Here is a 105,948-nt window from a genome sequence, read left to right on the forward strand (position 1 = left end):
TCACTCCTGCTGGAGGAGATTTTCAAAAGATTCAGAAAGCCAAGAGCTACATACAACCCCTTCTTTCTTGTCTCTCACCCACTTCAGAGCCAGATTAGAGACTAAGACATTCATGAATAACGGAATAGGCAAAAGTAGGAAGTGCAGGGCCATGGTAACCAGGGCAAACGCAGGCTCAGAAAAGACATGGATTTAGTTTATCCTCAGGATGCTTCTTGTTATAGAGACATTCTAAAATAATGCTTCTTTTTTTCTTTTGTGTTGAGACCTTGCATTTCCAATTCTCCTACCTCTACCTCCTGAGTTCTGAGATAGTCCTGTGCCAGCAAGTCTGGTTTCTGTGGTGCTGGGAACAAAACTAGGTAGGGCTTTGTGAATGGCAGGTGAGCATTTTCCTGATAGAACTATATACACCTCCACCCCTGAAAATAACTACCAAGACCTCCAAGACAGTAAGAAAAACCAGATAACTCTTGGAGAGGGAGAGAATTTGATTCTCAGAGTTAAATTATTATATTCAAATAATTGGTTTTCAACAACTAAAATCAGAAGCCATACAAAAAGAAAATTTGGACCCATTCAAAAGCAAACAAACAAATAAATAAAAAAGAGGACAATCTTTTTTGAAAAGATCTGATGACAGACCTGTTAGACAGACACTTTAAAATGATGAGCTTGGAGACACTCAAGAAAATGATATGCGAGGTGTCTTAGTAAGGGTTTCTATTGCTGTGAAGAGATATCATAACCAAAACAATTCTTATAAAGGAGAACATTTATTTAATAGGGTGGCTTACCGTTTCAGAGGTTTAGTCCATTGCCATCATGGTAGGACATGGCAGCATGCAGGCCGATGTCGGGAGCTGCAGACCCTCAGACCCTGACCTTTCTATGACTTCTTGCCTGCTGGAGTAAACAATTTATTTTTCTATGTTTGCAGCTGCTCTGAGCACAAAACCCTCATGAGCTCCTGAAAATAAGGAAGTGGTTTCTGGTGGGCTAGCAGTGGAAAATCCCGAGAGCTAGGGCGTGGCCACTAGTCAAGGAGAGCACTGTATAAGCTGCCTTGGAACACAATAAAATTGGCATTCTTGTTTCAAGAGTGATCCACATCTCTTGATCCACAGGCAACAGGGGGTCTCTGGTACCATCATAACCAGTGTAGTAAGGATATGACAGAGGCAAGAAGGCACTTGGGTTCAGTGTGACTCAGTAGCTAGTGCTGGTTCAAACTTTGGGAGTCTGACCCAGAGAAATTTATTTAAGTTATTTAAGGCATATTTAAACACAGCACAATTTGGCGAATATTTTCCTGATGATAATTAGCTCAATCTCATGTACACGACAATACTTAAGACATGACTAAATCATGAGTCTTGGTAAAGTACATGTGACATCTTCCATAAAGTTAGGTTCTATAGATTGACAAGCTCACGATAAGTGTCTTGAAAATCTAATGTGGTCTCAGCCACACAGACAGTGCAGAGGTCACCAGTCTATTAACCATGTCTGTTTCCAGTCTTCTAGGCAGGACACAAGTTACACATCTCTCCTTGAAGAGACAACCCTGTGTGTTTAACATTTCTTGTTACCTAGTGCTCATCTGTGAGCACAATGACCTCTGTGCCTCCCACAGGGATATACAAACAAAACAGAAACATTAACAAAAAGATTGAACACCTTAAAAGGAATAAGCAAAAATTCTGAAACAAAGCCAGCAAGACAGCAAAAAGCCTGGGGACATGAGGTCAATCCTTGGATCCATGATGGAAGGGGAGAATTGACTCATGAAATTGATCCTCTAACCTGCACCATAGCACACACATACCTGCACTCAGGTACACATATACACTTCACACACACACACACACACACACACCTGCACTCATGTACACATATACACATCACACACACACACACACACACCTGCACTCATGCACACATATACACATCACACACTCACACCTGCACTCATGTACACATATACACATCACACACACATACCTGCACTCATGTGCACATATACACATCACACACACACAATACATTTTAAAGAGAGGTGGGAGAGGAGGTGGCTTAGTGGGTAAGGGTATTTGCTGCTGTACTTGACCCACGTGATAGGAGAGAATCAACTCCTGAAAGTTGTCCTCTGACCTCCACACTTAGGCTGTGGCACGTGTGCTCTCCCATCCAAAGGAGTATGGTGGAATTTTCTGGAGCTGAAAAGTACAATAAAGAACATTTGAATTCCACTGGAGGGATTCAGAGACAGATTTGAGCAGGGATAAGAAAAAAAAACGTACTTGAAGAGGCGAAGATGAGAGTTATCAAGTTTGAGGAATTGAAAGTTTGAAGCAAAGTAAGTAGACCCCACAGAACCTGTGAAACATTAGGCAGAGAGGCATAAGCACTGTGGGAGCCCCAGAAGTGGTGAAAAGGGAGAAAGGGAGAATATTTAGATAAATCATAAAGAAAATACAAGCCCTCTCAAATTTAGAGAAAAGCACGAACATAAACATCTAAGAAGTTCAACAAACAACAATTAACAGCAACTCAGAGTGTCGCACTGTGGTAAGACATACTAAAGAGAGACCACTGCCACAAAATCCATAGTAAATCACCAATATTTTTTTCATTAGAAACTTTAAAAGAGAGTGTCAGTGAGTTAACATAGTCCAGTTGTGAAAAGAAAACACAAACAACCCGACATCCAGAAACATTTTTCTTTAATAGTGAGGAAGAAACGAAGCCATTTTTAGATAAACTAAGTTGAGGGGATTTGAGACCATTAGATTTTTGTGCAAGAAACGCTCACCGGTGGCATGCAGCCTGAAATAAAGGGACACTAGGTAACTTTCTCCAAACTTTCGTTGTGCAGCTGGACTTTGAATCTTTGAAACCAGAACTAAACAAACCCCTTTCTCTCTAAGTAGTCTGAGTCAGGTATTTCATTATGATGACAAGAGGCTTACTAACACTGACTGGTAAGTGTAATCCTTGCTGTAACCAGAAAGAAAATAACTATAGGGCACACATAAAAGGGAATGAGGGAGGAAATATATATTCGGTATAAAAATTGGGGGTTGGGGAGATTGCACAATAGGAAAGAGTGCTTACCCTGTAAGCATGAGGGCCCGAGTTCAGATCCCCAATTCCCAAGTCAAAAACAAAACAAAAGGAATGAGCACATGTGTGTCTGCGACCCAGTTCTGTTGGGGGGTGCAGTTTGAGAACAGAATCGCTAGGGATCACTAGGGCTTGGTGGCCACCAACCTTGCTCCAGGTTCTGTGAGAAACCCTGTCCCAAGAGAGGAGGTGGAAAGTTATAAAGCAGGATGGCAGACACCCTCCTCTGTCCTCCGCATGCCTGCAGGTAGGTTCACACCACACACACACACACACACACACACACACCCTCTCTCTCTCTCTCTCTCTCTCTCTCTCTCTCTCTCTCTCTCTCACACACACACACACACACACACCCTCTCACACACACATACACTACACTTCAACAGAATATGAAAGAAGATAGAAATGCAGAAAATGAGAGACAAAAATGTTAGAAAACAAATAGCAAGATCCCAGAAGCCCTTCCTTAACAACAGTCTACTTAAATATAAATCATGTAAACCCTTCGTTTAAAGACAGGATTGTCAGAATGGATCTAGCTGTGTACCACTGTCTATATAAGAGCCATTTTAACTGGGTGGTGGGGTGGCGCACACCTTTAATCCCAGGACTCGGGAGGTAGAGGCAGGCGGATCTTTGTGCATTTGAGGCCAGCCTGGTCTACAGAGCTAGTTCCAGGATAGTCAAGGCTACACAGAGAAACCCTATCTCGAATGCCACTCACCCACCCAAAAAGTCATTTTATCTCCAGAAACAAAGTAAGTTGAAAGTAAAAGAATTAGAAAACGAAGACAATACTCCATAACTCCATACAGTCAGTAATCAGTGAAGAGCAGAGATGGGGCCAGAGGTGGTGGTGCACACTTTTAGTCCCGGTGCTGAGGAGGCAGAAGCAGGCAAGTTCCCAGGCCCCACGTGGTAGGAGAGGATTGGCTCCTGAAGGTTGACCTCTGGCCTTCATGTGTGTGCGCAGCATGGGCGCCCTTCCTCCAAAATGAAGATATGAACAATTTCATTGCGAGAGGCAGGATGATCTCTGTGAGTTCAAGGCCAACCTGTCTACATAGTGAGTTCCAGGCCACCCAGGGCTACAAAGTGAGACCCCATCAAAAAAAGAAAAATAAATAAATAAATAAAGAAAGAAAGAAAGAAAGAAAGAAAGAAAGAAAAGTGAGAAAGAAAAAGAAAAGCAGAGGTAGGCATCTGGATATCAAACAAAATAGAGTTTAAAGAAAGAGGATCAGAGGAGACAAAGACCGTGTACCAACAGAAGCACTTCAACACTGCAGACTTTTATAAAAATTATAAGCATTTGTGCATATAACAGGCCACCAAAATATATCACGCAAAACCGATGACCAGGGAGAAGATAAATAAGTCAACAGGGGCGTTGAACAATATAGTAAATCAAGTAGATGCGACAGATATTTCCAGTTCACCCTACCCAGTAGCAGCTTGTACAGGATTTTCAATTGCACATGGGACATTTTCCAGAATGGGCCATTTTTCAGGCTACAAATGAAGTAAAAATGTGTTGTATACACACAGGGGAATATTCTTTCAGCCTTAAAAATACGGGGAGTTTGAGTCTGCTAAAACATGGATGAGCCTGGAGGATATTATTCTAAACAAGATAAATTAGTCACAGAAAAAGCAAATATTGCATGATTTCAGTTATAGGAAATGCTTACAGGGGTCAAAATCCTTTGTTTATCTAGTGCTGGAGCTAGAATAAGTGGTCTCACGTGTGCCGAGCAGGCACATTACCACTGGGCTACACCCTAGCCACCCTGGGACCTACTGTTCAGTGGGCATAGAAGAACTTCAGTGTTAGAGGAGGAAAACTGTACTGGGAATTGATGGTGGTTAAGACTGCAACTCTGAAATATATTTAGTATCGAAGAACAGTGCACTTAGAAAGAGTTATAAATTTTATGTTATGTTCACTTTGCCATAATTAAAAACTGGAGGAAGTTGGGTGTAGTGACGCATGTGTGTGTGCTTGTAATCTCTTCATGCGTGGCTGCACTCAGGAAGCGAAGACAGAAGGAATTCTTACCTTCACTGACACCAACTCTTAAAAAAAAAAAAACCCTACAAACAACAACAAACAAAACAACTGGAGGTGACTTCCCCCTTTTCCTCTCTGCTGCTTCTGAGGTAACTGCCACCTCCTGTCTGGCATCATGTTTCCCCTCAGAACCTGGTGAAGCACCAGGCTTGCATGCAGCCAACACATGCAGGCAAAATACTCATCCACACAGAAGTAAAATAAGTCTTTTTGTTGATATCTCTCTCTCTTTCTCTCTCTCTATATATATATGTCTCACTATGCAGCTCTGATTGTCCTGGAATTGTTTATAGACCAGGATGGCCTTGAACTCAGCGTTCCACCTGCTTCGAGTGCTGGGACTAAAGGCGTGCGCCACCGCAGCCCAGCATTTCAGTAAGTCTTTAAGCTATACATTTTACCAAGAACATGAACACCACCGAAGTCTCACTTTTGATACTGCACAGAATAACTAGTAAGATCACCAAGTAAGCAGAACTCTTGAACGGTGAGCCACTCAAATGGCATCCACAGAAAACTGCACCAACAAGCCTGCTTGCAGAATGCACTGCAGGCGTCTCATTTAATAGACATATGCCAGGCCTTAAGATGAGTCTCAGAAAATGAAAAAGGATTGAAATCCTACAAACTATGCTCTGTGAGATTAAATTAGAAATCAGCAACAGATGGATGTGCATATTTGAGAAAACAGCAAAGTTTTCTAAGTACTCCAGGGGTCCACCAGGAAATAAGAAAAATTAGAAATTTTCTTTGAGAGAAAAGAATGAAAACACAACATCTCAAAACTGAGGGGATACAAGCAATGCTTAGAAGGAAACTTAGAGCTACAAATTCTTATACTGAAAAAGAATGATAATCAAATCAATAACTGAGCCTATTACAGTAAGAAGCCAAAAAAGGGGCCACGGAGTTGGCTCAGTGGGTAAAGCTGTGCCAGCCTGGGCACCGGCGTTTGATCCCTAGAACCAAGGGGGAAGGAGGCACAGACTCCTCAAAGCTGTCCCCTGCCCTCCACACATGTGCTGTGGAGCATTTGCCCACACATATACAAATGTAAAATAACAAATACGTTTTAGAAAGATTATCTTAAAAAGAAAAAAAGTAAACAAACAGAAGGAAGAAAATAATGAAGGAAAAAATAACAGGAAAAGGGAAGATCAACGAAAAGGTTGGTTCTTTGGGGATCAATAAGGTGACAAATCTTTAGTAAGGCTGATCAAGGAAACAAGAGGAGAGAAGTTATTTACATTCAGGATGAAAAGAGACATTATTACCAATCTTACAGATATGAGAAAGGTCAGAAGGAGAACACTGTGAACTCTGTATGCTAACCAATAAGAAAATAAGTGAAGCAATTTCTAGAAAGATGTGACCTAGTAACGGAAGAAACAGAAACCTGTCTGATTTATGGACAGTAGAGTTATTTAAATGTGCCACAAAGAAAACTCCAGGCCAGGATGTTCACTGTTGAGTTTAACCTAATATGTAAAGAAGAATACTAATCCGTCAGCCCGATATGGTGGTGCACGCCATTAATCCCTGCACCCAGCAGGCAGAGAGGCAGGCAGATCTCTGAGTTCAAGTTCAGCTCGGACTACATAGAGAGTTCCAGGACAGCCAGAGCTATGCTGAGAAACCCTGTTCCTCACCAAACCAAACCAAACCAAACCAACAGCTAAAACCCAAACCCACAAAACGAAACAGAAAACCAAAGCCTAGTCTTTCAGAAGCACATTCTGGAAAGAGAAGATGAAGGATCATTTGCCGGTCCATACTAGTATTGCTCTAAATACCAAAACCAAAGATATCACCAGAAAACATTGTAAAAGCACTAGTTCATTAAAATGAGCTTGAAGATTATTACAAATAATACATTACATTATTTTCCATGGATATTGTTTTGAGTGGCCAGGGTAGCTAATGTGAGCATAACCAAATGAAAGGGGTTTCAAAGCATTAGAGTTTTAGTTTTGAGTTTCCTCCAGAGCAGCTGACAGTGGCCTGCTGCGGGAAGGTTTGTCTCTCTTAGTTGGTATCCCTAACGTTCTTTGCCTAGAAAGTGCCCCTCACTAAAGTTCTATCAATAAACTCGTGTATGATGCCACCAAAGTCCATTCTGTGGCACTGGTAAGCTTACTGGCTTACGTACAGAGTATAGATAAGTGGATATTTACAGGTTTGTGAGTGGGGTCCCCCATAAAATGCCATAGTGGAAAGTCTTCAGACATCAGGGGTGACAGCTCTCCCAAGGCTCCATAGACAGAGCCCCTTCCTCTATCAGAGAGAATTCCATGACTCTCCCTACCCTTCCTTTGAGGACAGTGGTTCTCAACTTGTGGATCATAACCCCTTTGGGGGTTTGAAGGACCCTTTCACAGGAGTGGCCCTACAACCGTCAGAAAACATTCATATTCACAATACAATTCATATCAGAAGCAAAATTAGAGTTATCAATGAAAATAATTTTACGCTTGGGGTGGTCACCACCACATGAGGAATTACATTAAAGGGGCACAGCATTAGGAAGGTTGAGAATCACTGTTCTAGGAAGTCAACAAGACCAGCTGGGGTGATCTTTGGCAATCAGGAAAAGTGGAACTCCCAAAGGTGGCTGTTGTTTGGCTTGGAGGATAGTCCTGTCATAGCTGGGCTGATAGAGGACCCAAAAGTGACAGATTCGTCATACAAGCTGTTAGCCAAACATTGGCACAGAATCAGCACGTAACATTTACTGGCCTTAGTGTTATTACTTTGAGTGTGTTTTATAATACCAGGGCACAAGTAAGAGAGTGGACAATAAGTACCGTTGCTGACATTGACTTTGTACAGACTTTCTAGATGGCAATTTGGCTTGTATTGAAGGAAGCTGTTCTTGTTTTTAAGGTGTCCGCGCATTGAAGCTGTAACTTTCCTAAGCATTTATTCTGAAGACATAACCGGGCAGATACATGTGGAGCCACGCTATCTTTCCAGCGGTGTTTCCAATCAGGTGATCCATCCCCACGTTGTTTATGAGTTGGTGACTCAGCTCAGCATTGTTTGTAATAGGAAAAACTTAGAAAAGAGAATTAATTGTTCAACAATAAAGACCGGTTAAAAAACAAGTTTCAACGCGAAGATGGACTGCCATAAGGTTATTAAAATTTTATAGACATAGAAAAATATCACCAGTGACTATCTTCTGGTAGTACATTACAGATAGTTGTACAAATTCAAGGTATTTCTCTCTCTCTCTCTCTCTCTCCCTCTCTCGCTCGCTCGCTCTCACTCTCACTCTTGCTCTCTCTGTCTTTCTTGAGAGAGAGAAACAGAGCGAGCGAACAGGAGAGAGAAAGAGAAGATGCAGGCACATACGGTACATGTGTGGAGGTCCGGAGACAACTTTTGGGAACGTGCCCTGCCGCCCACGTTTGGAGGGCAGGGTGTCTTTCCATTTCTGCCACTCTGCTGCTTATCCGGGCAGATAGCTGGACTTTCATCTTTCGGGGGAGTCTCCCGTTGCCACCTCACTTATTGCCATAGGAATGCCAAGATTTTATACGGACGCCCCTGAGCACAGCTCCTTCATGTAGCTTCCGGGGATGGACGCTGGGGTCATCAGGTTCGCGTGGCTAGAGCGCTGTTAGCCACAGAGCCCCTGCAGATACTTTTCATTTAACTTCAGTTTTGTATTTTCTGTATGTTTCATAATTACATAAATAAAAATTGTCTAATGGTCCATGTTGCCTTAATTCACATTTCACTATTTTTTTTAACACTATCTAATTGAGTCTCCAGTTCTTTGTTGAGTGTTAATTTTGTCTTTTTCAAAAGACTGGAGACTATATGTCTTACAGGAAACCCTACTACCTGGAGAGTTTATTCTTCATTTTTAATTTTTATTTATTATTATTATCACTATTATTATTTTGTGTTTTTTTTTTGAGACAGGGTTTCTCTGTGCAGCCCCTTCTGTCCCAGAAATCTGTTGACCAGGCTGGCCTCAAACACAGGCATCCATCTGTCTCTACCTCCGTAGGGCTGGGATTAAAGGCGTGTGCCACCACCGCCTGGGAGCATTTATTCTTAATGTGCCTTTCACCCAGCTTCACACAGCAGCTTCACTCTGAATGACCGCAGAGGTATGAAGCAGTTTGTGACCACGCCAATGTCCCACAGGAGCAACCTCCTGAAATTCAAAAGGGCACGCTCTCTCTTCTGCGCATGCGCACGGTGAACACGCCTAGCCTGCCCAGCTGCAGAATAACCTTACGGGTGGGCTCTGCGTCTGTTCTGTCTCACCTAACTTTCCTAAACCACCAAGTACCAGCAACTTAATTAAGAAAGTTCATCGTGGCAATGCTAATAAAGGCCGCTCTCATTTAGCATAAATATTCTCATGTAATAAGTATTAATAATGTGTGTGGTGTGCACCGACAGTTCTGAGGAAGTATACTCGACACCTATAACATTATAGCATAAGTGTAATCCACTTTATACTGGTGAATTGTCACGTGCTTCTTGCGAGCAGACTCCGGGAGCAAGGAGGGTTTACTTGTCCCAGGATCAAGAGTGTTTATTTCAAGTGTCTTCCAAAACTCTCTTTCCTGGAACAGGCTCTGTAACAGCAACAGGAAAAGAAAACAGCAAACAGCCAAGGGTATTAAAAACATTATGCCCTTGGGAGCAGCTATATGGCAAAGCCTTTCCAATAGAATTTACTATTGTTTATCTAATGGCATAAAAAATACCTGCAGGAGGAACAGAAGCCAGAAAGCTCATCCATGGAGACACCCTCTGGTTTGCCTGGAAATCTCGCATCACTAACTCCAGTATGGCAGGTTCCGCAGGGCTTCCTCCGTCCTTTCTGTTGTGTGCCTTAAGTGCCTGATTTTACGATGTTGCCTTTGCTTGCTTGCTCAATCCAGTTATGGCAGTCATTGTGCTGGATGTTGCAAGAGCCTGATTTGATGGTGTTTTACTTTCCACCTGCTGCTTCTAACTATCCACGATTTGCTATTTGTTCTTTTATTGTTGCTTGCTACATATCCAATAAACTCATTCGTTCAAAGCTGAGAGCAGGACCATCATAGGTCATTTCCTATACAGAACCCAAGCTGAAAACAAAAAGCAGAAAAGAGCCGATGCTCACAGATCCAACATTATCTCAAGGAAAACAGAACTGAGAATGCCCCAGACAAGATCAGGATACCCACAATGAGGTAGCATCAACACCACACACCACTCAGCTAAAAAGTGTATGCCCCCAGTGGATTTATGATACTTGTCCTTGATTTGAGGAGCCTAGAGATAACAAATAAAATAAATTAGGTATGACAGGAAAGTCTGTGGACTCCAAAATGCCAAACCATTTCCATAGAGCATGTTGTAACTGGGAATCCACAGCAGATGGGGAAGACAGTTTGCTCCAGGGTCAGGCAGAAATGATTTTTAAAGTCAACCGTCTCGATCTAGGTATGACTTTGTGCAAGTCATTTCACTTTCTTGGACTCGTTTCTTCATCTGTAAGTGGGTGTCGAGGTATCTGGCTCAGAAGGCTGCGAGGTGCCTTCCGTTGTCGAAGACGTCACTAGACTTCATGCGAACTCTCCAGTGGGTAACACTGTGTTTGGTCAGCTTTGCATTTCTAGCACCAGAACCATCTTGTCTCACATTAATTGCCCCAGTGTGCTTGTCCAAAGAAAGAAGACGGGGGGAATAGAGAGGACAATGGAGCCTTTTATGGCATGTCTAAACTTATCGTTACATTAATCAATATATATCAAGGGCTAGGAATGTATCCCAACTGGTAGAGGACTTGCCAAGCACATCAGAGACCCTGGGTCTGATTCTTAGCACAGCATAAAACTGAGTATGATGTCACATGTCTGTACACCCAGCCTTGGAAGGCGGAGCTAGGCGGATCTCAGGCCAGACCACCACTGGCTGGATTGTGAGTTCAAAGCAAGCCTGAGATACATAAAGTCCTGTCTCAAAAAAAATGTCTATTATATCTATCTATCTATCTATCTGTCTGTCTGTCTGTCTGTCTGTCTGTCTATCTATCATCTAATAGACAGGCAGACATCAGGATGAATTTATTTAATAGATCTATTTTTAGATCTATATGTCTCAATTTTGGCTTTGTGTGAAATCTACAATTGCCCTGACCTGACTTTTCTTCAACAGGCGACTATTTTCTCAGTTTGAGAATATGGGTGATTTGCCTAATGTCTCCGTCTCTCTTCGCACACTCCCGTGCACCCTGAAATCAATCCGGAAACAGAACCCTTATCTCCTGAGAACCTCAGCCCAGGAAAGCCTTGCTGAAGCTCCCCTCCTCCAGCCCTCTGCCAGCCTTTGTCATAAATTGAGAGCTACATAGTTACCTGTGCCGTGCAGCTTTAAAGCGGCAAGCTGTCTGAGAGGCGCACAAATATTGTGACTCCCCGCAATGAAAGCGTCTCTCCCGGGAGCCAGGAAGAGAGAGCGTGTGGAAATCTTAACCTCTTTGAACATGCCATCCTTTAAGTAAAGCTCCTATTTAAAGGCTGTCCCAGGAGACGGCGCGCTTGTCATCTTCCCCACAATCCTTCGCTGTGCACTGTTTATTAGTGAGACGGCTAATGTGCAAAACGCAGGAAGGCCAACTCCAGCCCCCCCCCCCCTCCCCGCTTGGTTCAGGAACTGTCTCTTTTGAATGGCCAAGCCGCCAGGAGCCCTGCAGTTAGAGTCTAGATTTCTCTGTAATTGCAGTTTTAATCTCTCCCCAGGCATGGATCTTTAAAAGGGCAAAATGGTACGGTACAAAAAGTGGTTTTAAAATTAGACATATCTAATTGTAAAGTCCTTGGTTCCTTACTTACCGTGTGACTCTGAGGACATTGCTTCACCCCTTGTCGGTCTTAGCAGACCATCGTGACAAAATGGCATAGGCTAGGCGATTTGTAAACAACAGAAAAATGTTGCTCACAGTTCTGGAGGCTGAGAAATCCAAGATGAAGGCCGTAACCCATTTAGTGTCTGGTGAGGACTATCTCGTTTTATGGCCAACATACCTTCTCAGTATGTCCTCACAAGGTGGAGGAGGTAGGCAAGATGGATTCCCCGAAGTGTCTTTTATAAGGACACTCACCCCATTCTCATGACCTAATCATGGGCTTAAAGCCCTACCTCTGAATACTATTTACTGTGGAATCAGAGGTAAGATTTTACTACATGAACTGGGAAAGGCACAAACATAACACCCCGTCTAAATTCTTCATCTGTAAAGCCTGCTTTACGGATTGTTATAGCAGTCTCTCGGGTGGATGGAACTTGACTGGATGCTTGTCAATTGGTTTTCCAGTGGAATTTCCAAAGGAAAAGCTGTAGAATTCTGAAGTCTCTCTTTCTATGCCCCTCTCTGGGGCCACTAGAGCTGAGAGCAGGAAGCTGTCTCCGTGACCTTCCTGTTTGAGGGCTTGTCTGCAGGGCACTCTTGTCTGAGAAACATAAGCCACGCAATGGCGCACTTAAGGCAGGCTTCTGAGTACTCAACAAAGGGCAGTGAGTCATGCCTGCTGTTTGCCTTCTTGCCAGCCATGAGTTTTGATCGTACTGCATTCCCTTGAGGAATGCCCGCTTCTCCTGGAGCAGTTCTTGGCAGCCCTTGGAAATGAAGTCCCAGCAGCTTGGTTGTAGCTGGCTTGGTACAGAGCAGGGTCAGGACTAATTATTACTCTGGTGGCGTCTGAAGCCTCTTTCTTGTTTCCTCCCTTCTCCCCCACCATGCTCCCTGCTCTGTCTTAAAAGGCACAGACAGTTGTCAAAACTGGGTTCTATTGGAGCATTGAAAATACCCCCATGGCCTGGAGAGAAATACCTTCAGTGCCTTCCACTGGGCAGTCAGTGGGGGTGACATAGGAGACTTTCCTCCCAGCCATGGGACACAAACTATTGTACCTCTGTCCAGGAGCTGCGTTACCCTCTGACTCTGGGCAATCCTGACATGCGCACATGCCAAGGCGGTCTTTCTCCCTCACACTCTAACCATCTTGTTCACTCGTGGGGTAGGCAGTATCTTGGAATGGAACAGAGAAAAAAACTGACTCTTTGGATTTTAAATGTGATCTATAATGAGTTAAATATGGAGTAATTAATTCTATGTTTTCAAACTAGGACTGATTTCTTTTTTTCTTTTTTTTCTTCCTTTTCCCTAACCCTAACCCTAACCCCTAACCCTAACCCTAACTCCTAACCCTAACCCTAACCCCTAACCCTAACCCTAACTAGGACTAATTTAAGAGCATAAAACGTAACGGATGATAGACAGTGAGCAACCACCATGCGCCAGGCATTGTGCAAAACACTTGTTAAAAGCTGCCTCCCCCAGAGGCGTGTGAACTCTGAGATACCGTCAGGTTGTCTTGATTTCAGTTGGGGTTGTGAGTTCCGGTGGCCTATTATATTGAGTAATCCATTATTTCATCTCTGTGAGTCTCAAGGTTTTCATCAGTTTCCCCAGTGGAGCTGTATTCCCTTTGTCTGGCTTTCAGGTTCCGGTTTAAATGACCCCTTTTAGAGACACCTCCCTGAGTAGAGCAACCTTCCCATCCCCTCCACCCCTGTCTTCCATCATGTCACCCTGTGTATTTCCTCCCAACCGCTTATTATCGTCATCCATTATAAACACTGGCTATGAGGCGCTCCTCTTGAGACCAGGCTTGCTGTCTAATTGCAGGAGATACAGCCCAGAATACCAGCTCCCCTTCTGGAGCTTACATCCTAGTGGGGCCAGCCAGCCAGCCACACAGAAAGCTGAAAATAAGCAAATGACATCCCGCGCCTCCTAAAGTGCCATTTCCTTGGTGTCACCGTTACCTCCTTAAGGATGAGAGTCAATCTGTCTTGATTTCTACTGAATTCTCAGTCTCTACCACACTGCATTAGGCATAGCATATTCTTCAAAACTAAGGCAAAACAAAGAAAGAGTAGGATTTTGAAGAGTAAAGGAGATAATTGTAGAGATAAAGTCGATAATCCATGCTAAATCTCTCAGTGTAGTGCCTGGAATGTGGTAAACACTTAATATAAGTGTTGGCTGTTTTTCAATTAGATTACAAAGCTGTGCTCTTAACTACTTTACCACACTGGCTATAATAACAGACATAATAATAACAGATTATTATCACAGAATTATATATAACAATGTACAATTACTGAATTCTACTGCATGCCGTGAACTGTCTAGGCACATTAAAAGAATCTATTTAATTATAGTGCCACAATAATCCTGAAAGTTGCACGTCTTTAACTACCAAATTCCTCTAATAAAATCGAGACTGGGATGAGCATCAAAAATGAATACAAGCAAATGCTGTGCAAGCTTAGGGGTGGAGACGCAGGTAGCCAGGAGGCTAGGAGAGATGGAACTGGGAAGGCACTGCTGGAAAAACCCTAGAGGGGGCAGGATGCTGGCAGAGTGATGGGTGGTGATAGGTGGTGGGATGCCCAGGCAGAGGAAAAGACGGGGAGCAAGCACTGAGCAGTGCTCCAGACAGAGGTACATGAAGAAACCTTGCGGGAGGACTGTGAATGGTAGGTAAGATGTTCCTCCAATGACAAGGGAAGGGATTTGAGATTTATTCCGTAGATAATGAAGAGCCGTTGAAGGTTTTAGGCAGAGAAATAAAAGGTACCAAAAGTGTGAGCTTTGGAAAGATTTACTCGGCCCTAAGATAGATGATGGGTCTGAAATTGCTTAACAAGCTATTGTAAGTGTCAAACAGTGGGAGAGAAGAGACTTGTTTGCGTAGATGGTGCCGATGACAGAACTTGGGAAGCAGGTACGTGGAGCAACATTATCCGGCCCCCGTGAGGCAAAGGGAGGCGTCAGTCTCGGCTGTGAGGTTCCAGCTTTCAGTCTTTTGACCTTTTCTAATGCATTTAACAAAATGTTAAGTTCAGAACCAGGGAGCTAATAGTTTTTTAACTCGGTTTTTTTTTTTTAATTCTCATGAGTGTCTTAAAACTTTTTCTTACTTATCTCTGTTACTTCACATGGCTTTCTCTTGATAGCACGGTGCTGTGGTGCAATAATACTACAAAGATGACATTCAAAGCAGGTTAAGTTGAAATAGATTGAACTGAATTATGGGATAAAGCCACTCTCCTAGTTTTCCTTCTACGGCTGTGATGAACACTATGGTCAAATCAGCTTGGGAAAGACAGGATTTATCTGCCCTGCGTGTCTTGATTGTAGTCCTTCGTTGAGGGGGTGCGGAGGCAGGAAATCAAGCAGGGATAAAACCTAAGGGTGGGAACCAAAATGGAGCGTATACAGGAATGTCGCTTGTTGTCCAGGGTTTGCTCAGCTTGCATTCTTGTACAACCCCAGACTACTTGGCCAGAGGTGGCACTGCCTGCACTGAGCTGGGCCCATTCCCATCAATCACCAACAAGAAAATGCCCTATAGCCTTGCCTGCAGGTCACTCGGATGGGGGCACTTTCTGAGTTCCCTCTTCCCAGATGACCTTGTCTTGTGTCAAGTTGAGAAGCAAACAAACAAACAAACAAACACAAACAAAAACAACAAGGCACAGCTGCCGTCTTGGTTGCCAGTAAAATTGAAGCAAGCTTGTGGTGTGTGTGTGTGTGTGTGTGTGTATGCGTGTGTGTGTGTGTGTGCATGTGTGTGTTATTCATGTGTGTGTACATTTGGGTGCAATTGTTCTTGCACATGTTTGTGTTAGTGGGGGCCAGAGGTTGATGTGGGATGTCTTCCTCAATTGCTCTCTTATTTATTTATTTATTTATTTATTTATTTATTGAGACAGGGTCTTCCTTTGAACCTGGAGCTCATTGTTTCAGCCGGACTGGCTGGCTAGCCCCAGGAACTTCTCATCTCTGCCTCCCAGCTCTGGAATTAGACGTGTGTGTCTCTGTACTCAACTCTGTGTGTGGGTTCTGGAGATCTGAACTCAGGTCCTCATGGTGTCCTGGAAAGGATATTACAAATAGAGTCATCTCACTAGCTCTCAGGTTCTGCTTTCAGGATCTAAAGATAGGGGAAAGGCATTCCAGTGCACCTGCTCCCAGCTTGAGGCCATGCCCAGTTATTTTACAGATGGCTGGATGGGTGGTGGTTGAAAGGCCTGGCTCCTGCACCAGCTGGTCTTTATGTACACCTGCTCACAGGTGCCGCAAGGTCAGAGATGTCTGAAGATGACTGTTAGCAGGTGTGCAGCCTATGAGAATAAAGTTATGTTGCTGATGACCTTCACCAGAATCATGCTAGATTTGGTAGGTAGTTGGGGAAGTGTGATGATTTAAAATATCGATTTTTTACATGGAATGCATGTGAATTGAGGGTGCTGTGTTTGTAGTTGGTACTTGAAGCAGATGCTAGGCACCCTGAAGAGAAAATGGAGCTCAGGAATAACTTACCACAGTAAAAACAAAATTGGCCTCCCTTTATAACATAAACTTGATGTCACAAAGAGGAGGTGATCCTAAGTTCGGGTATATATTTGTGTTTAAGGGTCATCTCACCGAGGATACTACGTAGCATGCTTGATGGCTGATTGTGGCAAGACTTTGATATTAATTTTCATTGGTTAATGATTCTTCCAAAACTAAAAGTTTCAGGGAATCCGAGAAATTCATATTCTTGATTCTGGAACTATCCCAAACACTAAAAGCAATCCATTATCAAACTTGTTCTAACAGATGCACTGACCCTGGCTTTCCTGCTCTGTTGCCCGCCTTCAGCTTGTCCTTCCAGGTCCACACTGGTACACTCTTCTCTCCATCCCGGCCATGTTCCCACTCTTCTCTCCATCCCGGCCATGCGCCCACTCTTCTCTCCATCCCGGCCATGCTCCCACAATGGTACACTCTGTATAAAACTCCCTTCCCCTAGAATTTGGTTGGTTGTGACCTGTGAGGAAATGGAAAACCGATTAGAGTAAAAAGGGGTGAGGTTGTGTCAGGCTGGTGGTTTAAATTGCCCCTCCACCTAGCTCTTTCCCTCTCCGAATAGCCCCCCTCTCCCGGCTCACAGGTACATCCCTGCCCCTGGGTACACAAGTGCCCTGTGGTTTCCCCACCTTGCCAGCACCTTTGTAAATAGCCCTTTATGAGATTTTCCTTTTGAACTGCTCTATTTGGGTGTGGCTTTTGTTTCTTACTGGGATGTGGCTGGGTGATACCCCTTGTCTCTTCACATCTGCCATGTTTTTATTTTACCTCCTGGACTTCCACTGGGGTGAAGAAAAAAATCAAGCCCCTTTCCCATCCCTTCCGTATCCTGCCTCTAAGTCCTGAGCAGGATTCTACTCTTGTGAGCAGCCTTTCTGCGTACAATTACCCTTATTGTAGGAGCTTTCTCTTGATAAATTCTGGGTTATTCAGGATGGACAAAAACCATATTCAGAGTGTCTCCTCATCTCGTTTCTGTAAAACAAAATCCTTGGTCTCTCTAACAGTTGGTTCTATGTAGCTGGAATTCCATTCCAAACGTTAGTTCCTAACTGCGGGTTGTTTGGGTGTCTGGTGACTGTGTTATTTTCCCTGAAGTCAGACCACACCCTTCAAATGGTGTTCTGGAGATGGTCTCCTCATTTAACATGTTGCGTTTTGTGTTATAGCCTTTCCATCTGTCCTTGCACACTGCCGATCTTTCCATAGACAGCTAGCCCTACCTGCTCCTTTCACAGGTTGTTAGGCTCCCCCATTCATTCTGTGTGTCCTCCCAGACTGGAACCAGCTTCCTAACTCCATTTCTCAGCCCTAAGGTGGTATCAATTTCTTGTGGTTGCCAGTACCTAGTTACTTCTTAGCTCCCTTCACCCTCGCCCGACCTGTGAACATAATTTCTGCACTAGAAGCATTGGTAACTTCTGAGTTCCCAGCTTGTCATCTGTCTCCTTGGGTTTGCCATCTATTTCCAGTGGAAACTTCCACTGACCTCTACGTTTTAATGTCGTTTAGAGACTAAAACACAATATCACTGCCATTGCCCTTGCTTAGAGTCTTACTTCACAGATATTTCTTCAAGCTCATCAGAAATCAAATGTAATTTTCATTGATTTGATTTCTAAAAAAATATATTCTGGACTCCAGGAATAAGCTGAATTCTCAGAATTTTGAGTACAGGATCTTTAGCAGCTATTCGGGAGTCACTGCAGGCAAAGGTGCTTTCTTGGGGCTGGACACTGATATTTTTCTGGTGTACTGAGCTAAACTGGTCTTCCTATTGGCCATGAAAGTCATTATTGTCCCTGTAATCTAGGGTTCAGCCAAAGCCGGACAGATTGTCTCTTGGTCTGTTTCTCCCAGGCTTGGAGAAAGGGCAATTTTTGAAATCAATATACCTTTAATGTGTGCTCAACATTCTTTCAGCAAGATATGAATTGGGATTGACTAGGAATGGTTTTGATTTCAAAACGCATTGCCTATCTTGACGTGAGTGAGATTAATTACATATTTTGGAGAGAGATCATATATATGAAGGGATATGGAAGGTAACTGGTTCCTGGTAGAAAGGCAAAGGGACTTCACTCAGTAGTACTCAAATTGCTCCCTTCAGAAAACTGAAGTTTGATTGTGCATACATCAGATGCCTTCCCATATGAATAAAGTGGGAGGGACCGTGAACTCTCTCACAGACAGAATGTATAGAATGTGTAGTACCAGTCTTCTTATGTTAATTAGGTAGCATCTTTATAAACGATGGGATTCCCTAGCCTCAGGAATTGGGGACTGGAGCTGACTAACTGAAGGTTCCCAAGGAGGAAAGGGTGAATGGGCAGGACTAAGAACTTTTCCCAAGGCCTTGCTCTCCTGTAGTCAATGGAGGAGATGAGTGGAGGCTGGCAAATCAATCCAGCCACGTGGATGGCATTTTGTACCTTTCTGAGTTCGGGCTGTTCGGGTTGGCCTCTTGCCTTGGTGTTATCATGCGTGCTTACTGTGATGTGTGATGCTGAACTAACACACGGGAGGGTGTATAAGCTCTGTGCCCCGTGAAACTCAGCTCAGAAAATCGATCACATGGTTATTGTTTATTATTCTCCCATCGGTGGGCTCCTCTGTTTTCTTCTCAATGATCATGTATTGGTCACTTTTCTTCTGGACCTGGAACTTTTGATGGTTGGTACCTCGGAGCTCTGCATGGCTCCTCAGGGAAAGATAGAAAATACAATGATCGTTCGTTCATTCTCCCCTCCGGAAAACTGAACTTCAAGGGCAGATGCCACTTGGATGGCATCTGTCACAGGTACTTCTCCACTGCAGTGAAGCAAGAGGACACATGCCTTGAATGTTTGCTCAGCATTAATTTAGGGAGACAAGAGTTCAAATCCTCCAACTTCACTAATGTAGGCTATGTTTTAGAGACACAAGGACTTTGTGGAAAAGGGCAAACAATTCTCACCAACCTAACCCATACACAGTTCAACGAAGGATAAAGGAGGTTATCCACTGCAATATTAAATGACCCTTCCATAAGTTAAAAGCAAGAATGGTCATTAACTCTCATTTTAAAAAAGTCCTCATCACTTTGAGTTGAGCTTCTTTTCATTCTCTTCCATGCCTGTTTTAGTTGACACTCTCTCTACCTCGTTTAAGCAAACTTGTTCTCTGTTGCCTTAGTTTTTTTTCTGTTTCTCTCAGACATTTTCTAGTATGGCCTCTGGCTGACTGTATGATAGCCTAAACCCTTTATCATTTCCTTTAGAAATGAAGTACCCATGGTGTTGTTCGATGACACAGCTTTCGTGGAACATAGCAGCACATAGGTGTGGCCTCCTCATGAAAACCCAGTCGCATCTTTTCAAATGAGGGTCCTTTAACAACCAGAGTTAGAAATGACTGGAACGAGGAACTGTTTGACAACATACCGATTTAATGCAGATCCAGAACATTGAAAAGAAACCACCACAGCTGAGCATCGCAGGGAGAGGTCAGACCTACTGCAGAGTAGATTACCTGGGTCTCCTTACAAAGCCTCTACAAATAGAACTGCGGTCTGCATATACAGTCTTCCTTGGTGGCTATCCATACCGGCATCTCCACTCTGCAATGGACACTATCAAACACAGAAGGGAAAGTCCGAAAGTTTAGAAGGCCTTGGGTGACAGCGTCAGCCAGTCCAGAATTTGGGCGTCACATGGATGGCTCTTCTCGCTTCTCCCTGCTACTGTATGCCCAGGGCCTTTCTTCTTGGACACTTGCATTTTCTGCGTATGTGGAAGATGCTGTCTACCTGCTCAACCCTTGGCAGGCAGTAGTAAGGTGTCCCAAGCCCCATGTTAAGCTGAATGGCTTCTGTGTTCCCAGTGTCTCCAGTGTGGGCCTTATTCACAGTCCTCCCTTCTCCTCTGCAGTTTAGTTCTGGTTTCTTCTTGCCGCCGTCTCCAAGCCGCGATGATGGCTTCATCGTCCATTTCTTCTTCCTCTTGTCGGTTTGTACTTCTCCGATACTGGGACTGCCGGCCAGACGCAAACCTCCCTTCCTCTCTGTTGTCTGTCCTCTCTTTCTCTCCCTCCTCTTCCGACCTCATGAAGCTCTTGGAAAATTTCCTCTTGGCCCCAAACTCAGCGAAGTCTGACTTAGATGACTCTTCCACATCTTCCCAGTCCCTGGGCCTGGTCCAGTTTGGACGTCTTGGTCCTGGGGACTCTTCCCCGTCGGAGGGCTCGGGGGTCCGGCGGAAGATATAGGGCTCTGGACTCTCCTCGCGGGAGCTCGCCGTCTCGCTGAATGTGGACCTGGAGAACTTGTGAACCTCTCTGCCCTCTTTGGTGGTGGAAGATGAGACCCGTGAGGTGTTTCTCACAGTATTGCCGTCTGCTTCGTGGAAGGAGGTGTCCTGTTCCTCTGAGCGGGATTTGGAGAACTTGTAACTGCAAGATTTAGACTCAGTTTCCCGGAGCAGGGAAGACCTTGTGTACCTCCCCCTGGAGCTTCCAGACCAATCACTTTGGGGAGGAGACTTTTCTTCCGTCCTGAGGCCGCTCAGCCACGTATTAATATTGCTATCCATCTCGTTGCCAGCTCTGTGGCCATTTCTATAGAGATCGGAGATGGCCAGGGAGGAGGAGGTGTCTGTTTCGGGTTTCTGGGAATTACTGCGGGAGGAATACCGGAAACTTCCGATGGCACTGTCTGTGTCCTCATCTCTGTCACCCACGCCGCTGTCCTCATCATCCTTGGCCTTCTTCTTCTTGAACAGGGAGCTGCGCTTGTTGTCTGAGGCCAGCTTCTCCATCTTATACTCGGACATCTTCTCCTGCAGCTCCATTTGCATCTCTCTCTCCTTCCGGCCGAGCTCCTTCAGGTCCACGTTGTCAGCAAAGAGGCTGTAGATGGGCTTGCTGGTCTCCCTCACTCTGTTCCCACTGCCTTCTGCCCCAGAGGTCAGTGAGCTAGTGGAGGACAGCACAGACTGCGCGTCGGTGCTAGGCCTCACCTGGCTCTGAGGCGGTAAGCAGCCACTTAAGGAGGAGCCGAGCACGGAGACCTGGTCATCCCGCAGGCAGCTGGCTGCTGGCGCTGCCTTCATACTCGCGACAGATGGTGAGCGGGACAGCAAGAGCATTTCATTTTGCTTCTGGGCCAGGGTTTCATTGACGACGTTGGCGATCCAGTTTTGGATACTGGCAATGGAAATGGTGTCTCCGGGCCCCACTGGCAGGTTAGGCAAGGGTGTGGTGGGCATGTTGCTTGCAGGCTGAGACAGGTGAGAATGGTGGCTCTGGGTGCTGAGTACTGATGCCGTGTCCCCATCTGCACTGACAACCGAGGGGGCTGCAGACCAGAACGCAGACAGGGGGATGCTCCTACTGGCTGCACTGTCTGCCTCCCAGCTTCCCATGGACTGGCTCTCTTCCAGCGTCTGCCTGCTTCTCTCCAGTAACTCCAGTCTCCGTTGCCTCTTCTTGGCCAAGGCCGCATCCTCTCCCCTGCTCATCTCTACCACCTCCTCCTTGTTCTCACTGCCCACCTTTTTCTGGTGTTTCAGCTTCCAGGCCTGGTAGGCTGTCAGGTTGACATCGGAGAGGCTTGTCTCTCCGGCTGCCTCTTCAGCACCGTGCTCACTGCTTCCATCTCCCACCTCCGAGTCTTTCTTGTGAAATCCAAACTGGATTCTCTTAACCCTCCACCTTTCTAGGGCCGTGAGCTTGTCCTTGTTCCTGCTGCAGAAGTTGTAGAAGGAGCTGGCCTCGGACAACACACTCTCCTCATCATCCTCTCGAACCCTGCCCCCTGCCTCTGAATCCGTGTCCATCTCCTCCCTCTTGCTCCTGGAGTGGTACTTCCGCGCAGCCTCCTTCTCAATCTCAAGCAACCTCTCGTTCCACATGTCCCAGGTGCTCTCTGAGGACTCAGAGTCGGAACAGCGTCTTCCGCTGCGGCTTTGGCTGCTCTTCTCCAGTTGCCGCTTCAAGACCCGGATGTCATGGCTGCTTACACTCTCTGAGACGCTGCTCTCGCTCAGAGTGTGCCTGCGCCTTCTGCCGGCATAGGAGCTCTCTTCCTCCTCTTTCTCCTCCCGACTCCACTGTCGGTGCCCTTTGCTTTGGTACCTCTCATTTCGGCTCTGCCACTCCTGGATTATCCTTCCCACATCCCCATCCTCACAGTCGTCCTCATCCAGGGCAGAGGAGGCAGAGCAACTGCCCTTTCTACTCCGAGCAGCCTCGCCCTTGGGGAGGCCCTGCCCCTTCCTCCACTCCTCACACAGCTTCTCCTCTTCCTCTTCATCAATGAGGGTGATTGGCTTGGAGACCCGGCTGGCCTTCCCCAAGGAGGAGCCACTCAGGTGGCTGGTGGCATCGTCTTCTTCTTCCACCATCAGTGAATTTACTCTAGCCCCCAGTGTGCTCCCAGCATCCTCCTCAGGCTCCTCCTCGCCATCCTCCTCTTCCCTCTCCTCCATCAGCTTCTCATTGAGCTCCCGCAGCTGTTTCAGGAAGCCGTCATTGGGGTAGATGGCCCGCTTTCTGCGCACGGTCATCAAGGCCTCCAGGATGGCCATGTTGTGGAAGATCATCAGGTAGGCGACCACCAGCACTGCTGACCTGCTGATCCCCATTTCGCTGCTCACCAGGACTTTCCCTAAAGGCAAAATGAGCACAAGAGGCAATGACGCAATTGCTCGGCTTCCTCGTGCTGTTTTTCTAGTGTCTTATCTTGATGTGTTGACCCCTGGGTGTTTGCTGTGACTCCGGTGTTCATCCCTGCTCAAATCACACAGGCAATTGTCCCACGGACATTGGACAGAGCGTCCCCACTGCTGTCACTTCTGAAACACTGGGGTCCATTTCTACTTTCTCCCCTCCCCAAACTCTTCCTCATTCAAGAGAGGAAAAGTTAAAGAAGTTAGGAGGCAGAAGACCAGGGCAAAAACCCCTGGAAACTTCTCTTTACAGCATCCTGGATCATCTGACCATCATTCCCATCATCTGACCTCTGCAGGATGCTGATAGCAATAGGAACTCACTGGCTCACAAATCTAATTTGTAGAGAATTCTTTTATATATCAGGGTAAAGTATAACCTAGAGCGATAGGAATCCAGGGCTTCTTCACTGACATTCTGGAGTCAACAGCAAATGCATTTGGACGAACCAGACCCTTTGTACAAAGGTCTTTGCAAAGATCACCATCACATTTGGTTAACCTGAGTCTTTTAAGCATTCCCCTCATGACTACAGACACTCCCCTTCCAAACATTAAATGGAAACATTGACCTTAATAGTTTTATTATTTTTTACAAAGAGTTTGTTTTCAGGCTAGAACAAGCTATTTCTGGTTTGGACAACTCACATGGAGTAAGGTCGTTCCCACATCACTTGTTGTGGACATGCAGCCTTCACTTACGCCACCGGTACTATACTCACCTTTTACTATTATAATGAAATACCCAAGGCGGTATTATAAAGAGAGTAAGTTTATTTTTTGCTTATGATTCTGAAGGTGCATGATCTAGAGGCGGTATCTAATGACAACCTTCCTACTGGTGGAGTCCTGAGGCACACCACAGAGTAACGGACAGAAAGTGTGTGTATGTGTGTGTGTGTGTGTGTGTCCTCATTTCTGCTTCTTGAGAAGCTACCAGGATTGGATCACGAGGGCTCCACCCTAATGGCCTTATCTAACCCTCATCGTCTCCTAAAGGCTGCAGCTTCAAACACTACAGTTGGATCAGGTTTCCACCCTCTTATTATCTCAAAAAACAGGGATTAATTTTTAGGTCAGGAAGCCCTAGGAGGGGCATGCAAAGTATCTAAGCCATAACATTGTTTGCAGTATGGACAGACAGGCCAAATAAAGATCTTAAATTCTTCTATATCAACTGAAATCTATAAAACAAACAAACAAATCAACTTGCTACTAAGTCATGTTTCTCTTCCATAGTATGTTTTAAGCATGAAGGTAGCATTGCAAATCCCTACTGATACTTTTGGTCTATGCAGTCCGTCCTTCCAGCCCACAGAAGCTTCCGAAAGAAAGGCTGTACCATTCAGCAGTCATGTTGTCCCCTGGCCTCCCCGTCTGCTTTGCATCTTTCATAAATGTGACAGACACTCTGTCAGTCCCTTCATTCTAATGGCTGTTTAAAATGCAGCCTGAGACCCCCGGAGACCTTCCTCCCGGCTCTCATCAATCTATTTGCCAACAGCCTTTGGAGATGTTTGCTAAGTCGGCAGGAGTCCTATCTGATAATACGAATAGGGGATGATTCTTTTGTTATCATATCTTTGCCCCAGTGAGGCCACGTTTTTGTCACAGGGGAGGTCAGAGACCGGGACTGGAAAGGACCCAGGGCCTGGCAACGCTGCTAGTGTCAGGAGTCAGCAGCCACTAGAGGGAGGTAAGTGAGCAGAGTCAAAATAATGAAGGGCTCTGGTTCTCATTTTAGCCCTTCCTACCACACCTGTGCCTCACCAAGGACCTTTTCTTAACCCTATGTCCAGGTCACAGCCTCCTTGTTAGTATCAAGATTCCAAACTCATCCCTTGACAGGCCAGCTCACTTTCAGGACATTACTGCCTCGTTTTTCTCATAAGGGCATCAAGTCCTGTTTAGACCCATCTGGTATAAAGCGGGTTTGGCGTGAGGACAAGTCTTCCTATGCTGTGCTCTTGTCTCCTGGGATTCCTCTGCAGAACCTCAGGGACGCAGCCTGAAGGACAAGGAGAGGAGGCTGATTCGGGCTTTGGGGCTTCTACTCGCTTCATCTAAAGCAAAATCAGGCGTTTTCTCTTTTCTCTATTGAGTGCAAGGCCCAGGCAAAGGGAGCACTTGGGACAGAGCTTGCTTAGCATTTGGGAGGACCTGGGTTTGATCCAGAGCAGCAGGGAAGAGGCACTGAGCACAACTCCAGGGAGCACCCTCAATAATGGAGTAAAACTATGCTATTGAAGCAAGGTAGGAATACAGGGGAAATTATGGGAACACGGGAATGAAAACAAGCCCACGTCGGAGCCTCTCGCTGGTAGAAGGCAAGCGTTCCAGCACTGTTCACAGTGCTGTGAAGGTTACATATAACGAGAGCCTTCCTTTCATATACGGACACTTTATGTTAAAATAGCAACAACCTAGGTATATGACCTGGAATAGGTTTCATCCCTCTCCCAGACATTTTCTAGGGGTCTCTAACAAATCTGTTCACTTTGTTTATAGTGAAGACACTTAACTTCCTGCATCCCTGGGATCTAGAGTTTTGCCTTATCAACCACAACCCCGCTGGCTGCCCTTCAGGAACCACCCTGTGATCTCATTTAGGCTAGCAACCCTTTAAAGATAATAGCTTCAGAACCCGACTGGAACAGTGTGCCTGGCTATTGTAAAAGGCAGCCAAGTGCCACTCTGTCAGAACGGCCAATGCCCATGCTCTCGGGGGCGCCTCACTTTCTTCTCAAGCTCCCCTCTTTCTAGCAACCCCTGTTTTGAAATGTGTTAAAAATGTCTTTTGATAAACACCAAGTCTGCTTCATAACAGCTCATCCTGAAATTCTTTGGTGTCAAGGATCTAGTTTTACCTCAGTGGAGAGCACCAAAAGATTAAGGGAACTCCTCAGGCCGATGTGGGTAACCGTGTGGAACTGTGCCTCTATCCCTGCCACTGCTGACAGGATAGAAACCTTCTATCAGTAAAAATGGCTCCAGGAAGGTGGCCAATGTACACAGTTTGTTTAGCAACTGGGCTGATTGGTGGGTGGAAGGACCATCTGGATAAGGGTGCTGCTTCAAAGATTAGAGAATGCTACTGGAGACCGTGCAGGACTTGAGCACAACCGTGTCCACACCCTCTCTACCCCTCAGTGTGTGTGTGTGTGTGTATTGTGGATTTACACTGTGTCCTCCTAACCCATAACTCCCCCTTTCTTCAGAGCATACCTCTCCACACCCTAAAGAAGCAAGTGCTAGCCCAGAAGCCATCCCAGCTGCTGTTGCTGACAGAACTCAGATGGCTAGAAAAGGGACTAGGGTCCATCAGACCACGGAATTTGGAGATGGGACTGAAGTAGATAGTAGCTAATGGCAGTCTTCCTGTCTGACATAGAGGGAGAAAGAAAACAGAACCCAGAAGTCCCAAGAATGTCTAGTGCCTCCCTCAGGCCATGTTGGGGTCCTGTCTTGCAGTTCTTTCCCGTGTCTCTTGGCAGCTTGGCTTCAGCACAGTGCTTTTCCGAGGAGTTGGAACTGATTTTGCACTTACCAGCAAAATCCACGTCCCCACCCCTGTATGTGTGCATTGTATTTCTTATTTCCGGAGTCAGGGTTTTGGTTTGTAATGGTGCCTGGCTTGATACTTGCTATACAGCTGAGTTTGGAAGCCATGACAGTCCTTCATCCTCAGCCTCCCATGTCCTGGGACTACACACATTTGCCATGACCTTGGGCTAAGAGGGTTTAATTATTACACAGAGGCAAAGCCAGAGGACCCGTCTAGGAGCCTCAACGTCCTAGGCCGTAAAATGTAAACAGCAACACCCCATCATGGGGTCACTGTGATGAGTGAATAACAACAGCCCATCATGGGGTCACTGTGATGGGTGAACAGCAACACCCCATCATGGGGTCACTGTGATGGGTGAACAGCAACACCCCATCATGGGGTCACTGTGATGGGTGAATAACAACACCCCATCATGGGGTCACTGTGATGGGTGAATAACAACAGCCCATCATGGGGTCACTGTGATGGGTGAACAGCAACACCCCATCATGGGGTCACTGTGATGGGTGAACAGCAACACCCCATCATGGGGTCACTGTGATGGGTGAACAGCAACACCACATCATGGGGTCACTGTGATGGGTGAATAACAACAGCCCATCATGGGGTCACTGTGATGGGTGAACAGCAACACCCCATCATGGGGTCACTGTGATGGGTACTGATGTTCCTACCTCCAGTGCATTCTAGAGCAAAGGAAAGAAAGGCTTTGGGGAATTCAGGTATTTACTTCTCTGTCTCCGAGTGGGACCTATCTTAAGGTGGCAGCCACGCCTCTGCACAGTACCTGTAGGAGGTAGTGATTCAATGCTAGAATGGGCACAGGAGAGGCCCTGGCAAGGTGGGCACTGGGGCTTCCTGTGCAATGGCCAAAGGTTTAACTTAAGCCAGGCGTTTTCAATCTGTAGGTCTCAACCCATTTAGGGGTTGCATATCAGGTATCCTGCATAGCAGATATTTACATTGTGATTCATAACAGTAGCAAAACTACAGTTATGAAGTATCAATGAAATAATTTTATGGTTGGGGGGTCAGCACAACACAAGGAACTGTATTAGAGGGCTGCAGCATTAGGAAGGCGGAGAATTATTGGCCTAGGCAGGCCTAATACTCAGCTTTGCCTTGGTGCATGAATCCTAGAAGTCAGGCGCGCACCCTCCACAAGCCTACGGCAGGAGACTTCCAGTGTAGCATCCTCTTCCTCACAGGCCTGCTCTCTGAGAATTATTGGCCTAGGCAGGCCTAATACTCAGCTTTGCCTTTGTGCATGAATCCTAGAAGTCAGGCGCGCACCCTCCACAAGCCTACGGCAGGAGACTTCCAGTGCAGCATCCTCTTCCTCACAGGCCTGCTCTAGCTGTGACTCTAACGTCTGCCAAAGTCCCTGCCTACTACGAATCCATGTTCTCCTGCTTTCCTGCTCTCCTGCCGTGATGGCCGCATGTCGCATCCACAGCCCATGCCCTGTTTGCAAAGCCTCTTTGCCGAAGACAATGATGCACATGGCCCCAAATAGATGAAAAGACCTGCATTTTTAAAAGTAAGTTGAAGCTGGATAGGTAGCTCATATCTGTAATTCTGGTACTTAAGAGACTGAGGCAGGACGATTACCTCAATTTGAAGGCCAACTTGGGTTACACAGTGAATTATAATACAACTTAAACTATAGAGTGAGACATTGTCTCTAAAACAAACACAAAAATCCCAGGATTTAAAAAAAAAATCAAGAGAAAAAAATAGAAGAGAACTCTGCGTGTGTGTGTGTGTGTGTGTGTGTGTGTGTGTGTGTGTGCAACATTAGCATTAGTTAAATATAAGGCCACTGTGCTTCCTGGAGGAAAATAGTCCTTGGGTAAAGCTAGCTTATCATGGACTGCATGCCAGGCCTCTGATCAGCAAATCCTGCACTCTTAACGCCAGGCTGTAGCCCTTGCAGGGACGCAAATTTGTCATAGAGAAGTGTGCAAAACTCTGGGCACTCCCACTGTTCTCACAGTGCCTCACACAACAGCCCCAGGCCCGCTCCATTCCCTCCTTCTTGACCATTCTCCAAGGCAGAGGAAGTGACTTCTAGGTCATCAATCACCTCGAAGGCCTCTCATCCTATGGGCACCCTCCCTTTGCCTTTGTTGCTGTCCCTGTCAGGCAGCCCTTATGCACTGTGCTCCTCCAGCCCAGTCTTTTGATTCCTGCACACATCAAACTTGGGCTTTTACACTAGCACTTCTCTTAGCCAAGAATGCCCTCCTGCTCCCGGCTAGCTCCTCTTCCTATGGAGCTTAAATGGTCTGTCCATAATAAGGTTTTCCCCAGCCCCCTCGGGGAGCTAGCCTGGCCCCCTCGGGGAGCTAGCCTGCCACTCCAGTGTGTCATTCTAGTTAGTTTCCGCCTTGCATTTACCATGGCCACCTCCCCTCCCTCCTCCCCTCCTTCCTTCTTTGATTTCCCTTCCCCTCACCGCTACACCTCTTGACAGTGCAGGGACGATGCTCACCACATGCCTGGCCCTTAATAATTGCCCCTGGATGAATGATCATTCTTTCCTTTCTCAGAGAAAAACCACCACACAAAGACATATTTCCTCCAGTCAGTCAGAAGGCTTCTGTAACATTTCCCATCTTCCCACTGGAGATTTTCAACAGCCCGGAGTCTGCAGGACCCCCCTCACCTCTGTAGGTCAACAATGCTTCGTCAAGGAACTCGGCTGCCTTCCGGAAATGCTGGGAGATGTCCACCTCTGGGAAGTCATCCACCTCTATCCCCAGGTACTGGATCTCCAGGCCAGTGTAGAATTCAGAGCCTGTGTAAACACCTGTGCCATGTGCGGCGTTCAGGATGTGGGTGATCCCCAGCCTCTTGAGCCTCCCCTTGTTCACAGCTACGCTCCTGGGGCAAGAGACAGGGCATGGTTAGCAGAGTCAGAAAGGTATATTGCCAAGGTGATCAGGAGCCCATAGTTGGGCTAGGGCTCCCTCCTCCGGCCCTTGTAGTCTGGGGTTCAATGCTAATGCCTTTCATAAAGAGAGGCCAATGCTTTGGGCTACAGCAAGATAGAAGAGAGACAGGGCATTGGGCAAGGAAGCAGGGAGAAAAGGAGGACAAGAGCAGTATGATTGGAAATGTACATACATCAAAGCATAAAGGTGGCATGAAAAGTAAAAGTAGGAGCCCAGAAAGATAGTTCAGTGGTTAAGAGCACTGGCTATTCTTCCAGGGGACCCTGGTTCTCTTCCCAGTACCTACATGGTGGCTTACAAGCATCTATAACTCCAGTCCCAGGGATCCAACACCCTCTTCTGGCCTCAGGCATGCACAGATGTTCATGCAGGTGAAACATGCATACAAAATATTTTTAAGAAACAGTAAATAAAGAAAAATTAGAAGTCTTGTACTCTGGCATCACACACAGTATTCCTCCAGATCCCCTCACACACATAATTTTATTTTATCCTTATCATAAACTGAAGAAGTAGAAGGGGCAGTTTTGTTCCTGCTTGAAGATTACAAAAATGAATTCAAGAACTTTTACTCAAGGTTTGAAAGGAGAAAAAGACCAAGTAAGATGAGTGTTCGGGGCTCTTCCTTTTGTAACTGAGTAAGTGGAGCTCAATTTGAAGAGCCCCTGAGGACAGCTTTTCTCAAAGAGCTGCAGAGGCTCTGGGGACATCCAGATTTGTCTGGTGACCATGGAATAAATGCTTCTGGACCTGCATATCTGGTTAAAGGTCACTTAGGTCTTGATGATCTGGGAATCAGTTTCTGGGCTACTGATCATTGCATGATGGAGTAGAAGACCCAGTGTACAAAGCTCTTTCCACATTGCCTGCCTTAGTGATGTGGGAGGTCTTTCTGTCTATGTGTTGCTTTTATTGGTTAGTGAATAAAGAAGCTGTTTGGCCAATGGCTTAGCAAAGTATAACCAGGATGTAAGATAGATAGATGGATAGATAGATAGATAGATAGATAGATAGATAGATAGATAGATAGATAGTAGGTGGAGTTAAGGAGACATGCCATGTAGCTGCTAAAGGGGAAAGACACGAGTTGTTAGCTGGAACCTTGCCAGTAGGCCACAAACCTTGTGGTAAAATATAAAATAATAGAAATGTGTTAATTTAATATGTAAGAGCTTGCTAAAAATATGTTGTAATGATTGGCCAAGCAGTGATTTAATTAATATAGTTTCTGTGTGGTTATTTCAGGGCTGAGCAGAAGGGAACAAACAACTGGCTTCCTACAACAAATTGGTGCCCAATGTGGGGCTCAAACCCATGACCCTGGGATTAAGAGTCCTATGCTCTACCTACTGAGCTACTTACAATGGTTAGGAAGAAAGATAAACAAAGGTGATTAGATTCAGAGTTCTTGTTTTGAAAAAAGGGGGGAGTGCTGTGGGACCATGATCTTGTACCCTATAAAGATTTATTAGTTGTATTGCTTTAATAAAATGCTGATTAGTCAGTAGCCAGGCAGGAAGTAAAGGTGGGGCAATGAGAACAGGAGAATTATGGGAAGAAGAAAGGGTCTGTCTGTAGTTGTCGCCCAGACACAGAGAAAGCAAGATGAGAATGCCTCACTGACAAATGGTACCAAGCCACGTGGCTAACACAGACAAGAATTATGGGTTAGTGTAAGTTATAAGAGTTAATAAGAAGCCTGAGATAATAGGCCAATCAGTTTATAATTAATGTAGATCTCTGTGTTTCTTTGGGACTGAATGACTGCAGGACTGGGCGGGACAGAAACCTCAGTCAACATCCCAGGGTCCAAACCTCTATTTTTCAATTCTTGCTCTTTGGATAATTGCATTAGGAAGATATTTCATTAAGTAACCGGTGCTTCAGCAAAAATTAGTTTCTGGTCTCAATTATGCACTGACAAGACCTTGAAGAGATAAACTGTGAGGACTGTTTTTGGTTTTGCTCCAGAAACCACTGATTAACTTGAAACTAAGTTTTCTGATCAGAAAAACAATACCTGGGAGATCTGTATATATTTGAAAGAAACCCAGAGAAATGAGTAAAACTGGCTCTTAGGTATTATTAACATTCTCTCACATTTCTTTCTAATCTGAGGCCTATGAGAGTGTGTTTCTGTGCATGCACACACACACACACACACACAACCTAACCAGTATCATACTATCACAATATACTCTTCTTTTACTATACTGCATACATTTTCATATATTGTTAAACATGGATGTTCACAGGCACCATCAGTAGCTCCTAGTGTTCTCTTGTCTGGTTATTAGAGACGTGGTAGGGTGATGGAGGTGATGGAGTTGGCAAGCATCCACGTCATGAAGATCCCTGGAAGGGCAAGGCTATGCTGGAGAGCACCGATGGGCAGGAGGTTGATGTGGTCATTTTGTCTGGGGATCTCCGTGTGCAGGGTGATAGACTTTCTCCAATGTTAGGCCTGGGTAAGTGGTTAGGCAGCCATCATTTGATGGAAGAAACTGTGTGGGCATTGGGTGAGCTAGAGGAATTTCATCTCAGGGATCAACCAGAAGAGGACAGAGGGCCAGGTCTCTGAGGTCACACTCACTTCTCAGCTATGAAGACGTTGGGCCAGACCTCATCCACCTCATTCCGAGGGGCCTCTTGACGGTCCTGGATCAGTGCCCGCTGCAGGTCCAACACACAGGGGGTGTTGAACAGGCTCTTGTCATCCATCTTCTCCCTGACACGGTTGTACAGGTCTTCTACCAGCAGCTGCTCAGCAGACTCCAGCATGCCTGGGCACTCCGTGTCTGCTCTGAGACCCCGAGGCTTGAGTTCTACAGGAGACACATGGTATTTGGATCAAAGAGTTAGAAACACCACAGCTTTGCCTGCCCTTCGGGGGAGTCTGGGCCAGCTTGCTACCTGGACCCTGGCATAGATGGAGTACCAGGAGCATCTACCAGGAAGGATTTACTTAGGACTCAGGACCATGGTGTTGATCTAGACTTGGGATCAGGATCCACTACAGGTGAGTGTGGGGGAGGGGAAAGTCAAACTGGTTTCTGTCATTCACTTCTTTGTCTGTAAAGCTGGCTGATAACTTTTTATACCTAAGTGTCTGGGTACGCAAAGTGTGTCTGATTTATGCCTTTAACTCCCACAGTGCCTAGTACAACATGGATGGTCATGAGTGTTTACCAAATGAATGAATGAATGAATGAATGATGCTCTCTCCTAGCATAATCCACCCCATCACATCTGGAATGCAGATATTCCTGGGAAAAGTTAAACTTTCATGAGTCAGTTATGAGACACTACCTTCTGAGAAACATTTAATTTGCTTATTTGTCTCATTCTCTATGGGCTTCCCTGCTCTAGAACTCATGGGCCTGCGACTGTCATTTGCCTGCAGTTCTCATCCGCCCATGGTTCTCATCTGCCTGTGGATCTACCTCCTCACTCTTCCAGGAGGGTGGGGAGTTGGTCTCTTGAACCTGTCTCAAGCCAGGACCCACAGCCTTTCTGACAAGATGTCAGAAAACTCAAATTCTAAACGAGTTCAAATTCCAGCTACCTGAGCCCTCTGTCACCTGTAATGATGTCTCTGGACAACCCCATCAGAAGTGAGGCAGCCACCTGGAGAGGTCATAGGAGAAGAGAAAGGGTAAAACTGTGGAAGAGGATTGGCCCAAACTTCAGTCAGGATGGGTACCCTTGACTATAGTCTGAGCAGAAATATGAACATCGCTACCTATCCTACTACCCCCAATTTGCCCCATGCCAACCTACCTTATCAAGTTAAAATTTTAAATAACTGTGTGTTTGTTTAGTTTTTTGGGGGTGTGGGGGGGCACATACACCCTGGTGTATGTGTGGAGGTCAAAGGACAACTTGCAGGAGTTGCCTCTTCCCTTCTGCCATGTGAGATCAGAGGATCGAATCCAGGTCACCATCCTCCATGGTGAGCACCCTCATCCACTGAGCCGTTCCACTGGCCCTACTTTATCAGCTTTTAAAGATTGTTGGAATGGATACACAGCTAAATGTAAACATCTCTTTGAACAGAGCTCTCTGGGTTTCCCTTATTCCTACCGGTATCTTGGGCTTTTAAGCTTGTGTCTATTACAAGCCCTACACACCCGGCCCTACTCTCAGCCCCTTGAAGCTAACAAACAACCAGAATGGACAGCTCTGGGGTCAGAGTGGAGCCTCTTCCCTCCATGCCTGTGGCCTAGCCAACCATTCACATATCATGAGATTATTTCCACCTTGTCCCATCAGAGTTATTGAGGTGAATTTAGTCAACCTGCTTCTGCCATATCTGTTCTCCTCAACGTGATGGGCACCACTGGACAAACATGGCTGCCCTTCAAGTCTCCCCCGCCCCCGCAAGAGTCTTCAGATGCTACCAGGCCCTCCCTCTGCCTACTTGTATGCCAGTTTATTACCTTCATTGATGATCTGTTTGGCAGCCACAGCTGAGGAGAGATGGATGGGCTCCATGAAGATGCTTTCAGTTTCTGCATCTGAGACCACTGAGTACCTGAGAAAAGGGGAATAAGCTCAGCACCGTGTGCATGAAGGCATTCCAACAGTAAAAACCTGGTCTGATTTTACCTATATGTGGTAAACAATGAGAGGTGGGAGGGAAGCCCGCACTGCGTTTTGAGAATGATGCATGATAGCTTGGGTGCCTGTCAATTCCTATCTGAGTTAACACCTCTGAGTCTGGGCTGGTGTGAAATAATGTGGAGTCCATGTCTATGGCTAGAGGGCTGACTCGAAGGCTCTACTCTCTCAGATGTGCTAATGTCCACAGCCCTGCGCCCTGCCATCAGTACTATTGAGAATGTCACCAAATGTGCCTCTGTAGGGGTTTGCAGGAGTGGTGGCCTGGCCAGGCTGCCACTGTTCCCTCCATCCCCAATACCTTCTCCTTGCTTGAGAGGAGACGGGTGGACGATGGAGGGGAAGTGGATGCCACAGGTGTGCTCAAGTTGCAGGTCCTTCTTGATTCTGAGCTCAATGAACCAAGGATCAGGCTGAGTCCAAGGAATCAATAAAGCAACGTGGGTAAATAAATATCAAAGCTATTTCTCAAAAGAAATCAACGGATGTGTAAACAGGAGCACAAAGGAGCGTGGAACATTAGGGCAGAGCAAAGGTTAGGACCCCTGTAAAGTGCACCAGTGATCCACTCTTGTTGAGCTCTGTTTTCCTGGTATTAGTTTTCCTCTCCCATCTAGTCCTGAGACTCAGTGGATAGCATTTCTGAGTGCCTTCTGGGAGTGTCCCACCAGGTGAAATGAACTGTTACTCTTGTTTTACAGATGAAAACACGTGATCAGAGAGCTCAAGAATATCGTCCAGATGGCAGAGTGTAGATAACAAGAGGGCTACACCTACTCAAGGTCCAGTCTTGTCCTCAGCACAGTACCACTGTTACCATCTAGGCTGCAATAGCGAAATGAATCCATTGGAGAAGGCAGTTACAGCTGGACACAGGAAAGTATTTTAGAAAACCCTTGTGAGAATATGCATAGAGAGATGGATTTAAGGTGAACAAAGTTGAGCTGAGCAGTATCTAGCTGAATTGAATTGGGGCAAACTTCAGATAAGCTGGAATGGAACGAAACTGAATTGGTTACCAGAAAAACTCTCCTGTAAGCACCTGTGGCATGGGAGTATAACGTTGGGAGACTTGTGTGCTCTGTGTCAGCTAGCCAAGTCAAAGATGCCTTGCTCAAAGAAAGAGGTAGCCAGATCCACCCATACAGTCCAAGAAACGGCACACTGTGGAATTATAATGCATAATTCCTGGGGACTTTCTAATAACAATGGGTCATTGAGGTCATTCTTATTTTAGCTTCCTCATAAACAAGTACGCCTTATGAACAGAAAATATTTTTTCAAATGTATATGATTTCAGAATCACTATGTAAAAGTAAATGTTCCCCCAGAGGCTCATATGTTTGGACAGTTGGAGCCTAGTTGGTGGTGCTGTTTTGGAAGGTCATGGAATTTTTGGGATGTGGAGCCTACCTGATAAAAGTAGGTCATTAGGGTAGGCCTTGAAGGTTGTACTTCTCTCAGGTTCTGGTCTAGCACCTTCTGTTCCTTGGTCTATGATGGAGGAGCAGTCTTTGTATACTTTAATGACCAAGGATAGACCTGCTCCTACAGCTAATTTTTCCTATTATGATAGTCATTGGTTCAAAGCTGTCAGCCAAAATAAAACCTTTTCTCTTAAGTTTATTAGTCAGTTATTCTGTTAAAGTGCCAAAAAATAAGTAATATAGAAACTTGGTACCAATAAAATGACATTGTTTCTGTGATTCAACCTGGCCTTTGCAATTGGCTTAGGACATGCACTATGAGTGTGTGTGTGTGTGTGTGTGTGTGTGTGTGTGTGTACCTCTAAAGTGCTGAGAGAGCTTAATGGGCCACCCTGGTTGGAGTTCAGAAGACTAGAATTGCTGAGAGAAATGAGGACAATGAAAACTCTGTTCATGTGGTTTCGGATGGGAACAGGGATGATGTGGGATGTTTTGCTATGTTAAAGTTAAAACTTTCCTTTTTATTTAGACAGAAAAGGGTAGATGATGTGGGATGTCTTTCTATATATGTGTTGCTTTTATTGGCTAATGAATAAATCTGTTTCAGCCAATGACTTAGCAGAATATGGCCAGGCTGAAAGAAATATAGAAAGTAGGCAGAATCAGAAAGCTATGTAGCCGCCGCTGCAGACAGATGCACTAGAACCTTGCCAGTAAGCCACTGCCATGTGGTGATACACAGATTAATAAATATGGGTTAACCAGACATATAAGAGCTAGCTAACAATATGCTTAAGTGATTGGCTAAGCAGTGATTTAAATAATATAGTTTCTGTGTGATTATTTTGGGAGTCTGGGTGGCCGGGAAACAAACAAGCAGTCTTCCAACAACACAGGGATTCTATTGGGGGTGGGGCTGGAGGTCATGCATACTGCAATACAGAAAAGAATCCGGGTGCATTTTGTCCAGGCCTTGATATTTTGAATTAAAAGGTTCTGGGCTAATTAATTTGACACAGTAATTTTGAGGCAGTACATGTAGGCTGTAGCATGATTATTGTTTACTTGTTTGGGCCATATTTACAGTGAAAATCCAGAGCAAAATCTGTGGGCAGAAAAACATGAAAAACACACAATTTGATGAAGAAAGAAATGTGAACAAATTAAACATTTAAGATAAGGCCAGGCCGGGCAATGGTGGCGCATGCCTTTAATCCCAGCACTTGGGAGGCAGAGGCAGGCGAATCTCTGTGAGTTAGAGACCAGCTTGGTCTACAAGAGCTAGTTCCAGGACAGGCTCCAAAGCTGCCAAGAAACCCTGTCTCGAAATAGCTGTGAAAGAGGCTAGTAGAAGTACAGGGAAAGCTTGCTTTGCACTGGGATCAAAGGAAAGGTCCCAGGAGAGCAAGACCCTTCACATTGAAGAAAACTAATTTCAAAGACTTTTATTTAAACAAGAGCCATTTTAAAAAAAAGAGATCTGGATAGAGAGAGCCTTCAGGTTTCCTTCAACAAGTAAGTATTTCCCCTCAATTCAGTCACTCAAGCACTCAGAGCCCACTGTAGCCATGGTGCATTGGAGCTTGGCTGTATCTTGACCAGAAAGAAGAATTCAGTATCAACCACATGATGCTGACATTGTCAACATGCAGAACAACAGAATTATAGAGTCACAATGGCTTAAACCAAGGTTCTAGAGTAAACTAAAAGGGCCAGGCCAGGTGCAGTGGGGTCAGATTCCCTGCAGGAAGCTCTGGTCTGGGCTGGTGTGACGGTGAAGCCTAAGCTGTAGCACCCCAGAGTGCTAGAGACATCAGGAACATTTAACATTTACTGAGGAAAGCTACAGGCACCCAGTGGATCCAGCCCAAGAAAGAGTCCCTGTATGCCACAGAGAGTAGAGCAGTAGAGGCAGGTTTTCCCAAGCCCACTGAAGCCCATATAATGCCACTACATGCTCTTGATACATTGAGGTTCAGAGCTTCATATATTTCTTTCCCTTTAATTCTTTCATTAAGTATTCTGTATCAGCAAAGAGAAAAATAACTAATACAGGAGGGGAATGATTCTGGATATTATTATTGGGTGAGAGAACCAGGGAAGTCTTTAGAAATGTCAATGCTCAATAAATAAAATGATAATAATAATAATAGTACCTAGTGAAGTGGTACATATTAGACAGTCTTTTTACCCCTGTCTCTAGCATGTGGGAGGTGATGAGTAATGACCGGATAAGTGTTGGTAAAGGCTGATGAACAGATGGGTTCCTGAGTGGATGGATGGATGGATGGATGGATGGATGGATGGGTGGATGAATGATATTAGGCACTAGACAAAGTGTCTGCATCTCATCATGGGAATCAAACTCTGTGGTCTCTAAGGTCCTGACTTTTGGCCTTCTCTCCAACCTAAGTGCTTGCACGGGGTTCTCCATGCTCTATTCCTGTCTGGTACTCCTGTCTTCATAAAGTTTCCTTCTGCTATAGGACTTGGCAGATGCCCATTTTGGCAGCATGGATGCTCAGTCTTCTCTTTTGGGTTTCACTTCAACCATGTCTTCTTTAGAGAAGTTCTCTGTAGTCTTACAGCATATTCCTTCCCTTTGTGGCATTCCATCAAATGAAACCTGATATTTATAAGTATCTGTCACCTAAGCTAGTCTGTGACCTTTGTATGTGGCTGAATGTTTCGTTGGGCATTGTGTTCCAGAATCTAGGCAAGGCTTGGTTTGGTGTACAAGGAATGTGTAACAGATATTTTCTGACTCACAGACTGAATTTATCCTCAGTTGTACCGCATTTAAGGGAACATGGCAGTTACCACAACAGGCAACAAGATCTGCAGTTGATCCGGGTATTTGCTACATGGGAGGCCCCAACAGCAAGCCAATCACAAAACCTGTGCTATGGCGGTACTCTGTCCCTGTGTGCTCTCCGCCCTCTGAGGCCAAGTTATACACAGTCTCTAAGGCTTGTATTAACAACTAGATATTCATTTCCCATTCAGAAGGATTATCCTTAGGTCATTTGGGTTAGTCTGGGCAACAAGAGACTTTCTACAAGACATTTTATTCCATTTTTTTAAATCAAGCTGTCTACAATCACTGTGTCCTTCTCCATGCTGTTTACTTGCCAATATTCCCCACCCCACCCTGAATACTGCAGCAAAATAGCAGTTATTTACTTTTTGGGTTTGATCTCTCTTGGGGACAAGGCAGTGATCCATCTAGTTCCTCTAGCCAGATACCTTTCTGGATTATGAGCCCAGGTCTTTCTTGAGATAGCTTCCCCTCCCTGGATTATGGTATTTTCCCTGGGAGTCCTGAACATGCATATATATATATATATATATATATATATATATATATATATATATATGTATATATTGCAGTTGTCATCCATATTTGGGTGGACTTTTTGGTGAAGCAGCTGGCCCCATAAGTAACCTCACACCCATGATACTGTAAGTAACCCCAATCAATTCGCTGATTCACCAAGTTGGACTTCAGCAGTATCTTTGGTCTGTCACTGGCTCCCTATCTGGGGTAAGTAGACACTTGTTTATGTCTTCCCAGAAAAAGTCACAGAGCACCATACATGGAGTCCGACTCCCCCAAACCATCAATTTGAAAGGGTCACTGGTTAACAGTCCCCGCTGAATTTTCCAGCCCTAACCAAGTCCCTTAGTGATTCTCCCATCCTTTCTGACCATTCCAGCTGATATCACAAGAAACAGATTGTTTGAGTCTTGACTTCAAAACAAGGAATTGAAATAAAATTATTGTCTAAGTTCTTAAATTTTGTTAAGTACAAAATTAAGAAATGAAAGCAGTGTTATTCCAAGGGCTAAGAGATGAGTTTGGGCACATACTAAGGCATTCCTTAATAGTGTTGACCCAAGTCAAAGTCATTGACAGACCTTCATATGTTGTGGGTGTAAAGTAATAACACAATAACGCCAGCGTGGGGGCAGGGCAACTCCAGCCTCTGTGCTAGATTTGTGGTCATTCTGAGCTCAGGGCTTACGGCAGTCTTGGTTTTCAAATACATTTCACAAAGTCATGGCCAGTATTAAAAATTTTATAATAGTATGAGTCATATTTTCATGTCAACAATATTTATACAGGGAGTTTTATTAATTATTTATCAATAACATTATTTATACTGGTACTAATAAAATATTAATCATTTTACTTGCTAAGGGTCAGCTCTATGTAAAATGGTGTTTGGAGTGAAGCAAACAAACCCAGGGTAAGGACTTTGGCCACACTGTGAGGATTATAAAGGGGTCTTCTTTGGACAGCTGCTCATTTCTCCTGCAGGGTCATCTGTCTGTGCTCCACTGTGGGCCTCCAGGACTCTGCACCCCCCTTTGGGCTTTCTCACATCTGTAATCTGACACCCACTAAAATTAATACAAGCTGTGTCCTCACTTGTCTGGTGTGGAAAGATGTCCCACAAGGAGTTCAACATGCGGTGCTGATGGGATCTTGGTCTCGTGTCATTTCCTATAAACCATGGTCCTTTCAAATTGTGAGGATTGGGGATTTTGTCTGTTTTTGTTTGTTTTTGTTATTTTTGTTGTTGTTATTATTGTTGTTTTTCAAGACAAGATTTCTCTGTGTAGCTTTGGAGCCTGTCCTGGAACTCTCTCTTGTAGACCAGGCTGGCCTCAAACTCACATAGGTCCTCCTGCTTCTGCCTCCTGAGTGCTGGGATTAAAGGCATGCGCCACCACTGCCCGGCTGTTGTTTGTTTTTTGACACCTGTTCTCACTTTGTAAGTCAGGCTGGCTTGACCTCTCTGTGTCGCCTAAGTTAGCTTCAAATTCAGACTCCTCCTGTCTTCACTTCCTTAGCTCTGGGATTACAGGCATGTGTCACCACAGCCAGTTTTCAGACTTGGTTGGTTTCAGTGACTAACGTAGGAACTGAGGATGTCCTAAATGTACCTAAACTCTGAGACTCTGAAGAAAGATTTGAAATTAAAATTTAAAACCCAAAATGGCTGAGATTTATTCCCGTTCCTGGTGTAAAGCCTGAGTTTGGCTAATGGATCAGCAAACAGAGGATCACCATTTTGGCGGCGCTGTCAGCTTTATAACAGGGAAACAAGAAAGGCAAAAGCAGATGTCCCTGCTAACCCCCACAATATGTCTGTCCTTGGTTGCTCAGCATTATCTAGTGCGGGGTGTGGAATGCGGACACGGATATTTTCCTGAGTGCGTTGCCGTGAGGAAATAAAAACCAAACGGTCCTCAGACTGCTCAACCATAGGCACGGTTTATGAAGTCTGGTAATGAGGGGTGCGTGAAACTGAAAAGGACCTTGCATTCTGCAGAGAATCCAAATTGCAAGAAAAGAAGAAAGGAGAGAAAGAGAGAGAGAGAGAGAGAGAGAGAGAGAGAGAGAGAGAGAGAGAACAGAGAGGCCTGAACAGTGGCTCTTTGATACTTGCAAGGTCAGTGAAATGACAGCCTTGAGGTTTTGATTTATGACCACATCTGTGCCTCAACCAGTATTCCTGAGATGGAGTGAGATGACCCGCACACCCTGATTAGAAAGCAGCAAGGCTGGCTGTTCCAGAAGGACAGGCAGAAAAAAGAGGATCTAGGATCGATACATACCTCATCACGGGATCAGGAAGGCAGCGGCTAAAAAAGCCTGGAGGGTGAATTGAAAGAGAACAATAAAGGGGAGTTTGATGGACTTCCTCACCCAGAGCCGGAGACGGTGCCGCTTTCTTTAAACCTGTGTTTTTCAAAATTGCAGACTATGACCCATTTGTGCAGCAGAAAGTCAATTCAGTGGGTGATGCCCTGGGTCTGAGAAAGGAAAAAACAGGAGGATAGAGGCAGGGAGTGAGGGAAGAGGATGGGGGGAGGGTGAGCGGACACCACCATTCAATGTAAGGATAAGGGTGGTTTGGGAAGACATTTTGCATTGTATATGTATGGTGCAGACATTGGGTTGTGATATGAAGGGTTTGTTCTGTTGCAGATTATAAACAGTGGAGTTTGAAAGCCAATTCACTAAAGCAATTGCCAGGCAGCCTAGTGGCAGAATGGAGCCGTGATGCTCCCACCAGATCCACCTGCAGCTAATCCCTTTCAGCCAGCACGCCCCTTGCAGATGAAAGATGGGCAGATTCTCAGGAGGCGGGAGGTGCCCTTTTAGATTCAGCCTTTGTGGACAATGCCAGGTCCACACTGATAGGGGAGAGGTGGGCAGAAGTCCGTGTGCACCCGGGTTTCTTCAGGTAGCTAGGAGGTAAAATGGAGATTATGGGCGAGGGAGAAGCCCTCAATAAGTTATTACACTGGACAGAGATTTCCATTTCACTGTTAACTCATGAATTCCTAGGAAAATCTGCAGGCTTTCTTACCCTGGGAGAGTTTGGTTCCCGCGGGGGTTGGCTTGGAACTTAAGGTGCTCGAGGCCCGGGTCCGCCTTAGTTAGAAAGGGAGGTTTCCGTGCCTATTCATTATGGACATTCGTTGGTCAGGCTCTTAGGTCCCCGGATGAGGTGAAATGTGGAGACTTCCTGCCGGCACCGTGAGCACACTGCCCGTCAAGACGCAGTTATAGCTGCCGTGCTGACAGCGGCCATCTGGAGCATGCGTTGAAGTTTTACAAAGCACTGTCTCTGTCTTAGAGAAAAGTTTGGTCTGCTAGGGCGGGATCTAGGGCTATAGTGGATTGAGGGTGCCCTGTCCTTCAAAGCTGTATCTCCCGGAGTCTGCACATGCTTATGTTTTTAATAAAGCATCATGGTGATGTAATTAAATGAAATCTACTAAGATTAAATCACCCTATATTAGGATGATACTCAAAGCCAATGGTAAGTGTCCTTCTAAGAGGAGACAAAGGGAACAGAGATCGAAATTAATGCTATCATAAGGCAAGAAAGGGCTACAGTCAACTAAAGCTAGGGGGAGACAAGGGAGGGGTCTCCTCTAAAGCCTCAAAGGGAGCAAGTGATGGTGACCTTGATTTTACACTTCCAGCCTCCTAAACTACCAGACAGCACATTTACGACTTTTTAGCCACACCGATTGTTCAGAACCATAGGAAACAAGTACAAGAAGTATTCAATTGGATATGGTGATGCTTTTCTGTAATCTCAGCATTTGGGGGGCTGAGGCAGGAGGAGAGGCAACTGGAGGCTGGTCTGGGCTACAGGGCAAGACCCTGTCTTGACAAACACACAATGAAGAGTGTTGGCAAGCTACTTGATAACATGGTGTATATATTTTAGAAAGAATCGAACCTTCAGCTAAAGCAATAAAGCAAGAGGGATGGAGTCTCGGGGAGGACCATTCAGGATGGGGATCCAGAGCCAGAAGCAATGCTTTGCTGATGAGAATGCAGCATTTGCTTAGAGCAGAATGAGACAAATGTGATATCCTCACTGGAGGGCGAGCAAGTTTTCTTCAAGAAAAAGTTTATTGATATTGTGACTAACTGAAAGAGATCCTTCTTTCGAGGAAAAATGAACTAGACCACCATTTATCAAATATCTAAAATGTGTTCATAGACGCGGTATTGTCTGTTCTCAATCACGGAGAAAAATGACTAGTCCTGATTGTTATTTATATAGCACACTCTATGGCTGACAAGCTGAAGAGCAGACCTGACCTGAGTTTTGGTCCCAACAACATCCAAGTTTTTCCGTGGAGCTATTCTGTCTACTACAATGAATCCTCCCTGCTCCCATGACTTAAAACATAGATTTATTTGAAACTGAATTTATGTACGAACTACACACATTTAAAATGTAGTGTTTCTATTTGAAAGCACTAAGGTTTGACTTATCACTCCTTCCTAATCACTGTATCACACTCCTATATAAGCCCTCGGCCTTACCCCTCCCCCCCCTGCCCTGTGCTCTCCAGGGAACCCCCATCTGTTTTCTGCCAATACAGAGTTAAGTTCAAACTTCTAGAATATTCTCTCTCTCTCTCTCTCTTTCTCCTTCTCCTTCTTGGTCTATCCCCCACTCCTCTGCCTCTCTCTTTTCTTCTGCTGTTCCTGTCCCCAGAGACCCATCTCCCTGGTCCCCTTACCTCTTTTTACTTTTCCTTTCCCTTAATAAAAATCCCTCTACACGAAAAGGAAAAAAAAAAACTCCCAGAATTTTCTAAACATGAAGTGATAGGGTGTGCACTCATTTTTGTTTGACTGGTTTCACTCAGTATAATGACTTCAAGATCCAGTCACATGTTAACACCTCATGCTTTCTTATTGCCGTATGTATTCTGGTTATGAGTGTCCTACAATGAGACTATTTACTCGATAGACTTTTAGGCTGTTTCCGTCTTCTGAGTTCTTGTGATAAAGCTGCCATGAGCACACATGTACAATTCTTTCCACGATGCTCAGCTTTCATGTCTCATTTCGGATCTAGAACAGGGATAGGAATCTCTTCAGGCAGGTGCACACGCAATTTTATAACCATTGTTCCAGTTGTTGCACCCTCATGAACAGCTGGGTGGGGTAGTCTTTTTCATTCCAGGTACTCTGCCGTTACGGGCTTCGTTTCAGTTTCTCCAGTGACAAAGGGTTTTGAGCATAATTTCACATGCTCGTGAACGATACCTGTATCATGTTTGGAGAGGCATATTCTCAAATCTGTTGTACATCTGAAGTTGAATTTTGAGAGTTAAAAACAATTCCTTGTATTTTGAGGGCCTAATGAACTATATTCTAGGTATAAATCCTTCATCAGATATGTAATTTGCAAGGACTTGTCTTTTCAGTTAGTGGGGTGCCTGCTGTGTAAGCTTGAGGACCCGAGTTTGATCCCCAGAACCTGTGTAGACAACCAGGCTTTGTAGACATGTTTATAACCCCAGTCCTGGGTAGGAATAAGTGGGAGGATCCCTGGAGCTCACACTGCAGCCAGCTGAGCCTAATGGGTGAACTCGGAGCCAGTGAGGGAGGCTGTCTCAATAACAAAGTGCACGGAGCATTAGGAATGACACCCGAGGTTGACCTCTGGCCTTCAGATGCAGGTGCACATTTATTCCCATACATGATCATGCACGCACACACACACACAGACACACACACCCCACCACCACCACCACACACTGAATGCATTCATCAGGGTTGATTCAAGCTTCATTCTATGCGATGCAGTGGGATTGCTTGTGCAAACGCCTGTGCTTATAGCTATTACAGAGTAATAGCTCTCGCTTCAGACTTTGGGATGACGCCCATGGCATGTCATCATCTGTGTGCTTTCCTTGAAAACATCTGTAAACGGTAGCTGATCTGAATCTGCTTGCAGGGAATTGTAAGTAGTAGACGACACAAACCAAGAGGGGCATCAAAACCAGTGGTATTCAGCAGCAATCACTGAGAACCAGAGAAAATCTGCAGTGGCTGCTGGACCATATCTGAAGGATGCTCATCTGCGGTGGTTGCTGGACCACGTCTGAAGGACGCTCATCTGAGTCCACTTGTGTTTTAGGCTCATCCTAGTTTTACCTGGGAAGGGGGCCTGGCTGCTTCAGGGCTAAGGGTCCCACCCAGGTGTAATTTCGACATTAGCAAGTGCTTTTGTTTTGTGGTAGGCTAACTTGCTACAAAGCAGTGCAACTGGGCCTCCTCCCTCCCATTTCAATGGCTTCCCTTACTTTGTGTGTACTGGCCATTTGCCTTCCTCAGCCAATAATCTGAGAAGCCTACCCACATCAGGAGACAGTTAATAAAATACGTGTCCTCGCCTGGCGGTGGTGGCGCATGCCTTTAATCCCAGCACTTGGGAGGCAGAGGCAGGCGGATCTCTGTGAGTTCGAGACCAGCCTGGTCTACAAGAGCTAGTTCCAGGACAGGCTCCAAAACCACAGAGAAACCCTGTCTCGAAAAACCAAAAAAACAAAACAACAACAACAAAAAAAAAAAAAACAAAAAATACGCGTCCTCCAGGGCAGCATTTATATACAACCGACTTCATTTATCCAGCCTAGTGTTAACTGGATAGCTCGCCATGTTAGAGTGTATATTCTGGTGCCCATTGTTCTTACTCTTGTTTGGATGCATTGAGAGTGAGCTTGCTGTGTATAGGAGAGCCAATGTGTTTAACTTTAGTGAGAGAATGTAAAAGCTCCTGATGATTCTGCCAGTTCACACTCACACCAGCAATGCAGGGGAGTTCTGGTTCATTCACACCCTCCTTAATATCGCCAACAGCAGCCTTTTATTTTAGGTATGCTGTGGAGCATGATGTAGCTGTAAATTGTGGTTTCATTTTATTTGGGTTTTTAATTGTTTTTACCATAATTCAACTACGATCAGAGAAGTTTGTTGGTATATGCTTCGCCCACTAATGGATCTATTTTAGTAAATATTCTATGTGCCAATGATGAGAGTGAGTATCTTGAAGTAGTTGGGCAGACACACATGACATTGCACATGCACGTGCACATACACATTTGTATATGTTCTGTAAATGCCAATTAGGTTAGATGTTTGAATATATCTGTATTCTTCATGATTTGTTTATCTCTTTCTATCATTTAATAAGAGGTTTAAAATATTTGGTTAAAATTGTGAACCTTTTAAACTCCTGCTTTTTCTTTTAATTAAATAATTTTATGTATATGTATCTCTCTCTCTCTCTCTCTCTCTGTGTGTGTGTGTGTGTGTGTGTGTGTGTGTACTAGGTGTGTGTAGTGCACACAGAGGCCAGAAGAGCATGTTGTGCCCCCTGGGACTTGAGTTACAGACCATTGTGAGCTGCCATGTGGATGCTGGGAATTGAACCCAGGTCTTCTGGAAGAACAGCCAGTGCTTTTAACTGCTGAGCCATCCCTTCTGCCTGGATTTTTGTTTTATTTTTGCTTTTGCTTTATGTATTTTGAGGCTATGTTGTTAGGCCATAGGTATTTTAAATAATTATGCTTTCCTCGTGAATTGAACCTTCAGTCGCTATACCATTTCCTCCTTTGTCTCTGGCATGCTTATCTTAAACTCTGCCTTGTCTGGGCTTCACTGGCTTCCTTTCTGTTTGTGTCTCTATTTGTGGCAGCTGGATTTATCATTTAGAGATGACCACAGTATTTCTGATCCTAGTTTTCTCTTTATAATGCAACCTTGAAACTCTTTTGATTGGGTATTGAGTCTATATTGTTTCCTTTGAAACTTAGTGGAGTGTGTGTGTGTGTGTGTGTGTGTGTGTGTGTATGTGTGTGTGTGTGTGTGTGTGTGTGTGTGTGTGTGTGCATGCGTGCATGCAAAGCATAACAGAAGAGATGTGTATCTTGTGGTCTAGGTATAAAGCAACTCAAACACTATGTCTTTTTCTCTGGAATACAATTCTTGGCATTTAACAGCCCTGTTTCAGCAGACAAAGTGGCCCACATGGAGGATTTGCATAGAAAGATAACCTCGGGTTTTCCGAACAGCAGTCCAGTCAGCCACAGCACAAACTGAAGACCGTGAGACATTCTATGACACCCAGCCCCAGCTGTTGAGGTCCCTTTGCCTTAAAGTCACCCTATATTCAAATTCTTCCAGCTCAGGCTTCAGACATCTTAGACCAAAGGCACGCTCACTTCATTGTGCCCTTTTAGGTGTCAAATTATCAACACGACTCATTGTTTTGTTTTCTGAAGCTCTGAGCAGTCAGTAAAGTACAAGATTTCTCTTGGTAGCCTTTGTATCTCCTCGTCACAGATAGCACTCGGGCTTTTTAAAAAGGGGAGTTGATAATTTTCCTCTTTTAATTGGAATATTTGACCTATTCAGACTTAATGCGATTATGTATACATTTTCGTTTAAACCCACATTCTACTTTTCCTTCTTATTTGCTGTACTTTTATTCCCCCTTCCTTATTTTTCTTCCTTCCTTCCTTGCTGATTATATCGGACCCTTGCTTCTTGCCCTGGTTAGTTATACACTAGCTATGGACCCTTTTGCAAGCCGTTCCCGACTTCCTACACAAATGGGCAGTTTCAGGTGGCCCTTCAAGATGACCATCATCAAGTTGAGACAGGGAAGAAAGACACAAATGAGGGTTGAGGTAGGGCTGTCCAGGGCACACCGTTCACAATCTATTGAGGTTTTGAAGGGCTCCTACTTCCAAACCAAGCATGAACTTTGGGGTGGTATATGCTCCAATTTTCCACGTCAAGACCTAGTGTGCAAAGGCCATGGAGTCTTCAAGGAAGCCTCACTTTCCCGCCCACTTCACATGTGGCAATAGGAGACAACGAACAAAGAAATCCCCAGAGCACTGCTGCTGAGGGAGCCAAAGGCCAGAGCGAGAGATCAAAGGGCTCCTCTTAGCAGGCAGGTCCTGGTTCAACTAAATTCCTTCACGTCTGGAGTAACCATGTTCTCCAGGAACAGGACAGCCACATTGTCTCTGGAAGCTTTCCTACCTGTCATCCTGGAGAGACCAGGGGGTGCTGCGTTTGGGCCTGAGACAGTCACTGTTCTGTGTGGGCACAAAGGTGATGTGGGGAGACACATGGAAGGGGCACACTGTGGCCGAGACTGTTGGGTGTAAACAAATTCAGTTCCTTTTCTCCCTGGGCCCATGGACCCAGGACCTATCAACCCTGGCAAGCAAGTAGGGCCTTGCTAAGTTCCAGCTGGTGGACTCGGAGCACAAGGGAAGTGGCCTTCTTTCCAGGAAACGGCACTCCGGGGAAAGCTCTGTTGTCTGAGTCGTTCTTTTTTCTTTCTTTTCTGTTTTTGAGACAGACTTTCTCTGGGTAGCTCTGGCTGTCTTGGAACTAGCTCTGTTTATCAGGCTGGCCTTGCTCAGAGAATTCCTCTGCCCCCTCCCGCCAAGTGCTGGGATTAAAGGCCCGTGCCACCACACCCGGATTCTTTTTCTTTGATTATTTCTGTGTGTGGTGGGAGAAGGGTGCATATACTATGGATTGTATGTGGGGGTCAGAGGACAATGTGCAGGGGTCAGCACTGTCCTACTATGTGGATGATGGGGATGAAACTCAGGTTGTCTGTCTTGGCGGCAAGCGCCTTTCCCCAGAGAGTCATCTCTACAGCCCAATGGCATTCCGTTTAGCCCATGTGTTTTCTTAAAAACTCACATGAATCTGTCAACCTACATCGTCCAATGGAACAGAAAGGACTCATCAGAGAGTTCAGGGAACTCTTCTAGCAGATGTTGGTCTCCGCATTGGCATCCTGCCATTTGCCCCATGGTATTTCTAGCCTTTGGAAAGCAGCAACTCCATTGTGGATATAAAATTATTTTAGTACCCAGGCTTGGCCCATGGCCCCTTTCCTTCTTCATTTCTCCTCTTAGGTTTTCTGGCATCTCAGCGCTCACCCATCCCTGGTCCTGGTGAATCAAGCACACTCTGAAGGTAGACCTGCCAGATTCCTATAACCAGGTTCAGGCCAGCAGCAGAACCTCCCAGAAGCCTTTGGTCCTTTCCTATGTGTTTGTCATCTCCCTCCCGCCCCCACACACACCATGCCAGCCTGCAGCAGGCACCACATATCCTGGAGACACCAATGTCTGGCCCTCGCCATGCCTCAATGCTGTCAGGGTGCCATCATGGAGAGTAAACCCCAGGAACATGCTGAGGGACGTGTGTGGCACTCCGCATGGCCCACTTACTGGCTTGGAGAGGGACTCCGGAGGTAGCGGGCCTGCACGGCTCTCACATCGGCTTCATCCTCCTCGTTTGGAACTACCTGCTCCTCCTCTGGGTCTCCACCAGTCGCCATGATAGCCTTCAGCCTTGGCCTGTTGACAGGAAAAGATTGGCAAGGGAATTCCAGAGGCTTTGTAGGGGGAGGGGGTGTGTCACCAATGTCACCTTGGTGGACAGAGCGTGAGGAGGGTACTGCACGCTACTATTCCAGCCGGTGAAGGACCCACAGGGGAACCAATAAGACGAAGCTCAGCTATCATTATCAGGACACCATAAAGTGACACAATACTTTAGAAGTGACAACTTGCCTCCTTTTACGGAAGTACCAGGGAAGTAGAGAGGGAAGCCAAAGTTTACCTTAACTGTAGTGCAGGAGATTAAAAGACAACGAATTTCCCAGACTAAAAAGGGCACTCATAGACCCCCTTCCAACTACATGAATGTGCACACCCTTTATTTTTACTGTAAGGGACAGCAGGCCCCCTTCAGTGACACTGTGTCAGTTAAGGCCTTGGGCCGAGGTACTATCCCCACAACCTATTAAGGCACAAAAAGTCCCTGATGTCCCAGCTATGCCTGTGGCCTGACACTCAGGGCAGACTGGCACCCACTTAAATCTAAGTCCCAGCTCACCACAACAGACTTGAGAGGATGAACACTCACCTCTGACTGGTGTGTCCACACGGAGAGCCAAGGACCCCAGGAAAATGCCCAGAGGCTCCAGCTAGAGAAGGACCAAGCTTTCTCCCTTCAGGAGGGCTCCTCTGAGGGACAGCTGTTAGCAAGAAACCTTAGCTAGCCTCTAAATTTAGCCTCTGGCCCCATCGGGTGGCAGCTCACAGGGAGGAAGGAATGCAGGCTTCACTTAACCCCTTCCCTCCTGGCTGATTCTCAGACACTGAAGTTTAGCAGTGGATGGAAGGACCTCCTGCAGGAGGCTGCCCTTTGAAAGCTCTTCCTGAAAATCAGCACATCTGTAATAAACAAACTTTCCTTGGCCTCACGGCATCTTGAAGAGGTCCAGGAATGAAAAATGCCAGTTATACGGAACAGACTAGCCTTGATAGACAGGTTTGGGGAGAGCACCACGTTCTGTTTAAAGAGAGGTCACAGTTTGCAACCGGCCTGACATTTTTAACAGAAATGTGTAAGGACCATACAGTGGGCAAGTTGTAGCCCCCTTCACATCTTTGCCTCAACATTCATGGCCCTCGGTTGTAACCAGGGGCAACATAAAAATTTTGAGAGCTTCATAAATCCACCCTATCTCATGACACTCCTGCCACCACCTCTACAATCCCCAGTAACCCCACATTTGACCCTCGCATCCTAGACGCCCCGAGACTCCGGCTCCTTCCATTCATCTGTCCTCATGTTTCCACTGGTCTCCAGTTCACCCTCGCCACATTCTGTGATCACATTTTCATCTGTACGTCTTCCCGTCTGTCTCCACGTTTGTAGATGTTTACTAATCACCTCTTGCGCACCAGGCCCCGTACTTGACTGAGCTAGTTAGACACATAGGGGAAAGCATCGATGGAACGGTCCCCAGTATAGTGCCATCCGACATGGGCTGAATGAATGAATGAGCTCACGGTTTATTAGGAGGCTTGAGTCACAGACTATAACTGAAGTGTAAGGTGGAGAGTAGTTCTGGGCCAACAAGAAACTTGGAACGCGGCACTGAGCCGTAGGAAGGAACAAGCCCTCCAGAACTGGGAAGGCAGCAAAGGCTCCGTGGGAGAAACAGTGTGTGAGCAGGCATTTAAAGGACGAGGTAGATGAAATATAACCGCTATAATAGAGGCGAGGAACTGCAGAGAACGCAGCTCACAGTTCTGGGGCAGGGAAGAATGAGCTGTGCTATAAAGAAATGTCCAAGTACAGTCAGAACAGAGGTTACATACTCCAGAAGAGAATTCCTGGAAGGGAGGGACGTTGAAGAATGGATCCTACCACACCTGAAAGGACAGTGTGCGGAGCAGACGTTCATTTGTTCTGTGGAGTTAGCAATAGGGCCAGAGCAGAGACCCCGTGTCAGAGGGACAGCGTCTCGGGAGGAATAATCTGCCAATGGTGTCATGAAACACTGGAACTGAAAAAGTATTTTATACAATTAGAGAACGCAGCAGTGTGACCGAGCAAAGGGTAATAAACAGAAAGCAATAACCTCTGCGAGCCGACTAAGCCTAGTAGCTCGTAAGGCTACAGGTAATTTACACAGGGAGTTCAGAATACAGGGCAACGCCCAGGGAAGCCTTTGCAGCCATCTCTGTATCCAGAAGCAATGGGTTTTTCAAGAACTCAAAGAGCCTCTTGAAACCAGGAAGCTCAAGACTAATATCTCAGCAGAAATGTGAATGAACTTGGAGGCGAGGACATCACTGTCATATTGTTACCCACTAAACAGCAGTCGGGGGTGCTGTGTGTACGAATGCAGAAACGCCAGATTGTTTTGTTAAATGCCATACTATCATTTGTGCATATTCTATAATGTGTAGTGTCTGTGGCAGAACCTGATCAGAGAGCTCTCCTGGAGCGCTATTTCCTGTAGTGCCTGCCTGCCTGTCTTTTTTTTTTTTTCTTTTTTGACAGAGTCTCACTGTGTTCCCCTGGCTGTCCTGGAACTCAGGCTGTAAGCCAAGCTGACCTCAAACTGACAGAGATCCTCCTGCCTCTGCCTCTGAGTACTGAGATTCAAGGTGCTGTGGCTGATCTGTTACATTTAAAGGTGTAAAATACCTCACTGCTTTGGAACTGAGGGATTCCGAGGATACACGACTTTGGTGTTGAAAACAGAGTCAGGAGAGCGAAGACATAACTATCTTCTCGGTGTCTTGTGTATTTGCCGCTTTCCCAGGCAGAGTACCAACCCGGAGTGCAGGAACTTCCTGCACCCTCCATGAAGGGTCTCTGTGGGTGTCAGAGAAGAAAGGGGGGGTGTAGAAAAATACAAGCTGGGTATTAACGTACCTCAGCAAACGTGGACAACGCCCTTCTTTTACTATCTTAGAACCCTACTTCTGAGGTTGTTCCCTTTTTATAACAATTTCCCGTCATTTACATGAGAGGCCCACACCTAGTGAGAAGCCCAGGACTTTGCACCTCTCCTGAGGAGGGAGAAAGAAGGGAGAACGTTGGCTCCAGGGGACACTGGGGAAAACTCTTCTAGGGGCCTTTAGTAGAGTGGGTGGAGTGTGCGCCTCGCCCCATTGGTAAGCTACCCTGCCAGTCTGTTGACAGGGTGGGGCATGTGCGCCCAGTCTGGCACAGGTGAACAGAAGGGAGTAGCAGGGACTTCAGGGTGAGCCAGGTCAGAGGCTGCTGTCATTTAACCAGTCAACCCAGACTTGTCCAGCGCCTTGCCAGTTCCAGCCTGGGTGTGGGGCAGAAAATGAGCAAGACCATGTTGGAGAAGGTGGGACCTGCGCTGTGCTTGCTTTGCACAGGTGAGTAAGCCCCTCTCCCGCCAACTCCAGGGGGATGATGGCTGAAGGAGAGGCTGTTCTAGTGCCCCCGCCTCCCCTGGTCCCAGCCGTACTGTGTCCCACTGAGCAGAACTAGACATTCTGATGTTGCGGGGGTGGAGGGCAGTTTCCAGGCCTGTTCCAAGATCAAAATGATTCTTATCTCGATTATTTGGTAAACAACCATCCCATGGCTGGAACAAGTAGCTCAAAGGCTCAGAAATATCTGACTGGGGAGACACAGTATTTGAAATCAGGGATTGTTCTAAAAAGTCCAGGATGTGGATTAAGATATAGTCACTATCTGGGGCAGAGGTTCTCAGCCTTCCTAAGGTTTAGATGCTTCTACCCTGCCTACTCTGAACACTGAAGTCTCAAGCAGAGAGGCGCCCGTCTCCCCCAAATCAACAATTTGTGGGTTAGCAGCTGAATCCACACTAAGTGATAAATAACAGAGTGGTTGTGTGCTGATGGGTGAGCTGGGTGAGGCTTGGGACAGAAGTTCTAGCATCAGGGGGTCTAGGATGGGAGGCCGAGGGAGGAGTTTAGTTCTGACCCCTTAGGCTAGCCTGTTTGACAGTCAGCTGGTAGATCAGAAACTGTTGCTGGCTTCCAGGATCCAGGAGCCAGGGGGAGGAAGTGAAAGCTGAAAGAGAAACCCAGGATCCCCAAGGCGCCTGGGAAGCAGAGCCTAGGGAGCTCTCTCTTCAGTACTTCCTGACAAGCTAGGAATCACTGGGGCCACCACCCAGCAGAGTCCTTCCAGGTCTCCTGGCTTCCTTTCCTGCCTGTTTCTGAACCTTGGCTTTGGGGCGAAGGACAGCCTGCTAGGAAGGACGGATCAGATCAACGGATGGAGGGGGAGTTAATCAACCTAGTTGGTCCATGTTCTGTGTTCACAACAGTTCTGTCCTTCTGAGGCAGCTGGCCCCTTACCATCCACCTAGATGGTGCGGCCACTCACCCATGATAATGGTGAGGCCACTCATTGCCTTGTCTGCTCAGCTCTTTTTACCGGACACGGGACTCGTGTAGGTGCCCAAGGAATGGGGAGTCTGGACTCATAGCAGCCTGAATAGAGGATGCTTGCCTCAGGGAAATGAGGCTGAAAGGAAATGGCTACCCACCCGTCTGCAACTCGGGGACTCTCTGACACTCTCCTGTGCATGGTTTTCCTCTGTACACACACACACCAGTGTAAAACCCTGTGTTCTGTAGCCTGGCACTAACCCATGTGTACAAAAGAGGAGTAATACTGGCTGAGGGGAAAACCAAAAACCGAGATCGCAGTCACTTGCCCAGCTTAGCAATGAGAAGTGTCCTGAATTCTGAACTACCTGGAGCAGGCTGGTGGCCTCCTCAGTGTGCGGCATGTGACCCCTGGGTGAACCCAGCCAGCAGAACAAGTTCTGGGGTGGGGGGTGTTTCCTGACATACTGATAAAGACCCCTCTCTCCTGCCAGCTCAGCTCAGAATCGCATGCTCACCACATTTTTCTCCTCCACGACTCTACCTACTCAAAGAGGAAGGGCTGGCATGCTGGGGCAGAGGACATCAAACACATGGAAAGTCTGCCAGTGGCTGGACTAGTCATTGCCAATCCCCGGTACCACCACAGATCAAACCAAAAAACCATCAGGCAGTGCTCTCCCCTGGGCCACAAGGGAGGGTATCACTTCCTGCCTTGTGTGAGGGGAAGCCTAGGCAGGACTCACAGAGGGCCCCCTTCTTCCCTACTCTCTCTCACTGTGCCCATCAGAGATTGTGCTGATTGTTGGGAGAGGGGCACAGAGCTTATGAGGTAGTCCCAGGCTCACTGGACTTTGGGGAAATAGAAGATATCACATAGGGTTATAGGGAGATGGTATAAGTCGGCACCCTAGAATTCTTTTTAGATTAGTTTTACTTTTATGTATATTTGCCTGCATGGATCTATATGTACCACATACGTGCCTGTTAGATCTCCTGGAATTGGGATTAGAGATGGCTGTGAGCTAGCAAGTGGGTGCTGGGGATCTAACTTGGGTCCTCTGCAAGAGCGGCAAGTGTTCTTAACTTCTGAGGCCCAGAGGTTTGTTTTATGACTAAAGAGACTGAGACAATGATTCAGTGGGTCAGAGTGCTTGTTGTGAAGGCAAGAGGATCTGAGTTCAAATCCTCAGCACCCACATAAAAAGTGTTGGGCAGGGTATGCATGCCTGTAACCCCAGCATGGAGGAGTGGAGACAGGCAGATCCTGGAGCTTGCCGGACAGCCAGCCTAGCTGAGACAGGGAGCTTCAGATTCAATGAGAAACCTTATCCTAAAAAAAAGCCAAGTCAAGTGGTGGGGAAGACATTCAGTATTCTCCTATGGCCTCTGCATAGGCATATACATCTGCATAGGCATATACATAGGAGAAGACATTCAGTATTCTCCTATGGCCTCTGCATAGGCATATACATCTGCATAGGCATATACATAGGAGAAGACATTCAGTATTCTCCTATGGCCTCTGCATAGACATACGTTCACGCACGTACACACACACACACACACACACACACACACACACACACACACAGAGCACTAAAATTGGCCCGCTTTCATTATCATGTGCTGATATTTCTAAATAGAGTCACTGGCAAAATACAGCTTCCCGTCAGGCAGATGTCCATACTCATCATAATGCTGTCACAACCGGGGACCTCTTTTGTCTGGCTGCAGCACGGGCAAATTACTTCACCTTGTGAAATCACAGCGCTGTGGTCTGTAAACCGCAGAGCTAATTTACAATGCATCAGAGGCCCACTGTACCGGCCGCACGGTTCACACAGGCAAAGGCCTTAGAACCCAGTTCTGCATGGAAGCACTCTATGGACGCCACATTATTTTTGATATCATTAGAGAGAATAAATGCAGGAACGAGAAGTCAATGAGATGCTAGTGACCCATCATCTAAGAGCTCTAATCTGATCAAAATGAGCTAAGAAATGACTCAGAAGTCAGTGTAGATGAGTCCTAAGTTATCACCCAGATGGCCACCATGTGCCTGACCTCCTCCCTCCCAGGCTGCTAAAAAACAAACAAACAAACAAAAAAAAAAACCAACCCTCCCTTTTGTACACAAAATTGAGGCTCTCCCAGTCCAGTCCAGAAAGTTTTTCATCCACCAGATTCCCTAGCAGGTGGAAAGATGCGTAAAGAGGGTTCCATCAGGTACGCTCTACAGGGAGAAGTGTGGTCAGTTCTGTCAGGAGCCAGGACCTGACATTATAAAAACACATGTACAGACACACACATAGTAACACACTAGATACACACACAGAAACAGACACACACTGACGCACATAGACACGTAGACACCCCCACACCAACACACACAGACTCCACATAGACACACAGGCACACACGCTGACAAACATACAGAAACACACTCAGGTACACATACCACACAGACAGACAGGCACACAAACACAGACACACAACAAGACACGCACAGACCACACAACTAGGCACACAAACACAGACACACACCTTCCTAGACGTATAGGGAATTTCTTTGTTGCTTCTATGCTAAATTGGAACAATACTGTTTTTCATAGAGAAATAAAGGAATCTATCATTGCAAACTGTCATACCAGATGAGAAAGAATTTTTTTTTTTGTCTCTCTCTCCCCTGACATTAAAAGGTTTCAGTAACCCCCTGGGTGCTGGGCCACAGTGGGACTCTGGGAAGTCTATTTTCAAGTTGCTGGCTCACTGAGGTGGTTAGAATCTTTTTGGGTCGTCGTCATCAGAGATGCAGCCTCCAGCAGGGTGAGTTTTTCTAACAGTGCTGCTTTCCATTTGCCACTCTGAAGGGCCACGTTCCCAATGGCTTCTCAGGCTGGGACCTTCTTGGTTCTCTTCTGTTGGTGCTGAGTCTGAGCTCTGTACAGTTGGCTTGACCAGGCTGGGCAGGTAGAGGATACAGTCTCAGACATGAATATCTGGTAACAGTCAAATCAGAGAGCGCCCTTCTTATGTCCACCAACTCTTGATCCCAAGAGGATACTTTTGGGCCAGAGCCAGGGCAGTGCACGTGCGAGGTGGGAATCCTATCATCCATCTGCTCAGGGCCCTGGCTCTAATCCTTAAGGTTCACCTCCCACCTGATGCCTGAGCATCCCCTGAAGGCACAGGGCAGAAGTCAAGGCTCACAGATGAAACACAATGCTGCCTGTCAGAGATGCAATCAGAATTACAACGTCTCAGCGAGTGTCAGTCTCAGCCCCAAAGGGAACATGTGAGGTCTGACCAGCCTAAGAGGGATGTGTTCCATGGTGGATTGCAGCAGGGTAATGGCCTTCAACTCTGACCCATTTGCATTCACCGGGTTCTTTCACATTTTCTGAATCAGAATCCAGACAAACTGGCTGTGTGCTTCTCCTTCTGTTGACGAATCACCCCCATGGTCCTGAGATGCAGCCTGGGTTTACAGCTACAAACTGCAGCGTGAGGTGTGTGTCTCACGATCTGGGGCCCTGGTGCTCTGAGTGTGAATTACTCTCATTTTTTATCATCTGTCATATCCCTGAGGGTTGCCGTCTAGTTCCTGGTTTGGTGTCTTGACTGGGGGAAGCCAGCTGCCTGCATTCTTACACCCCAGTGTGCACACAGGGTACCTGCGATCTTATTAAATACATATTGATAAGGAAGGCTAAGGGTGGGGTATGAAGCTATGTATTTCTAGTGAGCTCCCAGGACGGGGTGGAATGAGGAACTGTTCAGGGATCACAGTTTAAGAAGCAAAACCCTTCAGATCCCAGCCCAGGTCGTCTCGAAATCTGGCTATGATGTTGGTCACCAGAAGGCTGGTAAGCCTGGCTGCGTGAGTGCGTGCGTGCGTACCAGCGTACTGTACCCTTAGTACTGTATCACCCTACTAAACTATTCCTCCTTCCTAAGAGGCTACGTTCTGAGACACATCCTCTCCTGCAGGCCTCCACGGGGTCTTTGACCCTCTCAAGCTTCTTCTGTAGCCTCATCGTTCTCTGCCCCCCCCCCACCCCCTGATTTTCAGAGTTCCCTCCAGCATCCTTCTGTGACTGTATCGGCACCCGAAGCATTAGCTAGCTGTTCCTCACTCCCAGCTGACTTCAAAATGCCAGCCTTCAACCCCACCTCTCGCCAAGCTGGCGTCCCATAAGACCAACAGGAATATAACTTCCTGACTTATATATCTCAAAATACGTCTGACTCACGGGCTAAAACCAGACTCATGATGTGAGCCTGCTAGCCTGACTGAGCCTTTTGTGATCTCATTGTGTCAGGATGTGATACTCTCGTCCATCCAGGACCAGAAGGCCGAGACCTGGCGGTGATCTGCAACATATTCTATTGCAATACAAAAGAATCGTCTCAGATTTACAACTTAAACGATGCCGACATTTCGTTTGCTTGCAGATCTGGAATCGAGATGGGGCTTAGCAGGTCCTTGTGGTGTACAGTTTGACTGGAGTGACTTCATTGGTGGTGGAAGACCTCTTTTCATGGTAGAACCTCAGACGCAGGCAAGCTGGTCCTGACTGGCCTTTCACAGCACACAGCCTGAGTTTCCTGAAAGCTTCTGCAGGAGGGCAAGAGCAAACCCCTAGAACTAGGAAGTTTGAGTGCCCAGGCCCCCAAATCTGCCACACTCTGCTTTTCCGGTAACCATAGAATCCAACTTAAGGGAGAGAGGAGCCCTATTTCTTGTTGTTGTTGATGATCATTGACTTTTTTCAAATATGGCCTTGCTGTGTAGCCCAGGCTGACCTAGAACTTCTAATCTCTATGCCTCTGTCTCTCTGTCCCCAAAGTGCTGTCCCACCAACCCTGGGCAATCATTTCCTTTCCTTTCCTTATTTTCTCCTCTTTGTGTCCCCCTCCCTCTCTCCCTCTCTTTTGTGGTACTGGAGGGCCTTGTGAGTTCTAATAAGTGTTCAACCCCTGAGACGCCTTCAGCCAAACTTTGGTTCTTGATGAGAGCAGCTTTAAAGAATTTTGGACTATCGTAAATTGCCAAATCACCCTTGATGGCCCTGCTATTTTACCTAAAACCAAGTCAGCCCTCTGCGGTGATGAGTTTAGCTCTTTCCCACTGTGGCTTGAATATGTTCATTTTGCTTGGTTTCCTTTGCCCACTGATGTCAAGCCTTTTAGGCTTGGACTCAACTCACGTTTGTGTCAATGGTGTGACCTAGATATACCTAGGGGTTATTTGTGGGGTGTCCACGGGGATCTGGCTGGAAAGGAGACAAGGAGCAGGTTTGTTCTAAGCTGCCCTCATGGACCTAGTATTTTGTCAGTTGACCCCTGGGTTTATCTTGAGTGATAGTGTGTGTGGTGGGGTTAGGGGGTCTACAGGAGGGTTATCCCCAAAGTCTTGCCCTTGGTCCTGTTGCTACTACACCCTGCCCGCCTCTCTGCCCCTGACCATATTCTCTCTTGTCCCATTTCTTCTTGCCGGTGCTGTTCATCCTCCAGTTTCTGTTCAAGACAATGGCTCGTGTTCTTAATGCCTTGCTCCATTCTTTCACTGTGTGTGTGTGTGTGTGTGTGTGTGTGTGTGTGTGTGTGTGTGTGTGCGGGCGCGCGCGTGCTGGGGGCATTGGTCAGCATGATGGTTTCACATTTGTTTTGAGATTATTTTTTTTTATTGCCCTCTGACTCACCCTGAGGACTGGAGTCAGGGAGAGCAGACCTGTGCCTGTCACTGCCACTGTCATCTTCCCACCTCTGGCAGGGATGGTGTGGTGTTAATGAATGTGCACCTTGCCCTCTTGCCCCTTTCCAGGTAACAAGCCTGCTGGCCTTCACTGTCTCCCCTGCCTCCCCAAGCCTCACTTTTCTTTTCTTTTAATATTTTCTTTTTATATGCCTGCTTGTCGGTCTGTGTGAGGGTGTCAGATCTTGGAGTTACAGGACGTTGTGAGCTGCCATGTGGGTGCTGGGAATTGAACCCAGGTCCTTTGGAAGAGCAGTCAATGCTCTTGACCACTGAGTCATCACTCCAGCCCCTCGTCCTGCTTTTCCAAGTTTACTCCACCCTCTCCAGAATGGCCTGTCTTGAGTCTGATCAGAGTCAGATGCCTGGGAGAGACTAGCTGGAGAGTCTTGTTCATCTTGCTGCTGAAGAGTGGTTTGGAGTTCAGCTGGAGTTTTGCCCCTCCTCTCAGTGTAGGAATTCCAGTTTCCAGATACATGGTTTCTAGAGACACAATGGACTTGGAGGGGAAAGTGGCGGCCCCCAGCTGTCTTACGTTGGCGGTGCTCAGCCGTGTTCCGGTGCTCAGCCGTGTTCTACCGTGTTCTTCTTACTGCCTTCAATGCCACTTTTTTCTCATCCCGCTGTCCCCAGCCCTCTTGGAACCTTTCTCCTTCCTAAGATTCTTCCTTTCTTTGTCACCCAGTGACCTTTGGGACACTTCCTCGTCTTCTGCCACGGTGAGTCAGGCATGACACAGACATCTGACATGGGCAGGCACAGACATGAATCTAGACAGACACTTCCGGATAGGGCACTCCCCCAGTCCACTGGAAGAGCAGTGTAAGTGTGGCTTGGTGCTCTGAAGCTTGCTGCTCCTCACTTGCCCCTCGCCTGCCCACTAGTTTGCTAATATGTGCCCTGCGAGGGGCGGGTCCTCGCGTGTGTCCCAATCCATTTCCACGATCCTGTGCCTTCCCGAGATGACTTGCTCCCCCGTCTCTCCTCTATCTCCTGTCTCTTCCTTTCTAGAGGCTCAATCAGTAACCCATGGGCTGCCCAAGCCTCTCCATCCTCAGTCTGGAGGGGACTACAGAAACCTTCCCCAGAGTATGTCTGGCTTCCGTTTCCGTGTCAGGCGAGCTCTTGGGCACCCTTAGGTTGCCTGCGCTGCCGCCTCCTCCTCACTTCCACTTGGCTTTGCAGCTGGAAGGTGCTCTGGCTGTCCATTGCAAGCACACAAAGGCAAAGCCTTTTGACAACCTGCCCTTTGACATCTAAAGTCCAAAGACAACTGTTATTGCTATTGTTTTCTTGTTTTTCTTTTTTTTTTTTTGTTTTAGAATTCACCCTGTCTGTGGTCTCATGGGATTGGGAAGGTGTTGTGGCTACAATCCACCCCCTCCCTGCTTCTTTTCCTCATGCACATGAATCCAACGCAATGAACGACATCCCTTGAGGGCTATATCCAGTTTCACCTCCTCAATAAGCTTTCCCATTAAAATCGTTTTTCTGATCCCTCCCCACATCTCCCCTCTCTCTCCTTTACACTCAGAACACTCTATTAGGCTCCATTAGGGTACCGGTTGTCAGTGGCATCTACTTCTTCTTAGGGATTATACCACAAGCCACTCAACCAACAAGGTCCTAATCATACCCAGCTCTGCGCAGACCTCTTGGCCTTCGAGCCAGTGAGTGGTGGGTACTGGAACAGTCTGAGACACAGTCTGCTCAGAGGAGAATGCCAGTTGGTAAAAGAAGGCGCCTGCGCGCAGAAACTCATATCCGCATGGGGACTGTGCTCAGGAAGTGTGACAGTAAGGGCTGGCTGTGGTACAGGGGACTCTAGAGTTTGTGGACTATGCCAAGCACTGGAAGTTCTGCAGGGCCCGGCACTAGACTAGGATTTTAGAAGAAGTGTATTGACTTGACCTGAATTTATAGGTTCCTGAGGATCTGTGTTGATCCAACAGCTCAACAAGTGTGGCTAATGTTCTAAACAACTTCCCTGTGGCTCCTCTGGCCTTCATCCCCAGCTGAGCACTTGGGCTGCCCTATGGAGGGGGTAGGACAAAACTTCCGACCTGTTTTCATCAGAGAACCCCTCCTTCTCCTCACCAGAACGTGTCTGCCTGGGCTGGATGGGTCCCTTCTGGCCTTCAGCATCTCCTCCCTAAGCAGGAATATGTGGTTTGTCTGAGCAAATGGATTTTTTTCTAAGTGGCCACGTTCCTGCTGGTTTCCCCAGGGCTCCCATAATGCGCCCCGAGCCTCAGGCAGCCAGCTCCATCAAGCATTTCATTATCTTCCTGGGATGGATCGCTTCCGCTTAGCTCTCCAGAGAGAGCTTGTTGTCTTCTTAACAAACCTTAATTATTTACAAGCAATCATTGAGGTCTCCACACCCCAGCTCCGCAGGGAGACCCCTCTTCACTCAGGGCATCTTGCTGGCTGGGCTTTCCTTCTTGGGGGAGGGGGGGTCATTTTATATTCAGGCAGTTTCCTTTCCTTTAACTATTCCTTTAAATAAAGATGCGTTTTCTATTTATAAGTTTTTTAACTGAAGGGCCGCATGAATTACCAGTCATCTGTTTATTATTTTATAGTGCTGGGGATCCTGCCCGTGGCTCTGTGCACGGTAGAAGATCCACCGCCGAGGTGTGTCTCCAGGTCTATCTGGGGACAGTTTCTAGCAACGCAGGGATAGGTCCTTCCACCAAGTGTCTTGAGCCATGAGCCTACACTTCTTGTGTAGAAGTTTTCTTATGACTGGCTCTTCATCCACTGCTGTCAAAGGACACTTGGTGGAGCTTTGCTTGTGCCTTGGGGCCTATGCTGAGTCCTAGGGATTTGAAGAGCTCCAGATAGTGGGAACTCTTACAGTTCTTGCTTTGCTTGAGGGGCAGGGGTGGGGGGAGGTACAGGATGTAAACTCCACGGTTGGTCTGGTGGTCCTCATGTGTACCTAGGAGAACCAGCAGGTACTCAGGTGTAGCAGGTGACAGAAAAGCAGCATCTCTGCCACATATGAGTACCTGCTGGTTAGGACCTTTTCTTTGAGGCAATGCCCATTTGTTTTCCAAACCTCTCCACAAACAGAGATAAACAAGGAGTCTCATGATTCCCCCCTTGCAGATAAAAACACTTTTTCCACCTGTCAACTTGGATGTCCCCAGGGGTTAACACATTAATGTATTATTAGTTCTGATACCTTCCAACAGCTGTGTTAGTCAGCTTCTGACAGTGTAACAAAATGTCTGGAAAAAAAGCTCCTTAAGAGGAGAAAAGATGTATTTTGTCTCAAGGTGTTTAGTTCATGGTTGATTGGATCCATTGCCTTTGGGCTCAAAGTAAGACTGTGTTTACACACTGGAAGAGCAGAGTAGCTGACCTCATGGTAGAAGATAGGAGTGAGGAAGGGAAGAAAGATGGAGGAAGAGGGCAAACAGGACTGTTTGTGTGGAAGCGTCACCTTAGCCCCTGGCATCCATATGTCCAAAGAGTCTGGAATGTTTGGGTGAGAGTTCCATCCCAAGTCCCCTCCCCTGGGAGTTGCCTCAGTTCAGACTCCACCTCTGAGAAAGCCTGCCAAATGATGACCCCACCCCAGAGATGCTCAAGACCACTCCCACAGGGTATTTAAGTTGTACCCCAGAGAACAAACATGTGGTTTTCCTGTCTTCCTTCCTGGTCTCATCTCTGGGGGACTGGAAGACCACCCGGGAGCGTTGGTATCCATTAAACCTGGGCTTTTTCTAATTTGGTTTAATTTGGTTTGATTTGGTCTGATTTGGATTATTGTGATGGTGGAGAGGTTTATCTGGGTGCAGAAACTTTTCAAGGACAAGAGGGACGAACTATAGTCTCCAGGAACATGGCCTCAAGGACCCAGTCTCCCAGCTCCAACATTTCCTATCATCTCCCAATAGCCCATCAAATTATTCCCTGATCAATAAATTAATCTATCCATCAATGAAGTCAGAGCCTTCATGATCCAGTCACTCTCCAAGGCCCCACCTCTGACCATGGCTTCACTGGAGACCGAGCTTTTGATGTAGGAGTCTTTGGGGGACATTTCAGATCTGACTCATAACAGTGACTTACTGTATCAGAGAGGTGCGTTCCCTGAGCACAGCAAGCAGGAGGGCAAGCTGGGAAGGAAGATGACTTCTGGAGGTAGACATCGGTGAGGAGCTGCAACTTTGTGGGAAGGGCGGGCTCTTGGCAACCGAAAGGGTGATATTAATGTCAAGGAGAGCATTGGAAACTTTTAGTCAAAGGTTAGATGTCTCACCTACCTTTTTTGTTTAATCCCCTGAGTGGGGGTGCAAAGATCCACAGATAAAGGATCGAAGAACTAATAAGCATAAAGTCAACCAGAAGGAGAGAAAGGGGCAGGATTTATTAAATTATGATGAAGCCCAGCCAGATGTTTTATTGCCGATTATGTCAGAATGGAAAAACACTGACTGTATCAGCAGGAAGGAAAAAGTCGTCATGGTGAAGTCCACCACAGTATAAAGTTCTGGAACACAGGATCCTCGCACCCAGAATTATGGGAAATGTAAGCATACGCCAGGGTGCACCTGGAACACAGGATCCTCGCACCCAGAATTATGGGAAATGTAAGCATACGCCAGGGTGCACCTGGAACACAGGATCCTCGCACCCAGAATTATGGGAAATGTAAGCATACGCCAGGGTGCACCTGGAACACAGGATCCTCGCACCCAGAATTATGGGAAATGTAAGCATACGCCAGGGTGCACCTGGAACACAGGATCCTCGCACCCAGAATTATGGGAAATGTAAGCATACGCCAGGGTGCACAGTCAGTCTTTTAAAAACCTTTCTCAGGTTTACAGGTCACATCCAAATTGTGCTATACATCAGCCAAAATTAATTATTATTATTCTTTATGAGTTGTCCCTCATTCATTTCTATCTCTTCCCCCATACATCTATTAACACGCAATGATTTTAACTCATTGTTAAAGTGAGTGCTAAAATTGATCTACTCTTTGGCTTCGATCTCTAGCAATTACTATGGTTTCCTGTCAGTTAACTTGTGAGGGTGGGTGGTTGTTTCTTGGAATTAACTTCCAACCAAGACGTTTCTCAACAGCAGAACATGAGATGACAAAATACAATGGTTTGACAAGGGAAAACGTCTCCCTTATGGAGCACTGACTGCGAGTTAGGAGCCATTAAACAAAGGACACATTTCTGGCCATTTAAAGCTGGCACGATCCACTTTCCCAGTGAGGGTTCTGACACCGGTGGCTTCCATAAACTGCTCGGGGCTACATACCGGGTGGATGAAGGAATTCTGAGAAAGTTAGCTTTGGAGCCGTGCACTTAAGCTGTGTGCTGCTTCCTCAAATGGATGCAGAGAGCTGCGTTGTGAGAAAAAGTGGTGAACTGTACCAGGCTTTTTCTCTTTGGCGTCAACCAGCTCCCAATCGTGGCGCAGAGACTTATTATCTGTGTTTCTGGCTAGCTCTTTTAACTGAAATGAACCTGTTTCTCTTTACCTTTTGCCTTGAGGCTTATTACCTTTCTTCCATCTGTGTATCTTACTTGTACAGCTTCTCTACGTCTGGCTGGAGGCTGCCTGGCTTCTTGCTCCAGGCATGTCCCTCATTCTCTCCTCCCTCTTTTCTCGTTCCTCCTTCTTTCTTTCCTTCCTTCTCCCGAGCCTAGATCTCTCTTATTTATTCTTTCTGTCCGCCAGCCCTGCTTATCCTCTCTCTGCCTAGCTATTGACTGTTTAGCTCGTTATTAGACCAATCAGGTACCTTAGGCAGGCAAGGTGAAACAAGTGCAGCACATCTTTACATAATTAAACAAATGCAGCAGAAACAAAAGTAACACACTTTTACACAATTAAAGTACTGTTCTGTAGCATAAACACATGTAGCAATCTTTACCTAGTTCAAAGAATATTCCACAAGAGTAAGCAAATGGGAATAATCAAAGCAGTGTTTATGAATAAAAAAAAAGGGGGGAGTTGGGAGAGGAACCATTCAACAGAAAGAATATTTTCTTTTACGGGGGAGGGGGGGAGGAAGGTGGGCGGAGGATGCACAGACCCTGAACTAGTCAGGGTACCCTGTTCTGATTGACAGGCCTCACCCTGACAAGGATGTGGAATCCCTCAGAGCTGTAAGGTGCTTTCCAACAGCAGGTTTGGTTTCCAGGCCAGGCTCTTTGCCTGCATAAAGCTCAAGTTCATTTCTCTTCTGCTGGAAAATATTCTGCCTGGAGTTTGATTAAGTGGATTGCAGGGGGCTGGAGAGGTGGCTCAGCAGTTATGAATGTTTCCTGTTCTCCCACAGGACTTGAGTTCAGTTCCTAGCATCCACCTAGGGTGGCTCACAATAGCCAGTAACTCCAGCTTCAGGAGATCCAACAGTTTCTTCTGAGACCTGTGGGCAATCAGCCACATACATAGCATCCCTGTCACACACAGAGAGAATAAGTGTATGTGTGAGTTTGTCTATGTCCATAAACCCTGTCCTAGTAAGAAGGCGGTTTCATACGTGTCTGTCTTGCCTTCCAGAAAAGAACGGGATCTTATTCACATGGCAGACATGCTACGTTCTTGACGGTAGACTGAAGAAAGGATGTAAGAGTTTCATTTACAAGGACTGAGAGTGACGGAAAGGATAAGGTTGGAGTCAGTGCAAACACCATCCCTGCCACCTCTGGCCCAGGCAATGTGATCATTTTGCGCTGACAGTTGGGCAGGCGGGAAACACCAGATACATTCTGACATTTGTCAACTACATCTAGAGAGAACAAATTGCTTAACTCCTCTGAGCTACATGTTAAGACTGAACCTCAACTTTGTCATCTGAAAACTAGGGATAACATAAAAGAGAATATGAAAATAAATGAGAGATATCTATGAAATACTTGTACCTGTGCTACCGAGTTGTATTTAACATAATGTAGGTTGGGTAGGAAGTGGGAATTACCAGTTATTCTCCTTTTCCTGACTGTTGGCTTACTCTCTCATTCCTTAGTCATGCGTGAGTGGACATTCAATACTGAAGGAATAACTTGATGAGTTGGTTTTCTTTGATGTGGTGGTGAGAACTTCTGTGATAAGAGAGTGGTACCAGGACTCCATCAGTGGTCAGTAGCAGTTGTGACACACAGCTCATGTATAAGACAGAGTGGTACCCGGACTCCATCAGTGGTCTGCAGCAGTTGTGACACACAGCTCATGTATAAGACAGAGTGGTACCCGGACTCCATCAGTGGTCAGTAGCAGTTGTGACACACAGCTCATGTATAAGACAGAGTGGTACCCGGACTCCATCAGTGGTCTGTAGCAGTTGTGACACACAGCTCATGTATAAGACAGAGTGGTACCCGGACTCCATCAGTGGTCAGTAGCAGTTGTGACACACAGCTCATGTATAAGACAGAGTGGTACCCGGACTCCATCAGTGGTCTGCAGCAGTTGTGACACACAGCTCATGTATAAGACAGAGTGGTACCCGGACTCCATCAGTGGTCAGTAGCAGTTGTGACACACAGCTCATGTATAAAACAGAGTGGTACCCGGACTCCATCAGTGGTCTGCAGCAGTTGTGACACACAGCTCATGTATAAGACAGAGTGGTACCCGGACTCCATCAGTGGTCCGTAGCAGTTGTGACACACAGCTCATGTATAAGACAGAGTGGTACCCGGACTCCATCAGTGGTCTGTAGCAGTTGTGACACACAGCTCATGTATAAGACAGAGTGGTACCCGGACTCCATCAGTGGTCAGTAGCAGTTGTGACACACAGCTCATGTATAAGACAGAGTGGTACCCAGACTGCATCAGTGATAAGTAGCAGTTGTGACAAACAGCTCATGTATAAGACAGAGTGGTACCCAGACTGCATCAGTGGTCAGTAGCAGTTGTGACACACAGCTCATGTATAAGACAGAGTGGTACCCGGACTCCATCAGTGGTCTGTAGCAGTTGTGACACACAGCTCATGTATAAGACAGAGTGGTACCCGGACTCCATCAGTGGTCTGTAGCAGTTGTGACACACAGCTCATGTATAAGACAGAGTGGTACCCAGACTCCATCAGTGGTCTGTAGCAGTTGTGACACACAGCTCATGTATAAGACAAGAAAGAATCATTATTCAGGCCATGAAGAGGCCCGAGAATGGTCACCTTGAGGACAAGGCTCCAGGGAAATGGGTCGAGGCAAGAGGTGAGATGAAGCTCAATGGCAGTTGCCATGACTACCACTAGGCAACCCAGGGGATGGTCTCTGAACAGGATGTAGAGCTGCAGCTCGGTCCTGGTGGGTAGAATCAGAGGCCTCTCCCAGCAAACAGCCTCCTGGTGAAGGCTACGCCACTAGTGACGACAACAGATGTTTTCTGATAGATGGAGGTGGTGGAGAGACCTCTGGTGACCTGCAGGAGCCTTTGGTGAGCCACGGCCAGGGCGAGGACAGCTCAGGAGCTGGCTTCAGATGCCCAGGAAATCAGTGTTTGAATCCCTTCTCAGTGGCCCCGGCCACTGGTGTCTCCTCGCTTCGACTATGTCAGCAATTTGCAGATGCCAAGAAGGACAAGGCTGGCCTTTGAAAACTTATTTTCTTTCATCCCCGCCCCCACTACCTGTTTCTCTGATTTTTACAAAGTGACCCCAGAAGCTCTCATCATCTAGCCCCCTTGCTGGGCAGTGCCCACTCTGTAAAGGCAGTGGGCTCTCACTTTGAGTACAGTGCTGTGGGCGAAAGCTGCGCCCCAAAACATGAACAGCTCCACTCCAGAGCTGCTGGCATTTCAAGAACATCTTGTGTCCATGCATCATTTCTGCTGTGACATTGTCCTGACCAAAGCAACTGAAGAAGGGGTTTCCTTGACTTTACAATACCTAGTTACAGTCCGTCGTTTAGGAGAAGTCAAGGCAGGACTCAAGCAGCTAGTCACGTCATAACCGCATTCATGAGCGGAGAAAAGAATAAATGTTCTTGCTTGCTTTCTTGGACAGCTTACCGCCTCTGCTTTTACAGAGTTCAGAGACCCCAGCCTAGGGAATGGTGTTGCTCACAGTGGGCTTGCTCTTCCTACCTCAATGAACAATCAAGATAGTTCCTCCCAGACATACCATAGTCATAATGGATCTAGGTTGTTTCTCAGTGATGACTCTTTCCCAGGGGATGGTGGGTTGTGTCAAACTGACAGTTAATAATCAGCACACCTTGCTAGCCTGACTGAGAACAAGACTTCACAGTGGTGTCTTTAGAACTGGGCGATAGAAGCCTATCTTTAGCAGGGTGTTCTTCCTTATGGTGCAACCTCATCACAGGAGAGGAGACTTGTTCTTACGACTGACCCCAAGCCTACCAACCCACCTGGGCCTTTAGCCACATCTTGTCACAGGAGGTGGATGGCTTGGAGTCCTTCCTAAGCCTTCTCCTCCCACCACCCTACTCAGTTCTTTCTCTTTTTGGCTCATTCTTCAATAAGCAGCCTCAAAATCTTTCTAAATCATCATATAAATATACCATTTCCTCCCTGAAGGCACAAACCTGCCTTGGTCCTAATGCTTATTTTAGTTGTAATGGGCTCCTGTCCTTTCCAGAAAAAGTCGTCTAACTTACTCTTGTCCTGTTTGTCCCCAAACAACTTCCATTTAAGCTCCATCCTCACCACTCCAAGCCAGCCGCTCATGCCAAGTTCATCTTCATTGGCCATATCCAGTTGCTGGTCTCTGGTCCTGAGCTCCTGTATGCACAGACCACTGACATTTAAGCAGCTGACCCTGTCTTTTTCACTGTTCTTTTGCTGTGAAGAGACACCACGGCCAACTCTTAAGAAAGAAACTTTCTTAAAAGTTTAACTGGGGGTGGCGTACAGTTTGAGTTCACCGGCATCATGGCGGGGAGCTGGCATCCTGGTGGCAGGCACTGGAGCAATTGCTGAGAACTACATCCTGATTTATAGAGAGGGAGAGAGGGAAAGAGAGGGGGTGGGAAAGAGAACACATCTGGGCCTGGCTTGGGCTTTTGGAAACCTCAGAGCCCACCCCCAGTGGCACACTTCTTCCAACAAGGTCTCCTAGTCCCTCTAATTCTGTCAAAGAGTCGTGCACCTTGGTGACTAGTCATTCAAATATATGAGCTTATGGGGCCACTCATATTCAAACCTTTGCCACCTGCTTCCTGTTCAGGAGACACCTTTTATGCTTGGCGTCTGAGAAACTCTCTTTTGATTTTCTTGTGTATTTTCCGGGCTTGCTCAGTAGATATTAGCCAGGTCCCTAGAGGGGCATCCCAAAACGACCAAACAATGCATATTCCATTACATAAGTTAGCTTGGGAGCCATGGAATGTCCCCACATCATAGTTATAGACCGTCCATATTCAAAAGGAGAGAGCCCATCTCACAACTGAGGAAACACACTAAGGGAGGGGGGTGTGTGAGAGGGAGCGGTGGCTAGCCCATGCTGGTTTTTTTAAAACTCTTTTCTGATAAACGTTCCTAGAAATACTCTCTTTTTCCTTGACTTAATCTTGCTTGTAAAGTTCTTTATGGCATGCATGTGTTCCATTAATATTTGTTAAGTAAGTAAAAACAGAAATCATGGTCACAACAAAGCTTTCTGTGCTCGGCACCAAGTAAAACTTTTCAGCTTCCCAGTAACCAAGAAGAAAACCAGGGCTTAGAGCAGTCCACACAGCTGACCAGGGCTAGAGCTGAGACTGGAAGCCAGGCTGGCAAGCCAACAGATGCAGGGAACTTCTTCAGGACACTTCAAGGAAGGGAGAAGGCAGACCCTGACACCTGAGCTCCCCCTGTCCTGGGCTTGGGGACAGCAGTTAGCATGCTCTGACCAAGGCTGCTATAGCAGCTTCAGAGGGCCCCAGAGTGTCTCTGAACATCCTTGCAGCGGTCTGGGTGTGTGTGTCAGTGCCATTTTCTTTCCCCTCTCATTTCAGTTTGGGTGGCTGTCGATGCTATTTCTGTGGAAACTCCACAGGATATTCTTCGGGCTGCTCGAGGCAAGAGTGTCACCCTCCCGTGTACCTACAGCACCTCCGCTTCAGACCGAAATGGATTTATTCAGTGGGATAAGCTTCTCAGGACTGAAACGGTAAGGCTCCAGGATGAACCAGGGTGTCATGGGTCATGATTAGCATCTGTGCCTTAAAACCTTCCTTCCGTCCCTCCCTCCCTCTTTTCTGCTGTCTGGGTTGAGATTCAAATCCAGGGCCTTGTGCATCGGATCCTGTACTTTACTGCTGAACTATGGACTCCATGTCTTAATTCAAAATATATTTTATGAAGATATTCTATATATACATATATATATCATCAGTTTGTTTCCTATATTTTGCGGTCACAATAAATACAAACATTGTTTTTTATATATACCATCTGATAGATTATGAAAAGTGGAACTTGCCTTGCATTCACCAGGTTCTGAGACAAACAAAATACAAAAACATGTAAGAGCGGATTGTCTGGGTTAGCGGGTGTGTGAACTTGCACTTTCTATAATTAGGGCATTTCGTGGGATACTTACCCATCTTCATCTTCGCCCACCTGTGTCCACCATCTTCTCAGCATTCGCTCAAACTGTCTGACAATTGGGGATTTGATGAAGTAAAAAATGTATCTCATCTATGATCAAAAGCCTATCTGTTTATAAGAAGTGGTCATACATTTAGGTCAGATCTTTCAAGATGCTAACGTGGGCAAGAGGGGTGCTGGAAGGCACCTGCAACCCCACACCTCGGGGGTGAAGCCAGAAGGAATTCCCATTCGATTCCAGCCTCCCCCACTTCCTCCTTTCCTTCCCCTTAAAAATTCTTTGAAAGCTAAAATGACTTTATTCTAGTGAATTTGCAAAGCCACCACACAGCTAGTTTACGGCAATCACTCATGCCCTTGCCCAGTCCCAAACTCTACACATCTCAGTGAACTTCTATACAGTAGGAATGACCACATAGGAGCCACGGAACTTTGCTTAGGGTTTTACACTAAAACTACCAATTACATTTGGATTTATTTATTATCTTAGTTAGGATTCTATTGCTTTGATAAAGCACCAGGACCAAAAACAACTTGGAGAGGAAAGGTTTATCTCGCTAACACTTCTGCACCTCAGTCCATCATCAAAGAAAGTCAGGGCAAGAACTCAAGATGGGATCCTGGGGGCAGGAGCTCCAGACAGGAACCTGGGGGAGGAACTGAAGCAGAAGCCACGGAGGAGAACTGCTGGCTGTTTGCTCCTCATGGATTGCTTGGCCTGCGTTCTTATAGCACCCAGGGCTACCAACCAGCCCAGGGGTGGCACTGCCCACATCAGTCATCAATCAAGAGAATGTACTGCAGAATCTTACGGAGACATTTTCTCAACTGAGAGTCCTCCTTCCTAGTGACTCTAGCTTGTGTCAAGTTGACATAAACCTAACCAACACACTTATCAACTACAGATAAAGAAAAAAAAAACTACAATAGAGTTGAAGTTAGGGGAAAACTAGCTTTACATCGTGTATGACTTGTGTGTCCTCTTGCCTGCATTCTGTCCTTCCTCATCACCTTCTGCCATTCTCCCTTGGTCTCCTTTCTGTGGTATAACATTTAGGGAAAAAAATTAATAACATATCTGCCAGAGAGAATCACCCAGTCCCCAGCCACCCAGAGAAAGAGGCTTTAGCCTTTTCCCTGACAGAATCCCAGGACACCTGTATCCTGGGTGGCAGGACTGATAAGGAAGGAGTCAGTCTTATCTCCACGCACCGAGGGTCCCGATGGGCCACAGTCCCCATCCTGTCTGCTCCCAGGGTGAAAGGAGCAGCATTCTTGCTGCTGTTTTGAGTGTGAGGAACTAAAGGGCACTGAGCCCCCCAACAGATGCATTCGGCGAGCTGGGTGTAATGTCTATGGCTGACTTATTCTGCTTGCTGACATAGACACGGAGCTATAGACATTAGCCACTGGATAATCTACTTCCAAAGGGAATCGAGGCAGCGGCTCCTTCAGGACCGATAACAAGTGCAGAGCAAGGGATTGCTATCTGTGAGTCCTAGAAAGTGGTATGGTCAAGAGGAGGCCCAGGGACAACCTTAGGGTATCATTGATTGATAAGATGGTATTATGGAGTAGAAAATCCAGAAAAAAAAAAAACCAATGCCAGTCAGGGCCAGGAAAGAGCTGGGCATCCACAGACTATTCCCAGGCCTAGAGGGCACCTCATCCTCTGCCTTCTCTTTGCCTCCCTGTCTCAGCCAGACAGTCTAGAAGGACTGTCAATCCTAACAGGGCTATCAGATGTGGTTGGACAACTCGTGTCTTGCATGAGGGTATCCAGCTCAGGGCGCTTGTGTTCCGATAGCTAAGCCGTGTGCCCCGACTTGGACCGTGTCTGTTGGAAAGCTGGAGTGTCTTGTTCTAATTGGAAAGGCTCGGCATGTTCAGAACTGAGGCTGGCACAGCGTCGCCAGTCTCCTCCCTGCCCACCACTGCCCACCTTCTCTCCTGACACTCTTGAAGTCACCAGCATCTCACACGGGCAACCACTTTCCATTCCGGAGTCCCGTCTCCCTTGGCTTTTGGGGACCTTGTCTCGGGGATCCCCTTTATCTCTCTAGGCTCCTCTTGATTCTTTGAGTGACTTGGGGACTTGCCATTTGTCATGTCTAGCTCATGTCTCGGCAAACACCCATGCGCCACTGGCACCCAAACTTTCATCCTCAGATGTATCACCAACTCAAAGTTTCTCTGTAGTTCAGTTCTCGAAAGAAAGAATTCCACAAAGAAGCATATACAATCAAGGCAGTTTATTTAGTAAGGCAAAACTTGTACCCCAAAGAGAGACTGGAGTGGACTGACTTTAATGGGGAGAGGGTGGCAGCCCACTGGGTTCTGCATATAGACATGGAATAGTTTTATGAAAATCTAAGAGGTGAACCACCTATTCATTGGGACAATATGCCCCCCCCCTTTCCTCTCAAATCACAGTGGACTGGATTTTGCTTTTAGAATAATTTTTCTTATGATTCTTTTGAAAAGCCCACAAAGTGGGGGAGGGGCCAAACCCACAGTGCACATAATATAATAATGAAGATGAGGTCATTCGAGGATGCAGGCCTTCAGAAGTGTGCATGGGGGACAAGAAAGGGCTCTGGTGCTTTCAAGAGGAGCTAACTGTATCTTCCACTTTGCTTAACCACAAAGGGGCATTCTAACTGCTGGAGACACAGCTACCATGACATCACATGGTTTCCTTGCATCCTCACGTCTAACTCCTTACCTGTCATCAGTGACATTCAGTCGACCATTCTGGCCATAGTGAATTTCTCCACCTGGGTGTCCCCCGGACACTTTAGGCATCCCACATGTAGACAGAACGCATGCTCTTTGCTTATATACTCTCTTCGTGTGTCGACTCTGTTGGGAAGGGTACTATCCGGCGTGCGTGCCTACACCCTTGTATCTGCGAAGAGCTGCTCTCTGCCTCTGTATCCTCATCCCATCCCCACATCTCAGATGTCCCCTTCTCACATCTCCAATTTATTTCACTCTGTCTGTGTTGCCACACCCCAAAGTGACAATAATCAAAGTTTGTCACCACAGTCACTCAGCTGATCTCCTTCCTGGTTCCTTCTCAACTTGTCCCCTTTCCCCTTCCCATCATTTGGCCATACCCATCTTACACAGGGGGAAACTGAAGCACCAAGAGGCTGATTAACTGTGTTCCCCAGGTCACAAGTTGAAGTGAATGGCAGAGTCGAGATGACCCTGGGTGTTCTGGCTCAGAGCCTGAACTCTGCAGACTCTACGGAGTCACACCTGAGAATGACACTGTGGCATGAAATAGTTCACGGTTCGTCTTCAAGGCAATGATGCGTTTTAGCTCTGCTGCTGTTGTTTTGTTTTCTAGTGTAGATGTGGATTGAGCCTAGGGGCCTCCCACATGCTCTGCCACCGAGCTATATCCTTGGCTCAAGAATTCTGTATTCTATTAGACTAGCTCTTAATACAGAGTACAAATTATTGGAAGGAGTGTTGATGTGGCTAAGTGAGGTAATACACGTCTAGTATGTAGAACGGTACACAGCATGTAACATATATAAGCAGCAGCTATGACCTTTGTTGTCATAGGCTCAGTTCTTACTAATCCGTCACTCACTCACACTGTGCCGCTCAGGGTTGACAACGTTGCTGTCTGTTTTTAGGTTTTTCCTTTGCCTGTGATGTCTAATGCATTTACCCTGCACCAACATGTAGTGCTCCAGTCTCCGGGCTATTGCCCTGGATAATGCCCAGCTGCTTCTTCAGCTTCAAGGCAATGATCATCCCTTTTAGGAAACCCTCCCTCAACGGGCCGGTTTCGGATCTCATAATCATAAGATACCGTGGTTGGCTATTCAGAATTCACGAGTTATATGCTGCAGACATGGTGGGTGCTAATAATGGCTAGTAACGGTAGACACCACACCTGGCAAACTCCAACCGCTCCGTATAGATTACCGTTAGTCTCACCACAGTTCCACGAGGTGTGTTATTATCAACATCTCCACTTAGTAGGCGAGGAAACAGAGGCTCAGAGCAGTCAAGGGTGTTGCTCAAGGACATCCAGCCAGCAAGCATCAGAGTTAGGATTTGACTGAGGCAGTCTGGCTTGGCCATCTGTGGTATAAGCCACTAATGTGCTACTTCAAAAACTCAACGAATAAACCAATTTCAAGACAATAGTCAGAATCGAGTGAGCTTGGAATTTGAGAGCAAATGACCTAGCCTGGTGCCTGGTGTGAGCGGGGCTCAGAAAGTGTTGGGTGAAGGGAGGAATGAATAAACGACGGACTGAGAGGAAATCGGGGTGTGAGATGCTGGCTACACCCGAGTGCTGGGCTCTGAGACAGCCTCGTTTGCTCCAGGTATTCCAGGGTGTGCGCTTTTTGTTGTTTTTGTTTTTGATTTGAGTTAGGGTTTCACGTTGGCTTAGATTGGTTTAGAACTTGCTCGTACCGAGGGTGACTTTGAACTTCTTCTTGTTTCCACCCCTGGAATGACGGGATGATTGGCATATACCCCACCACCACCACCACCAAGTTTACCCGTGTGGTGCTGGGGATCAAATCCAGGTCTCTGTGTGCGTGCTAGGTGAGCACTACCAACTTAAACTACAACTCCAGCCCCTAACACTTCCTTTTAAATCTTTAAAGTCTAGTTGAGAATCTACCAGTAGGCACTGCACATCTGTTTGATCCATACATCTGGGCTCTGGGGATGAAAGATTGGGTCAGGGCAGGTCTATACCAGCATCTGGCAACATTTCTTCTTTCTCTTAGGAAAGAGTAGTCATTTGGAAGTTTTTGCAAACAGAGTACATCTATGGGACCCGTTATGAGAACCGTGTGATAATGTCCAATGATGTTGACCGCTCCAATGCCTCCATCACCATCGACCAGCTGACCATGGATGACAATGGCACCTACGAGTGCTCCGTCTCACTGATGTCAGATCTAGAGGGTACCTCCAAGTCTCGAGTCCGCCTCTTAGTCCTCGGTGAGTGTCTCCATCTTTTCCTGCAGGAGGAGGGTGAGGCTAAGAGCCCTGGCAGCCGAATCCAGCCATAAATCCAGGTGCAATAGGGCCCGATCGCCAGCCCTGTGTTGTATCGGCCTTGCCTATCTCAGAGAAGAGTCAAGATTCCACTTCTCCCTTTGGAGCCCAGTATAGACAGGGTTCTCAGTGAACAGCAGGCTGGTTCTGAGGGCAGGGGCTTTGGGGTCATCCCGTGGCCACTCTGCCCTTTCTCCCTTCCACACCAACTTTTTCCCTGCCAAACTCATTTCTGAAGAGAAGGGACGGGAATTCCCACATAACACGCAGACTCTCATCTCAGTACTTGCTCCTCGGAGGGATGATTGTGACTTCCATAGGCGATGGGTTTCCCGGCTGTTAACTTCTCTCTGCGGTCTCCCCACCCTACCACTAGTGAAGGCACCTTGCCAACCAATGGGGAATATGTCTCAGGGGCCATCCGTTTCATGGGAGAATTTGCTGGAATTTATAGTTTTGGAAGGATCAGGAAACTCATCCACTTTAGTTTCTGCGTGAACGCGGCCCAGAAAAAGGAAGTAACTGAGTCAAAACCGGTTATTGGGTTTTGACTCGCTTTAATGAGCACCTGGTCTATGTCCAGCATAAGAAATGGCCCCACTCCCGGGAGGTAGCCACCATGCGTGAGAACAATGGGTTCTTTCTGTCTCTTTCCCCTCTACACTGCTTGGCAGACTTTCTTTTAAATTGTGTGTGGTAGTTGCCGGACTTAGAGAAAGCATTATAGTGTGTCAGAATATACAGCCGCACACACTAATGCTGCAGAAAGCATAATCGAGGCCTCTTCCCACCCTGCCACCTGGAGGCAGCCAACGGTAATGCAGCTAGGCGTCCTAGAGGTCTCCCGTGTACCCTCACTGTGTGCCACACACTCATGTACCTTCCTCTGCCCGTCGAAGAGTTGCACTATTATAAAGCACTTGTGATTTACCTCCACACGGTGCTCCAGGCCAGCACACGCAGACCTACTGCGAGAGAGCACATCCGGTCTCATGGCTGCACAATGGCTTGCTTAAGGGTTTCACAGTGAGGGCTATTGGGACAGGTTTCATTGTTTGTTCAGTTTTGTTGTTGTTGTTTGTTTGCACAAGCAATACTGCAATATACCCCACTACCCCAAGTGTGTGTATAGTCATATATATATATATATATATATGTATATATATATATATAGTCGCACATATACCTATATATGGATTATGTGTACACGGACACATATAAAGTTTGGGTTCTTTAAATAACTGGCATGCCTTTTTGGCTGAGGATTTCAGCGAGTCGAAAGGGAAGGGGCAGGAACCCGTATAAATCTGAAGCCTGGTTCTGCTGGTCCTCCTGCCTTACACTAAGGACCAGCTATTTCTGAAGAGGAACACATTAACCTGAAGAGGGAAGGATACAAATTTAATCTGGGAATATGGAATTCATAGAAGCCAATCTTTTACTGTTAAAAAGAGGCCTTTTTAAAAAAAAAAAACAAAAACAAAAACAAAACCCAACACGCTAATTAAAACCCAGTGAGAGTCTTTGTGGAAAGTTTTCTTTCTCTGTGTCTTTATAGCCGGATGCTTTTTTAAAGAAGAAAGGCTATAATGATACGGGTCGGCTTATTTTAGGCAGGCTAGCAGGAAGACCCCCAGCCTTAGTCTCTGGGAGCTAGCCTTGTCTAGCTCACCTTTAGGAAGCCAAGAAGCCAGATTTAGCGGCCTGTGCGCCAGGTGGAATCCTTGCTCTGGCCTCTGGCGCCCCCTGACGTCCTTAGAGGGAACAACCGGCATCGGAGAGGATTTGAAGCCTAACACATTCGCTTCCATCCTCTATGGCCACTCTCAAAGTAAATATACAGGTAACACCTACAATGCTGCTTGCGAACCAGGCCGTGTGAGAACAAGATACCCTCACCCGTCAGTACTCTTAGCCTCCGTACGTGGGGCTCTTTGAACTAGATATGACTCGAGATCCCCGCTGTTTGTGATTGGTGCGCAGGCGATCTGGAGAAGGAGGGCAGGGATGCTCCTGGGATGGGGTCAGGTAGGAAGTTTAGGGCCTGTGGTCAGGAGCCTAGAGCAAAAGATCTCATCACAGTCCCTCCTAAAAAGCAGATCCCCCTTACTGGCCATCACCCACGCTTCCTCCCGTGGGCAGTTAATTTGTGGAGTTCCTGCTCCCTGCATTCCTTGCCAAGAAGTGGAGTAAGCAATCTAGTCTTCCACCGCGGACATTTACTTGCTTTTTACGCTTCGGCAGTTAGTCTCCAAACTCTACTTCCTGCTTCTGTCCTGTATCCCGCCCCCTCCGCCCCGCCCCCGCAGGGAGTTCCACTGCCACTCCACCGCTTAATCTGATGGGGCGCGTGGGAGTTTGCTGCTGAGCCTCCTGCTAAAAGCTAAAGGCATGTCTGAGGCTGGTTAGGTAGGGGCACCGCAGGGTCCCACTGTGGGGCCCAGGAGAGAAAGCAGAGCCCAGCAGGAGTACCCAGAGGGTAAGTCCGCCTCCACAGCACCCCCAGGGCTGCTTGCTGGGCCAGCAGGATGGGCAGGAGGCTGACGGTTAGCCAGCTGCTAGCAGGCACTCTGCCCCACCTGCTCTTTGATCCTCAGAAGCCTGGGTTTTGTTTGGCAATAAGGGAGTGTCTCTAATGTGTCTGGTGGGTCCTACCTGGCTGGCCCAGCTGTGTTAGCAGATGTCAGGCACTAATAATAGCCGGCCTGTTTCCAAGAAGAAAATCTGCAACTGCCTGACTGGAAGAGAGAGGGAGGAGAGTCAGGGACCGTTCTTCCAGCAACTTCCAGGGGGACTAAGGCTGCCATTAACCCCCAGGATGGGTGGCTGAAGCAAGCTAGCCAAGAGGGCATGTGATGAAAGTAGAGGGGTCAGGCCACTACCCAAGGACATCAGTGACAACTTTCCCCACTGTGTTCTCCCTTCCTCATCCCTAAAGATGCCTCCTGAAGTCTCATGGGTACTTTCCATTTGCCCTGTCCAGCACGCTCATCTCTGCTCTAATCCCTGCTACTACCTTCGTCAAGGTGACCTTCAGGTCACAGCCCATTTGCTGTGTCCGATCATAATTTTCTGCCCCAGCAGTCTTGTCCCCTGCTCTGTCATTGTTTCATGGTCTTTTGTCCCCTATTGGACTCCTTGATCCACTCGGAGTGTCACCCCAGTGCCCAGCATTGTTGGGTAGATCCCGGCTACCTAACAACATTTATAGAACCACCCACACCCCTCAATGTGACCTGAACAAGGCTGAGGAGAGACACAGGCTTAGAATCTCAAGAAGCCTGGGGGACCAAGGACAGACGGTTGGCAGCGGTTGCTGGGGTTCATAAACATTTCTGATGGCATGCCTTTGATCCCTGCGGCCCACTCCCATCTCTTCCATCTCATTGGCCACCCAGCAAGAAGGTCTGCCCTCCTGGGGTCCCTCTTTCTCTCTAGCCACTTGTGCTGATCCATTTTATTAACAAAGCAGGGGGAGAAGGCAGTGTTAGACTCGCAGAGGACGACCTGAAGGAGCTACAGCTGAGGGCTGCAGAGATCTGCAAACCTAGTGTGAGGAAACCCTGGCCCGCTCCAGCCCACAGCCCACCTCACACTTATGGTTTTAAAACATTATTAAAACCAGAAAATGAAAGGGGAGGGAGAAAGTCTTCAGAGAGAGGGGGAGCGGGTAAACATGATCAAAATAAATTGCATACATGTATGAAATTTTCAAAGAATAAAAAATATTATACACCTGCCCCCTCCCTCTAAAAAAAAGACAGCATTGGCGATAGTATTGTGTGGCCTACCAAGCCTACAATTCCCATAAGGCCCTTTACAGGACAGTCTTGCTGTCCCCTAACTTTAGAGATCAGGAACACTGCGATCTCTGCCAACAACAGAGAGCTCATATGAGTCAGTAGAGCAAGCCCTGGTTCTGGACCAGAAGAGAAATACCTGGGTTCTAATCCCACCTCCACTAGGACCCAAGAACAAGTGTCCCTTCTGTGCTCCATGGCCCCCATCTGTATAATGCTATGTTGGGCATGTTCAAACTCCCACAATTCCAGAGAGCACCAGAAGCCACTACCAACCAGCCTGTCATGGAGACTATTTACCTTGGATGGTTTGTTAGCCAACAAACTCTCCATTACCCCAGTGACGTGTGAAACCAAAGTGATTCTATCAAAGCTCAGCTCGGAGAACCCATGGTAGCGCTGAGTCACACGCAAAGCACGGGTGAGCCCACAGCAGCCACAGCGCCGGGATCCACCTCCGCATGGACGGCTTCTCCGTGGCTGTATAGACGAACAATGCCCCCTTCACTTAGCCTTCCACAGTCCGAGACAAGACATGAACAATTCAGGCAGAATTACTTACACGTGGTCACTGGTGCATGGCGGAGTGGCTGGAAGCTCAGGCGAGAGAGTTCAACAGCCCTGCTCAGCCCCTGCTCCTCTGAGGACGCGTTAGCAGCCCACAAGCCTGGCCTCGAGGGTCCCTGGAGTCACAGCTTCTCTGATGAAGTTGACGCTGCTATGCTAGGAAGGGCGCACTATACGACACAGTGTCGGGTGCTGCCCATTTGAGAGAGTGAGATGACCGTGGACATTTTGGGGGGGGGGAGTTAACTTTATAACATTAAATCTCACCTCTAGGCTGTAAGTTTCTGCCGGCCTCTGCGTGTGCGATGGAGAGATGGGCTGATAGCTATTGGGGCGGGCAGTGACTGTCCCCACGTCGTTCACTCCTCTCTTGCGGTCTCTTTCCTTCCCAGTGCCACCCTCCAAGCCAGACTGCGGCATCATAGGGGAGACGGTGATTGGGAACAACATCAACCTGACATGCCGGTCTGCAGAGGGCTCGCCGAGCCCACAGTACAGCTGGAAGAGCTACAACGCCCAGAACCAGGAGCGGCCGCTCACCCAACCAGGTGACCTGGGATAACAGGAAAGGCGGCTGTGCTCCACCTTTGGGTGCACCTGACTAGCTAGGGCTAACGGGAGACAGCGGCTGACCAAGCAATCCAAGCACCATTTCCCTAGTCCTGCCCTTGTGCCGTTTTGCATGGTTTCTCAAAGCATTTGTTTCCCATACGAATACCTACCGGCTCACGGCTGCCAAAGACAGAAGTGACTTGCAAGTGATATCTCTTCTATTCTTCCCACCCCCACCTCGATTCTCCTGAGCAAGTGTGTCCTGCTAAGCATTCTGTGCAGAAACACTGGGGCTTGCTCTTTGAAGCATTATTATGGCCTACAGTCCACTTTTGAGGTGGGGGATTTCCTAGTCCCCTTTCCTATCCAGGCCAGTCCATCTCAGACACCACCACAAACACACCATGGGCTGTTAGGACCCCCATTCTCAGAGCAGGCTACGGCAGACTTAACTAGTGTTGCCAGGAGACCCGTTTTGTACTGGGCAGCCAATATTTGACCTTTTGGTCAGGAAACAAACTAGAAGGAGGAAAAGGAAGAGGCGTAGTAGCCAGGAGAGGAAGAAAGGGGAGAGGAATGGAGCTGGGAATGTGTAAACTCTCTGCCATTCTGTCCACCTGTGTGTGGAAATCCCCTGGGCTCTCCGCGGCCATGGCTGCCCAGCGATCTCAGGCAGGAACAGAAAGGCCCGGAAGATGCCTCTAAGGTTTAGCCTCAAGGTCTTTCAGTCCTCTGTGTGTGGAATGGAATGGAGCTCTGAGAGCAAAGCCGGTGGGTAGACACTGTACGTGGCTTTTTCTTTGGGCCACCAGCTCAATAATAAGAAAACTTATTATTAGAGTATGAAAGCTCGGCCTTGGCCTGAGCTTGTTCTCAACTAGCTCTTATAATTTAAATTAACCCACTTATATTAATCTGTGTTCTGCCACCTGGCGTCACCTTTCCGCTCAGTAGGGCACGTCCGACTTGCTCAGAGTCTGCTGGCGAAATTCGCACATCTACGTTTCTTCTTCTCTTCCTCTATCTCTCCCTAGAAATCCTGCCTATCTCTCCTGCCTAGTGATTGGCCATTCAGATCTTTACTAGCCCAATCAGAAGATGCCTAGGCAGAGATCCATTGCAGTGTAAACAACACTGGACAACAGGACACACCTGTTTTGAGAAGCTGACCGGAGGGAGGAAAGACCGTACGGGGACCTGAGGAAGTCCCATAGTCAAATGCCCCGCTCCTTAGGCTTCCATCAAACCAGAATGGATTTTATCGGGCTGTTTTCACCTATTTGGAGGCCAAACAATAACTTCTTAAAAACAAATTCATAATTGGGCAGGTGTTGGTGGTACACGCCTTTAATTCCAGCACTTGGGAGGCAGAAGCAGGTGGATCGCTGTGAGTTCAAGGCCAGCCTGGTCTACAGAGTGAGTTCCAGAACAGCCAGGGCTATGCAGAGAAACCTTGTCTTAAAACAACAAAACCCCACAAAAAAAAAAACAAGCAACAATAACAAAAAACAACATGAAAATCAGAGTTAGTAGAACTCATTTGACTTAAGGTAAAAGATGATTCAATATGAATCCCACAGGCTTCCAGCTTTGCTGGCATGTTTCTGGTTGCTGATTTTTAAAACATGTTTAAAATGGCATTTTTTCAGTGTATAGATTGTATATATGCGCATGCACACCACAGTGAGAGGCCAGAGGGCAACCCGCGGAGCTGCTTCTCTCCTATCATGTGAATCCCGGGGGCTGAACCTGGACTCAGGTTGTCCCAATTGTCAGCAGGTGCTTTTACCCAAAGAGTCATCTCACCGGGCCCTGGACTGCAAGGATTTGAATGTCTGGATCTTTGTTGAAGTCGCCTGGAAGATGTCCTCAAACTCTGTCGTCTCCTGGTTCTACCCCTGATTCTCGCTAGTCATGGTCTGAGAACGTAACCACGTGTCCTCCAGCAGAGTGCGCACAGTGGGGTTCAGGGCTGAAGGTCGTGAGGTCACGAACCGCAGTGACTGACCTCCAGTGCTGTGTGACCGAGTGCTTAGGAGTAGCCGGGGGCTCGAATCCTGGCTGTGCTGCTGGTTACGTGCCTTTTTCTCCACATCTGTCAAATGGGCACAGCACCAGTGTTCAGCTGGGGCTGTTGCTGTGAAGGGAGACCCGAAGTCCACAGAGCACCAAGATCAGTGCTGTGGGCAGCACAGGACTCAGTCAACTCTGGGTATTGTTAGCTCAGCATGCCCTTCAGGGTAAAAACCAGCATGGGACCCATGGCATGAGTGTGGCTGAGGGGGAGGACGCGAGAGGCTGCTGATGGGAAAGATAGGAGAGATGGAGAGGGGCCTGGGTGTCAGCCTAGGAGGGCAGACTTTTCTCTATAAGCACTAGGCTCCTCCAGGGAGCATCACAAATGCCCACCTCCATCACAAGACGTTGTTAGGGACCAAAACTTAGTTTCTTTACTGACTGAAAGTGGGTGAATCCGAGAGCATGGAAGGAGGTTAAAGTAAGATTTGCTTCTCTGCTTTATCCAGCCCTGAGCCCAGATTGTCTTTGTCAGAATTCAGACAAGAAGATGGCTGCTGCGGTACAATATCTTGTGCTGGCCACATTGTAGATGCAGTCAGGAAGGAGAGGGGGGGGGGGGGGGACAGAGACAGAGACGGACAGCAAGATAGAGACAGACAGATGCACAGACATTCTCCTTTTTATTCAGCCTCGGGTTCCAGCCCAGGGATAGATGGTTGCCCACAGCTAAGTGGATCTTCCCACTGTAATTAATTTAACCTAGACTGCTCCACACAACCATGCCTGAGGCCGACTTGATCTGGAATCCCTTACCAGCATGCCCAGAAGCTTATCTGCTAGGCGATTTTGATTCAGACTGGCAGTATTAACCATGGACGTGGTGATCACCATGCCTTCTTGTGTCTGGACAATGTGATGGAGGGGGCCGTTCCCAAGGCCTCTTGTTCCTAGAGTGCCCTGCAGAGAGCCTGAGAGGCCTGCTGTGACATCACAGATGTAAGTCACACACAAGTTCTCCCATCCTGAAAAACAAACGAAAACCACGGAACAATAACAACACACCGTAACCAAAGCTGAGATGGTGCTGTTACCCTCCTCGGAGGAAGAGGCCATCTCCCACAGGAGGGCTCTGAAGATGCTTGAGGAACTGTGCTCCAGCCAGTGAGTTTCAGGAGGGAAGGACCAGGAATTTGGATGTTAAGGAAGGAGACTGGAACACTTTAGGGGAGAAGGCCGTGGGAACAGTGACGGGTCCACCCCAGACCCTGGGATGAGATGTAATCCAGAGCTTACTGACCAGCCTTGGTGGGAGGGAACAGAAAGAGCAGATCCTGTGAATTCAACATCAATATCTTAGGGTGGTCAGGGCTTCAGCAGAGGACAGATGTCTGTCATGCATTTCCTATACTGACCACAAGATGTCGCCACAGCAACAAGAAACTGGGTTTCAGAAACTGGTTGGCTCTTTCCAGAAGGGAAGGGAGCCTGGGATCCCCAGTTCAATCAAAGCTAATTGGTGGCATGGGGTGAGTGCTATTTCAAACAGAGAAGTTTCTAGAACCCATTGTTTGCTTCAGAGACTAGGGGAAGAATGGAGTTGGCTCATACATTAGGAACCCCCCAGGATTCACCCTAAGCACGGCCTAGAGCTGCCCTAGGGTGCTGTGGACGCCTGATTCACAGAGCAGCACACTTCCAAGGGGAATCTGATGCCAGCACAAGGCCTCCTAAACACACCTGGTGTCACAGAGCATTCTGTAAAGTGTGTTTCTTCACAATTCTCTTAAGAATAACCAAGTCCAACAGGGTCAGAGAACAGGAATGTTAATACTCTGGACCTCAACCCGGGGTTCCCATTGCTCCCAGCATGGTAAAACACCCGTAGGCCACACCCCTTAAGCTTCACAACCACAGGGATTTCCACACTTGCTGATGCATCTCCAGAATCACATGTAAATATCACAGTAAGGGATTTGCCAGAAAACACCCAGGAGCGGGCTTCTAGACTCCCAGGGCTGTCACACTGTACAGAGAATAGGGCCTTGGGCTCTAAGAGAAGAATATGAAATAAGTAGCATATTTTTTAACAAGAAGAGAAGAAAAAATCAATGTGCTGTGAATAAGGATGATTTTATCTTATTCTTGCTCCTGTTAGAGATCTCCTCTGACCCCCAGACAAGAGTAAACCCCTTCACTATGAGTTCAGATACAACCTCCATCTTGAACCGTAACTGCTCATAAAACCACCATTGTTTCAGGTGCGTCTTCCTTTGTAGGTCGGAGATGCCAAAGGACAGGGACTCTGCTCACTTTGTTTGGAGCCGTGATTGGAATGTTTTGGGTTTGGAGTGAATTAACATGACAGCTTTACGTCATACATAAATTCTTACCATAGGCATGCATTGCAAAGGTGTTTTAAAGCCTCTGTTTATGTGTTATTAGTGTGCATGTGTGTGTATGCACATGTACATACACTGGGATACGTATTATTAGTGTGCATGCGTGTGTACGCACATGTACATAGCCCTAGGAAGGGCATAGGACGCCTCCCAGAAGCCAGTTCTCTCCTCCCCTTGGGAAATTCGAGTTGGGGGTACTGGCATGGCAATACCTCCAATCAAGGATGTTGGGGGGCGGAAACAAAGTGATGCTTTGACACAGTAATTCCAGAACATGGACCAAGGACCCCGTGTGGACTGCCCTTGGCTTTGCACACGTGCAGCAAGAGATAAAACTGGTGCTGTTGCAGAATCGGATCTGTAGCTCTGTTATTGTATTAGAAGCTCAGAATTCAGGGCTGGGGGGGCAGTGCAGCCAGTAAAAGCTCAGAATTCAGGGCTGGGGGGGTAGTGCAGTCAGTAAAAGCTCAGAATTCAGGGCTGGGGGGGTAGTGCAGTCAGTAAAAGCTCAGAATTCAGGGCTGGGGGGCAGTGCAGTCAGTAAAAGCTCAGAATTCAGGGCTGGTGGGGGGTAGCACAGTCAGTAAAACACTTACAGTGAAATCATGAGGACCTGGGTTTGATCCTCAGCAACCACATAAAAGCAGGCTTGGCAGCACCTGCTGTAACCCCAGCCCTGGGGACGCAGAGACAGGATTCTCCAGGGTTCACTGAGCACCCACCAAGCAGCCGAAACAGTGAGCTCCGGGTTCATCAAGAGACCTGATCTCAAAAAGTAAGATGGAAAAGAGATTGAAGACACCTGATGTTAACTTCCAGCCTCCACATGTGTGTACATACGTACATGTATACTTACCCACACGCACACACGCACACACACGTGAGCTGACTACTGTGGATTAGACACGGCTTCTGAAATGTCTACAAGGCTGCAGCGGGTCTCTCTTGATGACTTAGAACACACCCTGGGGGGTGATTGCAACACCTAGTGGCAGCCATGTCCTGACAAGGCTGACATTGCACTCCTGACAAAGGCCTTTGAGAGCAGGACACACACCTAGGCTGTCTAGGTACAAACCCACGGGACCGTCTTGTGAGGACATCTGTTCTGTGTCCTGGGGCTCGGCATGGGCTGTTTTCACTCTCACTTCCCCGATGAGGGTGGTGACCGGTGAGGAGGAAGCGTCTAAACTGACACTGTCCCCTCACTCACACAATGCTCCCCAATACCCGTATCCATACCCCACACCTGACACATCACATATGCGCATTCCCCTTTAATACGCATCTATGTTTGCCAAGTCCCAACTGCACATTGGGCATTCTACTGGGCATTTATATTAATTATTGATGCCTCATTCCGGGCTCACAAGTTCCTTGCCAGGCAGGTATTACCATTTCTAATTATAGATGAGAAAATAGCTTCAAAGACGGCCAAGTTACTTGCCAAATACATCAACTAAGTGGACAAAGCCAGACTCGACACCTAGGGTCCTGACTGGATTTGAAGCCCTCCAGTATTGTGATTCCCCCAGTGGCCTAAGAGGTCTTTTTTCCTACATCACAAATCAGCTTGGCTAGTTCAGAGGGGGCTCAGGCCTCCTAGCCTTGGGCCGTACATACTGCACCCTAACACCATATTTTTTTTTTTTTTGTAATTGAGCTATACATTTTTCTCTGCTCCTCTCCCAACCTCTCCCCTCCCCTTCAACACTCTCCCAAGGTCCCCACGCTCCCAATTTACTCAGGAGATCTTGTCTTTTTCTACTCCCCATATAGATTAGATCTATGTATGTCTCTCTTAGGGTCCTCATTGTTGTCTAGGTTCTCTGGGATTGTGATTTGTGGGCTGGTTTTCTTTGCTTTATCTTACACCTGTAAGAATGGCCAAGATCAAAAACTCTGATGACAACTTATGCTGGAGAGGTTGTGGGGTAAAGAGAACACTCCTGCATTGCTGGTGGGAATGCAAGCTGGTACAACCCCTTTGGATGTCAGTGGGGCGATTTCTCAGAAAATTAGGAAACACCTCCTCAAGACCCAGTAATACCACTTTTGGGTATATATCCAAAGGATGCTCAATTGTGCCACAAAGACATGTGCTCAATTCTGTTCATAGCAGCATTGTTTGTCATAGCCAGAACCTGGAAACAACCTAAATGCCCTTCGACCTAACGCCATCTTTTCACCCTGCGGCTCTTCCTCCAGCCTCAGGCCAGCCGTTGCGTTTGAAGAACATCACCACGGAAATGGCGGGCTACTACGTCTGCACTTCCAGCAACGAAGTGGGAGTGGAGTCCTGCAACATCACGGTGGCTCCCAGACAGCGTAAGAGCAGGGTGGGGAGGGAGGGTATGAGGCCCAGAGGTGAACGAGCTGACTGCTGTGACCCTGGACAGAGGACTTCTGGCCCAGGCTTTCCTCTCCCTGAGGTCAGCCCAGCTCCTCCCGTTCTTTGGAAATAGAGCCTGGGGCAGACTTCTGGAGATCTCTTCAGCCACACCTGTCTCGAGGGCCCCTCAGAGAGTGTGAGAAAAGTGCCTAGAACCTGCTGCCTTGGTCCAAACCCTAGTCTCTTTTTGTGGGGAGAAGGGAGACCACAGCTACTTCAAGCGTCAGCTGACAGCTAGCATAGCTAACACTAAGGGTCTCGGCAGAGCCTGAGTAGCCCAGTATCAGGTCTGACTCTCCTTGCTTGCTCCTCTCTCCTTAAGAGTGTCCTCAGATCTGTCTAATCACAATCTTCCAGGGCCACGACCTTTGCAGAGTGTTACAGAGGTCTGTAGCCATTGCCCCCTAAGCTGGTAGAAGAGCTGATACTCCAGAGGCTGGGAGGGACCAGCCTGCTGTGCCCTGCACCGGTCTGTGGTTCCTCACCTCTAGCTTGGCTTTCTTCTCTGTTGCCAGGGTTGAGTCGGGGGGTGGGGGGCTAGAGTCGGGGCTCAGGAGGTCCAGCTGCTCCATCCTCTCGTAGCTTCCATGAACATTGCGCTGTATGCGGGCATCGCGGGAGGTGTGTTCGCAGCCCTCATCATCATCGGCATCATTGTCTACTGCTGCTGCTGCCGGGACAAGGATGAAAAGGCCGAGGACATGGAGGACGCGAGGGTGTAAGTGTGCGGGGACAGGGGCCCCTTGGGAAGAGACAGAGGGAAATAGACATCCCAACTCCTCGGGTACCCCCACTCAGCACCCCGGGAGTCTTCGCTAGTCGCAGTTGAGGAATGAGCAGCTCACACAAATCAAGGGTGGACCTCAGTCCTGCCTTGTCTCCCACACTTTGATCTCTAGGCAGGCCTTCTCGTGGCAAGCCAAGGGTCGGGTTTAGGCTGAAACTCCCACAGTCTCCTCGACCCACGAGTGGAGTATTCTTGTGAGATCTCACTGTACACTCCTAAACCAGGCCTTCAGCACCGAGTCCCTTTGCCGCTCCTGGGTGGGGTTGACGGCTGGACCAGTTCACCCTGGCCCCTCACCGCCATGAGGGTTAACCTTCTCTTCTTCCTCCATTGCCCTGTAGGAACCGAGCTGCTTACCAAAAGCCTCAAGAGCAGCGGAGAGAAGTTTCCAGAGAGGGGGAAGACCAAGATGACTACAGGAATGAGGACCGGAGGAGCTCAGGGCATAGCTCTCTTGACCAGCCCTTCAAGTGAAGGGGCTGCTGCCCAGTGGAGGGGAGGGCTAGGCTCCAGCCTCCTACTCTGGCCTCTTTTTCTTTCTAGCCCCATAATCCTGCCCTTTCCCAGCCATTGGCGGAGTGGATCTTCTCGTGTGTGTGTGTGTGTGTGTGTGTGTGTGTGTACGCGTGTGTGTGCGCGCTCACGTGTGTGTACGTGTGTGTGTGTTTCTGGGGAGCATCACTGGCCTGGCAGCATGGGTCCTACCCTGATGACCATACTGAAAGGACCCTTGCTAATTGCTAATTCTGACTCAGGGTTGGGCCTCCTCCCTGGACCAGACACCACCCTCTGCTTCCCTTATGGTTATTGGCAGGGGCTTGGGGAAACTCAGCACTGAGCAGGGGCTCCTTCTGTTCACAGCTCCTCATGCAGGCAGTGCCAACTTCAGAGGTGGGGGGAGGTCTGCCCTGCCCACCACGCCCAGCACTCATGGGGAACCAGGGGATGGGCTTGCACTCAGTATTTGTATTGAATGAAGGAGAGGCATCAAGGACACAGTGGAGCCCCTGTGATCGACCCTGCTTATCTTGCCCTCCATGCTTGGGGGCACGGTGGCCTCCAGCTGCTCTCTCAGCCTCGTCTTCCGCCATATTGCTCCTGCTCCCAGACGCATGCCTTCTCAGGACTTCCCCGAACACAGTTCAGCCCTGTCTGTAAAAATCCTGCCTGTCCTTACAGCCCCCCACTCACAGATGCCACTGCTTTTCTTGATCCTGCTGTGACCACTCCCATGCAGGGAAACAGCAAAGTCACGTTGTCCTACATCCAGACAGGGTAACAGGCAAGGCCATCAGAGCCCTGCTTCCTGCTGGAATAGAGTAGGTGGCCCTGGAACCGGCTCTGGGCCTTGGAGCCTGGCAGCTTCAGCTGGGCACTTGCCATCGTAGGCAGGGGTTGTGACTTGGGACACCTGATGTCTCCACCCAAGCCCTGTGCTAGTCTGGAAAGGTGGGCAGACTGATTTAAAATGAACAACACACACAAGCTCACTTGCCTCCCACCCCTGCCCAGCCATTGGCCTCCAAATGCCAGCTGAGGCTCGCTGCCCTGCCTGCAGCCCTCCGCCTCCACCCCTTCCCCTCTGGTCAGTTCTTTCAGCGCCCCAGGGCTCAGGCCAGACGGGCTGCTCCAAATGTGTTTTAGCATAGGATCACTAGGAAAGCAAATGTATAAATCCCTTGTCCCCATCTGATTTTATTTACATGTATATTTTTATAGACTTTGCTAAACCCCTTGTTTAATTCAAAATGTTTCCTTACCAATAACGTTACTGGTGGAAATTCACTTTTCTTTGTTCATCTTTTGTTCATGCCAAGTATACCCACTGTCTAGTGGGTCTGTGAGGCGAGGTGACCAGGTAGAGAATCTTGGGTTCCATTACTTGTGGCCAAGGTCAGGGCCAGCAGTAGCTCTCAAGGTTGTTGGGGACAGGACAGAGCTCGGCCTGGTGGTGGAGGTAGGCTGTGAGATGAGAGCCTGCAGGGTCAGAAGACCTAGCAGGCCTGGGTGACATCCATGTGCCTCTAGGGAGATGCCCTCGCCGGGTGACATCCTACAGCGCCCTCCTGAGGAGGTGGGCAGAGAACTATGGCGCCTCTCCCCCGAAGCAGCTCAGATTCAGTCAGTGCTCAGCTTGAACACAGACCCGTGAGACACTTTCAGGGTCATCTCCTTCATACCCCTTCCTGTGGAGCCCTGTACTTCTCCTGTGCCAGCATCATACGGTAACATGGACCACGACCTGGGTATATGCCTTGGCCTCTGCCTCTGCATCCAGAGGAAACAAAGGAACCGGTCCAGGAGGGCTTTGGGTAAAGGTTAGTTGAGCAGATAACGGTCACAGTGTCTTGCTCAAGGACTATCTCCTAGGCCCCTGGCTTCTTGAGGAGCCACCATCCCTCATGGTTCATGGCTCATAAGCATGTCTGGAATCTACTCAGTTTTTACGGGTCCTGTCACCTGTCTTCCAAAGCCTTCCATCCTAGCTTGGGTTTAGGGAAGAGCACAGGAGCGAGCAGGGCCTACTTCAGCACGGATTTTGGGAGCACCTGCTCTACTCCGAGCGGTTCATAGGGGTACTGAGGAGCTGGCATCCAGGGCAGGAAGCAGACACAGGAACAGGTCCATGAGACAGAGAAGGTCTGCAGCAAGGTGTGTGTCGGGATGGGGTGAGGGGGAGGAGCTTGCCTCAGGGGCTGGGGATGAGTCAACGAGGAGGTGGCACTTGGCTGCATCTTGACAAAAGAGAGCCGGTGCTGACATTCCGCTGTCCTCTAGTGCAGGGCTCGATTACCGGGGTGTCAACTTTCATTATCTGTTGGCAACACTACAGATTCCTGCTGAATTTATCTCAGTCCAGAAACGGTGCCAATTAGACCGCGGTGGGCTCCCAGGCAGCCGCGGCTAGGCCAGCACAAGTATTCCAAGGCGCTGCTGGGTGGGTGCTCAGACGGGCCCTGGAAAGACGAGATGCAGCTCATAAATTAGCTACTCTTCGGGGGCTTATTATGATTAAGTTGCTGTTGTGGCACAGAGACAGAGCACCAGGTCTCAAAGACAGAGCTCCCAGGGCCCGGCATTCACCAATGGCAAATGCTGGAACCGCACTTGCTCTGGACCGGCTACTGTTCTAAGCCTTTCCCGCATCTCCTCTGTGCTCCTCCCAACAGCAGCGCGAGCTAGATGCTGTCTCAGTCAGTGTTCTGTTGCTGCGAGGAGACACCGTGTCCACAGCAACTCTTATAAAGAAAAGCGTTTAATTGGGGGTGGCTTAGGATTTCAGAGGTTTAATCCATTGTCATCACGGCAGGGAGCATGGTGACATGCAGGCAAACGTGGTGCTGGAGAAGTAGCTGAGAGTTCTCCATCAGGACCTGCAGGCAGCAGGAGGAGGGCAACACTGGGCCTGGTTTGGGCCTTTTAGACCTCAAAGTCCACCCCCTACCTCCCCCCCCCCCCCCCCCCCCCCCCCCCCCCGTGACACACTTCCTCCAACAAGGTCACACCTGCTAATCCATCTCAAGTAAGGCCGCTGCTCCCTAATGACCAAGCATTTGAACTATGAGTCTGTGGGGGGCACATTCTTATTCAAACCACCCCAGGTACTTTCAGTATACCCATTTTACAGTGTAGAAGTTGAGGCATGGTACTTAAAACACAGAATGCCAAGTTGCTATTTCCAGATAGAAAGTCTTTTTGTCCACCTGACTGGGGCATGTCCTCAATTGCTTACTGAGTGTGGAATCAGAACAAGAGAAGTTGGCTGCCTTCAAGGAACTCTCATCGTCTATACCAGTATTTACAAGCAGACATTGTATTGTGGGTGGAGATTCTAGAAGCTTCTCTGGTCTTGGTTCTATCCCTGTATATTGTTTCAGGACCCTGGTCGTCTTCACAGGTGATCTTGCTAGGAAGGGGGGGGGGACTGTGGGCGGAGCCTCTTTGGCCCCGCCTCCTTATGCATACCTGGATTGTTTCTCTTCAGGGCTCAGGTCCATTTCCAGAAGTCCCCAGCTGTGATGGCCCCTGCTTGCTGTGCGGGCCCCAGTTGACCATGTTGGCTTTCTTCTCCGATTCTTCCTATTCAGAGGCTTTCTTCAGGCTTGAGAAAACCTTCCTCCAGATCCAATGGAGTCAGCTTGGCCTGGGCGCTTGGGCGCTCAGTTTTAAGGGTAGAGAAGGGATGCATTGGGTCAGGGATACATCGGGTTCCAAGCTCACCTCAAGCGGGCACTCTTTCCCTGATTGCCAGGCTGTTGCACGGGTTTTTGTTTCAATTAAGATAAGCCAAACGGCTGCAGAGATGGACTTAAACATTGTACTGACTGAAAAAGCAACGGAAGTTGCTTTCTTGCACACTAACATTTTTCAGGTTCTCTCCCTTGTATTATGTGGGATCCAACTCAGGACACAGTTTAACCCACGCGGCCATCCACTGACCCTCCCGTCTGCCTAAGCCACCGGTGGGATAGTCCACTCTCAGGGACCAGGGAGTTGTTTGCCGCCAGTCAGCAGAGCAGACAAAACACACAATAACCGTTCAGGGACCACTTTCAATTTCGGCCCTGAGGTGACCGCAGAGATTCTGCTCAGGCCACCCGTGAGTCGCCATGTTACATAGCGTCGTCAGGAGGCAGCAAGATGCCAGCTGGTGATATTGCCGTCAGGAGGCAGCAAGATGCCAGCTGGTGATATTGACATGAGGAGAGCAATAACTGGCTGTTGGTTTCGGCCAGCCTCCCCTCACAAACGTTCGTTTTACAGAGGAGACTAGGAAGTCCAGGGGGTTAATGTCACTAGAGGTGACGAAGCCAGGAGGTGGCAGGTGAGGATGAGAATGGGATCTGATGATGAAGGCCTTGCTCTTGCCCCCTGACCACCCCTTCTCCTGGCCCGTGCACAGGCACAGGATCAAGGCGAGAAGAAGCCGAATCAGAGCTGCTTGCTTTAAAGTTTTATACACACAAGCTACATAAGGAGACCTTGCTCAGAAAGCAATCAGCTTGTGTAATGAGCTTCTGTGTCATCGGGGTGAGTCATCCCTTGTACCTTTTGAAGGGACGGGGTGACTCAGCCAGCTCTGTGAGAAGGCTTATTCACTGGAAGTCTCACTTACCGCAGCACAAGTCTCCCCAAAAGGGACCTCAGAGACAGTCAGATCCTATTTGGTGAGGACAAGTGTCATTCATTCTCTTTCAAGATGCAGGGGGGCGGGTCCTTAGCTGTCTGCCCCTGCAGCAGGGCACCTAGGCATCAGAAGAGGAGGGATGAGGGTACCTACACACACACACTGCATGCAGGAAAGGGGCGTGATTTTGCAGGACTTCCTCCCTACACGTTTCATCTTAAACTATTTTATTTTTTCAATCTCAAACTTAAGACCAGGTCCAGGTATGATACACAACCTATGCTTGAATGGTGGGAAATAAGGTGCTGACACACTGTTAGCTTCAGTGTGACGCACCGAACGCTTGGTGAGTTTCCTTTGTGTAAGGATACTCTCCCGTATTACTCCAGTAGATCCACCCAGACCAGGAAAGGGCACCATCACCTTTCCATTACCCCCACCCCCACCCCCAGAACCTATCAAGTCCACAAGCTTTCCAGGAATGCCATGGAAGCGAGAAGGCCCAGGTTAGATTTGCTCACTGCGTTTATGCCTCACATAGATTTAGTTTTCATTAGGCCAATCCTTCCTTTCTTTTTTCCTTCCTTCCTTCCTTCCTTCCCCCCTTCCGTCCTTCCTTCCTTCCTTCCTTTCTTCCTTCCTTCCTTTTTCCTTCCCTCCTTTCTTTCCTTTTCTCTTTCTATCTTCTTTGTTCTAGATTTTTGGGACATCGACACTTCTGATGACTACAAGCCAGCTTTGCAAAACTCCCCTGAGCTGCCCGATGGTTCCTGTGACTAAACCCGTGCAGCTCTGATGAGGAAAGCCCAGAAGGGAAGCTGCGCTCTCTTCCCTGCATCCCACTAGTTGGGACAGGCCTTCCTTCTGGGATTCCAGCTTCCCTGTTGCTGGGGATATCAACTTTGTTTACTGGGTCACAGTGGTGTCTGCAAAATTTCTCTACTTGCTTCCCATGGCAAACGCTTGGAAGAACTGGAAGGGTCTCAGGCAAACATTTTCTCCTCAACCTTTATTCACCTACTATGTCATCCCTCTAGAATTTTGTGCTTCTATTTCATTCTCCAGGTCAGAATCCACCCTGACTTTTTTCTCTGATGTTTGAATCATTCCATATCGACTAGGGAGCTCGTCCTTGGCCATTGTTGTGTCTCTATCATTCTGCATGTGATATCACGTCTTACTGCGAGCTTGCTTTCTGTCGTTTCTATTCCAGCTCTGACATCAGCTGTTTCTCCATGAACCATCGGATATATCCAGTTTAGGATAATGGTTTCTGGAAAGTGAGACGTGCTCATCACTCTGAAGGAATCACTGCTCTCTGGCCATCTTATCAGTGGATGGACCTACGGGATGAAAGGCATGTGCTCTTGAACTTACGTCTGTTTTCCTGTTGAAGGCAAATGTTCCTACCAGTGTTTCCATTTCCCATCCAACAAGCCGAAGGGTTCGTTTGAATTTCCTTTGGCTGCAGGAAGCTGAAACCCCATTTTCTTTCTTCGATTTACTTATTTAAGCAGTTTCTCTGTACTATCAATCACTCCCCACTCACGGTCTTCCCTCTCTGTGCTGTGACCTAGCCCAGCCTTCCCTTGTGAGGAGCCTGGCTTGTAAAGAGAGTCACTTACGCTTCTTCTAGAAGCATGGAGCTTCCCTCTCATATTCAGTTGCCCTGCTCATATTGACTTCTGGGTGCAGCGTGAAGGGTCAAACAGGAGCTGAAGGGATTTTTGCCTAGGCAACTGTGTATACAGTTGTGTCAGCATCATTTAGCAAAAGGCTTCTTTTCTCCCATGGACCTGTCTTGGTATCTTGGCAAAAAACCAACTGAGGATCTGAGTGTGAGTCTGTTTCTGGATTCTTTCCCCCTGAGTTGTTTGCCTGTCTTTAAGCCAATCCTGCCCTGTCTTGGACCCTGTACTGCAGAACACGCCTTGGTAGCAATAAATAAGTTAAAATCTCTGCAATGCTTTTAAAGGATTTTTTTTGTCTATTACAGATTCTTTGATTTTCTGTATTATATGAGAATTAATTTATACATCTATAAAATGAACTCTTGGAAGTTTAGTTAAGCCGAGAAGTGACATAGAATGTTGACTCCTTCTAGTTGATGAAGACACACCTCTCCCCTGTCATTTAGATTTCTTTAGTTTCCCACAAAGATACCAGCAAGTTCAAGGACAGGCTTTTGCAGGTATTTTGTTCCATTTAAAAATATTTTATGGTTTTAATACTACCATAAATGGGAATTGGTTTTTACATTTCCATTTACTTTGCTTAACTTATTTTGCATCTCTATTAGATACACACATTTAAAATAATTATGTTTTCCCATTTAATTGATCCTATTGTCAGTAGCAAAAAGTGTTATTATCTAGCTATGCCAGTATTCCACCTTGAAGTTTATATTAATAACTGTCGAACATAAACTGATATACTTATAGATTATAAGCTTTTTGCTCTCATTACTTGTTTTGACATTAATAAAATATATTAAGAAGTTTTATATATATATGTATATATATATGTATGTATAACCCTATAGTGAGAGAGTAGGAACTATGATTAATACAAACCTTTACTTTTTAAAGTTCATGTGCATGTGTGTGTCTGTGTGTGTTTGCCCATGTGTGTGTCTGTATGTGTTTGTCCATATGCATGTGTGTGTGTCTGTGTGTGTTTGCCCATGTGCATGTGTGTCTGCCCATGTGAATGTGTGTGTGTATTTGTGTGTGTTTGCCCTATGAATGTATGTGTAAGTGTGTCTGTGTGTGTTTGCCCTTGTACATAGGTGCAGGGGCCAAAAGGAGTTGTGAGCTTCCCCAAGTGAGTGCCGGAAACTGAACTCAGGTCCTCTGTATGAGCAACAAGCATTCTTAATCACTGAGCAATGGCTCCAGCCCATAAAAACATTCATGCTTCCTGTTTTCGTGATACATCTGTTTTCATAATTTTGCATTTACTGTATTTATGTCATTGTATTTCAATTAGATTTCCCTTTCCTAATCAATGCCAACAATCTCTTGACCCGGAGACAAGATTTTATTATGGGGCCCACACTGGGCTTGAACTCAGGATTTGCTTACCTCTGCCTGCAGGGTGCTGGGATTAGAGACATGGACCACAGTTCCTGGCTTCAATCTCTTCCGTTTGCAGAGTTTACTTAAGCCCATTATTTTGTCATTTGTTCTTTATGATTTTCTTTTATTCTTTTCCTTTGTGTCAACAGAATATTTGAAAACATTTAAATTCCCTTGCTGAGTTAGAGGCAATGTGTGTGTGTGTGTGTGTGTGTGTGTGTGTGTGTATGCGTGCATATATTTGTGTGTGGACACATGTGTGTTAGTATGTACTCAGCACATCATTAATTAAGCCCAGTTTTGTTTTTCTATCAGGAAAGCAGAACATATCAACATCACAGAGACTCCACTGAGAGGCATCATAATATTAATATTGGCAGGCAGCTCATAAGGTTCTTTGACTTTGGATGTGATGAGAGCCATGCTTTCATCTCTGACCAAATAACGAGAAAGGAAAGGTTTCTTTTAGCTCGCGGTTTCCTAGGTTTCAGTCTGTCATCACCTGGCTCCACTGTTTCTGGGCTCGTGCATGGGGAGCTATAGCAACACTGTGGGGAGCGTTGCTGGAGGTAAGGGACTCACATTATGGAGGACCGCAGGCAGAGAACAAGACAGAAGGGAGCCCAGGACAAGACATATCCCTAGGGATGCACACATCCAGTAACCTGCTAGAGCCAGGAGTTTACAGCACCTCCCCAATAGTGTCCCTTTGACCCTGCTCTGAAGCCAGAGCAAAGAAGAGAGGGAGGGAGGAAGGGATGGAAAAATGGGAGAGGGAGGAGAGGAGAGAAAAAAAAAGAGACGGTGCTCTGCTTGGTTCTCAGTAGCCGTGAAGTCACTTGGTATGCTGGGCTAGGGAGCATCACTCAGAGCTGCGGAGAAACCACGGTGCTGGGAAGAGTGGGAGGAGGTGGAGAGGCTGTGGTGCGGGGTTAGTTAAGAAGCAGGGTAACGCTGGAATCTCTGGACTCATTCTGCTGCTGTAACCCTGAGCGGCATGGCACAGTCACAACCACAGCAGCCAGTGTTGTCCTCTCTGATCTTGCCAGAGGCCACATGTAGGTGACATGTAGCCCACAGTAGCACCCTGCAGAAAGTACCTTCCCCATGGCCCTTCCAACCTCCTGCTTTCTGTCCCCCACAAAATGAGCAGACATTTTTTAGGTGATATTTCTTTTATTTTTTTTAGTTTAATTTATTTATTTATTAATTAGAGATTTCTTTCTCCTCCCCGCCACCGCCTACCATTTCCCTCTCCCTCTCCCTCCCCTAATCAAATCCCCCTCCCTCATCAGCTCGAAGAGCAATCAGGGTTCCCGGACCTGTGGGAAGTCCAAGGACCGCCCACCTCCATCCAGGTTTAGTAAGGTGAGCATCCAAACTGCCTAGGCTCCCCCAAAGCCAGTGCGTGCAGTAGGATCAGAAACCCATTGCCATTGTTCTTGAGTTCTCAGTAGTCCTCATTGTCCGCTATGTTCAGCAAGTCTGGTTTTATCCCATGCTTTTTCAGACCCAGGCCAGTTGGCCTTGGTGGGTTCCCGATAGAACATCCCCATTGTCTCAGTGTGTGGGTGCACCCCTCGTGGTCCTGAGTTCCTTGCTCGTGCTCTCTCTCCTTCTGCTCCTGATTTGGACCTTGAGATTTCAGTCTGGTGCTCCAATGTGGGTCTCTGTCTCTGTCTCCTTTCATCGCCTGATGAAGGTTAATATTCAGGAGGATGCCTATATGTTTTGCATACAAATGGATGGAAATAGAAAACACTATCCTGAGTGAGGTAAGCCAGACCCAAAAAGAGGAACATGGGATGTACTCACTCATATTTGGTTTCTAGCCATAAATAAAGGACATTGAGCCTATAATTCGCGATCCTAGAGACGCTAAATAAGAAGGTGAACCCAAAGAAAAACATATAGGCATCCTCCTGAGCAGACATTTTTTTCTTCACTACGTTTATCTGCTGTAATATTCTTACCACAGGCCTGAGAGCAATGGAGCCAGCCAGCCATGGACCAAAACTCCCCAAACCACGAGCCAAAACCAATTCTTCGCTCCTTTTCAATTGCTTCCCTCAGATGTCTGTCATAGAGCAAAAGTCTGAGCAGCAAACTGCCTTTGATCACCAGACGCCAGGGAAGTGACCCAACGTCAGGCCACATCCCACACGCCCTGAGCTCCCTTTCCTGGAGGTAGAAGGGAAGGGGTTGTAAGAACGCAATGGAGATCATTATGAAGTTAAACAGAGAGGATGTCTTCAGTCATTGCTACTACCTCATGTTTCCCCTTGGTATTTGGCTAAGGACCTATCTCATCGCCAGACCTTCTGTGTTTCCCATTTCTTTATTCCTTTATGGAATAGTTCCTTAACTCCATCTTCCAGTTTACCAACTCTAGAACAGGGGCTGGCTCAGTTCAGGCTCCTCTAGAAGCAGAGCCTAGCATCAGGGTGCTTGTGTTCAGTGCCATCAGGGAGAAGAAGTGACTGAGGAGAGGGAGGTAGGGAGAAAGACAGCAGTCTGTTCTGGCACAGCCGTTGCTACAGGCAAGAATCCAGTCCCACAGGGGAACCACTGAGAAACTTAGAATTGCCTCAGGCTGTTGGTCCCACTAAGAAATGGCGCAAGGCATTTATCTACTAACTGCTTGCTATTCCACAACAAGGATCTGCTGGAATTCTACTGGCTACAGACTATAGTCGGACTGTGTTTGGGCCACCAACTCACAAATAATGACACGGAGACTTCTTATTAAGTAGGAAAGCTTGACCTTAGCTTAGGCTTTTTCCAAATTCGTTCTGAAAACTTTAATTTATCTGTTTATAAGAATCTACATTCTGCTACATGGCTCGTTCCCTCTTCTCAGTTCTTTAGGTCCAACTTCCTCCGTCTCTGTTTCCCATCTCAGATTCTCTCCCGGAGTTCCTACCTCTGCCTAGCTACTATCCGGCTTATCCTCTCCTGCCTAGCTATCGGCCATTCAGCTCTTTATTAACCCAATCAGAAGGTGTCTTAGGCAGGTGAAGTAACACAGAGACATATCTTTACACAGTGTACAAAAAGATTATCCCAACAACACACCGAGTTAAACCGAACTTGGCCTAAATCATCATTTAGGGAGCTCCAGTCTAACTCAACAAGTAAACAAATGGAATCCTAACAGCGGAGGAACTGGATCCCAGCCACTCACAGTCCCGAGCGTCAGCCAATCACAGGTGGCCAACTGTTCAAACTACAGATCAGGCAAACAGCCATCACCAACCCAATCTGTGCACCTACTTCCGCTCTCTGTATGTCATTTCCCTTTCTCTTGCTATAAATGCAATCTGCAAATGTGTTGAGCTGGAACATTCTGTTACGCTGGCAGATTCTAGGGCTGCAAATAAAAGCCAATTAAGACTGCAAAACTAGATTTGTTGTGATCGTCTCTCTAATAGGGTTTTTCTGTGGCTGTCATCTCTCTAATACTTGCTGTATGCTGCCGTCTAGGTAGGTGGCCTTCGCAGGCAATAAAGATAGTGCAGTGTGCACTCGAGTAGCTGTGGAGGGATAATTCCTGGACCTGTCCTTACAGCTGCACTCAAGTCGGGTGGGAAAGGGAATGAGGTCTAGAGACCCTCAAATGTTTGTTTAGGCCCTAGCCCCTGAGACTACAAGGCTACCCTACCCCCAGGAAACCCTGATCCCTTGTGAGACCCTTCCTGGTAAAAACAAAAATCTAAAGTTCCTCTTTAGAGCACTTCCTCTTGTGACTGCAATGCAAGTCTCCAGGGAGCAGAAGCTGGAACCCTGTAAGAGCCCCCCTCCTTTCTTTCTGTCTTTCTTTCTTTTTTCTTTCTTTCTTTCTTTCTTTCTTTCTTTCTTTCTTTCTTTCTTTCTTTCTTTCTTTCTGTCTCTCTCTCTCTCTCTCTCTCTCTCTCTCTCTCTCTTCCACTCTTCCTCCCTTCCTTCCTTTTTTTCTTGTTTGTCTTTGTTTTTGAGATAGGGTTTCTCTGTAGCTTTGGAGCCTGTCCTGGAACTAGCTCTTATAGAACAGGCTGGCCTCAAAATCACAGAGATCCGCCTGCCTCTGCCTCCTGAGTGCTGGAATTAAAGGCGTGTGACACCACTGCCCAGCTAAGAACCCTTTCTTACCACTGCTTCTGACTCAGCACCGTTTGATGCCTCTGGCCACTGTGTCATGTGCCCATGTCCAGAAGAGACCAGTGATCGTGTCTCTCCACAGTGTCTGAACACACTGAATGATAAAACCTCCACAAGCCGTATCAGTTTTGTTAGCTGTCACTTGTCAGTTCATCTTGGTTTTGCTCGCTAGCTGGCTGTTGGCGACCAGAGGTTCATTTCTTTCAAGTACTAATATTAACTCTCAGATCACGTGTTGAGATAGGAGCGGTGGGGTTGATTGAGCAGAGCGGCGGGCTATGTTCCTGGCACGGGGCCACCCGCACGGCTATCTGTTTCCCAAAATAATACACGGAAACTGTATTCTTTTAAACACTGCCTGGTCCATTAGCTCTAGCCTCTTATTGGCTAGCTCTTACATGTTGATCTAACCCATTTCTAATAATCTGTGTAGCCCACGAGGTGGCTTACCAGAGAAATCTTAACCTGCGTCTGTCTGGAGTGGGAGAATCATGGCGACTCACTGACTCAGCTTCTTTCTCCCAGCATTCTGTTCTGTTTACTCCGCCTATCTAAATTCTACCCTATCAGAGGGCCAAGCAGTTTTCTTTATTACTTAACCAATGAAAGCAACAGATAAGATACAACACCCACCTCCATCAATCACGTATTGTACTTAACACAATTTTAACCCACACTTGCAGATCACAGGGTGGCTAAGAAAGGGTTAAAGTGGTTGCAGAGTTGGGAAGCTGTCCTGCAGTTGGAGGCAGAGGGCTGGCACAGGCTTAAGGAGGAGTCTTTAGGGGACACGGTAGGCAGTCTTAGATTCATGAGCAGATGTCAGATGTGGGTCAGGGGTGTAGGCCATTTTGGTGGTCAGCTTGATATTAACTGTCACGTGCAGGAGAAACTACGATGCAACTGGAAATTGGGGACAAAGGCAGGGGTCCTTTCGTGGGATGGTTTTCCTGGAAGAGGCTTATGGCAAACGGCTGGGTGGCTCCTCGGTGAGGGTTCCATCTGTGCAACTGATAAGTCACGTGTCTGGCGTTTCTGGAATAGCATGTTTACAGGTATCGGCATTTATTGGTACGGATAATTACGAGTCTGGGCCTTCCAGTGTGCTGGCAGGTGGCAGTTGTTCATGTAAACAAGAAACAGTCTTTCTTTTGTGTTCTTAGGCTCAAAATGCAGTAATGTGGGTCAAAGCCCTTGCTTTGCAAGATGGGATTATTCAAGACAACACAGAGTAACCCAGAGCAGGCTCAGCTTGGCCTCACAGGGTTGCACTATTGGGCGATAGCAGCCTACCTTCTCAGCTGTGACATCTAGGGAATGATTTGTCCAAGGTAATACAGAAGAGAAAGGATCAAACTGGGATGTTTTCCCAGGTTGAGAGGCCTAGATCTCAGTTCTGAAGCCTCCAACTGGTTCAATTTTCTCCACGGATCCTCTCCCTTCTCCTGCTGCAGTAACACCGTTCTGCCTTTGCACACTGACCTGGGCTTGCACCTGCTGCTGTAGCTGGTGGGCAGAAAACCTTGGAATGTGTTCTGTTTATCAGTGGTCCCTCAGGCCAGCTCCACCTAGCAACACGTGGAGTGGTCTCTACTTGGGCAGTGTTTACATCAGACATTTTAGCTTCCATAAAAGGATACCCTATTACCTCCTTCTCGCCTTGGCTGGATTTTCCAGAAAGAACATCTGCATCTAAACTAGGCAAAGAGTGTTTGCAGTCACCAAACTTCAGGAGACTGACTTTGGGCTCAGTGCCAAATGAAAATTCCAAGAACCCTGTTGAAGAAATTCTACCTAGTCGGAACTGTAAGAAGCAGGCAATAATTACTCTGCCCTGTTTTCAAGGCAAGCTCTCGGATCTGTATGCTTGGCTGTGCCATTTTGACGTGGGAATTATTTTACATAAAGACTTGGCATAATTCCACTGGGTGTTGTAGGGAGTTGTCAGAAATAGCGTTAAGCCTCCTCCTTTGTACTTATAGTTAGGATGTTGTTGAAGGCATGGCTTAGGACACTGCAGTGATTTGTTGAAAGGAATCCACCTGAGAATTTTCTCTCAAGTCAGCCCACTAGGAAGATCATTGCTACTCATAAACAATGGATTTTCTCTGCATTATTTTAATTTAAAGACAGCTCACACCACAATTTCTTTATTCTTTGCAATGGTTGCTAGGAAACTCAGGGTTTCAAAATGGAGTTGGTGAACAAATTTTGTTCACAGTTTCACTTCTCTTTTCCTTTCTTATCTTCCCTTTGATGTTATCTCTCCTTGGTTTCCATCTTTTGTGCATTTATTGAAACTACCTCACAATCCTTGGAAAACAAGGCAGGGTTGAATTAGCAATGAAGCAGAATAGTAACAACAGTTTTGGGGAGTGAGATTTAATGTGTGGAGCTCTGGAGAGGTGTGACTGATTTTGGGCTTTGGGGTCATGGGCATCAAAGAGGGGAGGATTCAGTCATGGTATTCTGGGATCTAGGATTCTAAGGAGGAAGTAGGAAAAATCGTCAAAAGTTCTAGTCTACTGTATTAGTTAGCGTTCTTCAGGGTCATGGAACTTATGGAATGAAATCTCTGTCTGTCTGTCTATATGCTTTTCTCTTCCCCCACATTCCCACCAGCCTTGACACACCTGTTAGTATTGTGTGCAGCCCGGTGAGGCAAACCTTCCAGCATATTCAGGCCAAGAGTGTGTGTAGCTGAAGGTTTCTCTCCTGCCTGCCAATGGCTGAATATCCACTCTGAGGCTTAATATTAATTACAAACTGTCTGATGGCTCGGGCTTACTACTAACTAGCTTTTACATCTTAAATTAATCCTGTTAATCTATGTATTGCCACGTGGCAGAGGTATTACCTCACATCTTTCTTTTCTGGTGGCTGCTGGTGTCTCCCTGACCCTGCTGGTCTTTTCCCTGTATCTCTGATTGGATTTCCCCCCTATCTATATCCTGCCTGCCTTTGGCCAAATCAGTTTCTTTATTAACCAGTGGTAATAAAACACGCTCACAGCATACAGAGAGGCATCGCACATCAAGTATGCCCAGATGATGTGCTCTCAAGACATCCGAGACCCAGTGACACCATTGTCCATTTAGGATCCCTGGAACAGCAGGGAGGCAGGGAGCCTGTCTGCAAGGAGACACCTGGTCTCTTCATTTAGGCCGCTTACTCTCCCTGCCTCACTTAGCAATCAAAACCCGAGAAGCAAGAAGCTTTAGGTTCCTTTCAGCTGCCAGAAAGAAGGTGGGCTCTGGAGCTAATGGGAAATCACTTCGTGGGGATCTAGAAGGAGCAGTGGCAGCGGCTGTCCTGGAACAGGGGTTTGGGGTGGAATCTCAGTATCTCATCTCGCTGGACATCTAGGAAGAGGCTTCAGAACCCCTCCTGAAACACTAACGAGCAATTTTCTGGAGAAACCAGACTCAGCCCCCGCCCCCCCCCCGCAGCTTGTCAGCTCCCCGCGACTCCCCCCCCCCCCCCCCGCTGCAATTTCTTACACGTGCGCACTAGCTTCATGCTGCCGAAGGTGGGAATGTGTGGAAAATGACCGCCAGGAGACAGAAGGAACATGAACTATATAAAGCAGAGCGAAGAAACCCAACCCATTCAAACCTTGTCATAATGACAGTTTCTTTTCAAATTGTAGGTAAACTGAGTCTCGGAGTATTGAAGCAGCTTTTCAGAAGCCATGCTGGGGCCAGTGACAGGTCTAAGTTCTGGGTTTACCACTGAACCCTTCTTTCTGGAGGTGTGTGGGGGGGAGCAGAAGCCTTAAGGAAATGTTAATTGCCTACGTCTACTTTTCACATCCCAAGCCTTAGCCTTCCCCTTAGCACGGGAAAATTTGTGTTGTTTATCAGCTCAGAGCAGCCTTCCTGCGCCCCAGCAGGCTACTTTGATCTTCTTTCTCCCACTTTCCTCCCAGTGGCTTTCATTGTCTCGTTTTCACTGCAACACTGAAAACATCCTGTAGTCCCTTTGAACCTGGTCCATGAACCTGTAGAGTTCTGCGACTTGGCCCAGGAACAGTCAGACAGAAACAATGCCACCAAACACTGCGCAGCCAGGGTTCATCAGGCTGGCCTGGGGGTCCAGGCTGAGGGCTAGGGTCTCAGCTGCCCAGCTTGTTTCTCGCACTCAACGGCTGATCCTGCAGAAATAGCTCAGGAAGATCTGAACACTAGATGCCACAAGACGTGGATAAGTGGCCAGATCTCTGGGATTTCTTTCCCTTTATTGATGATGAGAAAAAAATGGGGCTGAAGATCCTATTCCAGGGCAATCAGTCATTTTTATGGTAGGAACCAGGACTATTACTGCATCTTTTGACTCTAGTATTGACTGTTCCAGTAATGGATAAGCAACCTTACTAAAGAAAATAGAAACAGAGGGGATGAAATATGAGTATATTCCTTTAGGCTTTATGTTGTAGCTCAGATCAGAAGGATGCCATTGTCTTTCCTATTGCTCCTTGAGAAAGGAAAGTAAATTCGCTGTTGTATTTCTTGTGTCTCCAGCAGTGCTTGGACATCGTACACACACAGAAATTATTACATGAATGAAATAGGAATGAAATGGACATGAATACCCAGGATATCTAACCTCTGTTGCTACTGTCTTGAGCTAGGGTCTCACTGTGCAGTCTTTTGTCTACGAGTGTTGAGCTTACATGTGTGCACAGCCATGCCTGGCTTCCAATCTTTGTTCCAGTCTTTCTTGTCTTACAGTTAAAAACTAGAATCAATGAGAACTACT

The 105,948-nt window shown here is 47.1% G+C and overlaps 2 protein-coding genes across 2 annotated transcripts; one reads left to right on the plus strand and one right to left on the minus strand.

The window, feature by feature from the left end:
• Window positions 1-19,121: 19,121 nt before the first annotated feature.
• Window positions 19,122-50,335, minus strand: Styxl2 (serine/threonine/tyrosine interacting like 2). The gene is made up of 6 exons (XM_075988501.1): window positions 50,219-50,335; window positions 49,519-49,647; window positions 34,309-34,403; window positions 32,463-32,694; window positions 29,581-29,798; window positions 19,122-23,283 (listed from the first exon to the last, which is right to left on the minus strand). The coding sequence occupies exons 2-6, from the start codon at window positions 49,626-49,628 to the stop codon at window positions 20,519-20,521; spliced, it is 3,420 nt and encodes a 1,139-aa protein (XP_075844616.1). The 5' UTR covers window positions 49,629-49,647; window positions 50,219-50,335; the 3' UTR covers window positions 19,122-20,518.
• Window positions 50,336-52,824: 2,489 nt separating this feature from the next.
• Window positions 52,825-90,633, plus strand: Gpa33 (glycoprotein A33). Its single transcript, XM_075987474.1, has 7 exons — window positions 52,825-53,004; window positions 70,698-70,852; window positions 76,059-76,275; window positions 81,092-81,247; window positions 87,878-87,997; window positions 88,644-88,779; window positions 89,190-90,633. The coding sequence occupies exons 1-7, from the start codon at window positions 52,950-52,952 to the stop codon at window positions 89,320-89,322; spliced, it is 972 nt and encodes a 323-aa protein (XP_075843589.1). The 5' UTR covers window positions 52,825-52,949; the 3' UTR covers window positions 89,323-90,633.
• The last annotated feature ends 15,315 nt before the right edge of the window (window positions 90,634-105,948 follow it).

Source organism: Microtus pennsylvanicus, chromosome 10 (assembly GCF_037038515.1).
Source record: "Microtus pennsylvanicus isolate mMicPen1 chromosome 10, mMicPen1.hap1, whole genome shotgun sequence".
Lineage (NCBI taxonomy): Eukaryota > Metazoa > Chordata > Mammalia > Rodentia > Cricetidae > Microtus > Microtus pennsylvanicus.

Coding starts and splice junctions, on each gene's coding strand:
- Gpa33 (XM_075987474.1), top strand. CDS start 52,950: ATGAGCAAGACCATGTTGGAGAAGGTGGGACCTGCGCTGTGCTTGCTT. Junction 76,276..81,091: donor AGTCCGCCTCTTAGTCCTCG/GTGAGTGTCTCC, acceptor TTTCCTTCCCAG/TGCCACCCTCCAAGCCAGAC. Junction 81,248..87,877: donor GCGGCCGCTCACCCAACCAG/GTGACCTGGGAT, acceptor CTCTTCCTCCAG/CCTCAGGCCAGCCGTTGCGT.
- Styxl2 (XM_075988501.1), bottom strand. CDS start 49,628: ATGGCGACTGGTGGAGACCCAGAGGAGGAGCAGGTAGTTCCAAACGAG. Junction 34,404..49,518: donor CGGAGTCCCTCTCCAAGCCA/GTAAGTGGGCCA, acceptor CCCTTTTCTCAG/GTACTCAGTGGTCTCAGATG. Junction 29,799..32,462: donor AACGTCTTCATAGCTGAGAA/GTGAGTGTGACC, acceptor CTCTTGCCCCAG/GAGCGTAGCTGTGAACAAGG.